General features: G+C 34.8%; 17 protein-coding genes across 28 annotated transcripts in view; 7 read left to right on the top strand and 10 right to left on the bottom strand.

Annotated features, from left to right (window-relative positions):
- Positions 1-568, bottom strand: part of LOC120253037 (pentatricopeptide repeat-containing protein At1g08070, chloroplastic-like) — a 2,225-nt gene extending 1,657 nt beyond the window's left edge. Inside the window, exon 1 of the mRNA XM_039261280.1 lies at positions 1-568. This exon is cut by the window's left edge and continues 1,390 nt beyond it. Within this exon, the coding sequence (XP_039117214.1) occupies positions 1-484 (484 nt within the window). The 5' untranslated portion in view covers positions 485-568.
- Positions 569-4,004: 3,436 nt separating this feature from the next.
- Positions 4,005-10,816, top strand: LOC120253066 (ABC transporter A family member 2-like). Of its 2 annotated transcripts, none has more exons than XM_039261329.1 (16): positions 4,005-4,448; positions 5,276-5,507; positions 6,034-6,203; positions 6,327-6,512; positions 6,620-6,715; positions 6,801-7,001; positions 7,082-7,241; positions 7,346-7,569; positions 7,655-7,772; positions 7,866-7,942; positions 8,030-8,119; positions 8,563-8,706; positions 8,974-9,279; positions 9,380-9,460; positions 9,579-9,755; positions 10,318-10,816. In XM_039261329.1, the coding sequence occupies exons 1-16, from the start codon at positions 4,086-4,088 to the stop codon at positions 10,573-10,575; spliced, it is 2,883 nt and encodes a 960-aa protein (XP_039117263.1). In that variant the 5' UTR covers positions 4,005-4,085; the 3' UTR covers positions 10,576-10,816. The 2 variants fall into 2 exon arrangements, with proteins under 2 accessions (XP_039117263.1, XP_039117262.1); XM_039261328.1 differs by having other exon boundaries at positions 4,006-4,448; positions 7,343-7,569.
- LOC120253067 (protein IQ-DOMAIN 31-like) lies at positions 10,324-16,800 on the bottom strand. Of its 2 annotated transcripts, XM_039261331.1 has the most exons (8): positions 16,674-16,800; positions 15,943-16,079; positions 14,531-14,812; positions 14,089-14,292; positions 12,735-12,794; positions 11,500-12,565; positions 11,299-11,374; positions 10,324-10,459 (listed from the first exon to the last, which is right to left on the bottom strand). In XM_039261331.1, the coding sequence occupies exons 2-7, from the start codon at positions 16,030-16,032 to the stop codon at positions 11,343-11,345; spliced, it is 1,734 nt and encodes a 577-aa protein (XP_039117265.1). In that variant the 5' UTR covers positions 16,033-16,079; positions 16,674-16,800; the 3' UTR covers positions 10,324-10,459; positions 11,299-11,342. The 2 variants fall into 2 exon arrangements, with proteins under 2 accessions (XP_039117265.1, XP_039117264.1); XM_039261330.1 differs by lacking the exon at positions 10,324-10,459 and having other exon boundaries at positions 11,035-11,374.
- A 1,844-nt stretch (positions 16,801-18,644) lies between these two features.
- On the top strand, positions 18,645-20,336 carry LOC120253070 (3-ketoacyl-CoA synthase 2-like). Its single transcript, XM_039261336.1, has one exon. The coding sequence runs from the start codon at positions 18,699-18,701 to the stop codon at positions 20,121-20,123; it is 1,425 nt and encodes a 474-aa protein (XP_039117270.1). The 5' UTR covers positions 18,645-18,698; the 3' UTR covers positions 20,124-20,336.
- A 3,031-nt stretch (positions 20,337-23,367) lies between these two features.
- LOC120253183 (MRN complex-interacting protein) lies at positions 23,368-27,776 on the bottom strand. The gene is made up of 5 exons (XM_039261503.1): positions 27,678-27,776; positions 27,300-27,594; positions 27,079-27,222; positions 25,874-26,420; positions 23,368-23,495 (listed from the first exon to the last, which is right to left on the bottom strand). Exons 1-4 carry the CDS (start codon positions 27,729-27,731, stop codon positions 26,224-26,226), a joined length of 690 nt encoding a protein of 229 aa, XP_039117437.1. The 5' UTR covers positions 27,732-27,776; the 3' UTR covers positions 23,368-23,495; positions 25,874-26,223.
- Positions 27,777-28,836: 1,060 nt separating this feature from the next.
- Positions 28,837-34,162, bottom strand: LOC120253039 (cytokinin riboside 5'-monophosphate phosphoribohydrolase LOG7-like). The gene is made up of 7 exons (XM_039261285.1): positions 33,784-34,162; positions 32,671-32,768; positions 32,116-32,146; positions 30,997-31,096; positions 30,854-30,924; positions 29,318-29,461; positions 28,837-29,115 (listed from the first exon to the last, which is right to left on the bottom strand). The coding sequence occupies exons 1-7, from the start codon at positions 33,940-33,942 to the stop codon at positions 29,014-29,016; spliced, it is 705 nt and encodes a 234-aa protein (XP_039117219.1). The 5' UTR covers positions 33,943-34,162; the 3' UTR covers positions 28,837-29,013.
- A 4,118-nt stretch (positions 34,163-38,280) lies between these two features.
- Positions 38,281-41,182, top strand: LOC120253128 (pentatricopeptide repeat-containing protein At4g02750-like). 3 transcript variants are annotated; one of them, XM_039261424.1, is made up of 3 exons: positions 38,594-38,684; positions 38,791-40,613; positions 40,692-41,182. In XM_039261424.1, the coding sequence occupies exon 2, from the start codon at positions 38,802-38,804 to the stop codon at positions 40,611-40,613; it is 1,812 nt and encodes a 603-aa protein (XP_039117358.1). In that variant the 5' UTR covers positions 38,594-38,684; positions 38,791-38,801; the 3' UTR covers positions 40,692-41,182. The 3 variants fall into 3 exon arrangements, with proteins under 3 accessions (XP_039117357.1, XP_039117356.1, XP_039117358.1); XM_039261423.1 differs by having other exon boundaries at positions 38,281-40,613; positions 40,771-41,182; XM_039261422.1 differs by having other exon boundaries at positions 38,281-40,613.
- Positions 41,183-41,689: 507 nt separating this feature from the next.
- LOC120253127 (protein PHOTOPERIOD-INDEPENDENT EARLY FLOWERING 1) lies at positions 41,690-57,839 on the bottom strand. 4 transcript variants are annotated; one of them, XM_039261419.1, is made up of 21 exons: positions 57,459-57,839; positions 55,410-55,469; positions 55,185-55,296; positions 54,514-54,594; positions 54,289-54,396; positions 54,091-54,171; positions 53,895-53,983; positions 53,617-53,759; positions 53,453-53,514; positions 52,137-52,272; positions 51,946-52,020; positions 51,732-51,874; positions 51,527-51,658; positions 50,710-50,778; positions 49,678-49,740; positions 46,455-49,578; positions 46,083-46,147; positions 45,930-46,000; positions 44,862-45,630; positions 43,493-44,001; positions 41,690-42,641 (listed from the first exon to the last, which is right to left on the bottom strand). In XM_039261419.1, the coding sequence occupies exons 3-21, from the start codon at positions 55,242-55,244 to the stop codon at positions 42,239-42,241; spliced, it is 6,183 nt and encodes a 2,060-aa protein (XP_039117353.1). In that variant the 5' UTR covers positions 55,245-55,296; positions 55,410-55,469; positions 57,459-57,839; the 3' UTR covers positions 41,690-42,238. The 4 variants fall into 4 exon arrangements, with proteins under 4 accessions (XP_039117353.1, XP_039117352.1, XP_039117354.1 ...); XM_039261418.1 differs by having other exon boundaries at positions 55,416-55,469; XM_039261420.1 differs by lacking the exon at positions 55,410-55,469.
- A 1,659-nt stretch (positions 57,840-59,498) lies between these two features.
- LOC120253195 (protein PIGMENT DEFECTIVE 338, chloroplastic) lies at positions 59,499-63,305 on the bottom strand. The gene is made up of 8 exons (XM_039261520.1): positions 62,531-63,305; positions 62,112-62,186; positions 61,958-62,029; positions 61,683-61,763; positions 61,461-61,558; positions 60,296-60,421; positions 60,158-60,206; positions 59,499-60,075 (listed from the first exon to the last, which is right to left on the bottom strand). The coding sequence occupies exons 1-8, from the start codon at positions 63,230-63,232 to the stop codon at positions 59,872-59,874; spliced, it is 1,407 nt and encodes a 468-aa protein (XP_039117454.1). The 5' UTR covers positions 63,233-63,305; the 3' UTR covers positions 59,499-59,871.
- A 543-nt stretch (positions 63,306-63,848) lies between these two features.
- On the top strand, positions 63,849-66,556 carry LOC120253052 (violaxanthin de-epoxidase, chloroplastic). Of its 2 annotated transcripts, XM_039261306.1 has the most exons (3): positions 63,849-64,182; positions 64,951-65,330; positions 65,478-66,556. In XM_039261306.1, the coding sequence occupies exons 1-3, from the start codon at positions 63,895-63,897 to the stop codon at positions 66,268-66,270; spliced, it is 1,461 nt and encodes a 486-aa protein (XP_039117240.1). In that variant the 5' UTR covers positions 63,849-63,894; the 3' UTR covers positions 66,271-66,556. The 2 variants fall into 2 exon arrangements, with proteins under 2 accessions (XP_039117240.1, XP_039117239.1); XM_039261305.1 differs by having other exon boundaries at positions 64,951-66,556.
- Positions 66,557-67,755: 1,199 nt separating this feature from the next.
- On the bottom strand, positions 67,756-69,664 carry LOC120253032 (3-ketoacyl-CoA synthase 11-like). The gene has a single exon (XM_039261276.1). The coding sequence runs from the start codon at positions 69,521-69,523 to the stop codon at positions 68,078-68,080; it is 1,446 nt and encodes a 481-aa protein (XP_039117210.1). The 5' UTR covers positions 69,524-69,664; the 3' UTR covers positions 67,756-68,077.
- An 8,446-nt stretch (positions 69,665-78,110) lies between these two features.
- Positions 78,111-84,041, top strand: LOC120253114 (type IV inositol polyphosphate 5-phosphatase 3-like). 2 transcript variants are annotated; one of them, XM_039261399.1, is made up of 11 exons: positions 78,111-78,235; positions 78,365-78,470; positions 78,548-78,598; positions 79,050-79,137; positions 79,273-79,377; positions 80,216-81,056; positions 81,575-81,759; positions 82,665-82,773; positions 83,005-83,147; positions 83,254-83,493; positions 83,831-84,041. In XM_039261399.1, the coding sequence occupies exons 1-10, from the start codon at positions 78,206-78,208 to the stop codon at positions 83,480-83,482; spliced, it is 1,887 nt and encodes a 628-aa protein (XP_039117333.1). In that variant the 5' UTR covers positions 78,111-78,205; the 3' UTR covers positions 83,483-83,493; positions 83,831-84,041. The 2 variants fall into 2 exon arrangements, with proteins under 2 accessions (XP_039117333.1, XP_039117332.1); XM_039261398.1 differs by having other exon boundaries at positions 78,320-78,470.
- A 739-nt stretch (positions 84,042-84,780) lies between these two features.
- LOC120253138 (probable choline kinase 2) lies at positions 84,781-88,904 on the bottom strand. The gene is made up of 7 exons (XM_039261438.1): positions 88,224-88,904; positions 86,577-86,698; positions 86,283-86,478; positions 85,570-85,687; positions 85,417-85,464; positions 85,225-85,325; positions 84,781-85,114 (listed from the first exon to the last, which is right to left on the bottom strand). The coding sequence occupies exons 1-7, from the start codon at positions 88,632-88,634 to the stop codon at positions 85,013-85,015; spliced, it is 1,098 nt and encodes a 365-aa protein (XP_039117372.1). The 5' UTR covers positions 88,635-88,904; the 3' UTR covers positions 84,781-85,012.
- A 2,527-nt stretch (positions 88,905-91,431) lies between these two features.
- On the bottom strand, positions 91,432-94,155 carry LOC120253069 (glucan endo-1,3-beta-glucosidase 8-like). The gene is made up of 3 exons (XM_039261335.1): positions 94,143-94,155; positions 93,319-93,360; positions 91,432-93,175 (listed from the first exon to the last, which is right to left on the bottom strand). The coding sequence occupies exon 3, from the start codon at positions 92,905-92,907 to the stop codon at positions 91,438-91,440; it is 1,470 nt and encodes a 489-aa protein (XP_039117269.1). The 5' UTR covers positions 92,908-93,175; positions 93,319-93,360; positions 94,143-94,155; the 3' UTR covers positions 91,432-91,437.
- A 6-nt stretch (positions 94,156-94,161) lies between these two features.
- LOC120253068 (exportin-2) lies at positions 94,162-99,344 on the bottom strand. Of its 3 annotated transcripts, XR_005534201.1 has the most exons (3): positions 96,311-99,343; positions 94,453-94,734; positions 94,162-94,366 (listed from the first exon to the last, which is right to left on the bottom strand). XR_005534201.1 is itself a non-coding variant. In XM_039261333.1 (2 exons), exon 1 carries the CDS (start codon positions 99,231-99,233, stop codon positions 96,312-96,314), a length of 2,922 nt encoding a protein of 973 aa, XP_039117267.1. In that variant the 5' UTR covers positions 99,234-99,344; the 3' UTR covers positions 94,346-94,737; position 96,311. The 3 variants fall into 3 exon arrangements, 2 of the variants coding, with proteins under 2 accessions (XP_039117267.1, XP_039117268.1); XM_039261333.1 differs by having other exon boundaries at positions 94,346-94,737; positions 96,311-99,344; XM_039261334.1 differs by having other exon boundaries at positions 94,346-94,727; positions 96,311-99,344.
- A 12,518-nt stretch (positions 99,345-111,862) lies between these two features.
- LOC120253027 (tryptophan aminotransferase-related protein 3-like) lies at positions 111,863-115,500 on the top strand. The gene is made up of 5 exons (XM_039261264.1): positions 111,863-112,268; positions 113,933-114,227; positions 114,335-114,651; positions 114,748-115,034; positions 115,150-115,500. Exons 1-5 carry the CDS (start codon positions 111,931-111,933, stop codon positions 115,359-115,361), a joined length of 1,449 nt encoding a protein of 482 aa, XP_039117198.1. The 5' UTR covers positions 111,863-111,930; the 3' UTR covers positions 115,362-115,500.
- Positions 115,501-121,570: 6,070 nt separating this feature from the next.
- LOC120253202 (alliin lyase-like) overlaps positions 121,571-124,960 on the top strand; it is a 3,715-nt gene continuing 325 nt past the window's right edge. The window contains exons 1-5 of the mRNA XM_039261526.1: positions 121,571-121,935; positions 123,706-124,003; positions 124,147-124,436; positions 124,540-124,832; positions 124,931-124,960. The exon at positions 124,931-124,960 is cut by the window's right edge and continues 325 nt beyond it. Coding sequence (XP_039117460.1) covers positions 121,571-121,935; positions 123,706-124,003; positions 124,147-124,436; positions 124,540-124,832; positions 124,931-124,960 — 1,276 coding nt within the window. The remainder of the gene's footprint in view (positions 121,936-123,705; positions 124,004-124,146; positions 124,437-124,539; positions 124,833-124,930) is intronic.

The following is a 124,960-nucleotide window of genomic DNA, read 5'->3' as shown; positions in this document are numbered from 1 at the left end:
CCTTGACCGAAATCTCACCAAAAACTTTCTCAGCAGCATCCATATCCCCATTTTTCGAGTAGAAATCAATCAGCGCCGTTTGAATGTAAACATTGGAACAAAACCCACGAACCAGCGAGAGCGCATGCACTTGCTTCCCCTCCACAGCGGCAACCAAAGAAACACAAGACTTGAGGATCGAGGGGACGGTGAAAAACAACAGCTCGGTTCCCTTGCGATGAGCGGAGAAGAAGACATTAATGGCGTCTTGGTGGAGCGAAAGCTTGGAGAAGATGGATACGATGGAGTTGGAGAAGAGCGGGTTTGGTTGGGGAATTACATCGAACACTTGGTGAGCGTAGTGAATGGTTGCAGGGGCTGATACGAGTTTTAGAAAGAGAGGAAAAATGGACGGCTGAGATGTGACAATCAAAGCGTGGATTTGCTTTAGTTGATTGGGGTTTAACGGTTGTGATTGGAGTAGAGATAGCAAGCGTTGCTCCATTGATCAAGTTTTCATAGCATGGTCGAGTCCATTCGAGCTTTCGGTCAAGAATTGAGTCTTTTTTTATAGTTACTTTATTTATTTTTATTTCTTTGATTCACCCGTCTAGCCTAGCGAGAGTTTTAGACCTTGTTTGGATTGGCTTATAAAAAAAATATTTTTTTTTTTTAGTTTAGTATAAGTAATTCTGGAAAAAAAAAAAAAGTGTTTTTCCAGAGTAAGTTACACACTTTTTTTTTATTTTATTAGCTTTTACTAGAAGCAGAAGCTGTAAAAATAAGCTGAAAAACAATTTTTTTTTTACGAGTTTCTGCTTCTGCAGAAAAGCCAATACAAACAATATTTTTGGAACCCATAAGTACTTAACTTATAAAAAAACACTTCTGGGTTTTCCAAAAACCAATCCAAATAAAGCCATAATCTCTAAATAAATTTGGAATAAGGTCCTAAAAATCTTGTAAAATAAAATAAAAAATTCTCTCAAAAAATATTTAAAAATTAATATTTTTTTTTATAAGACGGACAATCACACTATTTACAATATTCATCATGCGTGAGATGGGATTTGAATATCTGACTTTTTAGTGTAAGACTCCTGTGTGTTGGGTTACTAATATTGGTAAATTCAAAAATATTTACTTAAATGACCATAAACTCTTATCACTTGGATCAATTTTTAAATATTTTTTTATCAAACTATTTATTATGTGTATTTTATTTTATAAACTCTTATGGGAAAAATATTGTAACTTATATAAAAATTTTAAAACATGTAAAAAGATATTTAGAAAAACTTTAAAAAAAATGTTTTGTTTGGTGGACAAAATTGGAGTTAGGAGATTTTTTTAAAAAATATTAAATTTTGAGTTAATCAATTTTTTATTTCAGTAATATTAATTAAAACTAAATTGTAAATTATTTAAATTTATTTTTCTTATAAATAATAATAAAATTTTAGATTAATATTATTTATTTATTTAAGTAATTAAAATTGTGGAAAATAATATCATAGTGTTTATTCTACATTATTTGGCTCAATCCCCAAAACAAGATGTAACAATGATTATAATTTGTATGCAAAAACTTGATCAAATTGTTATTTGAATTAGACTTAACAAATCAAATCTTTAATTAGAATGTTTTTAATTAATGCGAGCATTATGAGGTATATCTCTAGTACTTAACTGTTATAGGTGAAGGTCAAAACTTACAGTACTATACCTACTTTGTTGCAACAAACAAGCAAGAAATTGCTACGCATGATGCAATACGAGATAACATAGAAAATTCAACGATCATCTATTAAAAATATTACATTAATATATATATATATATATATATAAAATTATAATATGGTGCTCAATTGGTGTAAAACATGATGTTGGCTCCAATAAACTATTAATTGGACTTTGATGCCTTTGCCATGAAGTTCATATACCTACCTATGCATCAGTCTTGAATAAATCCAAGTCGCAACACAAACAATTTATTATTATTATTATTATTTTTCCTTGTAAATATAAAATATTAATAAAAGGTTTGACATAATTCATTGAAATTTCTCACTAAGTTCCCAATCTAACTTTTTCAGTGAGTATTACGTCTGTGACGTGACTTAGATTATAGTATATTATCAATAAGACCATAGAAATTAATGAGAAGAAGTTAAACTTAAATGTTACAGATATTAAGCTTTGACTGGAATGTTTGGATTTATGGAAAATAAATAATAATTTAATAACATTCCTCCATAACCACGCACAAATGAACCGGGGAGGGCTTGTTCGTTATTTCAAGGAGTTCAAGGATTAGTTTGTAATTGTCCCTCTTACCACCTTCCTCTCTGCACAACCACATGTTTGCCTTGAGATCAAATCTTTTCCAATCTCGCCAACGACCTTCGGGTCTATTGGTACACGAGTCATCGATAGAGCTCTCATCGAGTGGTGAGAGTTCGATTTTTGACTGAGGACACATTTTCTGGGAGTTGTGAATAATGGTTGTGTATGGGTGGTTATAGCGCCCACGTGAGTACGACTTCATCCCCACTTGTTTCACCGAAACTTGTGCACGTTCCTGAAATCTCTAGCGGATTCGCCCCGGTCCTTTTCACAAAAAAACTTTCCCAATCTCAACGCACTGTTCTCGCCCGTGAGTTTTTGCGTGAGTGACACTGATTGGTACCTTACATATAAGCCCCCCAAATAGTTTAAACTTAGTTGTTAGTTTTCACTTTCTAAAATTACTGACAAGTCCCTCTTGCTGAGCTTTCATGGGAGTAAAACTTGAAAGTTGAAACTCTATTTATATATTCAAGATTGCTGACGTTCCCATCTGGTTCATTTTCATTCCCTGTCAATGGCCTTAGATGAAAATTACGAGGTGCTTTCCATGTGTTTGGACTTTGGAGATATATTTATCTCAAATTCTAGCAAAAGTTTAATTACAATGTTTTCTTGTTCTTATATTTAGTGAAAAGATACTAGAAACTACGGCAATGTTTATCCTTTTTTAATTTTTTAATTTTGTTTTTTTTTTCTAATCTTAAACACCCATAGTTTTTATAAATTAGAACAAATCTAAATAAAATATACATAGTTGCTAATATATTTTTGATAAAAATTAGGCTTTACCCCATCTTATATATATATTGTTACAAAGAGCTGAAACACTCGGTTAAGAAAAATAAACAAATAAAGAGATTCATAAAGCCAGAGTTTTGGATATGAAAACAAAACATAAAACCAAAATCCTAAGCTAAAGAGCAATATTCTTCTACCATAGTAGCCTATAAAATAATTCTAGTCTATGATGATATGTTAAACTCTAAAATCAAGAAAACTTGAAAGCACCTTCTTGACTTTTCTAATTACTTGACCTTGCTCTAATAAAAATTAAAGAGTACACTTAACATATAATTTAACCAAAATTAAAAAAAATTAAAATTGTCAATATAAAAGTAAAAGGGAGTAGTGCAATGTCTTTTTCAAAAAGGGCAGAGTGGTAAATAAATTAATTATCTTTCAAGGGCTATCTATATATAAAATTTTTTAAAAAAAAATAATAATATATATAAAAATTGCATAGACATGTTTTTGGTCCATCGAATTTCAATCCAACGATTTTCAGCTATTAATAAACAGTGATTATTATGTTTATAAATAATTATACAGTAAAAAATAAAATACATAATATTTTGATCTAAATTATTCAATTATTTCATGCACAAAAACTCAATAAATCACGTTTAATTTTATTTCTACTAAAATTTACAGTCCAAAATCTTAAAAACAAACCACATCTAATGTGAGATTTTTACCAATTGCGGGCGCATAATCAATTTTTATATATATATATATCTATATAAAAACGAATCCTGATGCACAGTTGTTAAGGAAAAAACAAATAAGAATGAGAAGTAATTTTGAACTTTTTAAGGGGTTAAAACGCAACGTATCCCCGTAAATTCGCGAGAAACGGAGGATCCCGCCCCCGCATCTCCACCGCTATATATATATAAATATATACCGAAGCAAAACCCCCCGTCTCTTGCTCGGAGATCTCGGGCCAGTGATCTGGATCTTGAGCTTCTCCTTCGCCAATGGAGTTGCAGACTGGGGCTCAGCTTCTATGGCAGCAATACAGGGCGCTGACGATGAAGAACGCGATCCTCACATGGAGGCACAAGCGATCGGCGTTTCTGAAGCTCTTCTCCTCATTATTCTTCATTTTCCTCATCTTTTGCATCGATAAAGCAGCTCGATCGCGGGCTGGATCAGCGTATGATAACGTTGATAATCCGGAAGCCCTAATTGCTCCCCCGATTCCTCCTTGCGAGGAGAAGTTCTTTGTCAAGGTGCCCTGCTTCGATTTCGTCTGGAGCGGGAACGGGAGCAATCGGGTTGGGCAGATTGTGAAGGGCATCATGGAGAACAATCCGGGAAGGGTGATTCCTCCTGAAAAGGTTTGGTGGCGAATCCTCTTTCTTTGATGATTTAATTCATTTTTCCATTTTTTTGCTTTGATGGGATTTGGATGTCTCGATAAGATGTGGGTTGGCTTTTGAATTTTATTTTTATCGAATTGGCTTATATATTGAATTCAATTAGGTTCGCGAAGCTTAAGATCTCAGTGAAATGGTTTCATTGAATGAATTATGGTGATTTTTGTTTATCATCTGTTGCTTTATATCTTAGTCTATCAGAATGAATGGGACTATATTGATAGCTTACTGGTTCTATATCGGAGGAATTTTGAAATAGAAAATTGTAGTGGTGGGGGCGGTGTTTGAGATTATGTTAGGCATCTTTGTTTTTCGGAAATCAGCCATCAGCTGCTGTTTCAGGAACTGGCCATGTATATTTAATGAATATTTTATTCGTAAATCGGCTATTGTTTTATGAATCGGGTGCTTGTACATGAGGAATAAATTTTATAAGTCCCAACTCCCAAGGTAACCTAAACTGTAGACAATACCATGTGAAATGTGAAAATTGTCATGCAAGGTGTGAATAAAGTCCAAACTTGCAAGTTAGATAGAATTGTCCAGGCTGAAACCTTTAAATGGTTTGAGATTTTCATGCGAACTTGCCTATCAAACTTTGTTTGCAGAATATTGTCGGTTATTGTTTTTTATAATTACAATATATGGAGAGAATTCATTTTGTCCAAGTACTTTTGGGTATGCTTGTCCGGATATTTTTAATATGCAGAAAATGTTCTTTACGAGAGTGTCGTAGCCTTTCTTGTTCTTCTTCACAAAGAGTTAGGGATTGTTTGAAAAATTTGCAGGTTATATCCTTTACAACTCCTGATGAAGTGGATGCATGGCTTGGAAGCAATCAACTGCGATGCCCTGGTGCTCTTCACTTTGTAGAAAGAAAACCAACGATCATAAGCTATGGTATCCAAACTAATTCAACTCCTGTGGCTAAAAGAGGGAAGTATGAGGACCCCACTTTTAAGTTTCAGGTCCCACTTCAAATTGCTGCTGAGCGTGAAATTGCTAGGTCTTTGATCGGAGGTGCAACTCTCTTTAATCTATATTTATTTATTCATTTATTTATTTATTTAATTTTTTGGGACAAAGGCAACACTCTAATCTTTACAAACGCTATTACTGCAGTTATACATGAGCGTAAGTTACATAAAGAATTTCGTTTTTATCTTGTGGATAAATCCATTATCCGGTACTTAGCTTAAGTCTTCCCTTTGGCCCTTTTGGTCTCACCATCTTGCACCTTTTCAACCATTTGTTCTAATATGTTTGTTGTTTATGATGTATATGGCTGAACCATCTAGTGACTTGAGGTTATTGAACATTTGTTTCCATTGGCGATTAATTTCTAAAGCTCTTATATGAGTGTATGATTCGTAAGTTTAGCATGGTAATCAACCCAGTGACTAACTTTGTTACTCTTGATGCCAATAGTCCATCGTTGGACTATCCTTTTTCTGAACTACAACTTCATTTCTTGCTTATTGTTGTTGCCTTCATTCTAATGTTTATTCTGTATATTTTACTCATCGGGGATTCGGTTCATGCTCAGATCCAAAGTTTAGCTGGGTTGTCGGACTAAAGGAATTTGCTCACCCTGCTACGGAAATTTTCTCTGTTATTGGGACGGCTGGGCCAACTTTCTTCCTTGCAATAGCCATGTTTGGTTTTGTGTTCCAAATAAGCTCTTTGGTTACAGAAAAAGAGCTCAAGCTTCGACAGGTCATTGCATTTACTGTGCTTCACTGTCAAAATACAGTTTCACTGATATGAATATTTGATTCACCAAGTTGCTATTTTCCATGGCCTATAGTACTGAGGACTCGCATTTGTGAACTTCTGCAGGCAATGTCCATAATGGGGCTTTATGAATCTGCCTTTTGGCTTTCCTGGCTTATGTGGGAGGCTTTGCTCACACTCCTCTCAGCACTTTTCACAGTGCTATTTGGGATGATGTTTCAGTTTGATTTTTTCTTGCACAACAGTTTTCCCATTCTCTTCCTTGTTTTCTTTCTCTTCCAGCTTAACATGGTTAGTTTTTGTTTTAAGTTTGCTATGCCATTGTTTTCTTGGTGGGGCGTTTTAATGTGAGCAAATACCCTTTTGAAGGAAGAATCTTATGCATATGTCTTTTGCAGCTTGGTTTTGCCTTCATGATTTCAACTTTTATCAGCAAGTCGTCATCAGCAACTACATTTGGGTTTTCAATATTTATAATTGGCTTCTTGACTCAAGTAAGACTTTTCTCTGTAGACCACATTGAACTTTTAAATGTGATGGCACAAGTAAAAGTGATAATCGGATTCTTTTGTGATGCAGCTTGTTACCACATTTGGGTTCCCATATGAAAAGAACTTCTCACGAACATACCGAATAATCTGGTCCTTTTTTCCCCCAAACCTTTTAGCCAAAGCTCTTGATTTGCTCGGCAAGGCAACTGCCACTTCTCAAGACAAAGGGATTAGTTGGCAAAGACGTGGAGAATGTACTGCTGATGACACTGATTGTGTGATAACTATTGTATGCTCACAACCTAAATCTCTCTTAAATCTCCATTACTTTTAATGATCATGTCTGATTATGTTTGTATGTTTCCCCAGGATAATATTTATAAGTGGTTGATCTCAACTTTCTTCTTGTGGATCCTTTTGGCTATTTACCTGGACAATATAATTCCAAATTCAAATGGCGTGAGGAAATCCATATTTTACTTTCTGAAGCCTTCATATTGGACAGGAAATGGTGGAGACAAAGAGGAAGGTATTTGGACTCCCTTATAAGTTGTACTCTAATTTTAAGTTTCACTAAACTTAAATTGGTTTTTGCAATAACCTTACCTTCTCCATCTGACTTTGTTTCAGAAGGCAGCCTATGTAGTTGCATAGACCCAATTCCAACACCAGATGATGTCACACCAGATGATGAGGACGTCGTCGCTGAGGAAACAGTTGTAAAACAGCAAACAGCTCAAGATGCAACTGATCTGAATGTTGCAGTCCAAATGCGTGGTCTTACAAAAACATACCCTGGAGCCATGAACATTGGCTGCTGTAAATGTCGAAAGACTCCACCTTATCATGCTGTTAAGGTCTGATAGGGCTCCATTCAATAAATTGCCGTATGTGTTAGGAATTCACTATTGATTCCGCTTGCTACTTCTGTAATATGTCTAGGGCATATGGCTAAACCTCGAAAAAAATCAGTTATTTTGTCTTCTTGGCCCAAATGGAGCAGGAAAAACTACTGCCATCAACTGTTTGACGGGCATTACACCTGTCACGAGTGGAGATGGTAACATACTTTATCTTTAGCTTTAGTTTTTATTTTTTTTAAAATCCATAACCGCAGGAAATTATTAACAAAAGCCATTATATCTTTTCTTAGCATTGATTTATGGACACTCCATTCGAAATTGTGTTGGCATGTCAAACATTCGTAAGATGATAGGTGTCTGTCCTCAGGTACTTTCTCTTCTTGATATAACACTGAAAATGCAATTACAGAAGATTGATCAATTTTATCATACTAACCTTTTGTTTGGGCTGCAGTTCGATGTCTTGTGGGATGCATTATCAGCACGAGAGCACCTGCATTTGTTTGCTAGTATTAAAGGTTTGCCTCCTTCTACAATCAAATCGGTATGTGCTTTTTCTGGCTTCATAAATTTTTAACCAATCCATTGGTTGTTAAATTGGGCATGAAGTTTGCTGCATTGGTGGTAACTTGTAAATAAAGGAAAACTGTTTTCATGTGGTTTGCTGGATGAAGAAAATAAGATTGCCAAGAAAATGTACCAGTAAAGTTCTTTTCCTTTATCATTAATTTCTCTTCTTTTCTCCCTCAGTTTGAATTTTTTCAAACTAGTCTTTCATTAAAGGATTAACAAATAATATTTTAGTTTTAATTATTTAGCAATTGTTCATGAATCCTCCCTTAATTGATTTTGTATCTTCTGACAAGGGCTTAACATTTCTTTCTAGCTTCTCAAGTAAAAGAAAAAAAAATCATTCAACTATATTCTCTTCTACTTGCATTCATCCATGCCATCTTTATTAGTTTGCTGTATTTGTTGCCTATGCAGGTGACCGAAAAGTCTTTGGCTGAAGTAAAACTTGAAACCGCTGCTCAAGTTAGAGCTGGTAGCTACAGTGGAGGGATGAAACGCCGTCTTAGTGTCGCAATTGCCCTTATTGGCGATCCAAAATTGGTTTTCTTGGATGAACCAGTACGGTGATACTGAAACTTACTGCTATAAAGTGCATATCCCTTTTTCCTTATAGCATTAATTATAATGCATATAGAACTGCATCTCTTACTAACAAGATGACATTTCCAGCTTGCTTGCCAGATCCATCACCTCTGTTTAGCATCATAGATATCACATACGCTTAAAACACACCATTAAATTCATATCCTCGGCCTCGGGGTATTGTATCACTTTGATCTTATGGCTTGCTCAATATCTTTTGCGTATTTGAATTTTATGGTGCAGACTACAGGCATGGATCCTATCAATAGAAGGCATGTATGGGACATCATCGAGGATGCGAAGAGAGGACGAGCTATTGTTTTGACTACCCATTCTATGGAGGAAGCAGACATTTTGAGTGATCGCATAGCTATCATGGCCAAGGGAAGACTACGCTGTATAGGGACTTCGATAAGGTTGAAATCAAAGTTTGGGAGTGGTTATATCACTAACGTTAGTTTTGCTGGAAATACTCCTGGCCAATCACCAAACACAAATGAAGCTTCAAGTGAGACTCAGATTAGACTTGTGAAGCAGTTCTTCAGAGACGTAAGTTAAAAAGAAACTCTGATTAGATACAACATATAGGCTTTTATAAATTAAAATTATGATGTGAAGTTTTAGACTGATATTGTTATGAAATTGGCAGCGGCTTCAAGTGGAGCCAAAAGAGGAGAATCAGGCATTCCTGACCTATGTGATCCCCCATGAGAAAGAGGGCCTTCTAGCTGTAACATAACTACCTTCTTTTTTTTTCTCTGTTCTTTTGCTTTGTTGTGGATTATTTATTTATTGTTTTTTAAGAGCCGGAGGAATGACAAGATATTGTTTGGTTTGCTCAATGACAGGATTTTTTTGCTGAACTTCAAGATAGGGAGGAAGAATTTAGGATTTCAGATATACAACTTGGTCTAACAACTCTTGAGGAAGTTTTTCTGAACATAGCGAGGCAAGCAGAGCTGGAGAGTTCAACAGCGGAAGGGAACTTGGTCACTTTGAGATTAACATCTGGTGCCGCAATTCAGGTACACCTATTTGAAGCTGATCTGATTTTTCACCCAATCTTGGTAAAATTTTGTTGCTACTTTTCAAGTAATACTATAACTAAACTACGAGTTAAAAATGCTCAGGCCCATTTGCTGATAAAACACAATCCTCAAGCCTTTGTTTAGCAGAGTTAATTATTTAAATAAATTTGTTTAATTATCAAAATTTTAAAACACTTTTTCATTAATTAAAATTATTTGATTGTTTTGAAAAATATTTAATTATAATAAGTATCAACCAAGTAAAAATTTTGGTTAACTTACTTTTTCGGACAAGAAAATTTAAAACAGGAATGTTAAAATGATATTTGAACCTATCTATTTGAGATACAAATACCATATTCAACAATTCAAACATTATATATAACAATTCACTTAGCACTTAGTAAGGAAAAACAGAATGGTTCTTTCTGGATTTGAGACTTGAGTATCATAGACGGCAAACCAGCATTTGAAATGTAACTAATCAATCCCTTTAAAACATACTAGTAGCTGTTATCTATTTTGCTAGTTACTTAAGGAGGAGATAATAATTCTACAGGTACCAAAAGGAGCAAGGTTTATTGGGATCCCAGGAACACAGACATCAGAAAACCCAAGAGGGCTTATGGTTGAGGTGTACTGGGAACAGGATGATATTGGAGACCTCTGCATCTCTGGACACTCCATGGAAACTCCAATACCTACAAATGTTCAACCAATGGTTAATGCTTCTGCCACTCGGAGAGGTATACTTGGTGGAACTGCTACTCCTGTTGGCCTTGTCCTTGATCCTAACCAAATTCTAAATGCTCATTAAAATGGTTCGCATGTCCATGATTCTTATTTAAAAAGGCTAAACCCAACCCAAGGCACCCCACTGAATAGGCCAATGAATCAGTTTGTTAGGCAGCACATGGAGTTTAACATCAATGCTTCCCATTATAATATATTGAATTTGATTCTGTAGCTTTGATTCAGTTAATATGATAATTCTGTAATATACCCATAGATCATAGCATTATTACTGAACTTATCTTAATTGATGCGGTAGTTAAGTGTGCATGCTTGTATAACACTAGATGATACATGTTTATTTATCCCGATATTACTGAAATGCCAATTTTCGAAGCGCTCTCTCTCTCTCTCTCACACACACACACACGTGCGCGTACACACACGACAACGATAGCAGTTATCCATTCTTTTGAGGGTATGAAAGCTGGAAAAAAAAAACTTGGAAACAATAATCTTAAGTAAAAATGTTAAGACAAAGGAATACCAAACATCAATCTGTCACATTGACATCACAATGACATCTAACAAGTCAGATTACTTATCCTAACAAATTATAATAAGGTAAGCATTCTTCAAAGAGAAACGGACAAGCTATGCACAATCCAAATATCAAAGGAATACTTAGACGGACAACAAGGTTATTAGGCACACCACACCTCAGATATTCATCAAACCATTACATGCAGCACAACTTTACACCACAAAAAAAAAGCAAATAAATGAAGTCAGAATAATAGAAGCATACCTTTTCCATAAATCAACTCTTAAATTCTCATGTTCTCATCAACATCAACGCCTCCATTCTACTTGGATAGGCCTCTCTGAAAATCAAAATATTTCTAAAATCAATGCAAATTGCAGAACAGATACTAAACAATGCTAAACTAATGTAAAACCAAGCAAAATATGATAGTTAGAGACGGTTATTTGTCAATGAACTTCATACCATTGGCATCCCTGGAAGATAATAGTGATCGGTCACTTCTAATGCTTCCTTTACCACTTGCTTGTAACAATCTTTGCGCTCGTGGTGAGTGTGAGCTCAACTTCCCATTAGTAGATGATGGGAGGGAATGCCGGCGAGTGGAGCCATTTCTGTCGATTGGATCAGATCCAAACCTCGGTGAATTCTGGGCGCGCAGCTTCGCCTTTGCAGATTCAGTTGCTGCCATATAACTTGGCAGCGTTGGGGTGTTTGGAGAGCCATTATCAGCATATTCTGACTTAGCTGAGAATGAAGATCTCCTCTTGCTATGTTTCTGGTTCTCATTACTAGCTTGCTCTTCCTTGGAGTTGGTTGCAGTAATAACCACATTCATTGTAGTAGAGTCCTCTCCCTTTTCAGTATCATTAATTTGAGGCACTTGAATTGCAAGACAATCATCAGTTGGCTCCGCTGGTGTCATACCTTTCTGTGCGGCTTCTGCATCGGGTTTTTTCTCTCTGCTGGGAGAAGAATCTTTTTCCGGTTTCTCTTCTACAGAAGGTGGAATATCTTTCTTTGGCTTCTCTGTAGAATCCTTCATTCCATGCTCTAGAACTTCAGTAGAGGCACTTGCCACCCTTCTCGAGCTTCGACTTGGTTTCTCTGTTATAGTGTTTGTTTGATTGGAAACATCAGCAGCGCGATTAGATACCTTCCTCAAGTTTCGCTTAACCTTTTCAAGCTCACTTTGTGGATGTTCCTGTTTTGAGTCAACAGCAGGGCTGGAAACTTTTCTGAGGTTTCGCTTGGGTTTCTCAGGATCAGATGTGCCGGTGGTTGGCCCGGATTCAGTGCCATTAGAAGTGGAATTTTTCCGAGGAATGCGCTTTGGCTTGCCTGATTCAGTTTCCATTGCATAAGTGTGCCTTTTTGTCTGAGGTTTTGAATCAAGAGTCTTCTTTGGTGGGGATACTGGTTTCCATACATGATAGGAAGTCCATCGCTCCAACCATATGAAGCTTGAATTAGGTTCCCCATTGGTATAATGGATTTGCAGTGGCATTGTAGTAGGTGATGAAGAAAGAAGCTGGAGAAAAGTTCATGAGGGTGTGAAAATTGATGCTGTGAATGTATAAGAATAACAATGCGTCTACCTAAAATAGAATTACTCATTATGAACAACTTCCTACGCCTAGATAAATCCCAAAGGCTTAAGCATGCTTGTGAGTTGTGAATAAAAAAGAAACTGGCATTACCTTGTTAACAAATACATTTGCTGAGAGATTCTCCCTCCAATTGCCCACAACTTTAATCCCCTGAAATCAAATATACGGAAACATTATGCTAGCAACCTAACTCGAGTGCCAAATGGAACAAAATATCTTAAGTACCACAAAGCACAGACTCAAATTTGATGTACAAACAAAAGGAGAGACTTCAAAACTTAAGCTGTGCATACAGAATGCCTCAAAGAATCTAATTTTACAATGAAAAGTAAAAATAAATGTAATGAATGCATTAGTTTGTGGCATAATAAAAGATTCCCATTACTTAGACATCATACAACCTGTTTCCACTAGCTAAATAGTCTCGCCAATTCATATTCATGCTTCAGTGGCTGATAGTGATGAGGGATGGTAATGTTACATATATCTGTTAAAAAATACATATCCCAAATCTAAACACCTTTAAATTTTTCAAGCCTAACCCTGTGTCAATTCTATTCTTGATCTCTGCCCAAATTCATAAGTCCATTAAACCTATCACAAACTAAACTAGTTGAATGCATAAGTTTGGGGCATAATAAAAGATTCCCGTTACTTAGACATCATACAACCACTTTCCCCCGAGTTAAATAATCTCGCTAAATTCATGTTCCTACTTTAGCGGCAAATATCTACTGTAGTAATGTTACAGGGTGAAAAACATGCAATTCCCAAATACAAACATGTTTAGATTTTTCAAATCTAACCCTGCTTTAAACCTATTTATAATTTCTACCTAAATTCATAAGCCCGTTAAACCCATCCCAAACTAGTTAGATATTTTAAATAAATAAAAAACATATGCTAACACACAATATTTGGCTAGGGAATAATTCTTATTCCCCTAAACAAACAAGTTAGATAAGTACTATTCTAACTTTTATAAAATTCATTTTTTAAAAAATATTTAATAATTAATTTAAAAAATATTAATAAATATTTATTATTATTTTAAGAGTAAAATTTTTATTATAGTTTCTATTGTTATTAATTAAGTTAGATTTTAATCCGCTTAAATAAAATTTTTTCATTCAACTAAAAAAAAAAAAAAAAAAAAAAAAAAAAATCCTCTAACACAGCATCCTTATCCCCTTGACCAAACACTGTTACACTAAGGATTTTTCAAAGATCCTGCTAAAGTGGAGTTTACCTAGATATCTGTCAATGGAGTTTACCTAGATACCTATCAGACATGTGAAAATTGCCATCCTTAGTCACAATGAAGCCAAAGTACGTTCCCATCTAATTTTTTAAAGTTTAGTAAGAAGATGACAAGATATCAACTAAAATGACATTCTAGTCCTTGCTAGAAGAATATTGCCCAAAGCAAATTTAAGAAAATTACCCCAGCTTTTGCTTGGAAAACCTTTGAAGCGATTTCACCACTAATACAGGAATGCCTCGTTTGCCGGCCACGAACCAGTGCTTGCACTTTTACAATTGCATGGATAGCATATAGGGTGGCCACAGCTTGTCTCCTCACCAAATGCCCACGAACTAGTGCCTGCAACCTTATGATGCCTTTCAAGGTCCGAAATGCCCTGCGTGCCTGACAATAAATATAGATATCATCAGAAAAAATATAAACAAAAATAATTTGAGGGTAAAACAGAAAAAGTGTAAATAATTTCTCAAATTAGTGCATTCTCATGGTTCACAAGTTTCTTAATTGATGATGTTATTTCACAAAAATAATAGTGCATTGCTTATTCACATGGTTTGACATGAGTGGGTGGTAGACACCATCATGGGCCTATAAGCCCTCTATCACACCAAGGAGAAATTACCAGAAACCCCCGAACAGCTGCTTGTGCCTTCACAGCGGCTTGTTCTTCCCGGAGTTTTCCTTGGTCATTTGAAGCAGTAGGTCCCAGAATTCCTGATTTATCCTCATGTTGATGTGTTACACCTGCACCATCATTTGGTAAATTTGAAGGTGCACCCTTCTCTATCCCTGGGATGATACCACTTCTGCCAGCGCTGACGAGTACCGGCTCAGAAATTACAGGAGAGTTTACAGCCAAAGCAGGTGGATCCTTCCCTCCAAAATAACCTTTATCATTTCTAGCCTACAGAGAATCACAAGTACAATTACAACTGTGTATTTCAGTATTTGTGAACTGCAATATCTAAGTTTTACATTCAAAGGTTTAATTTTGATAATTAGAATAACCACAAAATAATTTTAACCATTAAGTTCAAATTGCAGCAAAGCAACAGAAAAATTAAGCAATATCAACCATTAACAACCATGCAGTTTCTGGTAATAACTACAAAGCCAAAATCAACTGCTTACAGCTGAGTCCTTAAACCAAGTAGGCAATCATGGGGTTTCCACTAAATTAGGCATGGGATTTTTTTTTGCAATGAGCCACTTAAACCTTGAATACTAAGTCCAAGAATAAGATAGAGGGTAGACTTTGTACCATAAATCATAAATGATAAAGTACACAAACAGCAAACCATTACTGAAGAATGAGAGATCATAAAAGGATCTTGAGCTACAGGAAATACCAATTTCAAATTCCTGATGGAAAAAATTTCATTGAAAAGACAAAACCAGTGAAATGAATATGACGTTTCAACAACAAGATAATTTAAATATGCAAAAAAAAAAAAACAAGATGTCTCATTCTCCAATTAAACATTTTTAATGAGAACGCTAATATCACAAACGAAAACCTCATTTCAACTAAAACATCAGCTGTCTCTCTGAGAAAAATAGAATCGCATTGTTTAAAGAGGATTTATCAGTGAAATGCAAATTAGGTCAGTTTGAAATATGGTCTTTTCATTTAAGCATTTGAAAAATGTGAAAACAAAAATTATGGTATTACTAAATCAGGGTTTAAGCCCGGAGGCTTAGCTGGAGACACGATACTGTTTAGGTTGATCCTAGACAGATGCTATCAAGATTCTAAAGATAAAAGTAACATGATATATTTATGAACAAAACTTTTGACGCTGGAAAATACTAAAAATGTGAGTTAGTGACACACAACTGGCTACAATAAAGCAAGAATTGCTATAGCAAATAAAAATGTGAATGGATAAACATCAAATACTTTAGACTGTATTCAAATAACACGGGCAATAACACACACACTGTTAGTAAGGCAGTCAGCAAAACTATAATAAAGCACTTTGAAGTTCATCACAATCCAGGTCATCTAAGGAACAAATCAGCTTAATTGCGTACCAAATTATCTTTTGTTCTGGAAGAATGAGATCTGGTTGTTTTCTTTCCAAAGAGCAGCGTCTTGATCCATTTGCCTGGTGATTTCCCCATCACCCAGAGCCCTTGATTTCAAACCTTGAAATCACTGATCTCAGGGCCTGCAATAACACTAATCAATGTCAAGTTTTTGTCTGAGCAATGGTCACATTCAAATCAACTCCATAGCTTCACAACATGTAAGCATCCACCAGAGAAGAAATAGCTAAAAAAAATTTTAAAAAAATACAAAAGAAGAAAGGCGGATTCAATCACGAATAAAAATTAACAACAAAAAATTAAAATAAAAAACTTTTAAAACAGAAAAAAGAAAGCAGCAATAGAAATCCAAAAAAAAAAAAAAACTTTAATATTAAAAAAGAAAACAACATCAAAACCCTGAACCTGATAAGCAGTATGGAAACTCACAAATACGCAGCGATGCCATTCTTCCCCAAAAACCTAATCGAAGCTGACTAGAACTGACATTTGAACCAAAAACTCAAATAAACTCGCATTAAAAACACAAAAGCTCAATGCAAGTTGAATCAACAACGATCCACATCTCAAACTACATAGAGAAACCCTTAAACAGAATCAAGCCATAAACACATCGCATCCACAGCCTCCACAGCCAATGCAACAACGAAAAATAGGCAAAATAAATAAAAAAAAAATAAAAAAATAGAGAGATCCCTTGGGATCCAGATGTTTACCAAGAGCATCCGAGCCAAACCCTAGCTCACTCTCCCTCCTCCCTCCCTCCAAAGAGGAAGGCTATCGCACCACACGGCGAAGCGAGAGAGAGAAAGAGAGATGAAAAGAAGGAGACGGAGAATGAAAGCAAAAGAAATTTTAAAGTAAAAATTAAATTAAAAACAAAAAAAAAATTTGGGAATTTGAAAAGAAACCATTGGAGGGTAAATGTGGGTCCCACCTTCCCTCCAACCGAAGCGAATCCGGATCAATAGCGGCCCACACCCGATACCCGAGCCCAAATATCCGGTTTGGATATTTCGGAGATCCGAAAACGGTTACAATTTTATATGAAAAAAAAAAAAACTTAAAATTTTTTTAATTAAATAAATAAATTTAACTAGTTTTAATCCAAAGTAGATAAATATTTGATTGAATCATGAGTAGTTCCTTGATTCATTCTTAGCTCAGAATGGTCTCTACTATTAGTCGTCAGTATTTGTTATTTCAGTTAGTTTTATTTTCTATGTTGTTTTTGTTTATAAAATAATGGTTTATTTATTTTTATAAAAAAAATTAATTGGATTTTTAAATGGATATCAAACTACTATTGAAGGAAATAAAAAAGAAAAAAAAAAGACTGAGATAATTTACATAGAAATAATATTAGAATTTTCAAGGCCTTATTTGCAAAAAAGGATCATGACCGTGCAACCGATGTGGTTGGATGTGTGACCGTGCAACTGTTGGGCTTCAAAACAACCTTCAATTCAAATAAAGCCAAGTTGCATGTTGATTAAGTTTTAACATTATATTTGCTTTAAAAATAGACTTTATGTGTTCTCAAATAATTTTCTATTATAAAAAGCAGAGTTCACTTGCTTATTATTGATATTTTAAACTACAAAGAAGAAAGAGAAAAAGGAAAAGCACAATATAAAGAAACCCACTTTCTACCATTACTCACACAAACATAATTATAAAAAAAAAAAGAAAATTACATATATATCCCTATAAAAAGGAGATAATTGCTTATCCACACTTATGTCATAATCATGTTTATTTGCATGCCTATACTCCAATAATTACCATAACTTATAAACTTTATATGATGAGCGCTTTGGTTTTTCATAAATTTTTTAATTTAGATTTATAGAGATAAATCAGTAATTATCAACTAATACAAAGCCTTATATTAAACTTGAACTATTATTTAGAATAACAAGGGGAAAAAGTCTTAATTATGCTGCCTAAATCATAGCTACTACATATAATAAGTTTTATTTAAATTTAATCTTCTATTGAATCAGACAGCTCATCCCTCCAATTGTTGAAAGTTTCTCCACTTCTCTCTAACAATCAAAGTTCCTTAATTAATTGCCACAAATAAATGTCAATAATAATAGCTTATGTTATGCCATAATTTATCATTAAAGAGGCATACATATATATATATATATAGCTTTATATATATGAGAAAATATCATTTAGGGACGTCCCTAGATTTCAATTCTAGGAATATTTTTAAATCTAAGCCGTTGGATCATCATCCGATGGTTGATTGATTATATAAACACTGTACATTTTTTTTTATTGTTCATGATCACTGCACAACACTGTAGAACGCGGTTTTTTTACTGTTCATAATGATAAGAGCCGTCAGATTTTCATTCGATGGCGACTATGGACATTCTTAGATTTGAAATCTAGGGATGATGGCTATATATATATATATATATTTGTTTTTTGTTTTTTTACCAATCTACTGATATTGATGATCATGCATCCATTAAATAATAAATACTTCTCAGAAGACACTACTCTTGTCATGCCACTGCCTACACTGACTTCTTCTGGATCCCTTTGACTACTCTAAGATTCATTCATTGATACCCATCCTTGTTAGGTGGCTCAATAAATACAGCCAGAACAACACCCTCTTCAATAACCAGCAATCCCCCACTCCATCTATATAACACCAAACCAAACACCTCAAAACACCTCTGTTATCTTATAAGTAGTTATAAGTTATAACAAAACCCCCCATGGAATCCCAAACCACAATCCAACTTCTCAAACTCATCTTCTTCACCTTACTATCACTAACACTAGCTCTACATGCAATCCTCTCCTTCACATCATCATCATCAAACCTCATAGACCAAAAACTAGTGATCATACTCTCAAACAACAAACTCATTGTCTTCTCCTTCTTATGGTGCACCTTGGTTTCCATCTTAGCTTACATTTCCACACGCCCACTCCCAGTTCTCCTCCTCAACTACACATGCTTCAAGCCTGACCATGACCGCCGGTGCACTCTCGAGTTATGCGAGTACGTCGGCCTTCGCAGCCGCCGATACTCCGAAGAAAGCGCCGACTTCATGCGCGCCATTTACCGGAAATCCGGCCTCGGAGACGAGACATACGCCCCACTATTCCTCTTCCAAACTGATTACGAAGCCAAGTTCCATTACGCCATCTTAGAAGCCGAAGAAGGCATGTTCTCCTCCGCCTCCTCTGTTCTCTCTAAGTCCGGCGTTTCTCCCTCCGAGATCACCGTCCTCATCGTAGCTTGCAGCATGTTCGCTCCTTCTCCATCACTCTCCTCCTTCGTCGTCAACCACCTTAAACTCCCATCAAACGTCAAAACCTTCAACTTATCAGGCATGGGTTGCAGTGCCGGCACAATGGCCATGGACCTCGCTGGCAGTATTCTCCGCCACCGTATCGGCTACGCTCTTCTTGTCATCACTGAAAGCACTAGTCTCAACTGGTACTTCGGTGACAACCGTCACATGCTCGTAACCAACTGCATCTTCCGAGCTGGCACCGCCGCTGCACTCATGACCAGCGACCCATCCCGGCGTTGGTCAGCCAAAATGGAACTCATCCGCACTCTGCGCACGCATCACGGCGCTGACGACGCTGCTTACAACGCTGCCATACAGCGCGAGGATGAGAACGGAAACATCGGCGTTGCGCTCACAAAAGATCTCGTTCGTGTGGCTGGCGCTGGGCTCAAAGGCCATATAACCACTCTCGCACCTCGTGTGCTCCCTGTGTCCGAGCTTCTCAAGTTTGCTTACTTAGTCGTGAAGTCGATGTTTCGAGGTGATAAGAAGACACAGCATGTGCCGGACTTCACGACGGCGTTCGAGCACATGTGCATTCACGCCGGTGGGAAAGCAGTGATTGATTCGGTTGCGAGACTGATGAAATTCAGTGATAAAGTTGTGGAACCTGCGCGCATGTGCTTGCATCGCTTTGGCAATACGTCGAGCAGCTTGGTGTTGTATGAGTTTGCTTATTTTGAGGCTAAAGGGAGGATCAAAGCTGGTGATAGAGTTTGGATGCTGGCTTTTGGGACTGGATTCAAGGCTTGTAGTGTTGTTTGGAGAGCTCTTCAGGATTCATGGATGGATGCTGATAATCCATGGAGGGACTGCATTCATAGGTATCCGGTTTAATTAGGTTTTCTTTAGTTTCATCATAATTGTGATTTCACGTGAAGTTGTCCTTTCTGCATGGATTATGGGATACTTGTGTTTTTTTTATAATAAGCATATCAAGAAGTAGGTTTGGAAAGTTAAGTGTTTATTCACTACCTTTGTTATTATTATTATTGTTATTGTTGTTGTTTTTATTGATAAAGAATGAATTGTTTATTTACTGTGTGATCATGTTAAATAGGTTCCCTTTAATTAAAGTAGGATTTTTTTTTTAACTGTTAAATTTTTAATTGAATGATTTTTTATGGGTTGTGGGAACTTGATTGAATTCACTGGGTAGAGAAGCACATGTGTACATGTTTGCTTCTTGAATGTGTATTTAAGGCAGCGTGGAGTTTTAAACAAAGCGTTTACTTTTGAATGAGAGGATCTGGACCAGCACTGGCACCTCTATATATATATATGCGATATTTCTTGCGGATTTCTGGGAAGATTTAATAATTAATAATTCATGAGATGAAGTAAATTCACCTTCATTTTTGCAGTAAGATTCAGAAAGGGATGTTTAAATTCAAATACTAATGTTTTATTCATGACTTTAGTTTTTAGTGGAACATGTACAAGGTTTTCGTGTAATAGAAATGAATAAACTATAACTTTATTGATAAACATTAAAGCAATTACACTAGGAAGAAAGATTTTTTATTTCTCAAAAACACATTAAAAAAAGGATTATTTTTGTAAATAAAATTGTTTTTCTAAAAATGAAAACAATTACAATATTTGATCCTAATAAAAAGAATGAACAATAATCTACAATACGCGGGCGTAAAATTTTAAATGTGCACCTGTGACCTGCCACGCTACATAGTAGTTCTAATCATTCTTTACTCTAAACAACATGAGCCTCTCCCACAAGCCCATCTTAATTTTTTGTTTTAATTTTCTAATTCAAATGATTTGTACATCATATAATATATTAAAAATATATACTACTATTTCTTGATAAGAATTTAGCCAAAAAAGTTTAAATCAATTTTTTTAAAGTAAATTTAAACAAGCCCTGATATATATACTTCACAGATGAGACAAACCATAAGAGTTAATTCAACAGCACTACCTCCACCGCAATATTAATTACAGACAGTATAATTTGTAAAAACTCAAATTCAAAAACACTGCCCCCTTTTGGCAAACGCAAAGTCGGTGATGGAACACCTCTCAATTAATGAATGTCATTTTTTATTTTATGAAAAAAACAGATAAAGCGTACATTTATTAATTAGAAATAAAGAGAAGAAAGTCCGGGTGCATTGAGTAGATAGTCTTTTATTAGTGCTTTGATGCTCAAAACGTTGAATCCCATACCATATAGCCTTATTTATTCCTTCCCAGAACCATACAGCCTTTCAATTTATTTATGAACAGAGAGAGAAATGTTAGAGTAGTTGGCACAACAATGGTTGTTAGATCATAACAATAAAGAAGATAATAAATTTTAATTTTTCACCATGCAATGCTCTTTTTGCTAGTTTTTGCAATAAGAATGAGACATGGAGGTACACCTCTATTTATGATCATTTGTTGCCTTCTATTTATCCAATCACCTAATCCTAACATGTCTCACTTCATCAATACAATACTTTATGAATTGAAGAGAAAAATATAAGGGATAAAAGTAAAGTAAAAGAAAGAAAATTATCTCTATATTCAGTTAATCAGGTGAGTGGATTATTTACCCATTCTTCTGTCACTAGGACCTTCAATAGTTCTTCAATACATCATTTTTTGCCAAGGTGAGCGATCTAGCCGTTAAGAAAAGCAGAGACGTGTACAAGTCTCGTCGGAGCAAGTAAGAGCGGGGCCCGCGCACACATGGGCGCTGGAACCACCCGCACACAACCACTACTCACACTCCCAGAAATGCACCCTCACCCAAAATTCGAACTCTTACTATTTGTAAAAAATTCTATTGGAGACCCGGCTACCAATACACCACTTGGTATATCATTGCAACAAAGTAAATTGCTCACCAACCATACTGACAGTGTTCTATCTTGCTACTAAAGGCTATATATCATTTTAGTTGCTTTTATGGTTTCATCTATAGATTTCAGGCTGGCTCCGGGCAGAGTGGACCACTTGGCAGAGACACTGAGGCAGGGCAGGGGATAAGGTAAATTGCCTGAAAATTAAGCAGTATAGTAGGCTGGCAAAGTAGGACAAAGTGACTTCCACATTCATGGGAGCTTTTGAATGTACCAAAAAAAAAAAAAATGTTAAGGTAAAGGTGATTCATGTTACAATTGATGTCAGTGAAAGGAAAAAATAATGAGGTCAATAGATGACTTAATATCACTGATCCTTAACTAATCAAAAAGTAGGTTCATCTAAAAACTGATGCTGGTGAAAGGAAAAAAAATACTGAAGTGGAGAGAGGAATTATAATATCACTGATTCTTAACTAATTACAGAGTTGAGCATTCTTGCCTCACAATTCTGCTGAAGCAAATTGGGCAGACACCATCTGGACTTGAAGGTTCCTGGACATGGACATAAATTATCAGCCTGCGGTGATAAGATGTGAAGAATTGAATCTCAGTAAAAGCATGAAATCACAAAAAAGTACCACATTTTACTGAAGAATAAATTTCTGACACACAATGTATACCACTTCATCAATCACTGTCTAAGCCTCAATCCGTATGGTAGCAATGAACGCGAATGCTAGTGACAGTAATGGTAGCAATAGACTAATTACTTGGTGTAACAGTTAGAAGCTAGGTGAGCTCGCTTCAACAATTAATGATGTTTCACATACCAATTCCTGACTATCAAGATCAGTACTCTGGTAGTTCCTGATGCATCTGCACATGCAACACAGACATCAGGTTAATTCATTGGCCAACATCAACAATCAAACACTGCTTATGACCCTTTGTTGAACATGGAAGGTGAATGTAAAATAATTTAGGTAAATAGTCTCACCTTTATGGTTCCATGGAAGGTGAATGTAATATAATTTTGGTAAACCAGTCTCACCTTTAAGACACCATGGTCATCACCGAGTTAGGGCGTAAATTTGACAGCACCATTGTTCAAGGGATTCAAAAGCAGCAAACATCTCTGGAAAAATTCTCAGCAAATAAACAAATTGACAAGAGATAGTATAGTTATGTTGAATGTTTTTTAGCAACAATTGCTCATCACAACATATAAGTTTTATTTGGTACAAAAATAATATTTATTGCAGAGTATTTTCATCAGTCAGCTGTCCAGCTCTGCTCCATGATCTCCCAAAACCTCATGTTGTACTCCTACTTGTTCTCGCTACACATGTGTGCTGCTTCTGAATTTGCAGGCGAGTTCGGATTTGGATCAGAGTAGTGACTGAATTGATGAAAAAAGAAAACAAAACCATCCAAATCAACATTGAAGTGATCTAAACAACTGACTTTATCTAATCAAGTCCATCTGAAAAAGAAAATTTTTTTCTTAAAGAATAATGATCTTAAACCGATTATGCATATTAGGATGCTAATAATTTGTTGATACACAATTGAACTCTTGATCAGAATATTCCTCACCAAATTAAACAATTTGCATGTGTGCTTATTTCTCTCAAAGGAAATGTAGATGCACAGGTGCTACTCATGAAAACATCTGTTGTGATGCTAATGACACGCCAGGAAGATTTGGAAAATATTACAAGATATAGACGATCCAAAATATGGGCAGATTAGTAAGATTTCACATGATTTGAGGCTAAAACTCTTTTGATATAAGAGAAAAGGTTAGTGATATGGGTATTTCGGAAATTTCAGGGCCTTAACATGTAGGAGTCTGCCTGCAATGTTGTTTTAAATTCTATCATTGGATGAATTTATAAATAAGTCTTACTTATTTGTAATCAAACTTTCTTTGGATAAGGTTTGTAATTTCTACAAAAGAGAGAAGGATCTTCTTCGAAAATCAGTCAAGGAATGAATTCAATCTTCTTATCCTTATGCTATATTTTGTGAGTATGCTTGCTTAGAAACTTTGTGAAATTACTGAGGCTATTTTGCATAATCCTATCCCTGATTACCTACAACCATCAGCCAGAAACTCAATATAGCAGGACTTTAAACTCTGAGTTTCATGTTACTTGTATTTTTATTCTTTGACTTTTAACTCAATGTACTGATATAGCATTGCACTCTTCCAATCATGAATCCTTTGGCATGACAACCATCAAGTGAACTCTGGATAATTAAAAAACACCATCATGATAGTCTCAAATAGTGACAAGCCAAACCTAATTTACTTAGATTGGTCCCAACCTTTCATTTCATGCCCTCGACAATGAATCCAAACATCCAATACTCTACTTCATACTTTAAGCCAGATTTAGAGAAACATAGCAAACATCTACAATATGATGACAAACCAAAAGATATCTCAAGCATTAAGTTGTGGAAGCCACAATCAAATGTTATTTGTGGTAAGCTATAACGAGAAATGAATGGGAACTTACAAAAGTATGACAAAGACAATCCAGTACATATTTGAGTACAGAACTGGTTTTAGGCCAAAGCCCAATTTCCACCAGACTAGTCAATGAATCATCCAATATGCTATACAGCAACCAGACTTCCCAACATTGTGTTCATGCTTAGTGATGACATATGTCATTTTCAAATGGTCTGCTCCACAACTACTTTTAAATTGTACACAAAAATCATGGAAAGAACAGTAGAGGTGGCTGTAAATAGAAAGTAAAGTTTGACACCATCCGGAAAAAATAGATAGCGTAATTTTGCATTACTTGTGTAGAAATACCATTCTTCTATTTTAAAAGTAATTTTATTTTATGTGTGAAGAGCAATTTTTATTTTTAGAATTAGGTTAATTTTTTTTTTTACTTTATAATAAAATCTAATGTATCATATCAATATAACATAAAAAACATGAGAATATTTTTATTTTTAACAAAGAAATCATACCTTTTTCATTTAAGGCAACTATACATCATTTTAATTTTTAATAAAACCTCCATGATTTATTCATTAAAACCTATTACATATTTAATATCTAATTATATGAATTTTAAAAATAAATAAATCATTTCCTCACAAATTAAAACATCAAAACACTTCTTTTAAAATGTGTAATGAAAAACATAAAATAAAAAAAATCATGGGGTCAATAATTTCGTTATTATTATTTTTTATTTGGTGACAGATAAAAACCGCAATATATATATATATATTGGTATATACACATAATATTACATTTATTCAAAAAAAATACTAGAGTAAATACTCGCAACGTCTGATCCCACACCTAGACAAAGTGGTTCCTAAGTCATAATAAAATATACTGCCTACAGGTACAAGTGAGTGTGCCTTCCCCCGGAAATTCATCAATTACAATAACCATGCTCTAAATTTCAATGTTGATGTGGGTAGGGCTTAAATCAGGTTCTTGGCATGGAATGGGAGATGACAGAGAATAAATCTAATCAATGCTACAGATTGCGTTAACTGTTAGATAGGATAGAATAGTAAGCATAGGGAATTCATTCAACATTCAGTAAAGGGAACACTATAATCTGAAGAAACAAACAAGGGCGTTTTTTCACAATAACAGAGCAAGGGAAGTACTTAAATGAAACACTTGAAACCCTTCCATTGGGCTAACACTAAACTGGAATGCACACATATAATCATTAGATAGTTAATTGACCATTTAAACAGTCAAAAAGTAAAGATCACTGATCCACTGACCTTCTGAGCATCACTTCACACTTGTTCAGGGACCACATTGATCAAAGTGCTTTAAGTTTGAAGGAAAGTGTTCGCTCTTCTTCAACTGTAACATCAATGAACTAGATTTGCACGCATCTAATTATTAGGTAACCTCGTATGGTTGCAATAGAGGACTTATTGAGCATTTAACAGAGTAAGGGTAATACTACAATGAGGTGTGGAAAAGCAATGATTAGGAGTCAAGGTAGATCCTTTTCCACCGAGCCTAGAACATCACTGAAATTAAATGCAGTAATTTGAACAAGCAAAAGTAGGCTGACATAAAAAATAATAGAGTGAGGGAACTACTGGAATGAAGTTCGAGAAGGCTATCTATTAAAGTCAGGATGAACTTCTTCTTCCACTTGAACATCACTAAACTGGAACTTCAGCCCAGACGCCGATTGTCCATCAGCATTGATATTTTTGTTCTCCTCTTCCTCATCACACTCTTCCAAATACTCACTCCATTTGGACTCTGTTTTAGCCATATCTATCTTCTGGCATTTCGTAGACAAAGTAGCACCTACAACAAGATACAAAAAGCACCATAATTCCAATCCATAGTAGAATCACATCAGTGTTTGGAGTATATTTGAATCAAGAGAACAAATAAATACATTTACGCATATTGTAATGTAAAGGTACAATAAAGCGAAATATATATAAAGGTATGCATTTTGGGAAGTTTTGTATACAGAATTAACTGAAACTTGTGAAATGAGTGACACGCAATTGTTAGCATACCACTCCCTCCGCAACAAAAGAGTTGGTATTTTATTTCTCCCAAATCAAAGATTAAGGGTTCAAATTCCTCCAAACTCAAAGGTTGAGGGTTCAATTCAGTAACTTGCCCACACATTTATCAAAAATTGTTAGCATACCATGTAAATGTCAAATTTATGCTTTAATAACTAAAATAAACAACAAGAAACAAATGCAATTGATAAATTTTTTTTAACTTTCTTTCAGCCATGTCAGCTGAATTTTAGTAATAAATAAATATGAGAATTATTTTCTTGTCCAGTATCTAAAGAAAATAAGATGGATATTCAGATGATAAATTTAAAAAAAAAAAAAAATGCATTTTTTAAAATTTCATAGTAACCATTCTCATCAATTTCCCAAACTAAACACACATCCATAAAAGAAAATCAAGTGGAAAAATTCTAATAAACCATTACCCTGGCAATGATCTGCTCGTCTCTTGGACGAAATAGGCTGGAGATCATCCCCGCCGGCACGGCCTACGCCAGGGTATTTCGTGAAGTTCCTACCACGTTTCTTCTGGGGCAACTCAGTAGTTATCCTTGGTTCAGATTCAGATCCTATCAAACAAATTGCTAGTTTAAAAGAGGGTTATATCAGGAACGATGGAGGGCGATTCAAAGAAGGAAAATCTCACCGCCATCGCCGTCTTCATCCTTCTCTGCTTCCTCACGATCTGGATCCAAATACTCCGTCCAATCCATCCTCTTCCTTCTATTTCCAGTGCCACAGGCTTCCTCGTCCAATCGGAGCAGAGGGGGGGTCAGATCAGGGACGTTGGATGGATGGGCGAGGCGGGACATGTTGAAGGACTGGACGAAGAGGCGAACGTCTTTGGCGAGGTAACTGCGGGCGTGGATTTGCCGCACCGACTGCCGCTCGTTGCACACCGCGCACACCCATTTGTTGCTGCTCCTCTTCTGCTGCTTTACCTGCTCCGATGCCGAGCCATTTGCACAGCGAGGAGAAGAAGCAATAGAGAAGGAAGGAGACAAGGTTTCTGGTGAAGTAGTACCTGCATGGTTGAGCACTGGAAGCACTGCACAGCGATGAAGGAGATCTCCGCCATGATCGAAAGAGAGAGAGATGAAGAAGATGATCCCAAATTGCTATTCAAAATAGATCTCGGGCGGGAATTTTGGCGCGCTGTGGAGAATATAAAGACGGATATTTTGCTAAAAACCCCTCGTAAGAGTTTGAAATATGGCTCAACAAGCTCGAAACTACAAAAATTTCTGACTTAGTCACTTCTAGCAAAAGCTATTGTTCGGCAAATATGACCCGGCAGAAATAATTGTATTTTTAATTATAAATCACTTTCATTATTTTTATTTATTTTTTATTCTGATAATTGATTAATTATATGTTTATCATTTGAATGTCTGCAACTCCTAAAAAGACATCTACAGTGATAAAGAGGAATATTCAATTTTTAATTTTCTAAAGCCTTATATTCATGGTCTTGACGATGATCCCTATACAACCCCCAACTAATATGTAATCCGTTTTGATATTTCTCCCTACAAGGAGACTTTATACTTTCCACTTCTGATGTATTTTTGTTCTCTTTTCCATATGATTTGAAACTATACTCCATTTCACTCTCTTTGAAAATTATGATTAAGCCCCATCACAACAATAACTATATATTTCCCCCTAGGTGTTTTTGCCCTGATGCCTCCTAGGGAGCTCTCCATTTCCCCTTAGGTGTGTTTGTTTTCTTTTGTATCTGGCTGCTCCACTTCGAGTGGACTTTGTTGTTCGTTTGTTTCTATTTTGGTTATGTGGTTGTTTCGGACTTTGGTGACATGTGTCGCTGTTGGCGCTGTTTGTTGTCACTGTTTGTTGTCACCTTGCCATGTAACTGCTTCAACTTTCTAATAAACGTGGTTTATCTACTTTTTCAAAAAGAAAAACCTATATATGTATTTCAGGTGCCTTCTTTCCATTGCATTGCACACATAAAAAGGAAAAACCCCTTGCTTAGGGTGTGGGTTAGGTAACTAAACCCATTGATATAATTAAATTAATTCAAAACTAGTGTCCCTCATGACGGTCAAAGAAACACTGGTCTAATAAACTGGCATAATTTCTTGATATAAATCAAACCCAGCCTTCAGAAAGCTGGACAAAAAATTACATCTCCTGATGCATGTATAACATGTATATAAATATATAAATAAGTTTCGAAGCATTCAGCCAAAAAACCAAGACATATTCCATAGACTTTGCCCAAAAAAAAAAAAACCAAAAGGGTCACTGGCATTGAGTTTGTATCAAGATCTTTAAGTTCCTTTTTTCTTTCAGATCATGTTTGTTTCAGTTAGTGCAGTTGCAGCAAGACGAAGATTTTAGGATGCCATTCCAGGTTCCGGCTCAGGGACAACGCTGAGCGGTGGCTCCACCTCCCAGCTCAATTTCGACACAAATTCATCGTGCTGCGGTGTATATTCCTACAAAATTAAGTAATGACAGTGAGATAATGCTCTCATAAGCATAGCAAATGTTCAACAACTAACAGAAATAGAGAATGTTTCAATATGTGGTTATCAAGATTTGAGTGGTTGATAATTAAAAACAATATGACAGTAACGCGGAGTTTGTCAATGAGAGAAGGTTCTTAGTTTGCGATTATTTAATAATATGATAAACTACCTCCAACTTTCTGACTAGTTCCTTAGCAGATGGAGAGGAGACAATAATACGTCGAGCTGTCTGGGATATGAACCCTTCACCAACAGCCACATCAATGAACGAAAGCAGTGAGTTGTAATAGCCATTGACATTGAGAAGTCCAACCTGACAAGTGGTAGAACAAATTGCTTTAATAAGTAATAGAAGATTAATATATCCAATAAGTGATAACATCTATCATGGTTGTCAAAAGATTGTTTAGGGTGATATCTCCCCTCGAACCAAATCTAAATTATCAATTTCTTATTTATAAGTCAGCTTCCTTGTTGAATGTCATACAATCAGATGTCTCTACAAATACACAATTGAATATTGCATAGGAAAGCTATGAATGAAAATTTAAATCGACGCATTATCCACAAACTTAAAACACAATCAATATCTTTCCACTTTCAAAAAACAGAGTACTTTTAAGCATTGTTGTGAAATCAGTTCTACCTCAAAGTGCAGCTTAGTAAAAAAAAAATTAACTCCTACAAATGAAATTGTAAATTTGAAAAAAAGGAGATAAACTTGGGAGGTGTAAAATTTTCTAATATACAATTCGGAACCCACCATTGGAAGTATATAGAATTCTACTTCTTCGGGAAAATTATTAAATATAAAAGATTCATTTAATAATCTCAAGCAACTGTCTCTTCAGACTCTAAATTATTGCTTATAAGAAATGTCTAACCAACATAATCCAGACACCTGCACATCAATTCTTGTTTAATGCTCAGTGTGATCCAAAATAGTTGATTGTTCCTCATCAAATAAGAGAGCTTTCAACCAGCAATGAGTTGGCTGTCTCTTGTGTAACAAGAGATACAAAGTGTTTAACCAGCACTAGGTGCACCATAATTATTAAAACCTCACCAGCTATGTCATTTTGAAAACCATGAAAACATTGACAGAAATTAACTAATCTGCCACAGCTATGACTCATTTGCAATTGACTCTAATAGTTTTTTGTTTTCCTTTAAAGCAACAAAGACATGCCACACATTATTTTAGATAAGAGGCATGATCATACGCAATCACGGCCTTGACTATTATCATCCCACATTAAAAATGCTCAAGAGTCCAACAGTGTGAAACTAGGACGAACTATCAGTTCAATAATCAGATTTCTTTGAACTAATCAAAGATACTCCACTTAATATATTATCTGCTACACTTAAAATATAAAAAAGTATTAAATTAAAAGAAGAAACAAGTAATGCAAGGAAAAGTTAAAATAGAGGTAAAATAATGCAAAGTCAAATTGTTTATTGCTACCACCATACAGAGACAAAAGGGTCAATTTCAAGTGTGGTGGAATATTCCAACAGGTATTTGAAGGGGTGATAGGAATGAAGTGTAAAAGTCACACCAAGGGAACAAGTCAATTATCAAACACCAATCAAGATACACATGGCTATCATATTGGCTTTCTAGCAAGACAAGAAGTCTTGTGAAAACTGAAAAGAAAAATTCATATTGACTTAAAGCTAAAATGATGTGTAAGCAACTTACTGGCTTGTTATGGATACCAAGCTGAGCCCATGTGATGACTTCAAGCAGCTCTTCAAGGGTCCCATAGCCACCTGATACATAATACACATGTCAGGTGTGGGAAGGAAACGTTAACTGCAATTACATCTAGAAATAGAAGCCACCTGGTAAAGCAATGAAAGCATCCGCAAGACGAGCCATCATCGCTTTCCTCTCATGCATGTCTGACACGGTTCTGACTTCACCAATAGTCTCTCCAGTTAGCTGCCATTAAATTGCGTCAAGGTTCATCCTTGATATGTACATATAACATTTGGCATAATACTGGTTTCACGCAACAAGTAATGAGAAATGGTCATTCAAGCAACAATATATAGCAGTTCTTTTTTAAATGACTTGCAAGTTTGTAATTTGATTATTGATGGAAAAAAAGTTAACCAGGAGGAAGATGAAAATCATGATTGTTAATTGGATCATGCAACAGGAATTTTTTCTTATTATCATGTAGCACAGGTTGTATTGGGAACTTTTTATCATAAACAATGATAGTCTGATGTCAAATCAGAAGAGAACTTGATTTTCTACCTCATCAATTTCTTAATGTAAATTGTAAAATAACATGAAGCCATACAAAGTATGAAAATAATACATAAATATTGTGAAGAAACTATGCTCCTCTCCAAAGTCTTAGCATCTGATGATCCCTGAATCTGATTGGGAGTCAGAGTATTAAATAAAACGAGGTACTTATTATATATCTCTGGATTAACCATTTATTTAATTATATATCGACATGGCAAACCCTTGGTTAAAGGGTTCAAACAAATTAATTGGATGATTTAAGGAAAAATTATATGGATCTCACAGGTTGCAGTTTGAAGATATTAATTGAAAATTTGGATTCATATCAGAGACATGTTGTTTTGACACCTGCTTTAACTTGTTGATACCTTGAAGATAAGAAAGATTCCAGAATTCTCATAGATGGTCGCATCTTTTATAAAGTCTGATGCAATTTTATATTGGAAGATATAGACATGAGCATTCTCAAGGCATAAACATGAGGGCCACAATATTAATTGGCTGATTGCATATGGTGACATCTAAAGCAATAAGCCAGAGAGATATGAACAAACCAAAAGGATAAAAATAAAAATAAAAAATAAAAAACCTAGTCTAAAAAGTGGGGCAAGAAAGAAGATTTGGATTCCCTCAATCAAGACAAGTAAAGCTATAACTCAAGAAACCAAGGAAATTTTAAGACTGTTCTCTCTAAAACTCACCTCTCTAGGCATCAAAGACTTTGGAATAACCCTGCCAAACAACAAGGAAATACAAATTAGCTCCAACTTTAAGGAATCCAAGCAAATAAATAATTAAGCAAATGTAGAAAGGTAAATGCATTAGGCACATACACTTGCATGGTCCAAAGTAAGCTTATTAGTTTTAAAATCATATTAAATTGCCCACGAGAAACCTTAGAGAATTTCAAGATCTACCCTAGTCTAATATAGGATTATAAAACATATCACAGAATTTCAGTGGAAGAAGAAAGAATCGGAAACTCAAAACATACAAAGGAAAATAATGTTTGAATTTATATATGCTATCATTGAAAAATTCCACCCAATTGTCATTAACACAAAGACCTATCACTTGGTTGAATTAGCTAAATACAACAACAGGTCTACAGGCAATAAAATGTTAAAAAAAATGAGTGGGAAAAGGAATCTTCAGTCCTGCAGTCCTTACAAGATGAAGAGAAGAACAGGAATATTAAAGAAACAAGAGGAAATAATACAAAGACAACTGAGAAGGGTTTAATAGAAATAACCAACCCCAAGACATGGCGTCCACCATCATGAACTGCTTGAGAAACAAGGCCCATCAACCCTATGCTACCACCACCGTACACCAAATCAATATTTCTCTCCACCTGGATATCAATAAAGTGAAATTTTCTAAAGCTCTCAAAACAAGTACGTAATTATGCTAATTCATGTTATAATAAGAATCAATGATAAATTGAAATTTTGAGACCAAAAAGAAAGGAAATGAGAACTTTTTGTTTAATTATAAATTTTAAATCATCTAAAGCATTACAGGTGACAATTTGGCAGAGATCATGCAAGAAGGCTGCTCAACAGCCAGGCCAACGACAGCTTGCAATCCCTCATGCCAACAAGCTCAGCATCAGCACACACCTAAACTCAGTTAAAAATCAAATAATTCTAACAAAACGAAGACAAAAGTGGGGGAAAACTTGGTCTCTCATCAATATGCATGCATTAAGTGCACCAACATCTAAAACCTTATCATAAAAAAACGATGAGAGAATAGGGCTTTGGAGGAAAAAGTTAAAAAGAAAAGTCCAACAAAAATGTTTGAACTGGAGAAATTCCTTAGTTCTCAAAATGGTGTAATATACGTACCAAAAGATTTTGAATAAACACCTTTTTTCTATATAAACAAATACTCCATAGAAACACTGAATCTGATACAAATAATTAAGAAAGAATGCTCAGAAAAACTTAACCTTTTTCAAGCACCAAATGCACTAACAACCAAACCATGAATATCAACCAAGAAACAAGCTTCATCCAATGACGAATGGATGAATTTCTGGCCTCGAATCAAGATAAACAGATTAAAAACTTCAACAAAATATCACCTTTTCACGAACCAAACGCAATCCAAAACAATTAAAAAAAAAAAAAATACTAATCAAAGAATCGGATTCATACCATCCTTAATTAGACAACCAAAACAAAAAGATTTTTTTCCCCCTCAAACCCCCAAAAAAAGAAAAAAAAACCAATAAAGTATCATCCATAAAAACAAATTAAAAACACAAACAAACAAACAAACAAACAAAAACCCACACCCATCTCTGGCTTCTTCATCAAAACCAAAACAAACAAAAGATAAGAGAATAAATAAAAGTTAAATACCAGCTCCTTGCCAAGCTCAACAGCAGCTTCCTGGTAGCTAGGCTTCCTCCCAGGACTACTACCACAGAAAACGCAAATCCTTCGGAAACGAGACCTCTTCTCTTCCATCACCTTGTGCACGACTCCCACTTCCTTCTCTTCCTCCATTTTAATATCCATCTCTCCCCCACTCCCTCGCTCTCTATCTCCCAATGTTCCCCACCAACCTCTCCTCCTTCTCCTTCTCCTTCTCTAATATATATATATATATATATATATATGAAGCCAAAGATGGGAAGGAGAAGGCGAGAGAGAGAGAGAGAGTGCTTGAGCTTTGTAGGCGCTAAGGCATCAACTGCTCCACAATAAAACTTTTATTTTTTATTTTTGGAAGTGTTTTTATGGACTTTTATAGCCCTTTCCTATTTTATTATTATTAGGGTTTTCAGGACGAATGCTATTTTTAACATGGGAAGGAATTTTTGCTTTCATAACCTTATGAAAGTAGGTAATTATTATTAATACACTCATTAGAAAAAAAAAAAAAATGTTATGTTATTATTTGTTTATATATTTTACTAATTAAAATTTGATTTATATAATTTTTTTTCTTTGTTTTTATATGTTTTTTTTAAGTTGAAAAAGTATATTATAGTTTAGTTTTTATTTTAATTTTTTCCCCCAATCCGTATTTATTATTTAAATTTTAAAATTTAATTTGTGAAATATAATTTTATAGGCGCGAATGGGAAAATATGATGATAAAAAAACTGTTTAATAATTTAAAAATTAGATCGACCAACCAATCATATATATATATATATATATATATATATATATATATATATATATATATATATATATATATATATATATATATATATATTCAAAAACTAATATATATAACACTAGCATCCATATTCTGATTCTTTGAGTAATTCCTTTTCAAGATAATTAAAATTTCAAAATAATTCTTTTGCTTTTAATCTCTTTGTGGGTATGGCCCCAAATGGTTAGACATGTCAAGGCATCACTCTAACATAATATTGAATTATACTCCTTATCCCATTATTATAAGTGTTTAATTCTAAAGAAATTTTATATCTATGTCTGCATACTTAATTTTATTACTAAGTTTTAAATTTAATTCTACTAATTTAATTAAATACAGTATTTTCCATCATGATAACCTTATATGCACAAGCTAAATGTTAAGCTAAATGTTCATAAAATTTTTAATTATAACTACCTTTCTTATTTTTCACAAAATGATTAAAATAGGCACTTATTAAATAAAAAATAAAAATTCAATTAATGCACTTTGATTTATTTTTTCATAAAAATAATCAAATAGAAAATGATGATGATGCTACTCTCTCCATTTCGTATTAATTCTTACATTTGAGATTTACATGAATATTAAGATTATTATTAAAACTTATAAAACCTAAAAAAAAATTATGAGATTTTTACCATTATTGGAGTCAATAAATGAACATTCGGACTTTAGTTATATGAGCACATTTAAAAAAAAATATAATAATACTCTTAAAATTCACCTAATTGCACATATACCCTTCAATAAAAATTAATACCATAAATACTACTTAAAATTTATTATTATTTTTTTTGTACATATACACCCTCTGCCCCTATAACATCATTGAAATATATAATAAATTATAAAAAAATTTAGAAAATTATTTAAATTCATAAACTACACTATGTAAAGAAATCCATCACATTCGGTTTTACTGAGAAATGTCCACCTAATTACTTGTTTTCTGGGGATTTATGTGTAAAAAAACCCAAATACATATATATATATATATATAGCATCAATTTGAAAACGTGAATCTCAAAGCGGTGCTGTCACGATAAACAGTGGGAACGTGTGAGATATTGAAAGTCATAATTAGCCAGCTAATCCAACCATTATTCACTTAATCATTAATTAAAAACTATTACTTTACTGCAAATCAACTTTCTTAGTCTTCACTAATTAACAATTAAATTCAAATCTCTTTATTAGAATCGCCCTAAAAAACACAACACGCAACCCACGAAGGTACAGTGACGTCACGAAGGCGTCAGCGAAGCACCGGGATGAGTCGCCGCAACGACTCGTCCTTTCACAACTCGCCGATCGAGCGGTGATCCGCCGGCTGATCGAGTGGTGGGAAATATCAGCCGTCAGATCAGTGTCGGGAGAATTTAATGCACGTGTGGCAAAACGAGGCTCATGCGTCATCGTTTACGTGGCACAGTGAGGCGTATGAGAACCGTCCAATATGAAAATCGGACGGTTGGAGAATAATGGAGGGAATTAAAAAGGAATATAATAAAAAAAAAAAAGGGAAACGAGGGAAACGGGTCATATCAGCATTGATTGGTATATTATAGTATTAAAAAGAAGGGAACGTTTCCCAAGGCGTGATGATTGGGAAGAGGATTTTGTACAGTGGGAAACGAGCTGAGCAAATCTTTCTTCTTAAATGCTGGAACATCCACCATTGATGGTACGCTTTCAACTGTCTTAACGAACGTTTCCTTTTCTTTTTCTTTTCTTTTAAATATATATATATATATGTGAAAAAATCCTCCTATGTTAGAAAAAATCCTATATATATATATTAGAAAAAATCCTATATATATATATTAGAAAAAATCCTATATATATATATATATATATATATATATATATGAGAAAAAATCCTCCAATGCGAGAAAAAATCATATATATATATATATATGAGTCAACCATTGGATAGCCCAATGATATGACATCAAAGTGTAAAGGGAAGGTCATGGGATCAAATCTCTCCCCACAGCAGATCTGTCTTACGTCTTGTTCATACACTGCTCACTCGAATTCTATACTATTCTCATACATCATGCATCAGGGTTACAGTCTTTGTTTAGTCTTATTTATATTCATAAAAAAATGGTGACTATATCTATTATTAAATATATATATATATATATATATGAGAAAAAATCCTCCAGAACGCTCCTGTGAGCCAAAAAGACAGGCACATATTATTGTAGCAAATAGATGAGAAGTATAAAAAACAATTACACCATTAACTAAACGGATGTTATTTTTTTTTGGTGATTTAATTTTAATGTTCACTATAGGGTTAGTGGAAATAAGATTGAACGGATTGCGATTGATTTAGTTGTTGTAATTGAACGGTTGGATTCCCATCCGATGATTAAACATAAAACTTTTTAGATTTAAAATCTACATGCTTGCATAGATGATTCATCATATATATATATATAATCCTTATTTAATTACAAATTAATGTTTAAGTATCAGCTCTGATGTATAAAAAGCATGCACTAAGCCACATTTATTTTCAATGGCCAAGGGATAAAAAAAATTTGATTTTCATAGCTGAGGTTGAAGGTTCAACTTGTAATACATAATTAAGATATAATTAGATATATATGTATTATCATTGGTATTTTCAATGGCTATCGTAATTGTCGAACAGATAAGCACATTTAACTATTTAAAAAAATCAGAAATTTTAAGCCTCTAATAATTATAAGTTAAAATATGATTATATAAAATAAATGCAGTTGTTTATTTATATTATATACATAATATATATATAATAAATAAATAAATAAATAAAAGCTTAGACTAAGACCATCCGGACAGTCTAGGCTCACCATTTCATAAGTAAGCTAAAATATTTAAGTTTGTTGAATGTTCAAAATAACTTATTTTTAAGTTAGATTAGTAGAAATGAACAATAATTTTAATTTAATTAATATGATTGATTTGAAGCATTTTTTTTTTAAAAAAATATTTGTTTATATAGTGTGGTTGATGAAAATTTTTTATATAAATGAACGAATGGGTCGCCCGTTAAATATGTAAATTTATTTGGTTTTGGTATGATATAGCAAATAAAAAATTGTTTATAATTGACTAGTTTAATTTATCAATTTACTCTACTAATTTCAAGATCATAAAATAAAAATGACTTATAGTGTGGAATAATCACATGGTAATATTTTATTTAAAAAAAATTACAAAAGAAACATCATCTTAAAAAAAGTTTAGATAATTTTTTTAAAATAAACGTCTTGTGAATGTAAACAGTAAAAAGCATTAAATATTTAAATAAAAATAATATATTTTTTTAAATATAGATAAATCACTACACACTCCACCTTGACGGTAGCTTATATAATCAAACACATAAATTTTTTTATTATTATTAAAAATATGATCAAGGCACTAACCTTGAACATTGTGTGAGAAGCAATTTAAACTCTAAAATTAAGAAGGAAATAAAAATACCCATGCAATGGTGATACACAAGCATGCATTTTAAGCAAATAATAATAATAATAATAATTTTTAATTTATTTGTATTTTTAAATATATATATATATGCATGCATGCACGTTACGTCTTACAACTCATGTATGTGACATTGAGAAGAGTATAAATATAAGATCACAAGAACCATGCAAACATTAGAAGTCCATCATTGACATTGTATGGCTTCACTGTTTTGTTCACCATGAGATGCAGAACAACAAGAACAAAGGCCTTGTTCTCATGGAATCACTCAAGATTTCAATCATTTAGTGTATATAATTCACAAAGCACAAGCCGGAGTCTCACTTTGGTTAATAGATTGATCAGTGAATGCTCTAAAAATGGTGACTTAGTATGTGCACTGAAGCTGTTCGACGAAATGCCTGAACGAGATGTGGTCTCCTGGAATAGTATAATGGCTGCCCTTGTGCGAGTTGGTTGCCATGCGGAAGCAATCAGAGTCTTCTCGGAGATGCGCCGGAGTTGTTTGAAACCAAGTTCCACTTCTCTGTCCACTGTTCTGTTCTCATGTGCTAAGCTGAGAGGGTTGTGGGAAGGCAAGCAGATTCATTGCCTCTCGGTAAAAATGTGTTCTTTCACCAATGTGTTTGTGGGTACTTCATTGATTACAATGTATTCAAAATCTGGTGTGTTTGATTGTCTGGTTCATGTTTTTGATGGTATAGATTATCCGAATATGGTGTCTTGGAATGCATTGCTCTCAGGCTTTGTTTTAAACAGGAGGCTGAGCAGTGCTCGTGAGGTTTTTGAGAGAATGCCGAACAGAAATGTAGTCTCTTGGACTGCAATGGTTAGTGGTTATATTGAGGTTAAGAAAGTTGGGAATGCGTTTGAGATGTTCAAATTGATGCCATTTAAGAATTCTGTGTCCTGGTCTGTGATGATAGGAGGTTTTGTTTCCGATGATCGATTCAAAGAAGCAATTCAGCTTCACACTGAAATGATGAATTCTGGAGTAAGACCCACCGTGGAAAGTGTTGTAAAGGTAATTGGAGCTTGTTCTGGATTTGGAAATCCCAAACAAGGAAGAAAAATTCATTGCCAAGTGATAAAATTGGGATTTGTTGCTAATCAAATTGTCGAGGCTTCACTCGTATCGATGTACTGTGATTGCTTAGAAATTGAAAAGGCGAAGCTAGAATTTAGCAAGATGGAGTTCAAGTTTAGAGGATCGTGGAACTCACTGATATGCGGTTATATTGATAATAACAAGATTGATGAAGCTCGGAAACTGTTTGATTGCATGAATGAGAGAGACCATGTCTCGTGGAATTCAATGGTTTGTGGTTATGCAAGAGTTGATAGAATTGATGATGCTCTTGATTTGTTCTCTAAAATGCCTGAACCTACAATTGAGGCAATTACTGCTTTGATGTCGGGTTACATAAAGAATGGCCAGATAGAGAATGCGCAGAAACTGTTCGATTTGATCCCTCAACTAGATGTAGATGTCATTGCAAACACAACTCTGATACATGGTTATATGGAGAAAGGAATGCTAGATAAAGCATGGGAACATTTCAACAAGATGCGCGAACAGAATGTTGTTACCGTTAACGTTATGATATCTGGTTTGTTGCAACATGGAAAGGTTGCTGAAGCTTATTCACTATTCAACAAATCTCCTCAGAAGGATGATGTATCCTGGAATGTTTTAGTGATTGGTTTTGTGGAGCATGGACTCTATGTTGAGGCCTTTCAACTATATCGGGAGATGATATTGTCGGCAATGTTTCCAACCGAACCGATAATAACAAGTCTGCTCAGAGCATCTGCAAAGTTATCGTTGCTTACGGCAAGCCAAGAAATCCATGTTGTGGCTATCAAACTTGGGCATGATACGAGCATTGTGGTTGGTAATTTGTTAATTGATGCATATGGTAAATGCGGTGAAATATCAATGGCGAAATCTATCTTTAGCGAGATGGATGAGTGTGACACAGTGACATGGAATGTTATGATTTATAGCTTCGCATGCAACGGCTATGGCAAGAATGCTATTGAGTTGTTTGAGAAGATGAGATGCTCTAACAGTAAGCCTGATGATGTTACATTTCTATGTTTGTTGTCTGCTTGTACTCATGATGGTCTTTCGAGAGAGGCTGAACATTACTTCAATTCTATGAAATGTGATTTTGGGATTGCACCAAGATTAAACCATTATGCATGTCTGATTGATCTTTTATGCCGAATGGGTATGGTTGAAAAGGCAGAAAAAATAATTGAAACAATGCCCTTTGCAGCTGATTCAGTGATATGGACTTCTCTGCTTAGTGGGAGCAGAGTAAATTGTAATGTCGATGTAGCTGAAGTTGCGGCTACTAAGCTATTTGCAGAGGATCCAACTGATCGAATGCCGTGTTTTCATCTAATGAGCATTTATGGATCAGCTGGTAGATGGGATAATGTAGAGAATGTGAGAAATCGTATAAGTAGATTTCGCTCGACCAAGCAATCTGGATGTAGTTGGATTGAAACTTTGAGCTAGGTAAGACTGATTCATCTTGAATAGATTCTGGTTTTCTGGACTTGAACCAAAAAAATATTCATTTCTGTTTATATGCAGGCGTTCACCAACAAATGTGTGAGATCATTGTCTTTACAAATTATTGAAATTTGTATGATAATTTATTCATATACATCAGGAACGAGAACAGGCGTTCAACTCATTCTAAGGAAATCGTAGATTGAGAAGATTGGGGAGGTCCCTTTACCAGGTGAAAGGATTGAATTTTCTTTATGATTGTGTGTCATGCACTATATATATATATATATATATATGTGCTTTATATCCTACATGCTTAGTTTATACATTTTCTTGGTTAATACACTTCGGGGTGGGGTGGCCCAAATGGTGCATGATATCATTGATATGTCAAACTTGCACAGCACCCTACTAATGCATACTATATCAAATTTATCCTTTAATCTGCATGAGAAGGTTTAGACACTCAAATTCCATGCATTCATTCAAGTTCATAAATTATACAGTGATTTGACATGATGGAAACGGTTTAAATTTTCCTCACTCAATAATATTGGTATAATAGTTTTCTTTCTCATGCACATGCACTACGGCAAGCTAAAGTAAAGCCATTCTTGGCCGTCCAGGAGTGACTAGATTTCCGGCAGAATCATAAGTAATAATGCCAGAGAAATCCGGAAGCTGACATTTCTCGCCCATCAGTATGCTCTTCTGCCAGACACAAACATCGCCATCTTCACCAGGCTGAACCTGGTGAATGCTCATAACTGATTTGGAACACCGGCGGCGACGCCACCATACGTGAGATCCGCAAGCCATCACTATAAAAGAGCAGACAATAAGGGATGCCCCAAAAGAGAGGCCAACATCTCCGGAGCCACCAGCAGCGACACCCGTGATTAGCAGTCGTGCCATTCCTCCCAATTTTTTTCTGCTTTGATTCTCCTGGCCTTCTTCGGAGAGCATTTAAAGCGCAGGGCTGCAGTGGAACTGTTTTGACCTAGCAAACTTAAGGAATAAGAATAGTTTGATAACATTCCAACAAAACCACTCCTGAAAAACAGAGAAAGATTAACAATAAAAATAACTACTTTAATCTGTAGACCATATATTTGTCATTCATCAATCTGGATAGTCAGGACACAATCTACCCTTCAACAAGAAGTCAAAGTTAGAGCAGGTCATCTACTCTTCACAAAGAAAGCATGACATCTTCCCTTGAATTAGAAAATAAACGGCCATCATTTACTCCTCTCTTTTTTTTTTTCTGGGCATCAACCCAGTATAAAATTCCTCATGAAAAGAAGCAGATCAGCTGTTGTAATGAATTACAAGATTTTCCTAAAGAGATTAAAAAAAAGGGGGAAAACTATATTACATCACTAAAACCTACGCTACTATACATTTCTATGTAAGCAGCCAGAACCCCATCCCATACCATCCAACCAGCATGAAAAATGCAAGTCTTTATGTTTTCCTGTGCTTTGCCATCTGTCTTTTGACCTGTAAAAGTCCAATTAGCAGATCAGTTGCAAAATTGTTGTCAAAATGCTCAAAACCGACCAGATTCTGGGTGCAGATGGTTTTTCCGAATGAGATACATAAGCTCAAACACAGCTTACTAAACCTCATCCGACATCTGTAATATCCAGTAACGATCCAAGGTCTTCAAGGCCTGTGATGAAATTTGGATCAAACTCATGTGGGGAAATAGTGTCTTGCAGAGGCACATCCATAGTGAAGGAGGTGCCAAGATCATCATCCCATGAGTTGTTCTGGCAAGGCGAGCTGGGCCAATCCATAATACTTGAAGGAGCAAGAGGTCCACTTGTCAACGCAGTACAATCTTCGTTTGATTCTGCTACCCTTAAAACCTTGGATTTTGGAGGCTTGGCTGAATCTGAAACAGATTTGTGCTTGCCTAGAGATTGAGACTTCATGCCAGGTTTATACCTGACAACATCACTGGTGGGAAAAGCTGCTGATGCCCACCCTCGAGCCTCACCTTCAAAGCAAGCCTCTGATGACAGCCTACATCATAATAGATTTTTTTAAAAAAATTATTCACCATCACGATTAATTCATAATTTTAAAACAGTTAATGTGAATTCCTATGTTTTATCAAAGGCAAACAATATAAGGAATATATCAAAATGGATATAACATTGGCTCAGAGGAACAGTGAATTGTCAGATTAAGCTACCTTCGAAATGGATAAAAAATAAACACAAGGAAGGCTCTAGAAGGGGTTAGTATACATGAGAAGACAATAAAAGAATTCCATAACGAGTAAAGCCATAAATGTAAATGATAATTTGACAAAATCACAAAATTTGTAGAAAGATCAGACAACTTGGTGCTCGTGGGTTTCATATAATTTACAGGGGAAGAAAATTTCATTAACCAGCTGCTACATAAAAGCATATAAATAGAATGAAGAGCTAACAAATCCAAAGACTTTTTTTTTTGGAAGAACCCAACAGGGCTATTTTATTAAAACTAAAACAGATCCAAATACAAGAAAGGAAAAACAAAGACTAGGAGAGACAAAACAAAGCAAAGAGTTAAAATACAAAACCAGAATCTGAGAATGTTTTCATTAACCAATGAGGGAGATCTCTGCCAAAAAGGAAGAGATTAATCTGGGGCTATAAGACACTTGAGTCCAATTTAGCAATGGTACACCATATAAGGTATGATCCATGGGATTCCATATGTCAAGTTCTCTTTGTAAAGGATGAAGATACAAGAGACAAACTACAAAAAGGCATTCTTACAGTTCACACTGTAAAAACATAGAAGAGGACCTAAGTAGGAGATTATAAATTAAAAGCAAAGGACATCATAAAGGAGCAATTTAGACATCTAGAAAATTTGCATACCTCAATCGATTCTCAGCAACTCTGACAGAATGTTCAGATAGCAGCGTTGACTCATGAGTTCCTTCTGCTGACTGTGATGGATGATCATCCTCGGAAATAGACACGGTAATGGTTGGTGGGAAATCATTTTCTTGGTTTTCTTTGTCAACAGGGAAGTCTAATGTCAAATCCAACTGATCTCTAGCAGGAGCCTCTGCTTGTCTAGAAACTGGAAATTCTCCTTGATTCTCCCTCTTATCTGCATCATTAAGGGCCATCAGTATGAGCTTCATGCTCTTCCTTAAACCCACCAAGTTTGAGTTCTCAGTCAGTCTTCTAGGCATTCTTCCAGATAAATACCCTAAAAACCTATTTGAATGAAAGCCATTTTGAGAAGCCACGGTTTGACATCGATCAGTGCGGTACTTAGCCCTCCATACAGAAGCAAGCACAGCAACATAATGTTTCTGAAGAAGCAACTCATTGTCAGCCAGCTCGCTGGTCACTGCTAGCATTGTCCGTACATGATCCTGCAAAATTCTTCCTTTTAGATTTCAAAGTAACATTTACTTTAAAAGACTATAACAAGTGTGAGACAAATAATTCATGGACAATAGAGTGTCTAAAAATACAAGAACAAAGGCTAATTCAACAAAAATCCCATTGAGTAAATAAAGATTCTGCAGAAGGTATCCAATGGTTTAATTTGTAGTGACAAATAAAACATCAATTTCTGATCAGGTTTAAAAAGTAAATCCTTTAGTTTCACATAAAATACTTCAAAGTCTCGCAGTTCATGTTACCAATCAGTAATAAACAAATTCCAATCTCAATTAAACAGAACAAAAACTAAACCACAAATCAAGTAAACATCTATAAGCCCATATCGAATTCCTTTTCTCCCTCTACTATTTTGAAGTTTTCCCAATCATCCCATTCATTAGCTTAGACTATTTTCAGTTTCTTTCTTGAAGCAAAAGGAGAAGGCTTCCATGATAAATTGCAACTAACTGTGTTAATTTTAATCTCCAACTCTATATGATAAATGTGTGTGTGTATATTTATATATAGGAATAGATGAAGACAGTGAGAAGTGAGAACTACATAGCTAGTATATTTTGTCCACAAAATCAGCATTACAAGTAGATGATATAATTACATTAAAAAGATTAGCTATGCAAAATCTGTCACCTATGTTTTAGCCTGACATGGAAGGCCTGTGATAGGAAAAAGCAGTAAAAAGTAACTTATAAACACTACTTAAATATTGGCACAGAGATTGATTATCATATCCATTACAATACCAATTAGCTATTAGTAGTTTATAGGATCAGAGTTGATTCTTGAACTCAAGCAGACGTTATAAACAACAAAAAGGCAATATATTTACCTCAGTTACTTTAAGGAGAGCCTTCCCAGATCCTGAAGAATTGATCTTCTCAGTGTTCGAATTGTCTGTGGTAGACGTAACATATTTATAAAAAAGCTCACGAAATCTCTCACAACAATGTACAGGATGGCGAAACCTCCCTCTATGATATCCACCACCAGGAATGTCATAAAGAACATCGCTAACAAGACTCCAGTTTGTGCCATACTCATGTACGGCCGCACACAACATGGCATCCTCACTTGATGACCAAGCATCTGGTGGCGGAAAGCAATCTTTTGACCAAACATGTCCTCTCTTTTTTAACCTTTCTGGCCTGACCACCAAGACACGTTTCACAGGCATAGTTATGATGGAGACTTTGCCACCAACCTTCACTCGGCTAGATGGCCTGAGGTCAAAATCATTAATTCCCTCCCCAATATCCAAGTCCTTTGTTTGTACATGTTGCTTCACAAACGAGTTGGCTATAACATGGTTGCAGTCAGCAGTTCTCTTTCGTTTCTTTGAATTTTTCTTTGAACTCCTTTCTTCGTAGGGTGCAGGTGTAGCCTTCTTCCTCTTTTTCTTAACAGGTGAGCATGGTGGTGACTCAGGACTGGTGAAACCCAGAGAATGTGCCTTGTCATCATCAGAAATAAAATCTAACAAAGGTTCCTCATGTACTGTGTCCAGTTCAGATGCTAGAGGTCCTTTCTTCAGAGATTTGAACTTTGTCTTCTTCTGTTTCTTTTTTGACTTCTGCTTGCGTTCATCAGAAGCCTCCCTCCTATAAAATGAAAGCAACTTAATAGATGAATATACAGCATTAGGCACAGCAAAGTTTCAGGCTTTGTGCATAACAAGAGATAAATAAGCACCACACACCAATCACCAACAGCACAAATATGTGCAAAGATCTTTGACAAAAGCAAATTTAGAAAGAAGACGATGTTTATTTTTATTCGAGTTTACAAACAATCCAGTGCAAAAGTTGATTTCAAAAACATAGCCAAGGGTGTTAAATGAAAAAGAATGAAAACAGCATGAAATAGAAATTTGGAATATTTAAAATAAAAATCTTGGTACCTAGCCACATCACAATTTTCATCTCCACCATCATTTTCCATTTGATCTTCGCATTCTTGTTCTTCCATCAACTACCAACAACAATAAAAAAAAAATTAAGAACATAATTGCAGATACATAAAAAATAATGAAAGTAAAATTGTCCGGCCAAACCTGACGCTGAGCTAAAGTTTCCACATGCTGCCGATATGCTGTAGTTGCAAAATCTGCATCCCATCCTGCAAGTGAAAGATACTCATGAACTTGAAAGAAAGTAATAACAAAACAGTTATGTTGAGACAAAATGAAATGCACATGTCATAAACTTTAAACATCCCAGAAGGCTTGGAGAATTAACTAAAAAAAAATTAAGAACATAGAATGGAACAAATCAACCAGCTAAAAATACTAAACAGAAAAAGAGCAACCTAATGAAACATAATCTTAATTCAAATTAAACAGACACAAGGGAACAATAAGATTGGCATTTCGTCAGACTAAATTATATATGACAGCACAACAATAAGCAACATGAAATATACTTACTTTCATATAGAAAAGGTTCGTGGTCCTCATCAATTTCTGCTTCCAACTCATCCTTGAGTTTCTCAATTCGATCAAGCTCCCACTCTTCCTCCTGAAGATTAACCTGAAGATCTATTACAGATTTGTCTATTATTGGATCCCAGAGATCCAAAAACCTCATTGCATATCTATCAATTGGTCGAAGCTGATTTTCAAATGATGAGCTTGCATGACCAGCTGCCACAGCCACAGCTGCCATTTGCTTCACATCAGCTAACATGTCAATGTCTTCATCACCCTCAGCCAATGCCAAAGCATTTTCTTCATTTTCACCACCCTCAAATGGGGTGGTGACATCAGTGTTCTTGCTTGTAACAGAAGCCCAGAAGCCCTGTTCCTCATGACCCCTGTCGTCAGCCTTTATATCATCCTCATTAAGTAAATCATCATCTTCTAACCTCCCAATTGCCTCCTCAGTGAACTCTTGATTATCCACAGCCTCTTCCTGCTCAACTCTTTTAAGAGCCATATAATCTGCTTCATCTTCAGCATGTTTGATAGCAGCTTCAACATCTGCATTGGATAAATCTGCTCCCATTGTACTATGAGAAAGTTCAGGAATTTCAGAGGTCCCTTTACGTAAATTTTCAGGAGGGAGGGCTCTATGGCCAGAGATTAGTTCCATTGGATCCAGCTTTTTAAAGAACTCTGTGTTGTAGCTACCACCTTGTATGACCAAATCATCTAGGACTCGCTTCTGATTTGCTTTCTTCAAAATGTTCTCCTCGATAGTACTCTCACTAATAAGTCGATAAATGTGCACTTCTCGTGTCTGTCCAATTCTGTGGCATCTATCTTGTGCTTGTTGGTCCATAGCAGGATTCCAGTCACTGTCATAGAAGATAACTGTGTCTGCCCCAACTAGATTAATTCCCACACCTCCACTACGAGTGGATAAAATGAAAAGGAAAAATTTCGGATTTGTATTGAACCGCTGCATGAGTGTTTGCCTCTCTTCCGGTTGTGTGGAACCATCTAAACGCATGTATGTATAACCATATAAATTAATGAAAGCCTCCAAGATATCAAGCATTTTTGTCATCTGCGTAAAAATTAATGCCCGGTGGCCTTCAGATTTCAATCGCCTTAGTAAGGTAGCAAGCTCCTGCAACTTTCCACAGTCGAATTGTATCAGACGCCTATCAGGGAAATAAACTTGCCTTCGAACAATGGCAGGCCTGATAGGTGTCAGAAGGGGAGCAAAGACTTCTGTGCATTTGCCAATGTAAGATGGTTCAAAAAGAACAGGGGATCTTCCTCTACTGCACCAACAAGTGGGAAAAGGGGCTCGAGCAGCAGGGATTGCAAACATAAAAGACTCAAGCAGCCCAACAAACACCAACAAGCGTTCAACCGGAGATAAGATAATGTCAGCTAGTTTGGATGAGAAATCTAAGTAACATGAGGGATTATTCTTCTGATCATGAACATTAAAAACAGGATGCTTGACAGTAACAAGTTCCCTTAAATCAGTTCCATATATTGGCCTCTTTTTGCATCGGAAAGAATTCCACCAAGCAATTGTAGCTGCCCTTGCCTTTGACTCTTTCAACCTTTCCTCCAAAAGAGCCTTATGAAACTCTTCAAATATGTTTGATTCATGATTACACTTTTCAATGCCATTTTTTTTAATGTAAAACAGAGCTTGATTTAAAGCCTTTGAATGAGAATCAATCAGAAATTTTGAAGAAGAAGCAATCGCTGCAACTTCATCAGTCTCCCAAGAAGTCATGTTAAAGTCATGCTGGGTGAAGACGAAATTGCATCCTTTGAGATCAACTTCAGAAAATGGACCAGGTGAGAACATAGTAGAAATCAATGAGCTCAGTTGCATGTTGATACCAGCCATGTCATATGAACTTATAATAGGTCTACCTTCAAAGAGATCTGGATGGTTACAAACCTTACGGAGTTGCATTATAACACTTATCATGCCAAAATAATTTGCACTTGCTAGTGTTGCTTGTGTCTCTGAGCTGGCAATGAAATCTTCATACAGATTTCTTTGCCTTTTCGAAAGCCTGCAATAAATAACATGCTCAAACTTCTTCGGAAGTTGTTTCTCCACATCTCGTTTCAGCCTCCTCAGTATGAAAGGTCGAAGGACATTGTGCAACCTATCTACAACTTCTTTGTTAACTTTCTCTTGACCCTCAACCATCCCAGATATTGGATTACTAAACCAATCTTTAAATTCCTGGTGCGACTGAAAAATATGAGGCATCAAAAAATGCATCAAAGACCAGAGTTCCATGAGGTCATTTTGCAGCGGTGTCCCTGTCAATAAAATCCGACGCTTTGAATTAAAATTTAATAGTGTTTGCCATCTCTGAGACTTCCAGTTCTTTATTAAATGAGCTTCATCTAGGATAAGGTATTTCCACTTCTTTCGCTTGAATACTTTTGAATCTTGTATAACCAGTCGGTACGTAGTGATGCATACATGAAAGGAATTCAGCTTCAACCAGCCTTGACGTTTATGCTTTCTTTCCTTTGCACTCCCAAAGTATGTCAGTATTTTAAAAGCAGGACACCATTTCAGAAATTCTGTTTCCCAATTAAGCATGACACTGGTTGGTACTACAATGAGATGAGGACCCCAAATTCCTTTCTCGCATGCTAAGTGTGCCAAAAGTGCAATGGTCATGATTGTCTTCCCCAAACCCATTTCATCCGCTAGAATTCCATTGAGCCTCTTTTCATACATTGTAACCAGCCAATCCAAACCAATATGCTGGTATTCACGTAGAGAATGCTTTAAAAGGAAAGGCAATTTTGTACGGACTTTCGTTGTTGAGTAAGTGTTACCCGTTGGTTGTGCTGATCTTGCGGCAGCAGCAGCATCAGCAATTATATCCTCTCCCTCCCTCCTTTCTAGCAAGCTATTGTTCTCCACTTCTACTTCATCAATGTGAACATCTCCCTCATTGAGTTTAGCAGAATTTTCTAAGTCAAGTGGATCTTCATTAGATGGGCCATATGAAGTTTTGCATTGAAAATCCTGATTTGAAACTTTATCTACTAGATCATCCGAACTTGAGCAAGCACATTCAGATTCAGCAGAGTTATAAACAGTTTCAGCATCCTACAAGACAAAACGTGATCACAATTGGAATGTATTCCAGAATATAAATAAAAACTGATAGAAATAAATAAATAAATAAATAAAAAGAAACAATCCTACCTTCCTATACCTTGCAAGCAATTCAGCAAGAGGAACGTCACTTTCTGCTTCGAGTAACTTGATCTATGCAAAGTAAATGTTGAACATGAACATTATTTTAAAAGAATACTGCATAACTTGCAGTGCAGACACACACACACACACTCACACAGAAGAGAAGATGGTAACACAGCGAAATCTAGAAACAGAAATTATCTTGCTGCAGTGATTTGACATGTAAAATAAAACAACCGACCAATTTGGCGTCAAAATGTGATTCAATATATGTATGATAAAACATTTTTTGTCCAGCAATATGATTTTGGAAGCACCAACATCAAGATATACACCACTATTCAGCAAGACTGAACAAAAGTAACAACAACTAAAACATTGTGGATATATCATCATTTGTTTGGATAGGAACATACTGCGATTAAAATCAGATAATTAAGTATAATAGAATTTACAAATTTATTACAAGAGAAAATGATACCAAGAGCTGGGATCATTTGGCTATGACCTAATTCATGAGATGTTAAATGAAGTTCACATTGATACAGAGAAATCCTGTAACAATGTTGCATGTGTGGTGGCATCTGATTTGGGGTATGAATAGAATTATGTAAAAACTCAAAGCAATATAAGCAACTAATAGCATAAATATATATAAAAAAAAAAACTAGAAAAATAGGCTCCATTTATATGTAGGATAAACAAGGGCGATCAACAGTAGGATAAAAAGTATCTTGGCATATATATATATATATATATGAAAATCATTAAGAGTAGAAACACTCTCTAAACTATATACGAATGTTGTATCCACACCATGAGGACATGAGAGAGGCTGAGAAAAGAAATAAAACAAACTGATCTTCCATTAAGATCAATTGTCAGGTACTCAATCTGGAACACCCAGACTATGCATGTGTATTGATGATTAAGACATATTTGCTTATCTAGAAAATATAGAACATAAAATACCATGAAGAAACAAAACTGATGATATATCAGTCAAATGAGCAAAATGGGTAAGGATAACCTCTTTACCTCATCTAGAGGATTTTGTGCTTCTTCATCTGCCAATTTTTCCTCTTCTGACAATGTTGTCTCATCATCCTGAAAATACGTTTTAGATTAATTATTGGTGAAAATAGAATGGAGCTCACTAGGCAAACCCTAAATATTAGGCAATGGCACTCCTTGCAATTTGAAAGTTTTGAATTAGCAGACAAATTATCAAACCTACTTACTGGCCCAGGACAGATTCATTCATACACTTCAAAAGCATATTTCAATGTGCATCTGCATGAGATGAACAATGGATATATGGTTGTATCCTCTGCATATTAGAGCGATCTTGATCCCTCAATGACAACTAATTGTTTCTTTCCAACACAACCTCTAGGAAAAGAAGCCCAAACCCTTCTTATGACCATTTGCATAGAGATTAAATGCATTAACTATACTAAGTTTCTCAAATGAATTTAAATGAGAGATGGTCCATTAACACACGCACTATAAACGAACAACATCATTCAGACATTGGAAAATGAACCCACGCATACTTCAACCATTTCCTAATCATCCAATTTATTTCACATTTTCATAACCACTGTTCAGTTTCCTCGTGACAAGATTTTTTTCCCCTCTGTTTACTTTCTAAAATGTATAGAAATTCTCAAATCTTGATAGTGCAGAAACATACTTAAACCAAGAATACTTCACCTAAGCCAAGAACTAATCAGTCTTTGTCTTGATCAATGAAAATCACAACTCTAAAGATTAAAAAGAGATTGCTTTTATAGGAGAAAATGGAAAAACAAACTCAAAATTGCAGCACCAATTGATATAAAAGACCCCTTACCCTTTCATCATCAGAACTATGAGGCAAATATTCCTTGTCTGTTGTATTCAAATTTGTTGGCTGAGATTTAGATTGCAATTTCTTTATACCGAAGTTTCCCTCCAAGCAGGAATTCTTACCATTGCTGTCCATCTGACAAGTACAGTTCAATACCTTGAAAAACATTTTTACCATCTGTAAGCAAAGAAGATGGTGCCCAACTTACATGATGCAGATGATTGGAATTGAGCAATTTTCTGTTTTGAATTGTCCTGTCAAGAGAGTGATGCTCCTCAACGCCTGTAATTTGATGAGCAGCATCAACTGATTCCTCAGCATGCTTCGATCCATTTACTTGGTTCCATGAATCTATGAAATCAGAAAAACATCATAATAAATCCCTCTGATGAGGAAATTCAACTAATGGATATCTTTCTCACCATTAATGTGATCTTTTGGCTTCATAACTGGTTCAGTGACATCTTGAACCCCTTCTGGACTGACTTCCCTGCTCACTGAGAATGCTTAAACTGATCATGATCCCGGAAGATGGTGCCCATAGTATAAACAAAAAATACACATAAAAATCTTTGCAAAAATTTTAAAACATGACAAAAATGGATGTATTCACCTGTGTTGTTCATGTAGCTTTTGAGAATCTCCTCAAGTGGTTGATCAGCCTCATTCTGCAAAGCAGCTAATTCTTCTTCCCGTTCTGCTTCAGTTATGAGGGCCTCATCTTCATCAATTGTTTGCTCATCATCCCCCTGCAAAAGCATGCAACAAGACATGATCAATTTGATGGCCACAATCATCTATAGCAAGAATGGGACTCCCTAACAAATTAGAGTATGGTATGGTATTATTTCATTCGCTATTACAAAGAAAACCAAAAATGAATGAATAACGAGATACTGATTAGGATGGACAGCAATGGAGACAAAAGATAATATGAAAGCCTGTTCAGAAATCGGTCATGCTTTTATTGAACTGCATATTTCATCCAATACACTAGTAAAAAATTCTGCCCAATTGCAGTGTTAGCATATCTAGAAAAAAGAACACTTGTAGATGAGAGCTTTCAAGAATATAAATGGCAGCCACGCACAAGGAGTGCACCTCTGCATAGAAAGCATAGAATCAAAGACACAACAAATGATCAACAATCAAAGGTACTTAATTTAATTTGGCACTGCAAATCCTTTTTCTCATTGGACTGAAGTCCAATCAAAATGCTAAATATTCCCCAAACCATTCAGGTTATTCAAAGAAGACACAAGCCATCTGCTCACCAAGCACACATTGATAAACATGAACTCATTAAACTCCTCTAGAACTTGATCCCTTGACATTTTTGTCTCATAATAAATAACAATAGAGAACACAATGCCCAAACGATCATCTCAGTTCACAGTCAAGAATGTGGCAATTTACCCATCTCCAACCATTTTTATATCAATCATGTTTTGGTCCTAATTATCATGCAATATTTTTCTCTTTCTTTTGGCTCTTCTTTCTTTATTGAAGAAATTATCTCCTTCAACATCATCAACCATTCAGCCAAAACTAGCTAATCCAGGTGACCATGAAGACTACAAGAAATATTGAGCTCAGATGTAGTCAAGTTATGGCATTTGGTGAGAAGATGCAGACATCAAATTCAAAAGTATAGGCTCGCAAAAATGTTCCTAACCTTCAAATTTTTTGTGTTACCAGCAACATGCAGAACAGTTTCTTCCGGTAAAACTGAGTCGGCATTCTTCATTAATGATCAATCATATATAAAGCAAAAAAGAGAAATATGCATCTCTAACTACAGAATATACACTACAATGGTGAAGTTTATGTTGATAAAGCTAAGAATAAAGAACGCACTATATACAGCTGAGGTCAGAATAAATAAGTTACCGAGAATGTATCATCAGTAAGGAATAAAAGATAACTTACCGGTTCATCTTCAGATTGCAAACCATAATCATCATCACTTTCCATTTTTACTAAATGATTTACTGCACAGAGGGAATGAGCACAATCACTCATGAGTTGCAAAACATATTAAGACAACAATGCCAAAAACAACCAAACAAACAAACAACCAAACTACCACATACCAGGCTCTGGAGTGCTTTCTGTCGGGCCATTTTTATCCCTTTCCCCATCCAATATGCATGTTTGTTCTATTCCACTATCTACAGGAGCTTGTTTAAAAGAATTGGGTTTATCTACAAGGTTTTCAGCTAACATGGTAGAATACCTGGCAGTTAAACAAGCAAGGGAGCAATGCATCAATGATCAATCACTGGTTGAAATTATGAAACCAAAAACTCAATCACCACAAGGAAAATTACAGATCAAGAAATTGATCCTTGGTCAAAGATGTGATACTTGCCTTTCAGTTTGACCTAGAAGAAAATTTAGCTGCTTATCTAATGCCTTCTTCTTTCTTTCTTCCAGCTCGAGTTGATGCTTGTACAGAACCTATAAAATTTGCAGAAAACAACAAATCACAAATGAAAAACATAATTCAAATTCAAGCATAAATTACAATGGAGTGCAATCTCCAGCATTCACAAAAATGGACTTGCCAGCTTCTCTATTTTCATCCAAAATTTCTTCACATCCTTTGAAATGTTAGCTGCAACTTTTCTCATTCGTTGTTCCTCTTCCTAAATATTATCATCATAACATACCCGATCAATAAAAAGATAGAATAAATGAAGAATTTGGTATGCAATCTCCCAATCATTATCATCAACAAATCCTTAGTGGCAATGCAGCCAAACCTTCACTTTCTTTTCTCCTCTTGTTGCATGCTCAAGAATGCTCTTACTGGCTCTTACAGCGACCTTCTTGGCCTGCGTCAATTTCCATTTTCTTTCGGACTCAAAATCCTGCAAACAGTAAGTTATGCAATAATAAGAATTAACAATTATTCAAACTTAATAGCATGTAAGTACAACTTTCTCCAATAATCATTTTAGGTATTTTAAGATGATACGGTACATTACCTTTGATAGCCAAACCATTTCTTCCAAAACATGGTCCCAATGAGCCTTAGGTCGAGGTGGTTCTTTGGGGGCTTCAAGAGCCTAAACCGGAAATAAATAAATAAATATACAAATAATAAACCAATGATAAATCCAGTGAACTAACCAATACCTTTAATTTTAGGAGAAGACCAGAATAGGATCAAGAAAATATATATATTCTCATGGTGAAGAAGAGATCAGAGTTAGAAAGCACTAGTAAAATCAGAGAAAAACAACAGCAGAAGAATTGCAATATCTTTCAAAGTTGGTGGGAGTTGCTCGAAAATCCAAATGGACAAGCGCAATATATTGCTCGTCTGCTCATGCTTTACTTTTCAAGTCAATTTCAAAGACCACCACAATAAATTCCAAACCTTACCTACTATTAAAAGATCTGATAATATTTCACACTGCTCTAAAATACAACCTTCAGGTTCATATCCTCACATATCTCAAAACAAAATAAACAATGAACATTAAGATCATAAAGGGAACCATCCACAAGCAGGAATGTTATGGGAGTTATTGCAAACCACATATGTTACACCAATAAAAAATGAACAATAAGCTATCAAAGTTACCCTAAAAAGGCAACGCAACATAAGAAGAATGAATGAATGAGTGGAAATTGAAGAGTTCCATCAACCAACCTTTTGGCGTCTGGCTCTTGTGTCATGATCTAGCTTTGATCTAGGACCCTTTGAGGCCATTACTTCGTTATCTGGCCCTACATCCTGATGTATGTTGCATGTAGCAGGATAACTATTCATCAGGACAAACAAAAACATAGTCAGGTGTAATTAATTTCAGAAAAAGTGTTGTTTAATAGCTAAAAGAAGAAGGAAAAAAAAAGTAATGAGGTATAGATGAGAAACCTTGACCTATTTTAAGATGCAGCAGCATCATAACTTGTAAAATAATAACAGGGAATTAGCCTGGTCAATCATACAAAAGAAGAAATTCTGTAAGCAATTTGTTCAATTTAAGGTGAGATCTTAACCAGCTAAACCAGTTGCAGATATTACTAGATGATGCTCACATAAGAATGTTTCCTTAACAGAGCAATCTGCCTTATTCAATCATTCCCATTACCATACCATACATACAAATTGCATTGGTTATTGCCAGATATCCATTGTTGTACAATCACAAATTTCAGAATGTTACAGTGATGAGAGTTTAGAATGCTGCTTAGATTAGGTTAATATTCTTACTAGAAACACCATTGCTCTTAAGTTATTTGACAAAATAACAGTTCACAGATCCACATTTGTTGCACTGTATCTGTGGTTACAAGAGCTGGGTTATTTCATATATCTGGTTTAGATTTCATCTGATTTATTCTTTAAAAAAAATCTACAAAATGAACATGCAGACCCATAATCTACCAGAGGATGTGTTCAGTTTCTAGAGAAACAGTCAAGTCATATACCAAAAGGGGGTGATTGCTAACAAGCGGGCGCTAGGTTCTGCAGAACCAACTCCTTGCGGGAAACAGAAGTTGAAAGAGATAAAAAAAAAAAGGAAACACCCATATACAGGGTTGTTTCCTTATATATGAAGTAACCGAGCATAGTTCACATTCTTATCCTTGTGATCCTTCTATTGAATGTTGCCCAATTTCATTTTATTCCCTTCAAATCTCTCCCATTTTCCAAAAATACAAAGCTTTTACCGCTATAATTATATTATGAAGCTTAAAAACAACTAATTTAGATTTGCACATGAGAACGTTGGCAATAACCAAAATCAATCTCAGTGAGAATCTTGATTCCAAAAACCACAGATTTTCCTAATTCCCTACTTCAGTTTCTCCTCATCATGAGTTAAAGGTTAAAAGGCAGTGACCAAGTGCCATTAATGTGGGTTCTAAAGGATGAAGCCAAGATAGAAGTAAAGAGACAGAGACTTAACCTACGACCTCGATGAAACAATCAAGTTGAAAAATGACATATACTTAAAGGATTACTCAGCATCTCCTTAGATCCTTGCTCACATCCTTGCTCACAAGTTTATTGCAGTTCACTAGAAAATATCCTATTACAGCACATGGATGGAATGCAAAGTGGAGAAACCTTGAAGTTGGTAAAGGTCGCACAAATATTGACAATTTCAAGTGTACTGCTGAAGTATGGGGCCTTAATTTTCTAACTCCTATACCAATTATAAAAGTTTCTCTGCCATTTTTATGCATAAGGCTTGCAGTGAGCAAAGAAAAAAATATATATTTCACTGTAGCATATTTGGAGCAATTCTAAACACAAATGCCAAGCCAACAAGCAATGTACAATCGACAGTAACGACAAAATAATAATTACCCAATAAGGGAAAAAAAATCTATAAGAGCTTATTATAGAAAGTTTACGTGGGCCATTGCCACGTAATTTCAGATATGTCATATGCCTCACAAAGCATGACCTAGCTCAACATGGACTGTCAGTGAGGTCCAGGTGCCAGTAATTACAGCTATATAATCCCTTTTCGCATAAATCTTGAGAGGCTATGTATAACTTTTCATAATAATTCTTTTATATAACCTGTAAGATTGTATGTTGTTCCCCCAATAACTATCTAATTCAACAGTTCCTTTGAAGCTCCGCTCACATAATCTGTGGTGATAAAAATGTCATCTTCAAAAACCATGTTACTTGACGCTCATCTGCCAAACCCTATACATATACTAAACCCATTCAAATTCCCTCAAACTCCAGCATTGCATGAATGCTACCTTAAACCCTAAATACTCATTAAAATATCAAGAAAATCCAGATATACGCATGATAAAGAAATAGAGAGAAAGTAAACAAGAATCCTTAAAAACAGTACAGCCAGTGGGCTAATCAGCAGTGATCTCTTCAAAACCCAGATAAGTAAATGCTAAGATTACAAAAGAATCACCAAATGCAATTTGATTGGATACTCACCGGCAATCCAAATCCTTCCTCTGCACCAAGGAAACAGCCACGAAGCAAAGAAGAACCCTCTCACAGTCGCGACACTAAATGATGAATATATTCAAAATGGGGTCCTCCTCAGAGTCTCGCAAGCCTTCAAGACTATAATCTTGTCTTTCTTCGAACTTCGGAAGCCCTGCGTGCTGGCGATGCCGGCAGCGGGCGGAGAGTGCGGCGCGCGACGCGGAGAACGAGAGGACGCGATCGACGGCAACGATAAGGGCTGGAAGCGGATCCGGAGGGAGCGTAGAGGGCCGCGCCGAGGTGAGGAGGGAGAGGTGGAGCACGACGAAGCTAGGGTTTCTCGAGGGGGAGCGCGAGCAAAGAGAGGGGTGCTGGCGAAGATCGAAGAGATGGGATGGTGTGAGAGGGTGGGGCTATTGGCTTTTTGTCCTCTTTTGCCCCAGGGGTGTCAACTCTTAGAATCTCAGCCGTCGAAGAATGATCTGACGGCTACCAGCCTTTGAGTGTGTTAAGTTAACGGGCGAGACCCGATAAAGGGTGAGGAAGTAAAATCTGGATCCGATATGTTATCGGATCTCCTTTTCGGATCCAGATCCGATTGTTTCTAACTTAGAACTTGAGTGTACAAAAGAGATTGTTCCAATAAGGAAATAGGATCAATTTTGGATTGCTCATTTGAATGTATAGAGGTTTTGGCTCGTTTGAGTTCATTCTATTAATAGTTGAGTTGATATTTTGGATTTTACAAGTTAATTGATTCATCTAATTCAAATATTGTTGTCTTCGGTAATATTAGATTACATGGTATATTTGTAAACTATATACTATATACATACGTTTGTAAAAATGGTTTAACTTTAGTTGATAACATCACTAAAAAAATGAATGATGCATTAGAAAAGTTTTTATAATTTTGTTTCAATGAAAAGTTATAAAAAATATTAACTTATTTGGTAGAAAATATCATATATTTTTTTTTTATGGAATTCTATTTGTTAAAGAATGACTAGAGTTCAATTCATTTTTTAATACAATTAGCGATTAAAGCCGAGATCTTTTGATCATGATCCATCTCCCATAAAACTTGCTCTTTGACATCGTTAAACGTTACACTATTGTGAAATCAAACAACAGTAAAATCATATATAATAGCTTCTTAGTGGTTATGCGTGCTTCAATGTCATCCAGGCCTGGTCTCGCGCTCGGTTTTAGGCAGAGACGATCAAGGCCTATGCCTAGAGTCCCACAATTTTATAGGCCCTCATTTTTTTTAATTATATTTTATATTTTTTGTTATTATTTTATCAGAATAATTATAATTTTAAAATTTATAATTACTTTTTAAACTATAATCTATGATATATCAATATCCAATAAATTTTGTATTATAATAGTGGCCCAAAATTTTCTAAGGTATCATAATTCATTTTATTTAATTATATTTAAAAATTTTTTTTACTATTATCCAATCCCATAATTATAATCATGAAAATTTGAAGTGTTTACTAAACTATAAAATTTAATTTAAAATAATATCGCTATACAATAAATTTTATCTTACAATTGGTCCCATAATTTTTCAGGCCCCCACAATTTATGTTTTTGTTCAAAAGAATTATAATTATAATTTTCATTTACTATTACATTATACACAACTATAATCTTGAAAATTTTAAATGTTTTTTAAACTATAATACTTAATTTATGATAATCTTATAAATTTGGTTATATAATAGGCTCCACAAATTTTTAAAAATAATATTTAAAATTTTTATTTAATATTATATATCGTTATCCTATCGACATAACATTATCTTATTACTGAGTTTTTAAATGCATTATATATAATTAAATAAAAGATTAAAAAAAATCTCAAATCTCTAGATGTTTAAAATAAATATTTTATTTTACTATAATTATTAATAATAATTTATAGTTTTTTATTTTTATTATATAATTTATTATTAATGCAAATAATTTTAATAAAAAAACAATCATGTCTAAGACCCCATTTTCACTAAAAAAACTAGTCCTGATGTCATCATAAAAAGAATAAAAAGAACAAAATAAATGATTTTAAGAGAATTCTCAGGTTAAACCATCTACATTGATCAATGACAATAAGCTAATGTAATGATTCCTTCATCCCAAAATAGAAGCACATCTCAATTCTCAAGGTTCAAGTACAGAAGCATGAATTGCTACCAGAAGTTAAGGGCATAGTCCTTGAAGATGTTTTCTTGGTTCCAAAGTAGCTGAACTTCCATCCTGACATCGGAGTAAGCCCGCAACAGCAACTCCGGCGTGGCTTTACCAACTGAAAAGGTGGCAAGTGTTTGTCCGGCCTTCTCCGGCTGCATGCATATATATAGACAGCAAGCTGGGAATAAGAAGGTTATCAGACTTCTTGACACAACAGTCAGGGGGTACTAATGTCAGTGCAGTTTGGTTCTAGATCTTGATCTTGTTCTTGTTCGAACTTAAACCATTCCCAGTTTGCATACAATTTAGACTCGTCATCAAAAGGGAGTACATCAGCTGGGAAGGATTCTGATGTCCGGGAGACGGCTGGCAGCCTTTGTCTATACTGTTTAGACATCTCTTCAGCCTCAGAGAACACCTTCTGGCAAATGAAAAGACTGATTTAGTGCCTGTCTGAATTTTGAAAGAGTGTAGAGACTGGATTGGCGGGAATGAGAAATTACCTCCTTATTTGAAAGAAACAGACCAGGTTCACTTTCTAGATCTGCAATACTGTTTGTGACACAATAAACTCCCCTCAGAGGTTCTATCAATCCAACTATAGGAAAGAAACAGATAGAAAATTATCTATATTTGCTTACCTGAGAGATATTTTGTCAGGGAACATTGACTTGACCACAAGAACTTTAACCTTCTCACCCACTTTTAGAACATCATCCACAGCGCTAATACGAGCTCGAGTAATGTTTGATATATGTAGCAATCCACTACAGAGAAAGGGTTTAATAAGCACATTAGGGATTCAGCACATAATCTGTACAATACCATACCACATCACAAACATTCGATGAACAATTTTGGATACTAGAGATCTGGACAAGAGCGGCATGCTTAAAAATAAAAATAACACATCAATTCCTTTGGATCTGAAAGAACAACCATTTTACAAATGTACTTCACTAATATACCTCAGATCAATGTAAACTGTTCTTTCCACATACTAACCATAAATATGCAAAGATAACTTACAAGGAAATTCTGCTTGAATATTATGGAGTCCTTAGTATATAATACTGACAGAATTGCAGGAAGGATCAATGACACATAAGTTCACAGGGAATTTATTTGAAACTGCAGAACAACATTAAACAGAGAAGAGATGGCATCTATTCTAATTTGCAGCATGATTCAAATGTCAATTATGTGTTTCTCACATATTCTTATTTAATGCAGTTATGTTTAAGATTTAATTCAATTGACCTGATTTTAAAGTTTTAAACATATTAGGTTAAGTGTCTAGTTCTTCTACACATGGACAAAAAGGAATCTCAAGCCTAAATTAATGACACTTCTTGTAAGATTGGGTGCCCACAGATAAAAAATGTTGACATCAATGATTTGTGCGATAAAACTGCAAAGTCCAGTCCCAAAAAAAAAATGAACATTCATTCCTTTGGGTGTTGGTAAATATCTCTAATGTTTCACATATGAATTACATTCACTACTTCAAAAATCATATCCTTAAATTGATGAATAGCATTATTTTATTCATGAAAATAAAGAATCCCAGGAAATGCATACTACTCTGCATATGCTGTCTTATGAAGTAGTTCAAAGCAAAAAGAAAAAAAAAATCTATGTTAGCATTATTCAGATTATGATCAATGAAAAGCGAATGGGTAATCTTAAATTGCATTCAAAAGTGAAGACTATTTATTTTATACTGAGCTACATGAGAAATAATCAATACACAATTTTGTAGTCTAAAATTTTGTAGGACACCTAAAGTCATCACATTATACATACCTTCTATTTGTCTCACCGATCCTCACTTGTGCTCCATATGGAAAAATTTTCCTAATGGTTCCATCTAAAAGAGTCCCTTCTTTGAGGTGTAACATGTCCTGCATAAGTTTATATTCAGAATGAGAAGAAGGTAGAACCACATCCAGCATTTTCACTCTGATCACAGAATTTCTCAAGTAATGACATAAAAAATGAGAGGAATGTTTGAAGTGGAGAACAGACCCAAGCTTCTTTCTCACTAATAATCAGATCATTCTTCTCTTCATCTATCCTGCTAATGCAAACAAACATCTGACGACCAACCTGCACTAAAATCAAATGGAGGTTTACTGTGAACAAAAACAAACCAAAGTTGCCAACCTAAATTAAGACTATGTATAAATTATCAGTTTGAAAAAAATCTAAATCCCACAATCCCTGCAGAGCGACGTGCAGATGACAGAACCCACTTTACTTATAGATGAAATAATAATAACTCAAAAAGGTTCTTAACTTACATTTTGTTTTAAATCCATGAAACTACTGGCTCTAGTCATCATCTCAGCTTTTGGAAGGAAAGCTCTCAGACCCTGCAGACAAACAAGTTACTGCATCAGCCTGAGCCTTGTGGCTCCTTTACAAAAGATATCACAACCTAAGCAAAAGACATACCTCAATTCGGGTAAGCAGCCCTCCTGTATTCCACTCAAAAATTTTAACCTCAATCGGGTTATGCAGTTGCTTTAACTGAAAGCATGAATAAAACAAGCTTAGTGACAAAGTAGCAAGATCAGAAAACAAAACATACAACTCCTAATCCAATATAGCCAATGTAAAAGAAGAAGAAAGCAAAAAGAAAACAGTTTTAGCTCTCAAGTGTGCCCTCACAAAAGAATCTTCACACATTCATTGATGCAAAAGAGTATTACTTTTCAGCAAATTTGATAATAAGTATCTTGGAGAGAGCTCACATCCTCAACCAAAATTTCAGAATTCAGAGCTGCATCCTACTGTGCTGTGCTAAGAATCTAAGCACCTAATTAAGAAATGAGCTTGACTTCCAAGAAAAAGAGAAAGCGAGAGAAGAGAACCTGCCTCACTCGATGCCATGCGACCCGCCGGAACAGCCTCCGAGAAGACAACAACGGCCGCCCGCTCAGCGTCCGCCCAAGAACCTCCGCAAAAATCACCGTCTCCGGCTCGACCACTGGCCTCCCAGGCACCTTCCCGCCACTCAACGCCTCGTCGTCCTTCACAACACCAATCTTCCCACCAACCTTAAACTCCTCCGCATCCTTCTCCAAATCACAAAGCAAATACGGCATCTCTCCTTCGTAAAACGGCAACATCTCCTTCGTCAGCATACTCCCAAGCATGTCCGCCCCGACGTTGACATCCAACTTGTTCTCGTTCCCCGAGACTACGACGCCGACCACAAAATCACCAGGCTTCGGGTCGTAATACTCCACACCAACCAACCCGCGATGCGGCTTTTGTTCGAGCTCGCGCTGCTTGATTTCGCCCTGTTCATCGGATCGGAAGAGCTTCAAGAAGGGGGCAAGAGTTTCTTCTGAGGTTTTGGGAGGTTCATCACCATCTTCTTCAGGGACGGGGATAGGGAAGGGCTTGCCGAGGAGCTCGAGCTCGCCATCGGCGGGAGAGGAGAAGGCGATGAGAGGTTTGAGGGTACGGGAAGTGGGGTTTCTCCGCGTGTTGGGGAGGAATCGAGGGCGACGAGATGGGAATGAGGAGAGGGTTTGGGGGAGAAGAAGAGCAAAACGGAGAGATTGCATCGCTGAGGTCTGCGCGGGTGGCCGCAACGCTGTCGACCTTTCTTTTTTATCCTTTCACTGATTAGCGGACGAATGCTAGCTAACATGCGCCAGAGCTTGATACATGAAGTATTTCACTTCAGTCCCTCTAATTTTTTATTAATACCTTATGAATTCGATTAAGTATTATTATTATTATTATTATTATTATTTTTTAGTGTTTGCCAAATATTTTAATTATATAATAATATATATATATATATATATATGCTAACATCATACTCCTCACTCCATTGATACTGAGTCACCTGTGTAAAATAGTTATGTTTTATAAAAAGGATGAATTGTGAATTAAGATAATAACTTTACATCTATGCATATTAATAATAAATGATTTAAAAAAATTTAAATTTTTAATTTTTAAATTAAAATATTTTTTATAATATGATAAACCATTACAACATTTTTTTAATAATTAAAATCAACATGTGAGTGGAGTTCAAGGACGAATAGTGGATTTCATAAAAAAATTTAATTAAATATAAAATATTCAGTATTCAAGGGGGGATTTTTGGTTATTTTTAATCTTAAAAGATCGAAACTTTACAATTAGGTCCCGATGTTTTCTAAAGTATCCCAGTGTTAAACCGGAGCCTCCCGCGAAGCTCCACGAGTCTCTGGAAATGGCGGTAGCTATGACCATGGGGGCGTTCATCCCGCGATTCGCAAGCCCTAGAAGTCCCACTTCCAGTCTCACCACCACTGTCGCCGCCCCTTCTGCTCAATTTCTCGGAGGCAACGGAACCTCTCGTCGGAGAATCGTTGCCGGCTGCCGTGGACCGTCGCTTTTGCGAGCTCTCTCAGGAGCCCAAGGGATCCCGCATGCGTTGGTGAGGATTGTGGCTATTGTCGGAGAGGGATGCATCAGCCCGCTGAAGGACGCATCCTGGGAAGAGGTCATGCTCCACACTGTAAGAACGCAACTTCCATGCAGCCCTAGTTTTATCTCTGTTTCCATTTTAGCAATTAATGAAATTGTGATTCTCTTGTACTCATTGTAGTTCCTGTGTGTATGCATGTGAGCATTATAGTGATTTATCGATCAAAGGAACCAAGTTGACTGTTCTGATTGTTAGAAGAGATGATCATCTCTTATTCACTCGCGATTCATTGGAATGATGGAATATTAGAGAACTGTGAAATTTTTTTTTTTTGGGTTCATATGCTTCACTTGATCTGTCTTGTTATGTTTTTATGTAATGATTGGATATTTGAACATGGATGTTCAAGGTTTAGGCAAAAAAAAAAAAAAAAAATTTGATGAAAATTTTGGCATTACAAAAATTATATATCATGCACAAGTTCATGACGCATGTTGCATCTGTTTAAATAATGATCTTTTTGTGTTTGATTGTTAGAAAGTTGCTATAAATTAGTCGTGGACTTGTTAGTGGTCATCATTTGATAAATTCATTGAGTTGCCAAAATTGAGTTCCCTATGTTATCTGGGATTGTATCATAAGTAAGGTTCAGAAGTCAGGATTATCAATGGAACCTTTATCACATTGACTTCATTATAATGGCAATTTCAGTTGGGTGTTTTTTTTATCAATTGGATGAAATGTATGTGCTACAAAGTTTTGCAGTGAGCATGATGTCTCTTAGTGCAAAGAAAACTTGCTTTTAGTTTGTAGAATTCAGTTCACTAATACTTCCTCACCTGTTGGGTCTTACTGCAGGCAAATAGGCTGAAGTGGGTAGATGAAGAATTTCAAATGCTTGTATTTACTGATCAATCTATCTTGTCCAAAGACACCAATTTGCAGAATATACAAAAGGAACTAGTTTCTGCCAATTTCTTGGTCAATGTGGCCCTAAGAAATCAGGAAGCGATTGATTGGATCAAGGTAAATAGTGAACATATCCCAAATGTCATCTGTTTTGAATCTTCTTCAGCTCTAGAATACAAACTTGGAGGGTTTATAATTCCTAGAAAGAGTGAGGAGAACGTGTTTGGCAAGTTGGTTGACATTGCTAATTCAAAGAGCAAGAAAGAATCATTACAAGTTGTTAAAACTGTGGCTGACGCATGGGGGAGGCATAATTCTGATGACATCAGGTTCTGTTTGCTTGTTATAATAAATGCATATATAAAACCTGTTCCAATGCTCAAGAATTTAAGGGCCAAGGGATTCTCCACCCTTAATTGTATGTTGAAGAATTGTGCATCAGAGGTAATGGATTGTTTGTTGGATCCAAACTGCAGAAAGGCGCTTCAATGCTTAAATGCCTGCTCTCCAACTGATCAAGTCTGTAACTATCGCTGCATTGCCTCTTATGAGAGTGAATACTTGGAGGCCTTCTCTCTTTGTGTGTTGGAAAAAAACAACTGCCTTGAGTTAGATGCTGAGATCCCAAGCAAACCGTTTGTAGCTCCTCTGTCTGCATTCAGAGGAGAGGCTTTGAGTCATGAAGTTGCAGAAGATCTTTTTGTCGGTTGGTTGGGAGAGCTGGACTGGAGCTGGCGAGTTGTAGCAGGCCAAAATCCTGCATATGATCAGTTTCCTTGTCAATTTCAATTATTCTACAGGGGAAAGTCTAGAAACGCCTTCTGGTATGAGCCCGTCTTTCAAGTCAGGACTCTTGAAGGGAAACTGGTTTGGAGGCGGAGAAGGTACCGGGTAGTGAGAGCAACGGTTCCAGGCACATTTTTCTTCAGTGTGCTTGATAATGGTGTAGTTTCGAAAGAGTTTTGGACAATTGTTGATGTATGCAATGATTTCAGCTGGGGTTTGTTTCACTATAGTGGGGCGGCTCGAGCAGCAGGGCAGGCTTACACTGGTGCTGTTCTTGTTAGTCCTGATGGAATGTATCCACCTGATATGGGAGGTCAGAGATTGATTTCTGCCTTGGAAAAGTGTAGTATAAAGGAATGGGAGCTATTTGATGTTGACAATTCTTCTTGTTCTAGCCCTCCCTTGGGAATTCCGCAGGGCTCAAGGCTACATGCAAAGATTGATGTAAAGCATCAGAAATCTACTTACGATCAGAGAATGTAAATGCATATGATGCACACCTATACAAAATGATACGTGGTTCAGTGATTGTAGGCTTGAATTTTAGCAGGCTTGTCACTTGTGCACTTCATTCAGAGCAACTGCTTCTTTAGCTATTGACGGCATTGTCGGATAGAACATGACCTGTATGGTAGTTTCAGTTGATGGCATCATGGTGCTGAAAACATGCAGGTAATCCATGCCTTTCTGGTCATTCTAAATCAGTTTTCATTCCTCATTATTGTTACCACTATTATTTTGCAAACTGGTTATATAAATTCATAGCTCATTTAAAGGAAAATTTGTCTATGTATTTCTATTTGCTTGTAATGCTCTTCAAAGTTTTGGTAGGATGATGAGATGCAGCTTGTTATTTCCTTCATGTTTTGGTCTCACCCTCCTCTGACCTCATTTTATCTGAATCAATCTCTATTTTCCTCCTTTGTTTTTCCAAATTTCATCAATCTGAGTAGTGCTGGATTGGAATCAGAAATTGTTCATCTTATTTGAATCACTGACATTCCATTGTACCTTAAATTCAATTTTAGAACATGCCCTGAAGAAATAATTAACTTTTGGTGTGATTTCTACTGTATAGATATCAGTTTTAAGTTTTCCTTGGATGCATCAAGTGGCTCTTATTTTATTTGTGTAGGAAAAGAACTTTGACATCTAGTTTGATCAGCTCCATAAACACCAGAACCAGGCTACTCAACTTTGCTTACATTTTCATCCTAGCATTCCGGTGTTTTATGTTTCAATAAGAATGAGCTATCTATATAGACGGTCATATCCACCATAATTGCCATCCTAGTGACATGAATTCCGGTGTAGGGTAGGACTGCACAAGCTTCAAACTTAGGAAGTTAGAAATACAAGGCAGTGGTCCAAGCTCAGCAAGCTTGTGCTAAAACATCCATCCAAAATGATAAATGTCTGAATATCACAACTGGAAGTCTGGAAGTGCATTCAATTCATCAAACCAACTCTCCTGCCACCCCTTGTTTGTCACCTTATATGCAACTATGCATGTTTCCAAACAAATGTATCAATGCATGAGAACAATAGATAGACACAAGACAATGCTGCAGCTCTTGCCACGTGTTTTATGTTCTTCTAGTTTTGGCTTTCAAGGTGCCCCATCTGCTTGAGCTTCTTTTGCCAGAATGCCCCTCTGTATTCATTCCCTGAATGAATGGATATTACCTTTAAGACAAAAGCTCTGCAAACCCAGCCTCAAGTCCTGTCACCTGATACTTTCTACCTATTGACATAATCTGATCTGCTGTTAATTTTCCTATCTTTTGCCCTCTATCATTTTTTTCCTGTTCTTAATTCCATTATATGATGATTCTTTTCCAAAATTTTTTAATGAAACTGCTGCTGCTAAAGGACCACCACGTTGGTCCCCAGTGTGTAGTGTACCAAGCGACAATTAATTCACATGAAACTACTTCCTGAAAGGATCTATTACCCAAAGTGAATCTCTTTACCAATAAAAGTGGTGACTTTACTCTTGAGCTTCATTCACTCCCACTTTCCTTGATAATTATAGCTTTTCAGATTTACAAAACATTATGAAAACAAATAGGAATATATATGATTAACAACTTTTAACATGAATAACAAAGTTGGCTTAGCCCATCCCTAACCTTCACCTTCACAAAGATGTAAATTACCCCCAGTATGTATCACTTACCACCATCTCTTTATCTTTTTTTTTTTTATTATTATTATCACCAATGCCTTACTCTTGTGTTTTCTCTTCATCGTTATAAGCACAGTATTAATGTCATATGGCTTAGCCTTTTTACCAAGCTTTAACAGGGTATCTATGGATGCAATCCATCCAAGGATTATCAGCATCCATGCACGAATCTTGAAGCGATTTCCAGACCAAACTACAGACCTTAAACCCTGTCCCAAAAGCCAGCATCCAAACCCGGTCCCCTTTCTTGACCCGGTTCTTAGCCTCAAAGTAAGCAAGCTCATAGAAAACCAAACTACTTGACGTGTTCCCAAACCGATGCAAACACATCCGAGCTGGTTCAGTCAAGTCATCACTCAACCTCATCAACCGGCCCACCGTCTCAATCACCGCTTTCCCACCCGTGTGCACACACATGTGCTCAAACGCCGTCGTGAAGTCCGGCACGTGCGGCTTCCCATCCTTCTTCAACGCTCCCATCACCGCCCGGTAACCATAGTTCACCATTTGCACCACCGGCAGCACTCGCGGCGCCAGCTTCTTGATGTGCGATCGCAGCCCCTCGCCGGCGACTCGGATCAAGTCCTTCTTCAACGCCACGCCGACGTTCCCATGCGTGTCCTCGGCTTGGTACGCCGCCGCGTACGCGGAGTCGTCGGCGCCGTGGTGCGTGCGCAGCGAGTGAAGGAGCTCCAACTTCGCGTCTCTCCGCCGCGCGCCGTCGTTTGTCATCAGCGCCGCCGCGCAACCAACCCTGAAGATGCAGTTGGTCACGAGCATTGACCGGTCATCACCGAAGTACCAGTTCAAGCTAATGCTCTCAGTGACGACAACGAGCGCGTAACCCGCTGTTTTCCCTCCGCTCCGAAGCAACCGTGCGGCGAGATCAACGGCAGCGGCGCCGGAACTACACCCCATCCCACTGAGGTTATAGCTCTTCACACTGTCGCCAAGCTTGTAATGGTTAACGAGCAAGCTGGCGAGAGATGGGCTGGGGGTGAACATACCGCAGGTGACGATAACAGTGTCGATCATGGAGATAGGTACGTTGGTTTTGGAGAGGAGAGAGTCAACGGCGGTGATCATACCCTCCTCAGCTTCTTGAACAGCGGAACGAAGCCTAGCTTCGTAGTCAGTTTGGAAGATGAATGGTGGTGCGTAAGCCTCGTTGCCAAGGCCGGACTTGAGGTAAATGCCACGCATGAAGTTCTCGCTAACTTCGGAGAAACGTTTGCTCCGGCGAACGAAGTATTCGCAGACTTCGTAGCTGCACTTGCGGTCATGGTCAGGTTTGAAACAGGAGTAGTTGAGGAGGTAGACTGGGCGTGGGCGAGTGCATAGATAGGCAAGGAGGGTGAGAATGATGCAGTATAGAAAGGAAAAGAGGAGAGCTTTGTGTTGGGAGAGAAGGAGGAGGTGTGGGTTAAGGAGAGTAGGTGTGAAGGAGAGGACTGCATGGAGTGTTAGGCTGAGTGTTAAGAGAGTGAAGAAGGAGGCTTGGAGGAGTTGTATGGGTGTGAAGATGGATAGAAGAGACTTGAGCTTCATGACTATAGTCTATAGTAAGTAGTACTTAGAGAAGGAAAAGAGGAGGAATATATATGTATGTTTATGGAGAGAAATTATAGTTTAATGGAGTTTTATATATATGCATGAGTGGAGAGAGTCACATGGCATTAATGCTTTACAGCTTTGAGCTAGGTGTCTTCATTGAGCAACCTACTTGGAGGACTAATAAAGGAGAAGAGGAGGAGAAGGTTGGGTTGTGACTTGTAAGATATAATTTAATGGTGAGTTGGGAACCGTTGTGAATGGTAAAAAAAAAGGACAGAATATAAATGATCTCAGCTTTGGATCAAGTGATTTCTTTAATGTCATTTGGTGTTTTCAGTGCATGCCTGGTTTAATTGTTAATATTGGAGAAGTTTGGCTGCCATTTATGATGGCCAGCTGATTGATATATATATATATATATAGCACTCTTTGGAAGTTTGGTTTTTTAATTATGCTTCTGTGATAATTAAGTTGATGAAGAAAATATTTAATTGAGAAATTTATCTTTTTTTAGTTTGGTACTGATCTGCATGGATTTTGCTTTTAGACAAATCCAAGGCTGGTGTTTACGTGAAATTAAGGAGTTAGCTATTTGCATGCAAACTCTGTTTCATTGTCTCTTTTAATTAGAGGAGGTTGGCTTGTCGATGTGACGTGGATTGAAAGTTTGTTGCCTATGTTTATTATGAGAAATTAAGGGATAAAATGGCCACATGTCAAGATATTAATTATAAAAATTGCTAGTTGAAAATTAAGGTGGTGTTTTGAATAACTTAAAATGTAGTTACGTGCATGCATGGATGATTTAAGTGAGACACAGAACTTCTAACCATATATATCTAGCTAGTTAATTTGTTTATATTAATTAATTATAAAAAACTTAAAATATAAATTTTTTAAAAAAAAGTTGGAAATCTATATAGATGTGCTTGCTGATTTGTTCCATCAGTCTGTTGGCTGGTGACCATTTAATTTCTCTGTGAACCATAAATTTTTCTTGGTGCGAAAATATCTTAATACAAGTGCACTTTGGTTATAATGAGGATGACTCCATTTATTCTTTGAACTTAGCATCCTTCTAGAAATTGAGATGACAACTCTCGGAAACTCATTCACATGTTAAAATCTAAACATTTTATATGTCTTGTGTTACTAATAAAATCTTCACTCATTGTGGATAAATCACTTGCTGTTAAAATATTAACATTTGCACTCTGTAATTTGTCTTATGTATTATTGGTGATGAGATCTTTTAATAAACACCAATTCAAAAACTCTAACAAAGTTTATTCACAAAATATATAAATAAATATATATATATATATAATTGGATGGCTACTTGTTTTAGTCTCTGTTTTATAACTTCACTGATGCTTTGACTTGTCAGCATGAAGTAATAAAATTAAGTAGGAACTAAGTACAAAGTGCATATATATATATATATATATATATTTAAGAATCTTGATTTTTTTTTCAAAGATATGAATAGATATATATATATATATATATATACTAGCTTGACAATGTACTATCTTTTCCTCTGTTCAAATTAATAGTATGGTTGTTTGTTAACACATATATTATCAAAATAACAAAAGGATGAACAGGATATGAATATATATCCAAAAGTTAATTCCGTGAACTCGTTGAACTCATCCTTTCTATATTTATAGCCGTTTGATCGGCTTATCTTCCAATTACAAGGACAAACTTTTAAATTTAATATTTATTTTTTTTTATAAAATATTGATAAATTATATTAAATATATATATATATATGGAATTAATTATTTGACACGTTTGTGTCATTATCATGCATAAATTAAGATTTGAATTTATTTATTTTTTTTAAAAAAAAAGATAAACTATGAATTTATTGAGGAAAATGTTCAAGAAGAGGTACAGACTCAAACAGACTCACAACCATTGAATTTATTTTTTTAGCGTGATATAAATATCTTATAAAAAACCTTATGTTAATAGACCAAATATATTATAAAAAAGACCTCATGGTAATAAAAAAATAAAAATAAAATCATTAGCCAAAGCAGATAATTAACTATGGTAGCAGCCCAGTAATTGCAGGCGAGTATTGTGGGTTGAGAGGTACAGTGTGCCCCAGTAGCAACATAATTAACTTCCACCATCCATGGTTATGCTTCAGTGTTTGATCCCATTTAACACCAGGGAATTGATTTAGGTTTTTTTTTTTTGGTCTATATTTTGTAAAGAAATAATAATGTTTTTACTTTTAAAAGCTAAAGACAAAGACAACTTGAAAAGGTGTTTGACTCGCAGTTAGGAAAAGACCTTTAAATTTTTCAAATTTTTAAAAGGTATTTTCAAAACTGAAAATTATAGGTTTTGGATAAAAATTAATTTTCAACAATTATAATTCAAACTTATAAACAAAGCATGAATTAATTGCTCCTTTGGGGTACAATAGTGACTGATTTATTTTTACATTCTTAAAATTATTTTAAAATTTTAAATATAATTTATCAAATATAACTAAATAATAAAAAATATGGATATTTAATAGAAATACTTTATTTTTTTTTTTTTGTAAAAATTGAAGAACACTAGTAAAATTTGAAAGTGTGACATTTGAATAGAGAGAAAAATGAAATGTCAACTAGATAATCGTGTAATTGATTTTGTCTATTAATTATTGGAGTTTAATACTGAAATAAATATTACTTCATTCGGTCATTTTTACTTGTTCCATTTTAAATATTTTTTTATTTTTTTATTTATTAATTTGAAAAAATCGTCAAGCATTAAATACTATTTTTTTTTTCAAATTATATCAAATCAGCCCTTAGAATGATGAATAGCATTCTAACCTTTTGTTTTAATCAAAGCTGTTTGTTTATTTTTATTATTAAACACACACACACACACACACACACACACATAACCTATTTGAAGTGTAACCAAAATTTTATTTTCCTCACAAATAGTTAGGAGCATCACTAGCACATACATTGCCATTTTTTATGGTCTAATGAGTAATGAATGACCTAATTAGCGTTAATATTTGGCACCGGACAACATCAAGTGATTGAATGACATTCTCCAAATTCCAAAATACTTAATGTAATCACATGCTTCACCTATATATATATATATATATATCCATATGACCTAACTCTTTCCTTTTTCTTAACAAATGACTCTTATTTGATGTTTATATAAACTTGTTTTTTTAACAAGTTGGGATAACATCTTAATTGAGTCAAAATTGGCACTAAAAACTATTAATATTTTAACTTTTAATTAATCTAAGTATGATTTATGTGTCGTTCTATACACATGGCTAATATCAGACAATATTTTTTAAATGATTTCAGTCAAAATTTTTGGAGATTTCATTTGATATTACAAAATAAGTTTTGATAGTTTTTTTTTTAGATTTGATTATACCTTTAAGGGCATAACTGCTTTATAAATGTTATTCTTAATTGTAACTTTTTAATATAATTAAAATAATCGTATATAAATAAACAATTTTTTTTAAATATGATATTTACATATATTCTCTGATAGATAATTAGTCATTCCCAAATTTTGTTGTTTTATTTCTTTATCTCTCTAAAAATAATATATAATATTAATTATTTTTGTATAATTTATTGAATGTTTTCTAATTCGATATATTTAAGGCACATCATTATCGTTTTTATATTTCAAGCTTTTATTGTTTTAAAATTTTCTCATCTCAATTATGAAAATAAAAAAGACATTTAACTATTTCCGAATCAATGAAGTTGACAAGATGTTTAATTATCATTTCTTATGTTTCCATATTCTTAAACATAACTATTGATCGTGCATTTCACTATATCTTCATTTATAAATAAAAATAATTAATTACATAACTGCATAAATTGAATTTGTCTTCACACGAGTTGTTGACCCCATCAAAATTAAATTAGCATCTTATTTATTTAGAATTAATATAAATCATGCAAATCATCATCATCATTTTCATTTTCATTAGTAACATAGGTGGAAGTTATAATTAATCTCAAATTTTTTATATGTTATAATTATTTGTAACCCAAATTAAACATATTTATAAAAATAATAATAAAAAAATTATAATCCAGTGATATCGGCCCCATTAAATACAATCGTCTTTAAAAAAAACAATAAATAAATTTTTATTAGTCAATGACAATGTGAATGTGGTTGGCCTTTATTAATTTGTATGAAATTTTCAAACTTCTAAAAAAAACAAAAACATCCACCGGAAATTAGAGATTCAACTTTAATGAACAATGCCAAATTCCAAATTTGAGTCAAGGCTAACTTCATGGTTCTTTGAACTTATCTATCATTCTTATCTTGTGAGAAATTAATAGTTGACTTGAAGGAGCATGCACCCAATATTTATTTCTTTTAATTTCTTAGAATAAAAAAATCTATATGATTTTAATTTAAAGAAAAATGTGTCTTGGCAGTTGGCACACTATAAAGGTATTTTAGAAAAACAGTATTATTATTAATTTTTAAAAGTCTTTGTGATGTGACATTTTAGCACTCAATTGATGTTTAATGCATTGACTGGACAACTTAACTAAACTAGTGTTATTTTCAAATATATTAATGTCTTTGATGTACTAATTATTATTCATAGTGACAAAGATGTTTTTAATTGGGGCTAATCTTATTTGGAATTACTTCTTCAGTGTTTCACTTGGCTTAAAATTAACTATTTACTCAAATAAATTATTGAGTATGTTTAGATTATCTACATATAAAACTATCTATAAATTCAAGGAGTTTAATCCAATGAAATGAAGTTAAATTTATCATATTTTTGAGCTCATGCACTAGAACTATGTTTTTCTTTTTAAATTTATCATACATTAATATTGCAATTTTCAATATGATCATTAACTTCAAGTCCTTAACTAATTAAATTTAATTACTTTATTATCAGTTACTAATTCAAGTTTTAAGAGATTCAATGGGATTAAACATTTTGGCTTCTTGGGCCACAGCAATAAGCCCATTATATGATGCCCAAAGTTATAGCCTAGCCCAAGATTGAAACAGGCTTCGTTTTTCCAAGTCTTTTCAAGAACGTCTTTAAATTTTATAAATTAATAAAAGTTTATAAATTTGGTAAAATGCATCGAGAAAAATATATAAATATTTAAATGTAAATAATTAAATCTACATTCAATTTGATTCATTTATAATAAAATTCACTACTCTTCCATTGGGGCGGTGGCTTGTTTATAATTCTCAATATATATATATATATATATAATAAAATTCAGATGCAAAGTTACACCCCACAGAGTCATAAATTTAATATGATAACGATAATTTTACTTTTTCTTTGATCTTAAAAATAGTGAGATAATCAAAATTAATTATTTAAACCAATTCATTTGGTCTATTAGCACTAGGTCCTCTAATAATTGTGTCCCACTGAGAAGGTGAATTCCAAGCTCAACCCATGCATGGTAAGGGTATATATATTTGTAGCGATTGCATTCATATTCTTCGTATATGTTTGCCCTCACACGTGGATTAGATTATTTATATTTGTCAATATATATATATATATATTGAATTTATATCACATCCATAGATAAAAAATTTATGGGTGTCCAATTATCATACATTGATAAACAGTATAATTGTTTATTGTTCTATTCTAAACAGTAATTACTGTATATATTATTATAGTAACTGTTGTTCATTAATATTATCTTTTGAATCAAGATCCAACGGTTAATAATGACTATTTATAGATTTTTTATCTATAAATGTCCATGTTAAAATAATCCTATATATATATATATTATATAATTAAAGAATATCATTCTTGGTCCCACTTTAAAAAAAAAAAAAAACAAAGAGTATTGGGTGACTCGCTTTCATCCACAATACCCAACATCAATAGCAATTGTTTGGTGGCATCATGTTCTTGTCTGGAATAATACATATATAAGAATATGTATACAATTGAGGTGTGTATTTAATAAATTAAAACATTCACTACAGTACAAAAGCTGTAAAACTTTAAAAAGGAAAGAAAATATATCTAAATTTTAAATAAACAATTAATAAACACTGATTCAATTATACATTTCAAGGTTTATTTTTGACATTTCAAGGTCCAAATCATGCTGATTTTTCTTATATCATTGCATCAATTGCCAGAACAAAACTAATGTACCAACTCAACACTAGATGCTATAAATTTATTATTATTATTATTCTAATTCATTGACACAATAAATAGAAGACAATATGACCATGGTCTTGGCCCTTTTCAATTATTATGTTTTATTATCATTATTGTTATTATTATTACTGCATTATGGTATTGCCTGCCCAAAAAGCATGGCAAGTGTGAGTATATTTGGAACATTCTTAAAAACATATTGGGTCACTCTTAAAATCTTCTTATTTCGTTTGCCGCGTAGTACTGCATCAATGTCACCGAAAGTTCTGATAAAAACTATTTAAGCATGTTCAGAAGTATTTAGACATGTTAGACTTTGATAGATCATAAGATTTAAATCAGCCCATCATTAATTATTAATGACAAATTTATATATATATATATATATATATATATGTGTATAAATTTACCACTTTCTCATTGAATAAGTATAAAAGACAATAAGCACATTCTTTGCGGCTAGCTACCATGAAAGAGTTATTAAGAGCATTATGAGTCCAGGTGATCGATCGATTCACGAGTGTTAATTTTTAACTGAGATTTATTAATTTTGTCATATGTTATATAGTGTGATTAGAGTTTACTATATATCTGCGACTTTGAAAATTTTTAATAAGCTAAATTGAAATTGTAATAAATTCTTTTCATTACATACACTTTAGAGGGGAAGGAATCCGCATTCTCTTATAAGAAACTCATATAAAAATTTGTTTATTTATAATTCAAGTAACAATGCACTAAGCTATTGTAATTCATTGAAAAAGATTTAAATTTTTTTTTTGTTCTTTAAAAAATAATCCAACATTAAAAACAATTTTTTTATTTGAAAAATCTAAATATTAAAATTAGTATTGAAAGTGCCATTTGCATGCATGCTGCATGTTTTAGTCTCTTTTTTTCTTGTCCACAAAATCACATGCATATCCCTTTTACCACAAAACCATCAAATAAAAGAAAAAAAAAGGCAGTGAACACCAACCACAAGAACTCGTGGTCCCAAACTTTAACTTCACGATCTCAGTCCACCAACTAATTGTTTATCTTCATGATAAGTACAACCTATTGGACATCCAAATAATTGTTTTATTTTATCAATTTTTTTATTTTTTATTTATTTAGCAACCCATTTCTTTCTTTTTTTTTTAAATATCGTTTTCTTTCCCAACCTTTACGTGATCTTTGGCTTGTACTATTCAAGTAGGTTAATCTCCCTATTATTATTATTATTATTATTATTATTTAAGCCTCCTCAACTGGTATATTAGAGGTTTTTTATGAAATAAATAAACTGCAATTATGTTAAAATAAAAAATAAGTTTAAATATAAAAATTTTCGGCATTATTATTATTTTAATAAATATGAATAAATCATGTATTAAAAGCATGCATATATATATATATATATATATATATATATATATATATTTAAAATATGTTATGTGTTCCATTATATGAAAGTGGGCTCATGAAGTTAAAGCTTTAACATTTATGTTTTTTTAATTACATTTTTAATTTTAATATATCCAATCAAATAAGAGAGACGAGCACAGTTGTTAGGATGATTTTTTTTTTAGTAAAGTGGATAAATCAGAAATTTATTAAAATAAAAAGAGTACGGAGAAATACAATAGTCTGAAACAAGAAGAACTTGTTAGAATGAATTGACTCAAGCCACATCTATATCAATATTTAATATCCACGAAAACAAAATTTTTACTATAAAAATATATACATTAAAAAACTCATTGAATTTTAATCTAAAATTTTATTTAAAATTTTAAACTGTTACCATATATGTAACAACACCAAGGGATAGTAATTTCCTACTGTGATTGTCTCATTATTTTCTTACTGCTTGTCAATCAACTCTCCATTTTTGATGGAGTGGTTTTGTTTTCAATTCATGTTCCATAGAGGTCAATTTCAGTTGTTGTTTTATTGGTTTTATTGTTATTAATGTTTTTATTGTTTTATTTTGTTATCTTCTTTTCGTGTATGTGCTCGTACTCGTACAAATTTTTTTTTAAAAAAAATACATTGTGATTTTTTGACTTTTTCAACAAAAAAAAGAATGATTTATTTTTTTTTAATTATGTGAGACTTTAAGATATTAACTCCTCAAAATATTTGGCTGAGGTAAGTGGCACATTTAAAAAAAATTAATGATGGTTAATATTAAAAGTATATATATAAATTATAAATTAAAATGGTAATTTTTTTGGTTAATATTTAAGCAAGCTGCATGACTGAGGGACCACACGCACTTCCTTCCCTTCACTTTATTATTATTATTATTATTATTATTATTATTATTATTATTATTATAAAGACAGCGACATTGAGAATTTGTCACTTCTGGTTCTTATAGAACAAAGGTGGGACTTTGGAGAAGGACGAAGGAGAAGAGGAAGGAGAGCAAGCCGTGTGATTGGAATTGGAATTGGAATTGGGATTGAAATCTCAATCAGATGAGGCAGAAGGGAAGGAAGCAGAAGGAGGTAATGTTCTTGATTACCATTTCAAATTCCATTAAAAGTTGGAAGATATGGTTTATTGTTTTTTATGGTGGGGGGCAACTGCAGCGGAGTTGGGTTGAAGTTTGTTGTTTCGATTGCGCATGCCTGCAGCTTTGGCCGAAGATTGTGCTTCGGAAATGGCTCAATATCAGCACGAAAGACTCCGACTTTAGCGCTGATGAGGGGGATACCACGGAGAGCGAGTTTGAGTATGAAGGTCATTGTTTGTTTTTGTTTTTGACTGCGAGGTGTTCGATGATTGGTTCTCTTGCTGCTGATTTGGTTTTTGTGCAGAGTTGCGTGATGGGGAGGGGAGAATCGGTGGATTTGGAGCTCAATCTAATGGTAATGTGCTAAGCTTCGGTGTTTGTGGTTCTTGACAATGATGTTTGTCCTTCATCTGCCTGCTCAATTCTTTCTCAGTGATGGAATTTGTTACCATTTTGGCTTAAAAGCACATATTTTGCATCTATCCAAAGCTGAACCTTTTTTGGTATGATCTTATTAAATTGTAGAATCTGTGTTAGTGAAGATGGTTATTGTCTCAGACGAGTGAGAATGAGATGCTTCATTGTGATGTTGGCATAATTGGCTATGATTCTTGGCGGCTCTTTAGACTTTAGCTAAAATTTTACAAAACATGTATTTGTGTGTTTATTTGGTATAGTCATGTGAAAGTTGAATAAAACCTTGATGGCACTTAGAAGGAAAAAGCTTGGAATTGGAGGTTGTGTAGTATGGGTTGGTTGCTGGTTGTTTTCTGTCTCTTTTTTCACTGATTTGCTCTGCTTTGTAGATATCTCCACTGAGAACATGCCTTTCAAGGGACGGAGAAGAAAGTCAGAGACGTTTCGTTCACAATATATAAATACCAAAGAACTCAGGCCTGTTTGCTGTATTCCTGTATCCATTTGCTTGCTTAATATAAATTCATGTGAAGCCCCCAAATGTTGATGTCTCTATTGCAGATGTATATGTGTTATCTTCTGACCTGATCTGCAGCTTATATTCTCTTGCAGGGTTTGCGTAGGGACGTGGAATGTTGCAGGGAAACTGCCATCTGATGATCTTGATATCTCAGGGTGGCTGGATATTGAGGAGCCTGCTGATATCTATGTGCTTGGGTAAGGTTTCTCTTAATGTTAAGGTGCTGTGGTAGTTCAACGGAGTGATAAACTTTGTAAATTATTCTTAGCATTAATCCTGTGAGTGTTAGTTGCACTTACTCTTTTATAATCATTGCAGTGTGCACTATCTTATCACACTAATACTAGTGTACACCAATATTACTTTGCAACCTGTAAAGTGCAAGGAGTTGAAGGGCATTTGATGGGCCATTATATGACAATTGAGCACCTCACAGTTTTGAGTAAAAGCCATTTGTGGATGCATTCTCAATTATGCTGTGTATACTTTGCTGACAGTGACAATTATAGCCATTTTTCTAATGAAGATGTTGTGCAGTCTTGGACAAGCATATTAAGGATTTGACACTAATCTAGCATGGAAGACAATATCTTATGAAAATGAGAGATTCTGGTGGACTGTCAATTTGTTCCAAGTGTTTCTAAAAGAAAATGGTGAACTATTCCATGTTGTAACCATGTAGGTTATCTGCATGAAAAGCTATGAATAGGTGATAGTGAGCATCCAAAATTGATTTAACTAGATAAACTCTGTTTTAATTGCTCAAATCCTATAAAATCAATAAAAGAACCTGTTCCCCTCAATGTATTGATCTCTTCTTTTGAATATGGCATGTTTTTAGGATCTAAATAAAGCATTGTAAAGGTGAGAGATGTGATAATAAGACCTCATAGTGTCTCAATCACACTTTTTCTTGTATTTGTATGATATGTAAATATACCAAACCCTGGAACATTTCTGATCTTTTGGATAGTTTTTTGATGACTGATGGGTTTTAAGAAAATACAATTTGCAACTTAGACATTGAGTTTTCAGTTTTCAGGAGATTGTCCCGTTGAATGCTGGCAATATATTTGGTGCCGAGGACCACAGACCAGCCTCGAGATGGGAGTTTCTAATTCGTAAAACACTGAATAGTATAAAGCCGGCCAAGCCGAAGTATAAATGTTTCAGTGATCCTCCATCACCTTCGAGATTTAATCCATCAGCTGATGTTCTTGCTATTGAAGATGAGATATTGCCTGAAAGTGACAGTGATGGTGATGAGGAAGTTCATCCATTGGAAGAACACTCATCCGTCTTCCATATGGGTAACAAAGATGGATTCACTGAAACTGGAGATGGTTCACATTGCAATCCAGCGTCTTATGACACTCTTAGGACTCATGCTGATGTTCCACAAGAATTTGGCTTTGGCATGCATACCTCAAAGAGATTACAAGATCCATATTGTGCTTTAATGGATGCGGTAGGAAATTCTAAACCATCAATAGCCCAACAAACCAGGCTAATCAGGACCCTCAGCTATTCGGAGAGGCCGGGTTTAATTTGGCCAGAACAACCATTGAATTTGTTGAATCAAACAGATTTTGAAGGCTCAAAAGCACTAAAAAGTCTCAGGTCTTTTAAAACCTATAGCTCATTTAAGTCATCTCAAGGAGATAACAAGGTTTCTCCGATTACAAGTCTGATCACTGAACTTAACCTGGATGCCATGTTATGTAAAAAGAAAAGGTCGTCTTTTATAAGGATAATAAGCAAGCAAATGGTTGGGGTTTTTCTTTCAATATGGGTCCGTCGAAGCCTGCGCAAGCATATTCAGAACTTGAAAGTATCTACTGTTGGTGTAGGTGCCATGGGTTACATTGGCAACAAGGTCCGTTTCTTCCAGAATATATGAAGGATTCTCTTGATTTTCAAGCATCTCTCAATAATATATCAGTCAACCTTCTACAATCTGAGCTTCTTTAAAAATATAAACATAGAACACTTTTTTCTTGCTATAATGTGTTCATTTATCACAAAGTTCCCTTCCATGTTTTGCATTAGATAGGAGTGACACAAACTAAAGAAAATACATGCCAAGACTTATCTAGATATCTAAGTCTTGCTTAGTGATCAACATGACAACTGGCAATATAAATGCCAAATTTCACTGGTAGACTAGTGCATATTCTGTCAAAAGTCATAAAGTGTATCCAATAATTTTGTTATTCTTTGTCTATAATCTTTTGAAAACCTACATTTTGCATTGTTGTGGTTTCAGCGGCCATTTTCTCTTCTTGTATCTTATATGTCTTATCAGGCACATTATCCATTTTTGATACTTTCATTAGCAAATACATTTATGAAGCTTATAAAATATTTATTTTAGAACTTTCCATTGTTCTCCAGGGATCAATATCAGTCAGCATGTCTATAGATCAAACATTTTTTTGCTTTATATGTAGTCATCTAACGTCAGGCGAAAAGGATGGGGATGAACTTCGAAGAAATGTTGATGTCCAAGAAATTCATCGTAGAACACTGTTTACTTCAGCTTCTTCAAAGGAATTGCCTAAAGTTATCTATGATCATGAGTAAGTAAAGAACACTTCACCTCCATTGAGGTTTTATTCATGTTTATTGTTGTATTCTTTTCTTTTTTGAAGGACCATAGGATTTTTATTCTATGCTTTATCTTCTGCCTGCTATGTCAATTCTTCCCTATATGTATGATTATCCTCACTCCCTTCAATCTTTCAAGGACAGAATGTTAGTGTGGCCATCCTTATTGAAGACATTTGGGCCAATCAGCTTATGTATCAAGAACACCTTCCTACTGTTATACTTTCTGGACAAATTATTCATAATTTAAAATTAAAAGAGCAAAATTAAGTGTTAGAAAAGATATTTACCATATCCACACAAATGCATCATTTGAAAAAGAGAAACTAAAAAAGCTGTAGTAAAAGGGGTTCTCTCGGAGGGGTGAGCTTTATCTCTGAGCAATGACGTATTATGGCTTTTCTTTCCAAGAAACATCAATCAGCTTCTTATATCCAAATTAATAATATTGTTCTTTATCATGATCTATTTCCCTCAGATAATTGTTATATGGAACATATATTGATGCTTTGGAATGATCACGGAAGGTTTGTTGTTAAATATCTGCCAGGGGCTTCGGCCCAGTTATTTCTGTTTGCATGAATAATGCAATATCAGTGAGCTGATTTTTTGTTGATGTTGGTTATCTACTGTCTGGTTTTCAAGAAAACTACCAGTAGAAAAGACAGGTTGGTCCTTCAACATTGTGCTGTTTTGCAAGAAAATTGAAGAGTCTTGCTTTGCTTTTCCAGTTTAGTAACCAAAGGGCATGGCAGCCCTTTGTTCCACAAAATGGTCATTGTCATACATACAAGTGCATTTTATAGCAGTAATTTTTGTACTTTGAGAACTTGTGAATCTCTTATCATTTTTATTGCAACTGATGCCATCATTTCAGAAGGATAATTTGGCTCGGAGATTTGAATTACCGCATCAACTTACCTTATGAAAGAACACATGATCTTATCTCAAAAAAGGAGTGCTTCAAGTTGGCAGAGTGGGATCAAGTGAGTTGCCTAGTAACCACTATCTCCTTTCCACTTGACTGTTTCATTTTATAACTATTAGCAAGATAGCACCTATTCTGATACAAACTCTTATTGCGTGTGCTTTAGATCTCAAATCATTCATCTTGAGGAAATGATTGAATTGAGTGTCAGTGATCTATATTAAACAATATTGGACAATTCTGCCAGAATAAACAAAGAATTTCAATTTCTTAATTAATATGATTGCAGTTAAAGAAGGAGCTGAAGAAAGGGCGTGTTTTCGATGGTTGGACAGAAGGTGATCTGAGTTTCCCTCCTACATATAAGTATGAAGTTAATTCAGAGAAGTATATTCGGGATGATTTAAAGGGTGCCAGAAGAACACCTGCTTGGTAAGAACTCCCACCCTGAACGTAGGCAATGTAAATAAAAAAATAAACAAATAAATGTTCAGACCAGGATTAACACTAAGAGAGTAACCATATCGTCTTTTCTCAGGTGTGACCGCATCCTTTCATATGGTAAAGGATTGAGGCTTCTGAGTTACAGAACAAGCAAGTTAAAGCTTTCAGATCACCGTCCCGTCACTGCCATTTACATGGCCGAGGTTGAGGTATTATGTCCCAGAAAGCTACAGAGAGCTCTCACTTTCACCAATGCGGAGCTAGAAGATGAAGGTGAAATGGTGCAAGACTTTGATGTGGGTGCAGGAATGGACCACAACTAAAGCTTGGAGAGGTCAGTATCTTCCTTCACAGGGATGCTTGGCAAGCCATATCATTACTGTATATTAATTCTTTGTTGTTGCTATCCCACTGGCAGGGATTTTGAGTTTGTTGCCATCATCACATCTTAATTTATACAAGATATGAAAAATAACTAGTTTCCAGAAGGACTTGCGGTGTTTATTCTATAAGCACATCATTGATGTCTGTTGGTATAATGAAGGTTCTTGATAAATTATGCAGATGCATGCTTAGAACTAGCTGAAGAGAGTAATTTGAGAAGTATTAATTGCCTACATATGTAAATTATCTCGTTTAAATTATGGGTTGGTCATTTTTTTTTTATGCAGGAAATCACAGAATTGACTCAGCTGTAGGCAAGGTTTCACTCTCATCTTATGTGTACATGAGAATTATTTTGTTGAGAATGTCAATTTTCTCTTCCAAATAAGGTTATGCTTTGATGAAAGTCAATTGCTTGTGCAGTTTGATTAAGTAACGTCACTCTGTACAGTAGAAAAGCTTTGTCTATTTCTTCTAATGTAGAGTTCCTTTGTTTCAGTCCATTTGTAAACAGGAGTTCCAACTTTTTTTATTGTGAGTTATGGATGACATAACAATTATAAAACCATGTAGTAGTAGTGGCAGAGACATGCAAGGATTCTAAATTTATGTATAACTTGTATTTCCAAACTTCTACAGGCTGCCTGCATGAAAAATAGATGTCTTTTCTTACTTCAAATCTTTTTTTAGTAAGATTCATGACAACAACTTCACCTTAATATTTTCTATTATATCAAAAAAAAAGAGAAAAAAAAGAAAAAAAGAAAAAGAAAAAACAAGAAAGCATCTTTTGATTCAGTCAGCAGAAAAAACTAACCAAAAAGAGATGTTGAATGTGATTTGCATGGAAATAAGGTGATTTTTATCATTAAAAAGGTTTCTACTTTAGTGACATTGACTCTATTGTGAAAAATTTAAATGATTAATATTTGGTTTATATGCATGTTTAATGAACTGTGTTTGTAGCATTTGTAAAAAAACAAATAAAAATAAAAATAAAAATAAAATAAAATAAAAAATGATATTTATCGTTTCTCCTAATAAAACTATATAAAATACAATAAAGTTCTACCAAATAATTAAAAATAAAATATGACCTTCCAAACTATTTATTAGAGGCATGGATAATACTAACTCCGTGGCAAATTCTTCTCCAAAAGTAAGTAAGAATAAAAAGGACACCACATCTTAAATCGATCACAACAATAATTTCTTATTTATGATCATAATCAATCAATTCTTAAACAGCTTCCTACAACCAAGAGAACCGCTTTTATTATTATCACAACAACGTGACAAACTTAAGTCAAAAGAGCTCTATATTCAACGTTCATTAAAAATTTGCTAGCTTAAATTTGACACGTTGAATATACAACATAATTAACATGCGCTGCATATTTACAGAAACTTGTTAATAATAGGGCGTAGAAGATACAATGGCAAAAGACAACCAAGGCCTCATCTTATCTTCATTCAGTTTGTGGAAATGCTGTCTCCTTCATGAACCAGTATTGTTGAAACCTCTGTCTTGCATACTCCATGTAGTCAAAATCTATCTCATTTACATGATCCTGTTTTTTTTTTTAAAAAAAAAAGAAAAAGAAAAAAGAAAATATCAACTCAAAGTTCAATTGAGTCATGATTTTTATTAACAAGCGCTGAATATATGACTATGTTTTACCGAAATGATTCCCCAGAGACCCCAAACAAGATGGCTTGCTAGTGCGTACTTTTCAATACTCTCGACCAGTTTTTCAACTTTCACATTATCCAGTTTTTCACCTGCATCGAAAATTTCCAAGAGTTTTTTATTTGATGATCATATATTCTTTTCATGATAAATATAATTAAAAATTACTGAAGAAAAATTTACCTGAAGAGCTCAAATAGTTCACTACAAATTTTTTGCGCTCCTCAAAATCTAGACAAGAGAGATTGCCACGTTGCAAATCAGGTTTTTCATGAAAGTTCTAAATTTATGAAATTCAAAATAATATTGTAAGAATTAAAGTTGGCCACTACTTACCTGGATATTTATTGAAATCCAAGATGTGTGGTGTTTCAGTATGATAGTCAGCAGCCATTTCACAGAAGTGATTAGCGAGATCATAAGCCACTGGGTTAAAACTTGCATATTCATAATCCTAGCAAAAAAAAAAAAGAAGTGACAAATAATACAATTAATTAATAAACTTAAAAAGCTCTAATCCAGAAGATAATTTCAATTAGGTGAAAACACAGCGCAAAAAAGAGACCAAATATTTATCATGACAAGATATTGGAAATTAAAAAGTTGAAAAGAACAGAAGAGACCAAATACTTATCATGACAAGATATTGGAAATTAAAAAGTTGAAAAGAAAAGAATAGACCAAATATTTATCATGAAAGTAAGGCAATGATCAGACAAGATATTGGAAATAAAAAAAAGTTGAAAAGAAAAGGATATGTATCTAGTTCTTATCCACAGCTGACTTCTGAGTCAGCACACATGCTGCACCGTATAGATCAAACATGTAACAGAGGTGGCAACGTAGCAATTTGTCTTCTCCAGTTCTCATCCCTCATTATTGCCCACAGTTAACATACAACAAATCAAAATATTGAACAATAGGATGGGGGCAAGAAACAGGATGATTGAAAGTGGAACAAAGAATTAATTAACATTTTAACAGTTAATTAAGGAATGAAGACCTTGTTTATGTGGCAACAGTACTGAAAGCAATGAAAAAGAACTTACAATTATGGTCACTGATCTAGTATCCTCGTCCATCATAATGTTTCCATATTGAAGATCATTGTGGCAAAATCCTATAATTGGATCTTCTCCTGATAAATGACTTTCCAAGGAGGTTATCTCCTCCTCCATTGTATCCAAACAAAACTCTTTTACTTCTTCAGATGAACACATACTACGAGCAGCTTTGAGCCAATTTCTGCAAGGAACAAAAGGAACACTTTTTCTTCAGTTCCTTAAAAAGTCTGTGAGCAACTGCAGATTATGAATACCATCAAACAAATAACTAAACAGTACCTTAATCTGTCCCACAAAACTACAGTCTTTATGCCAGGCATGTTTAGATCATGGAACTCTCTGAGTTTTGAAGCAACTAGTGCAGATATTTCCGGGTCACGCAAGTCTGCAGCTGAAAGCGTCTGGATTTTAATAAAACAGCAACGAAAAGATCAGAGATGCAACCAAATGTCGAACAAATGCGACAATTGCTGGAACTAGTAACTAATTCAAATCAATGAATCAATAAATCAAAATAAATAGAATTCACAGCTGTTGTTTTCCTCTTTATTATCTAGCTGCAGAAAAGATTGACTTGCATGGACCATCAATATCCATTTTTTCCTCCGTTTTTTTAGGTGATATTTGTTAAAAGGTAGATCACACATGATCGTTTTGTGGGCCATGCGCTGCATTTCCATAGACAAATGTCCAATCAGGAGTGGCACACGGAATCCAAACCAAATACCGCGTATACACTTTCTTTACAAACCTTTATTTCTAAAGAACCGCAGAGTTTTTTTTTACAAAATCAACAAAGGAAAAAAATAAAAGATAAATAAGTATGAAAATGAAAAAATAAAAGATAAACGAGTATGAAAAATATACTGATTTAATTGGAGGTATGAAAAACATACTGATTTAATTGATAACTCCACTATGTAATTAACGAATCATTTTAAAAAAATAAAAGATAAATGAGTACGAAAACAAAAAATTAAAAAATAAATGAGTATGAGAATACTGACTTAATTGACAACCGACATATAATTAAAGAATTTTTTTCAATAAATTTATAATTTATTTAGATAAAACACCTTATTTAGTCCTTCTAATATAATCAATTTGTCTTTTTTAGTCCCTCTAATATGATTTGTCTCTAAGAAGTCCATGTAATTTAGTTTTTAAAAAATATAAATTTCTCTCTAATATAATTTATTTTTAGGAGGTCTTTATGAAGACTTATATTTCTCAAAAATTAAAATACAAAAATCTCTTAGGGACAAATCATATTAGAGAGAAAGGAACTAAATAAAATATTTTACCATTTATTTACTTTACTAAAAATAAAAATTCCATTTACGCATCAAATGAAAAGAAGGGTTCCAAAAAAGAAAGTTTCAATAAAAAAGACAAGGAACTGGAAACAAATAGCGATTGCAGCAAAACCTAAAATATATATATAAATTCAGAAAGAAACAAAACAAGCTTTTCAATTGGAAAAAACCCCGTAAATCATACAAAAGCTGCAAATAAGTCATCGCTGATAAAGTTTCAAAAAAGACGGGCCTACAAGACATCAGCATGCAAATCAGTCAAATCAGAGAAACAATATTTTCCTGTTTTTTTCTTGTTTCTTTTTAATAAGAAAAAAACAAGTTCTTTTTCAGAAAAAAAGAAAAAAACAAGAAGCAATATAAAAATTAGAGGCAGAGCTAGGGTAGGACAGCAAGGCTCTTCCAGTTCCATCCATCTGGCTCTTCTTCTCTTGAAGAGAAACCCTGCTCAAACTTCTCATCAGAAACAATTCTTATAAAATTAATCCAAAAGAAAACAATCATCAAAGCAGGCAATATTAATCCAAGAATTAAAAATAACAATAAAGTCGAAATCTTTTTTCATAAAAATAAAAAATAAAAATTTGATTTGAGGGTTATAATAGCATACCCTAGCGTGGATAAACTCCTCGACGCGGCCGTTAGGGAAGCGGCCGAGAAGGCGAGGACCCTGGCCGTGTTTGGACATACACTCGAAGGTCTGGATCTCATCATCCCGGTTGAAGAAAACCTCAACCCCCTCACCATACACCCTAACTAGGACCTTGCGCACGTTTCCTCCAACGGAGCTTGGCCACCGGATCTGGTAGACCTCGTTAGTCATGGCCCCCTTGAGTTGCATCACCTCCAGCGCGCGGCAATCCTCAACGTCAGCCCACTCGGCCGCCAGCCGGTGCAGTACCTTCCTCGCCTCCTTGGGAATCCGCGGCTCCTCATCTTGATCGGAAACCACCGGGATTTGATCAAAAGAGACCTTCTTGGTATCAAATCCGAGGCAGGTCGGCAAGCAAGATAGCCTCATGGCGCTTGGTTGTCTGAAATTCGACTGAAAGATAAAGGATTGCGAGGTTTCAGAGGGGAAGGAAGCGATCTATGTGGGGATTGATTTGAGAATTTGGAACCCTAGAAAGGCGGAGCGAAGAGTACGGAGATGGCGCTATTTGAGAAAGTCGGAGGAGGGAAGGGAAACAGCGAAGAAAGAGAGAAAAATTTAGAGAATGGACGGGGTGGATGAAGCCACGTGTACGCGTCCACAACGCGAAGATGATTTTCCAAACGTTGGATCTTCTCAAATGGCTACGCGGGAGTGGTGTCCATATATACAGGACGATGTCGGTTTGTGGGCCCCGCTAATACATGTTGGCTCGTTGATTCGGCCACGTGGCGTGGGTGGTCATGATGTGTGTGTATATATATTATAGGTTTATCAAGCGCGAGATAAATGTGTTTTTAACTCTTGGGTCCGGTGATTTTTTTTTTAGTATAATACACAGATTAATTTTTTTAATATATTTAAATGATCTTTTACTCATATTATTTTTCATCGATCAATTTGAAAAAAAAAATTATCTCTTTAATGGATGTCTGATTTTATGTCTGTAAAGATGACGTGATTATTTTATATTTTTTGTGTTATACATGATGACTGTGGTATGTATAAAAAAAATTTCTCCAAAAACAAAATAATAAAAATACTCTTTCATAGATGAAAGAAGCGACGGGTCATAGCCCATATTTATGTATTTTTTATTTTTTATTTTTATTTGTTTTTGAAAAAAAATTGAGGGTTAAACTCTCACTCACAATGACTATTAAGAATTATGGTTTATTTTTATTTATTAAAATAAAATAAATAAAATAAAGAGGAATTAATAAGTTCTTTAAGAGGTTATTAAAATGACTAGAAAACTTAGAGTTAATTTAAACATAACAAGTCCTGACTTTGTCATGCACCTAACAAGTCCCTTTGAACAAGTGACACACTCAACCATGTGCACAGCCCTTTGTATTTGGGTTAGCTCACCAGACCATGTGCATAAGCTTAAGTTTAGTTTGCTGGGCACAATGAATTTATCTTAAAAAATAAGTAAAAGTATAAAAATAAAATAAAAGAATTTTGCAAAAGGATAAGATGGTACTACCGGCCTAATGGCCTAGTGGTACCGGGTCCCCAAGAGTTTCATAGAGGTCGCGTGTTCGAGCTTTGCTCCACGCGATACTTTGTGCTTGGGTGATGGTGCTGTGGAGAGATGCTCTGGCGCCTGTCCTTGACTTCTCTTAGTGGGAAGACTGTGATGTTTATCGTTTTGGGTTAAAAAAAAATAAAAAAAATAAGATGGTAAATTTATGAATTATGGATGATGAGAGAAAGATCTGCTAGTTCCCTGAAAAAGATGATAAAAAGGGAAGGAAAAAAATTAAAAGAGAATAAAATGGTATATTTATAAATCTAACAATGACTGAGATATATTTACATTAAAAAAACCCTTTTTGAGGATTTAGAAGTCCTTTCATACTTAGCAAGTGTGCCGGAGACCTTGTTTTTTTTCATTAAAGATTAATTTCAGTAAGTAATTACGACTTTGACTTTGAAGGTTATAGTAATAATATTGATTGATGAAATAAAACAATAAATATCCAATTAAGCACAATACTAGCACTTTGTTTGAAAAGTATGGCATCACATTTATTATAAGTTTTTAGTTTATTATTACTGATTTGATGATTGTTTCCTCTATAGTTACATTAATATAATTATAATGGAAGAGAACAACATATTAAAAGTTCTGGCACATATAATGGACCAGAACAAGACTTATCATTGCTTTTAAGCCATTACCATTTTTATAATAAAAAGTCAATACTGCTTGTTGTCTCTTTTAATTTGGTTCAAAGAAATCTGATATATATTCCCAAGTTCAATCACAAAGAATAGTTTGCTTTGGCTTTCAAGTTTCAACCAAAGAAAAAGAAAAATCAGTACAAATTATGAAACTATATATAATAATAATATTGGTGCACCACAAATCTTTTTCTTTGGTTTCTTTTTTCAATGGATTCTTCAGTAGTACATCTTCAAGCAAAAGCTCACCATAGCTTTTGGAATTGAATTATTGAAGCAGTCAGTCCAGTTTCAATGGCTATCATTTTTTCTAATTTTATTTTATTAAAAAGTTTCAAACACTCCCAATAATTAATCCATGCATGATATTATCACCCAAATCTTATCATAATTTTGTGGGCCAAAATAGAAAACATAAAATATTTTATTTACAGATATAAATCTTTTATCTGAAATATCAATGATAAGATGATACAGTGGTTTAATTCATATAATAGCACACTTTTTTTCAATAAAAACGGATACATTAAATTTTTATTAAAAATTAACAACTATGATTACAGTGAACCGATAAGGCAACAAAATAAAATATAGCATCAAATTCCATCCGTGTAGTAGATGGGGTGTAGCCGTGTAGGTGGGGACCTATTCATGATAAATATTTATTTAATAATAATAATAATACTAATTTTTATAAATATCATTAATAATATATTTTTTAATATAAATTTCACGTAACGTAACCATATGTCTATTCTTCATTTATCTAATTCTTTGACTATCAAGTATCAACAACATGAAAATGGAATAAAAAATTCATATAGTGGACCCCAGAATCAACAACTTTTGTTGTTGTAGTTGTAGTTGTAGTTGTTAACTTGTTATTGAATAAGAAACATCAAAGAGAATATAAAAAAATATCAAAAATCCTTTCAAATTAATTTTTTTTTTTTTGTTAATAAACTAATGTCCAACTATAAAATTAGAAATAAAATAAAATAAAATAAAATAAAATCTCCACAAGCACCACCCACCAAGCTAACCACAACCACACAGCACTATTACTAACAATCTGAACAGGAAAAACACAAGTACCTCTGGATGCATTCTTCTTAACAATCTTAGCCAAGCCTTGAAAATCACAAGCTCTTTCATCTTGATCTTGGCTTTGAAAATAAGCATTAAAAGCATAAGAAACATTCCCCTCTTGATCCAACCCTTCACAAGAGCAACCAAACCCAAGCTCAGTGCAATCAGCATTGGAACAAGCAAAGTCCACACTTGCAGGCACCTTCTCCACCAAACTCCCAGCCATGTCCTCATCCATCACGCACCATTGCTCGCCCAAATACTCAACACCTTTCGCTCCAACCAACTTATTATTATTATCTCTCCCAAGCCCACTCAAATCCAGTTCAAACTTTGGTTTACCATCATAAGTGAATATCCCCCAGTGTCTCTCAAAATTGCCTGGCAAAACACTCTTCAAGTCCTCATCCATTAGTGAGAAGATATACACTTGCATGTCTTTGTGTTTGTTCCTAATATGACTTAAGAATCCAATGTAAAATCTTTTGGCTAGTTTCACATTGGCATGCACGTAGCCGTCAGTAGGCCAACCAATCTCTCCGATGATGACTTGCATGTTGAGCACGCCGGCTTTTTTTATAGACCACTTGAGTGTCGCAAGGTTCGCGTCGAATACATTAGTGTAGATCACACCGGAGTCGTTTAAAGGTTTTGTTTTTGTGTCGAAGAAGGCAAAGTTGATGGGGAAGTTGGGGTTTTGATAAAGGCTGAGGAAGGGGTAGATGTTTACTATAAAAGGGGAGTGGATGAAGTTGAGGAAGTGCACTAGTTGGAGCATGAGCTTGTGGATGTCCGACCGGAAGTTACCGGCCGATGGCAAAGGGTTGGTGGTCGGAGAGTTGTAGACATCGGCATTGAGTGGGACGACCGGTTTGATATGGTGTGCGATGTTGGCGTCGATAAGAGCTCGGTGGATGTTTTTGAGAGCTGGGAGTGTTACGTCCATGAATGCTCCATTGTAGCTTTGAAGGAATGGTTCATTGCCGACGGCGATGTACTTGATGTTGTAATGACCGGTGTTGAGATATTGGGTGATGTTGTTTGTGATCCAGTTCTTGGCATTGTTGTAGTCTTTGGCTAAATGGCTAAGTTGGTTGTTGGGAATGCCGAGGATGAGCTCGATGTTGGTTTTAGCAAAGGCGGTAACTATGGAAGGGTCGGAATCGAAAAGTTTTACTTTGTTGATGTAGTTGTCTTTGAGCATGCGAACAATTGTCGATGGGGGTAGCTGGTGAGATGCCATGGTTCCCCAGTTTACGCCTGTGGCTCCGGTGAGTATGGCTGTGGTTAGGGTGAAGTATGAGATCCATGTAGTAGTGATGTGCTCCTGCCGGACCATGATCGGTGGTGCCGGAATGTACATGACCACTTGAATGTGTATGTATACAGAGCTGATGGAACTAATAGAGTTTGGTGGCCGGGTTTGGCTTTGAAGCTAAGGTTCATTAATTACTGTATGTGAAGAACAGGCGTAGTGCTCACTTCAGCGCCAGCATTTCAGAGGCTTCATTGTTTTTATAGATTATAACACCACAAAGTGAAAGTACATATAACACCTTGCTTTCAGTATTCAAGGTTAAGAAATCAGTACTAATTCTTGGAGAAGAGTTTTGAAAGATCTTTTAATCTGCCTGGTGAGAAGAAAAATGCAAATTCAGGCAAGACAATATATATCTCATACATAAAAAGACACAGCTTTCGGAACTGAGAACATAATACAACCAAATGATTTCCAAGCATACAAGTCAGAAGCTATAAATAAACAAGTAGTAACCTCTATTTGTCTTCTGAAGATAAGCCAAATTGTATCATGTACCTAAGAAAAAGAACACAGTGAACAGTGTAATCATTTCCACAAGTTCAAGTGAAAACAAAACTACTAATAATCCTAATTGTGTGAATTCATCATAATACAATTCAGAAGCTATAAACAAGTAAATAATAAAAATCTCCATTTGTTTTGTTAGATATGTTAAAACTGCTAATCATGTGAATCAAAACTGTAAGTTATCTACTCACAGTTGACAAATTCAGACAACAATTAAGACATATTAAGTCATGTTGAGATCATATCCTTCAGATGGAACCAAAATTCTGTCTGCAACCATCTAATATGCATGTAGGACAATAGTCTTGACTCAAAACAGAAAGTACCTTTCAAATAAAAATTAAAAGTATAATTTTCTAAAATTAATTAATCTTTAAAAATTAAAATTTTCAGGGTATAAGTAACTTAGACGTTTTAACGAGACTGTCATATGCAACTTTGTCAGAGGCTTAAGAGTCCTATCCTCTAATTTAATTATCCAAAGATAATGTTTTTCCTCTTTATTGTCACTCATTTTTGGTTGTTCCAATCTCGTTTTACTACTTTGTAAATAAACTAAAAGTATTCAAAAGATCAGATGAGTGTAACTAAATTGGGTTTGTGCTTCTGACAAGGTTCTAATTTTTGTTCCCTAGTTAGTAAAATTCTAACAGCAGGTGATGAGACACAAACATGCATGAAGCTTCAAATATAATCAAAACAAATCCTGTTGCATAAGCTGTTCACATTATAGAAGAAATAATGAAAAAAAAAAAAATGTTTTTACTTACTCCATGATGCATGTATGACTGATAGAAAATTTGAATACTTCTGTGAACTTCAAAATGTCATTAACAGACTTGACAACTGGCTTGACAACAACTTTCAACTTTCACATTTCCAGGATACTAATAAAGACTTCATTGCTGAAACAAGAACTCACAAACAACTGTTGCCCAACATTCATCAAGCATGGCCATGTAGAGAAAACTTCTAATGAAGAACAGTATTAACCCTGGAAAGACTTTGATTGTTTCAAGTTATATTTGAAGAAACAAAATGAAAACATAAAAGATAGGGCCGAAACATGTATAACTTTACCAATGAAAATGCCGACAAAATCCAGGGAAATGAACAACCTCATCCCCACACAAAATGCAGCTCATGTTTGCTTAAGAAGCACATGCATCAGGTAAACGGTAAACCACTGAGGTAGAACCTAAATGGAGATGAAAGCTTCATAGCTTTTAACTGCGAGAAACAAACAGCAACTGGGAACCTCAGAAATTCAGATGCCGCCAAAACCACACTCGTTTGTACAATATACTTGACGGATGCAATGACTAGAGAAAAAGGATACGCCACCGCCTCCAGATCTGTAATCTACTGGTCAGAAAAACATGTTGCAAATTCAGGTAATTGCATAGTTCATAAATGAAATAGGGACTTCATAAAATGCGAAAATAATGTAATCTAATGCTTTCCAAGGTTACAACTTATAATCTATGAACACAAGTTAATCCTCATATTTTGTTAAGGTAAAGTTATCATCTAGGAAAAGAATGTTACCATCATCGTACAAATGAGCTAAACACCTAGAGTGATTGCAAAAGAAATAAGAGTATACGTATAAGCCAAACAATGATGTAGTAGACATTGGTCAAGTTAAGAAATTGTATAATCTAGATCTAAGTCGTAACTTAAATATAATGGATAGAAAAAAGTCAACAAATAGTTAGAATTTACACCAAGTCTTACACAAGGGTTAAATTAAGCTGATAAATAACAACTTCCACTGATCATGATTTAATCATGTAAATAGACCAAAACAAACAAATAGCAATAAAAACTACCAGGGCCAAGTGAGCTAGGTAAATAAAACACTGAAATGGAATCAGCTCAATAAGTTGAATTATGGAATAAATTTGATTAATAATAAGCAGGAACACTGACTTCTAAGACTAGCAGTTTGTGAAGTGCAAATGTAATGTCTATTAGGCAGTGTTTGGTTATTTGAATTTGTTTTCGAGTGAACTTTCATCAAAAGTTGACTAATAAACACTAACTTTTTTTCAAAAAATAAAAAATAAAAAATAAGATTACAATTTCACTTTTCAAATTAATGATAGAGTGTTTGTGACTATTAATGCTTATTAAAGATGTTATTATAAAAAGTAATTACATCTAGTGAAAAAAAAGTTGGGTAGGATAACTGCAAGCCCCTTGGGGCGTTTGGTTAGAGGTTGGGATGTCAACATAGATAGCATTCCCCTTCTAAGAGGACAACCATTTTCCCAGAGTGTATTAGTTTGAGGTTGCATGTGACAAGGGAAACAACCTTATAAATCATTAGTAATGCTTAGTAACATATTTGAAACTTGAATGTTTCAGATTTCAACTGTTATCATTCATGTTACAAAATTTCAGAGCATATAAATTTTATCGACATACGCACCACCTATACCAAAAATCAAATTCTGCAAAATAAAAAATGCTCCAATCAAACAGTGCATATCAAGTTCTGGCTCCATCAGGCTCTCAAATGAGCAGGGGTCTCAAATATCTCTCATTGTTTTTTTACATAACACATTCATGTCAAAACTGTAAGTTCTACTCACAGTTAACCACTTCAGACAACATTTGCAAAATTTAAACTGAATTGAAATACTACATTTCAGATGAGACCAAAACTCTGCATGCAATCATTAACTATATATTTGTAGGACAATAGTCTTAACTCAAACAAAGATTAGCTTGTCACAGACAATATCAACCAGTCATGCAACTATAAATTTGAACGTCCGGCAACAAAAATGTAAAATGTAGAGTAACATCCTTAACGGATCAGTAACAGGGACAATAGAATAAAACATTAATGAAAGTGCAGATCCAAGAAAAAGTTCTCATACCAAGTAAAAGAAATCAGGAACATAGAGAAATGACTTGGAAATGAACTTACCCTATACTATGGTGCAATTATAAGCACCACAAAGCTGGATAAGAGCACTTTGATTTTGTGGATCAACGAACTTCTCAATGCTTGCCCTATACCTCCCAGGAGAGGCAGCCGAAAGCCTAGCCAATGATGAAACCAAGAATTCTTTTGGATCCCTTATCTCCTTCAAAGGATCTTCCTCCTTTTTACCTGCATTGTGAAGGCGTGCAAAAGATGCAGAATATCCCTCGGTTTCTGGAACCACTGGTGGCTCGTTTTCAACATTCTCTCTGAACTCCTCTGGTTGGGCAAGCAAAGTAATAATACTGTCAAGCAGCTTCCCCCAGAGTTCTGCTGCTGAAGGGTCCAAAAGACTAGGTGATTCACACAAAAGCCTAGTCGAAGCAATTGATGCCAACTTCACTTCAATCACTCCTGAGATAAGCTTAACATTAGGAATCCAAAACTGTTGAAGGATAGTTACGAATATATTTGGCTGAACAGCATTAACAGAGTCGACAAGAACACCAGGCCCATGCTTAACCAAAACTAATGACATGAAAATGATTAATGAATTCACAAACTTCTTCACATTCCGCCTGATCTGCAACCGTGTAAACAGGGCACTCCATATGTGACCTATGTAGGGTGCTAAGACATCAGAGCCGAGGTTTTCAACAACAGTGTTGAGCACAAAGAAGCCCAATTCTTCAGTACTGGGAGACATAACGAGCTTGTTAAAAATTGCAAGGACCTGACTCAATCTCCCCTCACGGTTTAGCTCAGTGGGCATTTTCTGCAAGTACGCTTGAAGCAACCGAACCAATGCTGGAACATTGGCTGACCTTTTCCAGGACTCTAGGGAGAGAAGAACCTGGAAAAGCTGCATATAACTACCTGATAGCGGTGGTTTGCTAGTCTCAACAAGCTGAGCAAATATCTGAAATGCATACGGCCAGAATTCAGTAATGTCATTCACCAAAATATTTTGAAGCACAGGAAAAAGGTTGCCTTCGAACAAGGAGATCAGAGACTGGTCCTTCTCACAAGACCTTGCAATCAGTGCAGCTATGGCCTCAAAGAGGTAATGGTTGAAGATAGGGTTCTTTGGGTTCTTGCATACTTCACCTAGCACAAATGCTAGGCGAGCCATGCACACCGCAGCAGCTTCACCAACGACGGTGGCAACCCCAACCACTCTCATAATGCACCTCATGACATACTGGTTCTCTTGAGAATCGGGAAATTGCAGAGCATTGAAGAGATTGGTAAGAAGAGATGGTAAAAGAGGGTCAATGTCGGAGGGACCATACCGTGCATGAGAATGCACCGCAGTCAATCCAGAAGCAGGTGCGGGCACCTTGTCTTTCACCAACAAAAGCTTCTCAATACAATTGGCAGCATAAGAATGCACCACATTTGACTCTGCTGCCAAGAATCTAATCACATCAGGAAGCAACGCCATTGAAGCTTGCTTAGGTATCTGTTCCCGGAATGTCGTGAAGAACTTGAGTGCCCCTGCTTTGAGCATGGACGATGCATTGACGTCCTGCCCCTGGAGCTCAGGCACAATCACGGTGGCAAAGAAGCTATCCACATCAACAAGGTGACCTGTGCTCCCTTTAGTAGCGAGGGACACGACAAGATAGATAGCTGAGTCCTTCTCCTTCCAATTCTCCCCGGGATTCGCGGCATATAGTGCCAGCATGTTCTGTATCTGCATTGACACCAGAGCCGTCACCTGCTCCTTGTAATTCAGAGCAAGGCCCTTCAATAGCTCGCATGCTATCCTTCGCCTTGTGTCAATGTCACTGCCCTCAATGTCTCGCCTAATGTACTCAACGTAGTTCATCTCAAAGAGCTCCTCATCCTCGTCACGTAGTCTAACGTTGGGAAAGACTATACTTTGGCAGATCTCCTGCAACGCCTGGGAGCTACTAAACAAAGAATGGTGCACACTAGTGCTCACCTTGGTCAAGAACCGAATGGCAGTGATCGTCAGCTGATCCCGGAATGGGGAGGTGGCGGGGGTTATGAGAAGGTTCCACACGGCGGAGGCGAAGTCCTTGAGGTAGTCTTTGAACTCCTCTTCGTTCTTCTCCATGTAAAACTGCAGGTTTTCGCACACCGCCGCTCGCAGCGCGTCCGCCGACCCATCAGCCTCCAATGCTGGAGGATAGGTCTTGGTGAGATAGACCAGGAACTCGGACATCCACTCGCGCATATGGTCCTCGAAAAACTCGGGAAGATCAATGAAGTTCAGCGAAAGAAAGATTTCACAGCAAAGCCGCTGCGACTCAAACGGCGCTCGAAGGGATTCTGGCTGGCCATTGCCGGAGATAGTGGTGGAGATGAGAGAAGAGGTCTTGAGGAAGATCTCAAGAAGCGGGGCTGCGAAGAGATCGAGACAGTACTTGAGGTCCAGGCGGAGAGCTGGGGTGTCGAAGGAGTGTCGGAACTTCAAGAAAATCGAGTTCGCGGCAGCGAGTAGGCCATTGATCGCCGAGTAATCGGTTGATGAGCGAAGGGTAGAGACTATGTCAGGAAGGAGAGAGGGCCAGGATTGGGGGAAATCATGGGAGGCGATGAGGGACAAGGATTCAGAGAGCTGGGATCGGACAAGAGGAGACGGAGAGGAGAGCATCAGAGGAAGCAAGAGGGACTTGATCTGGTCCTTCTCCGGCTGAGGGATCACGGGACGGTCGGTATCGGACGGGGACCAGCGGGAGCGAACGAGGTTCTTGAAGTGAACCGCGGCGGCCAGGCAGATCTGTTGGTCGATGGAGGAACCGGCAACGAGGCGGAGGAGAGCGATGGGGAAGCCAGGATGATCGGCGGCGGCGGAAAGGGAAGACTCCGCGGCACGTCGGGGCTCGGGGGATGGAGACAGGCTCTGGAGGAACCACTGGGAGAGGGTTTCCAAGGCCGCCGGGTTGTTGAAATCCATGGACGGAGCTCGAGGATCGTCGATGGAGGTCGCCGGGATTAGGGTTTAGGCGACGAAGCGAAGGTACTGGAAAAGAAAGCTCGAATGGATTCCAGGAAAAAGGTGCAAGAGTTGGTCACGTGAATAGCACGTGATAGGGAGGTTTTGTTTGAAATGAACGGTTGGGATCATTTTCCCAGGGTGCTTTCGCGGTTGTGATTTCACGGGTCTTAATTGAGACAGCTAGTAGGATTAAGGGCTAAATATATATAGAACATTAGTTGTCTAATAAACATGATAATGAATGGGCCTAAATTGCACTGTGAGTTGGATGGGCCTTGTTGTCCCAAAATTAAGACCATTAGAGGTAGCTGCCCATCAGCGGCCCATTAGGTTCAGATTTTGCAAAGTATGTTTATGATAACACCAAAATTAGTATACACTTAAACTTTAAATATTAAATAATAATTAAATATGAGAAATTATTATGAACAAAATTAAAGGGAAAGATTTTTATGTGTAAAATATTAAAAAGTCACATAAAATGACAATATTGTTCATAATTTTTTTACTATAAAATTATTCATTATTATGATTTGGTTTAAATAAACCTAAATTGTAAACACAATTATGAAAAACTCTCAAAGATTTCTCCTAAAAATGATATATATATATATTGGGAAAGGTGAATAAACCAATTGCATTACTAGAAAAGAGATTAAATACAAAAAATCTACTAGACGTGGACAGAAACAGAGAACATCACAGTAATAACATAAAGATAAACCGACGACACACAACTCCCACTGGAAGGAGAGAAGACATGAACAACTAGCCTAGTACCAAAACGGGTCCTCCCCACCAATCTCTGTCGGGCCCGGGCCCATTAAACAGATTAGGGCCAGCCTTAGCCCAAACTTCCCCTTGCTAATTTTGCTTAACCCACCCCCACTAGAAGTGGCCTAATGCCAAATAGAAGTGGAATCAAACTCACAAGACCAAGAAGGGCCCTTAAACCAAACTGAAAATAAGGCCAGCATCAGCATGGCCCAATAATACTCCAAGCCCAAAAACAAATACATGAAAGAATGTGGACCACCAAAAACCTCATTGGGCACATGCGCTACCTTTGACTCCCAAATCCCAAGATAATTAACCTCAACCAAATGCTGAGCGCCACCTTTCATCAAAGGATGCCTACACACTACACGTCACTGCATCGAGCTCCACGCATGCTCCTCATCCCAACAATCTGATCGTCATCTCTTAGAGAACCGAGCCCTCATCCGACTCTTAGTCCGACCAGCTTCACCACCAGCTCCGGGCAACGTCGCCTTGAGCAAAGCTCACTAGGAGCAGCACCTCTCTAAACCTAACCTCCCGACCACCAACACTATATCGAACTTCGAATAAACCCCTGATCCGACATCTTGGCAGATGGGAGTGTCGCTGATGTAAACCAGCGTGTACGCTTCGCCGCAGACCCAAATTGTCATGGGACCTCCGCTCCACCACAGTCACAACTAGCCCCCCTCTCGGTGACCAAGCATTACTCCGGCACGAAAGCTCCCCTGCACCACCGCTTCACCTGTATCCCCATCTCGATGACCAAGTTCAACTCCCGCTAGGGACCCCCACTCCACCACAGCCTCGACAGGACCCCCGTCTTGGTGACCAAGCAACATCTCGGGGTGAGAGCCTCGGTCCACCACCGTATCAACTAGAACCTCAACTCGATGACCAAGCTCCAGACCGGCGTGGGAGCTCCGCTCCACCACCACCACTGGAATGGTCTCCACCCCCCCCAACTGAAACACCATTTCGGTGACCTAGCTTCATTCCGGCTTGGAGCTCCGCTCCACCACAGCCATAACCTTTCCTCCAATACAGTAACCTAGCTCCACTTTGGCATGAGAGCTCCGCTCCACCACAACCACAACAGGAATGACCTCCACATCCCCCTCGTGAGAGCCACTCTCCACCGCCTCAACACCTGCTGGGTCCACCCTAAACAACGACTCCAAGGGTGCAACGGAAGCACCAACTTCTCCCTCCTCCTCATCATCCTCAAAGTGAGGGGGGAAACCACTAGGACGGGAACCAAGCTCCATCACTCCCAGCCCAACGTGAGGACCAAGCGCCGCCAAAGCTGGCAACTCCCCCGTGTCCCCGAATGTCGGGTCAAAAAACACCGACAACGCTCCCTCAACTTCCTCCTCGACGTCAAAGGACCAAGGAAGCTCCTCCTCCTCCTCTACCTCAGGATCAAATGTGAGGCGGACGTCTCCGCTCATCTTTTCGCAAACATTTTTAAAGATATATAAGTTAAAATTCTATTCAATACATTAAAAAATAAAATAAAAAACTAAAAATTTCATTTAATGTAGAGGACGATTAGGAATTTAACATCATTTTTTTTAGGGAAAATTAATTTTTACCCCCTAACAGTTTCAAAACTTCCCAGATGAGATCGGCGATGATCGATATACCGATGGGGGATGTGCTGTGCTTTGGAGAACCGAAGAAATCTGATGGGGCGGAAGGAGGATGAGGAGGGTGAGAGGTATGAGGTGTTTTGTAAGAGAGGAAGGAAGAGGCTTGAGATGGAGGACCGATTTAGGGCCTATGTCGATCCCCTTGGAGATTTTGAATTGGTACATGTGTGTGTCTTTTTTTAATTCCTATTCATTCGATTTATGTCCATTTTTTTGTATAGATAAATTTGAAATTATTGGAATGTTTACCATGGGGCTGATTGTTGGGAATACGTTAGCTTAAACACAAATCCAGATAATTAAACGGAAACAAGGTAATTTAAACAAAAATAATTATTATTAAACAGAAACCAAGATTATTAAACGGAAACGTGTTAACTTAAACAGAAACAAGATAACTTAAACCAAAAAACTATTGTTAAATGTAAAAAATGTATTCATAAATAGAAACCAAAACTATTAAGCTCAAACTAGTAAACTTAATCAGATACGCATTAACATATATTGTAAAACTATTGAAACCCAACAAATTAAAAGTAAAACATTTAACAATGTGCTTTAACGTAATTAGATAAATATAAACGAGTAAACTTAAACAGTGACCGAGATTGTTACACGGAAACGTGTTAAATTAAACGGAAACTGTGATTGATAGAGGGAAACAAGATAACTTAAACAAAAACAACTATTGTTAAACGTAAAACATAAAATTTATCTTTATATTTAATTTACTTCTTCAACTTCTAACAACTCATATTCAAATTCACATTTCATTAAATCATATTTTAAATAAAGATAATTTTGAAACCCGAACAAGGATTAATTAAGAATTAGAGAGGATTTGAGGGGATAATAATTTTTAAATTTAAAGGGAAATATTGATAGAAATTTGTATGATTTGAAGGATTACGGTAAAATAGTCTAAAGTTTATAGAACAAAAATTAATTGAGAATTAGAGAGGATTTGAGGGGGTAATATGCAAATAATCTGATAAATTAGATGATCATTTAATACTAAAGAAACGAAAAAAGAGAGAGATAGAGAGAGAGAGAGAGGTTGTGAACAAGAATTAATTGAGAATTAGAGATTATTTGAGGGGGTAATATGCAAATGAGCATTTAATCCTTCGCTTTGCAAAGCTGGGAGGCGAAAAGCTGCATCATTTCTCTAAGCCGCCTCATTCAACTCGGAGCCGGAGAGATTGATCCATATATCTATGAAAAGGTAACTCTTTTACGTTCCGATTCCCTAAAGTTCTTGTTCTTGTGTTTTCTATTTTGTTTAATTGATTTGGTGATGGCTTTGGTATTTGACTTTGAAGATCGAATCTTTGTTGGATCATTTTATTGATTTGTTAGTAATTTTGGTTGTTTGATTTTGGCTAGAATCGATTTGAATGGTTATTGTTGCTTCCCATGTGATCGTTTTTATGTGATCTATGTTGCAATGGATGAGCGCGTTAGCTTAAACACAAACCTGGATTGATAAATGGAAACAAGGTAATTTAAACAAAAAAAAACAACTGTTGTTAAACAAAAACCAAGACTATTAAACGGAAACGTGTTAACTTAAACATAAACCAGGATTGATAAACGGAAACAAGATAGTTAAACGTAAAAAGCGTATTCGTAAACAACAACCCAAAACTATTAAACAGAAACTACTAAACTTAATCATATACGAATTAACATATAAGGTAAAACTATAACACAAATTCTTAATGATTTATTGTAAGCCCAGTGACCCATCAACATTGAACAAGGACTTGAAATCAGAATCCATCGAAGGTGGTCCTTCTTCCATTCCCATTGTTGGAGCATAGACTTGAATAGGAATCCATAGTTTCTAAAGCAAGAAGGAAGATCAGAAACTAGAAAAAGAAAGAAGCTTACCAACATGAGAAGGAAGTTAAGTTGACAGTGGAGGTCCAAGGTCAGTATTGAAAGCCAAAGAATGCATCCAAGACTCGGTAAGAAGGAGAAAAGAAATGAGAGGAGAGCAAAGTTCACCTCATTGCGTTCGAGGAATGACAACATAGGTACTAAGGAAGCTTGCTTCTAGTAACTATTTTCTCCATAACACAGTATCTTTGGGGATCAAACGCTTGGAGAACAAGGGAAAGAAGTGCAGGTCCTCTCTTGCAAGTAGATGAAAGGCCGAAGAGAGGAAAAAAGTTTCGCTAATAAAGATGAATACTAAAAAAAACCTGTTTACTTTCTAGTTTTATCTTCTCAAGTGTCAAAGTGGTTACATGATGGGCATGATGGTCATTTCGCACTATATAGTGGTTGTCCACAACTTCCCAAGCAAGGGTAATATTGTCCATGAAAATTTTAATTAATTCTGTTTCTATCCGTTAGATGCATAATGGGTTGAAAAGTCAGTTGAGGAAAAAAGAGGGATTTTTTGAGGATACTAAAAGTTAGGAGGGGTAATTGTCCATAAAGAAAATTGTTAAGGGGTTTTTGGCAATTACCACTTTTTTTTACTACTTATTTAAGTAAAAGATATTTTCTTTTAAAAAGTAGATATAGTACTTGTTTATTTTTATTATATATCAATTGTAAATATTTTAACTTTGATTTGCTAATTTTTGTTTACCCCTTTGTCATTTTCTAGCTCCCCGGTTGCATAAAAATAATCCATTTGAGTGGTCATTTTCTACAAGATTTGTTAAGATTTGTTATACTTCATGACTTCTTTTCAATGTGCTCAAACTTTTTATATGCATATACTACATGTCATGTCTTTATACCTGCAATCATTTTATTTTTGTTTAATATATTTTGGATGGTTACAATAACAATTAATTTGGGCTAAAACATTTTTATTGTATAAAATTTTTAAAAAATTAAACCTTGCTCAAAACAATTTGTGGAAACGAATGTAAATAATAAAAAAAAATGCCATATCCAACAAAAACATTCTACACACAAGTCTCAATATTTTCTTTAACATAAAATAAAATAAAAATCACAATTTTATTAACTGACTTTTTTTTGCGATAATAACAGTTATCTCTTTTTCTTGTAAAAACTAATAAATATTTTGAGGACCAGTAAAACCTAGTAGATATTTTGAGAAGATGTACTTCATTTTTAGTCATAATTATAATAAAAGATATATTTTTTTGACTAAATTTATGCTTTATTGTTATTTTCAAAAAATAAAAGTGTTTTTTTGTTACCCTAGTAATATTTGAATGTTCTAAAATATATATCTATATATATATATATATATATATATATATTCAACTCTTTTTCAATGTTACCCTAGTAATATTTGAGTGTTCTGAAAAAAAAAAGTATTCAACTCTTTTTTAATGTTACCCTAGTAATGTTTGAGTGTTCTAAAAAAAAAAAAGTATTCAACTCTTTTTCAATGTTACCCTAGTAAAATATATAATTACATGTGAGTTTAGAGTGAAAAAAAATATATTAAAATATTAAAAAGAAATAATCTTCATTGGGATGCACTGGATTATATCCAACTCTCTCTTTTTTTTTAGTAGATAAACCACAAATTTATTTTTAAGATAATTAGGATCCATGTATAGTTGGTAAAAAACTAAATTATATCACATTCATGTAAAGTTGGTAAAAAACCAAATCATATCACATAATTATAGGATATGTATCAACATTGATTGTAAGCCATAAACATGTAACTCTATTTTATATATAAATATGAGAAGGACGCAACTTGTAAGGTGTGCAAGTTACAAAACCCTAATCTATTTTATATATAAATATGAGAAGGATGCAACTTGTAAGGTGTGCAAGTTACAAAACCCTACTAGGCAAAGGATGATCGTGTGGCTAACTACATCAACACCATGCCCTACAACTACATCAATCACTCCTACGCCGACACGGGTGCCACCTACCACATCACTAGTGAGCTCTATAAGCTGACGGTCCGTGACAGATATCATGGTCGTGATCAGGTACACACTGCAAATGGTGCAAGTGTGTTTATTAGTCATATTGGTCATTCATCGATTAATACCCCCGATCAAACTTTATCCTTGAAACATATTCTTCATGTTCCTAATGCCAAGAAAAATCTTGTTTTCGTACATCGTTTAACCTCTGATAACAATGTCTTTCTTGAATATCATCCTGACCATTTTCTTATTAAGGATAGGGAAATGAAGAGAACACTTTTTCGCGGGGAATGTCGGGGTGGCCTCTATCCCCTCCTATAGAGTTCATCATCAGCGTCCTCCAAGCATTCCTATTTTGTTGCCACACCCACTCAAGAAAGATGGCATAATCGTCTCGGTCATCCGTCGCTTTTTATAGTTTGTCGTGTTCTTAGTCTAAATAATCTTCCTTGTTCCAATAGTTCCAATAATATGTCGGTCTGTGATTCATATCAACAGGCTAAAAGTCATCAGTTACCTTACACTAATTCTTATGAACTTTTGTTGTCTCCATTAGCACTTGTCTATTCCGATGTATGGGGTCCTGCTCTTACTTCTGCTGGGGGTTTAAAATATTGTGTGAGTTTTCTTGATGATTTCAACAAGTTTATTTGGGTATTTTCTCTTAAAAGTAAGGCTGATGTTTTTCGCACATTTGTTCATTTTCAAACTCTTGTTGAAAAACAACTTGATAGGAAGATTCTTTGCATGCAAACTGATTGGGGGGGGGGGTGAGTATCACAAGTTGCATTCATTTTTTAATCAACTTGGCATTGCTCATTGTGTTTCTTGTCCTCACACACCTCAACAAAACGGTGCAGCTGAACGAAAGCATCGGCACATCGTCGAAACTGATTTAGCTTTTCTTGCCCTTTCGGGTGTTCCCCTCAAGTTTTGGGATGAAGCCTTTAGCACTGCCAGTTACCTCATCAATCGGCTACCAAGTAAAGTTATCCACAATTCCACTCCACTAGAAAAATTGTTCAACATCAAACCTGATTATTCCTCCTTAAAGGTTTTTGGGTGTGCGTGTTGGCCTCATCTTCAAGCCTACAATGCTCGCAAACTTCAGTTTCGCTCTCGTCGATGTGTATTTCTCGGCTATAGTACTCAATATAAGGGCTAGCTATAAGTGTCTTGATCTAACATCTGGTCGTATATACAACTCCTGTAATGTTGTTATCCACAATTCCACTCCACTAGAAAAATTGTTCAACCTCAAACCTAATTATTCCTCCTTAAAGGTTTTTGGGTGTACGTGTTGGCCTCATCTTCGAGCCTACAATGTTCTCAAACTTCAGTTTCGCTCTCGCCGATGTGTATTTCTCGGCTATAGTACTCAATCGGCTACCAAGTAAAGTTATCCACAATTCCACTCCATTAGAAAAAATTATTCAACATCAAACCTGATTATTCCTCCTTAAAGGTTTTTGGGTGTGCGTGTTGGCCTCATCTTCGAGCCTACAATGCTCGCAAACTTCAGTTTCGCTCTCGCCGATGTGTATTTCTCGGCTATAGTACTCAATATTAGGGCTATAAGTGTCTTGATCTAACATCTAGTCGTATATACATCTCCCGTGATGTTTTCGATGAAGGAGTATTTCCCTTTGCCACTTCTTTGTGCATGAATGGTTCTCGTATCCTATCAGAAACTATTCTTTTCCAACTGTTCCGGGTATTGATCATGGCCATGTGACTAATGAACCTACTAATGTTCATGTTGTTGTGCAGCCTAGTTTTTTTTTGTGCAGCCACAGGTTGTCCCTGCACTTGGTGAGGCGAACGTGCCTAACACTGTAGCTGTTGTGCCTCCGGGTGTGCAAGATGAAATGACTGGGCTGGGCTTGGCCCCGTCTGCACCTACTGGCACGGAACTATCTTATGGGCAGGAAGCGGTAGTGCCTGCCGAGTCTAGGGCTAGTGCAGCGTTGAGTGCTCCTGAAGCATCTGCATCTCCTGTTGTATCGCCTACCCCACATGGACGCACTCACCACATGATGACACGTCTCCATGACAACATCCGAGTGCCTCGTACATTCACAGATGGCACTATTTGTTATGGGTATAGTGCTACCCGTGAACCGGAGTCGCTTGATATGGCGTTGGAAGATCCGAATTGGAAGCATGCTATGGACAAGGAATTTGAAGCACTTCAGAAGAATGGTACATGGAGTCTTGTTCATCCCACTCGCGGTCAAAACATCATAGACTGCAAGTGGGTTTACAAGGTTAAGCACAAGCCGGATGGCAGCATCGACAGATACAAAGCTCGTCTAGTGGCAAAAGGATATCGACAGCGTTATGGTATTGATTATGAGGATACCTTCAGCCCAGTGGTTAAACCTGCTACAATTCGCTTGGTTCTCTCCATTGTTGTATGACGTGGTTAGGACTTGCAGTAATTGGATGTTCATAACGTGTTTTTGTATGGTGTTCTGGAAGAGGAAGTTTTTATGTTTCAACCTCCTGGGTACACAGACTCAAAGCAATCGCATCCTATGTGCAAGCTGCATAAGGCTCTGTATGGTTTAAAACAGGCACCACGAGCTTGGTATGCTAGACTGAGCTCAAAGCTACAGGAACTTAGGTTCAAGTCGTCTCGCGCTGACACTTCCTTATTTATTTATAACAATGGTGTGACTACTATCTATGTTCTCATTTATGTTGATGACATTATTGGCACAGGCTCTTCCTCATTGGTGAGTGCCTTTTCCGACGCTGTTTGGGTGGGATGTCCTGATGATAGGAGGTCTACAGGTGGCTTTACTGTTTTCTTTGGATCCAACTTGATCTCGTGGAGTGCACACAAGCAAGTAACAGTCCCTCGATCTAGCACAAAAGCAGAATATAAAGCACTTGCGAATGCTACGGCGGAGATTGTTTGGGTACAGTCGTTACTTCGTGAACACGGTGTATTTCAATCTCGGACGGCATGCTTATGGTGTGACAATCTTGCTGCCACCTACTTGTCAACGAACCCTGTCTTCCATACCAGGACCAAGCACATTAAGGTGGATTTCCATTTTGTCCGAGAACAAGTTACACGCAGGGTTCTTGACATTTGATTCATCCCTTCACAAGATCAAGTGGCAGATGGCTTTACAAAGCCATTGCCTGTACATCTACAGAAGAATTTCAAGCGCAATCTCAATCTTCATTAGTTGTGATTGACGGGGGATGCTAAGATAATTAGGATCCATGTATAGTTGGTGAGAAATCAAATCATATCACATAATTATAGGATATGTATCAACGTTGATTGTAAGCTATAAACATGTAACCCTATTTTATATATAAATATGAGAAAGATGTAACCTATAAGATGTGCAAGTTACAAAACCCTAATTTATTAATTCTTTTTATTTATTAAGAAAGAGAAGGGAACATATCCAACTTTCTTTATCCTTATAACGGAATCAGGATTTAAAGTTACACAATGTATATATAATTGTATAATTTTCTTTTCATAGTATAATTTGACCATTATCATGGCACCCTTGAAGTTTGTCTCTTGTTGTTGTTGTTTTTCCTTGTTTTGTATATTTTAATTTGGTTTGGTTTATGCCGTTGTTGTTTTTTTTATTGTTTGTTATATTCATTTCTAGTGAATGTTGTTAGGATTCTTTTCAAATTTCTGGCTTAGTTGTTTGTGTTATTATTGTTGCTTTCCCTTCCAAAAATCACAAATTTTATAAGATGTAAAATAAATTTAAATGAATAAAAATATTGAAATCATTCATTAGTAGACCTGTCAAAACGGGCCGGCTGAGCGGGCCGGCCCGTGGGCTATCAAAACCCGTCATTTGGCTGGTTAGCAAAATGCCAACCCGACCCAACCCACCTTGGGTTGCCGAGTTGGGCAGGGCGGCCCACAAAAAATATAAAATATTTAAAAATTATATATTTTATATATTAATTATTTTTTTTAACAAACCAAAAGATATTTATTAAGGCACAAAACATAATACAAAACACATATTTCAAAAAATATTTTACATATGAGGTTATAATAAATCACACAACTAAAAATAATAAAACAAGTAAATAACAACATATCCAAGCAAATTAACCAATTAACCCAACATTCAAAAATTTCCATCATAATTATTGTGTTATATAAAGCACCTAAAACATTTTTCCTCATTTAATCTTTTTTTTTTTAAATTTTTTTTTAGTAAATTAAAGGGGCGGGCTAGCCCGTCCCGCCTCGCCCCGCCCATAACCCTAACCCAAACGGGTTGATCTGTTTTGGCCCACTTCCAAACGGACCTACAAAAGACTAACTCAACCCGTCAATTTTTGTTGGCGGGGAGGGCCGGCCCCACGGGTTAGGCCCATTTTGACAATTCTATTCATTAGGCTATATATTCATGCTATTTTGGTCAATTTTGGCAGGCGATTCAATGCCTGGACCAGCTTTATTAATTGATAAAAATATTGTAATGACAACGACATTTTTTAATAAAGATATATACATTTATTTATATTATAACTAGTCAAATTTTCATGCCTCACTCTGGAAAGTTTTTTTTTAACAATGATGATTGTAACGTGATATTACATACAGATATAATTTAAAAAATAAATAAAATATTTTAATTAATTAAATAATACCATAATTTACAAGTTATTATGAGAAATGAATAAAACAAATACAAATAAAATAACTTTTTTTAAAAAAAAATTACAATAATATATATCACAATTTTTTTTACAACTCATTAAAAAAATTAAAATCAATTATCACATTTGAGAAATACATTTAGAATTTAAAGTTTCTATACCTATCATCTTTTAATTTTCTATATTTCGATGCTTTAAAATTTTTTAAATTTGCATAGATATAAATGAAGATAAATACCCGTTTTTAATTATAACTTGCATATTGGTTAAAAACAGTCTTGATTAAATAACTATGTCCAGGCATATATTTTTCACAAAATAAATATTTTTTAATCACTATAATTAATTTTAAAAAAATTAATAAAATATTTAATACAAAATTATTGAATTCAATTAACTTTTATGTTGCTAATGTCATAAATAATGCAAACAAATATTTAAGCATAATAATATCTAAAAAATCTATAATTATTTTTTAAAATATTTTTTCGGGTAAAGTATACGTCTACTATAAATATATGCATAGATGCATAAATAGTCTTACCTTATAACGAGAGATTTCAATTCAGTGATTTTTTTTTTTCAAAAAAATAAAAAGGGAAATAAAGATTTCATTCCAGTAGTCAAGCTTTGAGTAGAATATAAATCCCCAAATTTTATTATATCTTGGTCAACTTCTTCATGATTTTAATTTTCAAATTGGAATCTTGTTCTATCATCGAAGTTTAGCTTAACCTGATCAAGCACTGAGCCAACCTTTTTTTAAATAATAATGTTTTTGTTAATATTAATATTGTTTTAAAAAATAATTCAATAATTTTATTTAAATAAAATGTTAGAACACTTTCAAGTGAGAAAATAATATTTATCTCCCAATAAAACATAAATTATTTATTTTTTTAATAAAAAATATAATCCAACACAAATATAATTAAATCTGCCATCGAATCATACAAATAAAACAAAATAAAATATAATATAACCTCATAAATAATAACAATAATCATGTAAATATATGCCAAAGATTGGCCCTTTCAAAGGCTATTAATTCAAGCAACTAATCATGGTTATCTTATCTGTTAAAAGCTTTTTTAATTAAAAAAAATGTGAATAAATAAAAAAATTAGAATTCTCAACTTATTTTTTAAGTTTTGGCAATGTAGATAAGTCATCAAAACACATGACCCCATGTAATAAAGTCAATTGCCCACATTATTGCCACTTGTTTATATATATATATAACAATAATAAAAGATTACCACCCATATTATAAGGGCAATTTATGCATTTTAAATATAATTTTATTTATATTTCAAATATCTTTTTACTAATCTTTATATATTATTTTTACAAATATATAATTATAATTTTTTTTTATAAAGTGAATAAACAATAACTCACCTTAACCAAATCAAAATGTTACAAGAGGGAGATGAGATTTGTCCAAGGAAAAGAGTCAGCATCAAGGTGGTTTTCAAATAAAATAAAATAAAAAATAAAAAAAATCTAACAAATCAAGGGCATTTATGTAATTATGTTGAAGAAGCAGGTTAAGAAAAAAAGCACAGAGGAACACCAGAAACAAGGCACTAAAACAAATGGGCATAAAAACCAGTGGAGAAGAGGTCACTGGAGCCATTAACAACAACATTCTTTTAGTCTCATATTGAATCAATGGGAGCAAGAGCAGGAGGTAGAGGTTTGGAGCTAAGGCTTGGCTCCATTAACCTACTACTGCTCATCTTCTTCATCACTTCTCTATTCTTCAACGTCTACTTCTTCTTCTTCTTCTTCTCATACTCCTCCATCTTCTCACTTTGGCCGGAGCCCAGGTGGAGTCAGTCGGCGGCGGAAGAAGCCGAAGCCGTCGCGGCCATATCATGCTCCGGCCATGGCCGTGCTTTTGTGGACGGAATTATGATTAATGGCAGGCCTTCATGTGAGTGCAACACTTGCTATCATGGCTCTGATTGCTCCATTCCCTCTCTTGATTGCTCTGCGGACGCTGACAGGTCAGCATCATCATTTAATTATCTATATATATATATATATATTTATTGATATTAATTTTTTTAATTAATAATGATCAGTACAAATTAAATTTATTATTATTATTATTATTATTATTATTATTATTATTATTATTATTATGAGTAATGCTATGTGGAGTGAAGCAATCACACGAACCAGTCACATGACTGATGCGGCTGGTGACATGACAAATTGATGTGGCTGGTGACATGACAAACGATTTAATTTTTTTTAATAAAAAAAATAAAAATAAATAAAAAAAGAAAGTAAAAGAGCCGATTGTCTTTTATACTTTGCCACTCTCTCTCGTGTGGCTCTGCGTCAGGACCATTGAGCCACACGAGAGAGAGAGAGTGATAAAGTAAAAGAGACAATAGGCTCTTTTACTCTCTTTTTAATTTTTTTAATTTTTTTTTAATTTTTTATTGAAAAAAACTTAAATCGTTTGCCATGTTACCAGCCACATCAGTTGTGTGGCTGGTTCCTGTAATTGCTTCGCTCTATATAACATTACTCTATTATTATTACTTTCATTGCTTTGATGAACACAGCAATGTTGATGATAGTGCTGGGATATATTTATAAGCAAAGAAATGGGTAAAAATTTTAAGAGGCCACTGTACTATGATAGTTTGTCACTTTACTCATTGAATTTCAAAAAAAAAATTTTTGTCAATCATCCTACATTAATTCTGTTTCATCAGGAAATCACCTATAAAATTCTGATCAATTTTTGCTGAGTTGACCACCAAAATTATATGTCATGTATTAAACTAAAGTTATTTAATCCACGCTGGTTTGAACACATTAGCAAAGTGTGTTAGAAATACATATCACCATACACATCAGCATTTCATGAGAAGCCCTTTATGAGGTATATGCTGATGTGTATTTCCCGCACACCTTACTGATGTATTCAAGCTAGTTTGAATTAAATAACTTTAGTTTAATGTATGACATTTAATTCTAATGACTAATTCAGCAAAAATTAATTAGAATTTTATGGGTAACTTCTCAGTGAATAGAATCAATATAGGGTAATTGAAAAAAAAATAAATTGAAACTCAATCATCAAAAACAGTAAAATCCTAAAATTTTTACTTGCAAGAAAAAAAAGAGTAGATGAAAAAAAAAGGGACCAAAAAAAAAACAAAGACAAGGGAAAATACGTTGGCTAAATAGAAATGTGAACAACAAGGGAAAAAACAAAGACAACATAGGTTCTTTGATTAGAAAAGAAAAAAAAAATATCTGAGGCTCAAGGTGTCAGTACTAGTAAACTAACTACCACACAATGCTACTCTTAATTATTAGAGGCTATTCGACTCACCCTTCAGAAAGTCTGCAAACTCCAGATTTTTTTTGACCGCATGTATTGAGTCTTTTAATTTTGATCTCTTCTATTCAGGAACTGGAAACACCCAAATAATAAATATAAAAAATATGTTAAAAATCACAAAAAAAAAAAAAAAATTATAAAAACATGCATCAAAGATTCTTTTAATTTTGAAAAACATCATAATAAAAATTAAGACCCTTGTATGAAGTATAATTAGCATTATTCTCTGTTTCCACATACCACTTGAGGAGTTGAACTTTTAATAATAATCTTATTATTATTATAATAATTATTATTAAATGGCAGTGGAAATCCATTGTTTCTGGAGCCATACTGGTACAGACATGCAAAGGGCAGTGCAGTGGTGGTGGCCGGATGGCACCGGATGGGCTACGATGCCACCGGAGAAAACTTCATCTCCGTTGAGCTTGAGCAACATATCCGAAAGCTCCATCGCATCGTCGGCAATGCCGTCGTCGACGATCGCTTCATCATCTTCGGCGCCGGCTCCACCCAACTTCTTTATGCTCTTGTCCACGCTCTCTCTCCCCATAACTCTTCCTCCCCTGCCAGCGTCGTCGCTTCCATTCCTTACTACCCTGTTAGTTTTCTTATATATATATATATATATATATATCTCGATGACTCACTTTAGAGAGCTCGTTACTTAATTAGTGCTTTAATGATATTATTTATGCATGTACGTAGGTATACAAAATGCAAGTGGATCTCTTTAATTCAAAACTGGCAGAATGGAGAGGAGTGACATCAAGCTGGGTTAATGAATCAATATCATCATCATCATCATCATCATCAGATGGATCAATGAACAACTTCATTGAGTTTGTGACTTCACCTAACAATCCTGATGGACTTCTTAAACAGTCTATTCTTGGTGGTTCATCAGTCATTTATGACTATGCTTATTACTGGCCACACTTCACTGCCATCCCTGCCCCTTCTGATCACAATGTCATGATCTTCTCTAGCTCCAAACTTTCCGGCCATGCCAGCAGTAGGTTTGGGTAATACCCTCTCTTGCTACTAATACTTTTCTTTGAACTTCTATTAATTATGTAACTGCATATATACAAGGTTGAGATGAATTGTATATATTGTAGATGGGCATTGATAAAAGATGAGCAAGTTTACAAGAAGGCGATATATTACATGAAATTGAACACAATGGGTGTGTCTCGGGATACACAACTGAGGATGTTGAAGATCATCAAAGTTATACTTGCAGAACATGGAAGAAAAGGTGACATCTTTTCATTTGGATACCAAACAATGAGAGAGAGATGGACCAAACTTAACAAAGTTGTTTCAAAGTCTAAACGTTTCTCTCTTCAAACTATTCCTTCTCAGTATTGCAATTACTTCAAAACCATCAGAGATCCTTCTCCCGGTAATAATCATATATATATATGTAATATCATGCATATAATATATATATATATAATAGAGATGCATATATAATAAGATAACAATATCTTAATATAAGATTGAAAATATTCTTGCAGCGTATGCTTGGTTGAAATGCGAGAGGGATGAAGACCAAGAATGTGATGTTGTGCTAAAAAATGCGGGTATAATTTGCCGTGAAGGTAGCTTATTTGAAGCCGATGATCGGTACGTTAGATTGAGTTTGGTCAAAACACAAGATGATTTTGATCAGTTGGTGCAAAAAATGGATGCTCTGGTTTCTGATCATTCGAGCATAAGTTCTATTTGAGATATTATAGATTATATTTGACAATGAACAAGTGTCTTGTTGATTGTAACTAATTATATATATAAGTTAATTAGTCATCAATAAGATGCAGTGCTTGATTTGGTGATCAGAATTTAAAGACAATGCATTCTTTGGTTTTCGTTTTTATGGCACTTTTATATGATCATGATTATCAAAACTAGTTGGTGAAGAAGGCTACAAGGGGAACTAGCTAGGTTTATATTGATCTATGCATATATATATATGGACCCATGCCATCAGCTGACATATCAGTGATATCACAAGTTAAGAACGATTGAATTTGGCAGTGATATTTTTGAAAAATTATATAAATCACTTGAAATATTTTAAAAGAGATATCCCTATGACAAAGGAGATCAAAAGTGCCACTACGTACACCAGAGGGGGCTTTTGGCGGCGTTTTTTAATGGGTTTTGCGGCGTTTATAAAAGCCGCCACAATACCCCGGCGAATCTAGAAAACGCCGAGAAACATGCCACTGAAGTGAACGTCGGTAAATTCACGGCGTTTAAACATAAAAACGGCGCCAAATTAGTGGCGTTTTATAAACAAAACGCCGCTCTAAGCTTGTTTTCAAATTCTTGAATACGGCATCAATTTAGCGGCGTTTTAGTAAATAAACGCCATGAATATGGTGGAGTTTATTTTGAAAACGCCAGGAAGTTGGTGGCGTTTTTGTGAATGAACGCCACTATTTCGGTGGCGTTTATTTACAAAAACGCCACCAAATTTGGTGGCGTTTCTGTAAATAAATGCCGGTATTAGTGTGCCGTTTATTTTCAAAAACGCCACCCAACTTAGTGGCCTTTTGATGAAACACGCCGGAATTTGGTGGCGTTTTTATGAATAAACGCCACTAAATTAGTGGCGTTTTCCCTAATAAACAACACTGATTGAATTTTTCCCTCCTTGCCCTGATTTCTCCAATAATACGGCTCAAGGCATTTTTTGATTCAACGCCACTAAAAAAAAATCCCGGCGTCTTATAAAATAAACATGGCTAATAAAAAATATTTTCTCGTGTTTTAATCACTCAAAGTGCACAAAATCACATGCTGGCATTTATGACCAAAAAACGCCGCAAAATATAAAATATTAGCGGGGTTTACATAAAACGCCGCTAATAAAACGCCACGAAAAGCCTAATTTGGTGTAGTGGTGGTATCCATCTTGTAGTAGCGGGTGACAGTTCATTTTTTTCATGTGGGAATGTTGATAGTTGAACTCTTTTTCAATGCAATGCGATGATTAAAGGTTATGACTTATTCTTATTTATTAAAAATAAATTAGTATTTTTTAAAATCAAGGTAGAGCTTTAATTAAGTAGATGATGTCCGTCAGGGTCGTGAAACCATTGCTACTAATTTAGTAAAATAAACAAAATAAATGTTGAAAAATAAAGAATACAAAGATATTACTTGGAAAAACCCATAAATAATTAGAATAAAAATCATGAAAAAAGATTAAAGAATTTATTAAGTGAATTTTTTTTGGAGTTATAAACTCTCTCTAATAATAAGGAAAAAACCGGTACTCTCTTTCTTATATATATTAGGAGAATAGACTAATTCTGTTAAAATATTTTCTCACTCTTCTCATTGTCTTTTTTCTCTCTAATTTTCTCACTCTCACTTTGCTTCTTCCCTTAGTTGTGTGTTTAATGAGAGCTTCATTGCCTATTTATAGAGAGGAATGGTTATGCTAAATCAGCCCATAAATTCTCAAAACAATGGCTTTCAAGCTAATAGTTTAAACACATTGGTTAGTGTAGTAATGGTTATGATGAGTCATTGGTTTGTTCTGGTGAGTCATTGGTTTGGGCCACCCCAATGTAAAAGAAATTAAAGCAGTGTTCTGTTCTTCTTTTCAAACATGGTGTTCTCTCCATCTTCTCATACCTTCCAACGGCTCCCACGCCAATGAGTAGGAGATTTTTTTTTCTGCTTTGAACACACTCGTCTCATTTTACAGTGTCTTTATTATATTTACTCTTAAATTTAAACTTTTTATTCGATTTAGTTATTTTTTAGGGTTTTATGTTAAAATTTTAGTGATCTTAGCGACTCTTAATTTTGTTGGTTTAATTCCTATAGGATCTCCTCAATTCTTAGTTTTTTATCATTTAGTTTACTCATAGTGACGGAACTAGGATTCGATGCTAGGGTACTAAAACCTCAAAACAAAACATAAAAAAATAAAAAAATAATACAACAAAATAATTAATTTAAATGAAGACTAATGTATTAATATAACAAAATTTTGAATACGCATTAAAAAAACACTTATTATCTATAACAAATATATAAGATTTTCAATAATTCAGCTAATAAAAGAACGCATCTCAACTTTTTAAAAAATATATATGTATATATGTTATAATATATTTACGATACCTCACGATCAATTTCAACTTTTTTTTTTTAAATTACTAACATTTTTATATAAGATATTTAATATTTTTATAAATTTTTATTAAAATTTTAAAATCCTACTAATTTTTAAATTAAAAAATAAAATGTGAAAAAAAACACATGCTCACTAACCACTCAAGCACAACTCCATTTTACACTTTTATGTATCAAAATAGTCTATTTAACATTAGTTTAAGTATAGAAAAATCGATATCATCAAATCTTATAACGCCTGAAAAACAGTATTTCTGACGCCGAGGGGGGTTTTAGCCTCTATTAGTCCCCCTTGGGTCCGCCTCTGTTTACTCAGTTCTTATATATATATATGTAAAATGAGTTGGCCACGTATCCAATTTATAGAAATTTTGATAAGAATTTTATTAATGATACTAGAGATTCGATAATTTTTTTTGTTACTAGAAAACTCTATTATAGAAGTGAGGAATAAAATTTTTCCAATTTTTTTCATTGAATTGAGGTGTGTATTCATTGTTTGGTTGTGCTCGTCACAATTATGATCTTTGTGTTTGAATTGCTTTTGATTTGTGCTGACATCTTATCTTTGATGTAGGATTTTTAGTATGTTTTGCTTTTGATCTCATGTTCTATCAGCAAGCTTTGGAGCCACAATGGAATTATTATATATATTCACAAAACATGGGAAAAAAACACTTATCTTGAGGTGGCTAAATGCAAGTTATAGAGCAGATATTAGATGACTTTTTTATTTTTAATAAAGTGGTTAAAACACAACTTATGAATTTTTTGACTTTGACTTTTATTTTTCTTTAATTTTTTGTGGCATATTTTGTGTTAATGTGAAAAAGTTTTGTTGGGTTTGCTGAATAGGAGTTATTACCTTGTTTAGGTGGAAAGTAATTAGAGTTTGATTTTATTTATTTATTCATTTGATGAATATATAGGTGACAAGCACCATCATCTAAGAGTATTAAACAGATAAGTTAGTATAAAGATACATCAATTAAGATAACTTAATGATTCTTTAAAGATTTATTATTCGGGCCAAATTAATATATGGCACAATGAAAGCCTGCTACATCAGTCTAAAATGATATATCCAAGATCATAGTCCCATGATCTTAATTTCTCTTGTCATGTAATTTTTGAAGAGATGGGAAAAAACTTGACTTTATATAAATGTTGAATTAATGAAAATCTTTGTTAATTATGAACAAATTTATTACAATTATTATTAAAAAAAAAGAAAAAAAAATGGGAAAAAATGGGTAAAATGATATTAAAAGGGTATAAAAGTAGTTGGACCCAAGGTTGTCAGACCCGGCCCGGACAATGACCCGGCTAAACCCAGGGGTCAGGGGTCAATGGGTTCGACCGGGTCGAACCGGGGTTGAACCGGGGTCAATAATTAAATATAAAAAATATTATAATAATTAATAATAAGCAAATATAATATTAAACCCATAATTATATTATAAAAACCTACTCAAATTTGATATTTAAATTGATACATGACTTATATACAATAGAGTTTTCTAATTATGTCATTTATTTTTACATTTTTTTAAATATTTACAAATTTAATATATTAATATATAATTATCGAACTTCTCTCGATGTTATTTATTTATTTATTTGTTTATTGGTTGATTTTGTTAAAATAAATAAGAAATTTAATTCACTAATTCTTATATCTCAATTGAGTTTTTATTTTGTTTTAAATTTTCTTATATTTTTTATTTAATTAGAATACTTTAATTTTATATTTTTATAATAAAAACTACACTCATTTATTGTTTTTATTTTTCTTAATAAATTAATTTTTTTAGAAAGTATTTACATAACACATTAATATATTTTATTTTTTTAAATGTTACTTTTTTTGTTGGTATGTTCATGATATATATATATATATTGTAATTCTATTTATTGATTATAAATTATAAATTAATATTAATAAATATACACGATTTTTGTGATTTTTTTAATGAGAAAAATAATAATAAATTATTAAATAATGAAAAAAAAATAAACATTGTGACCCGATTGACCCGGCCGGGTCAACCGGTTCCCGGTTGAACCGCCCGGGTCACCGGGTTAACACCGGGTTTTTTAATACCCGGGTCAATGGGGTATACCCGGGCGGGCCACATGGCCGGTTCCCGGTTTTTCCGGTTGAACCGGCCGGGCCGGTCCGGGTCTGACAAGCTTGGTTGGACCACATGCGTGACATAAAAAAATTGTATATTAAAAGCGTGTTTAGTGGTAGTAGGAATAGTCGCGGTAATAATTGTGACAATGAAAATATAAATGCATCAACAAGGCTGTGTAATTTTTTCTATAAAAAAAAAGCTGTGTAATATAATATTTTTACTCTTCAATGTTCTATTATTTTTTTATCATTAGTAGAAATATTTTTTTATATTATATTTTTATTTTAATTGACAAAGTAGAAAAAAATACGAACTGATTATTAATGATAAATATATAGACAAATATTAGTTTTTTGAGGGTGTATAAAAACTCAATTATATAGAATAAAAACATACACATGCCAACCTAATATATATATATATATATATATGAGCGATTATTATATATTAATTATATTCATGAATTATCAATTAATGTTTATTTGTAACTCAATTTTATTAACAAATGCGATAAATGCTACTATAAGGGTATTTTTAGGGGCAAAAATTAAAACTCTAACAAGTACATTTTTACCCAAAGACATAGGGTTCAGATTATAATTAAGTCAATACCCACAACCGAATATTTATTACAAACTCAAGACCTTTAAATATTTAATATTAATATTTTTAACAATGGGACTAATACAACTAAGCTACGAAGTCTCGGGAATTTAGGCTTCGTTCTCAAGTCTCCCAAAACTTTAATTTTTTTTTCCCATGAGCGGCAGTTAAAGGATATTTAATTAATATTTTTTAAGAATGAAGTTCAAGATTGTTAAACAAAAGCTCACAAAGAAAAACTGAACATTTGAAAAACAAATAGAAAGCTCATAAGTTATGGTCCACAAATGCATGCATACATGCATCTGGTTCATAAAGTCAAAGTCATATTGTTTTTACAAACAATTGTACAAACCGATGGATTATGAAAGACACTACGGCAATTATTGTTCTTGAAAAGATATGATTATTCACGCAACATATGTACATTGAATTTTCATGCCTTCTCATTATTAGACATAAAAAATCTTTAAAATTTTCATGTAACTTCACATACAGTAAATAAGAATAATAAATCTATTATATCTACCTAAAACCTCTAATAAAATAATAAGGTCATCAGATGCATTTATACACGTTTGTTTTATGTATGGAAATTTCCCAATGGAAATTATTAATTTTTAATTTGAAAATTCAAGCTTCAAATATAACATCATTAATTGAAAAAATTGAACTATATATCTATTCAACGCTTACAAATAAATGTACTTGCACATAGCCCTTACATCCTTTTCTCTTAAGGAAAAAGGGCGAGACACCCTTAGTCAATGGAACAAACAAATACAATCACTACAACCAATAAGATTACTTACCATTATCCTTATTGAATAATGAATATTTCTTGTTTTTTAAATAGAAAAATCACACCCACCCATAGATATATAGATATATAGTCATATATATGGATAAGTTAGACACATAATATACTTATTAATTATTATGCAAGAGAAGAAAACAAATTCCAAGTTAGAAAGAGAATTAACAGTCATATATACAATTCAAAGCTTAGAATTGTCTATATTCCACCTCATGCCTCTCATGAATGTACAATATTAGGGACTACGTAACAAAGAAGACAAAGTTCACTAGTATAAATAGACAAGAACAACATGACTCTGTTATTGACATCAAGAATATGGCAGGGTCTCAAATCCACAAGAATGAAGTTTTCTTCTTTTTCTTCATCCTTATCTGCCACACCATTGTTTCTGCTTGTCCAAAGCTTGGATGGTCCCGGAAAGCGGCAACCGAGGCTGAAGGTGTGGCCATTATCTACTGCTCCGGCCACGGCCAAGCTTATATTGACGGCGACATCGTTGACGGTAAACCATCATGCGAGTGCAACACTTGCTATGGTGGTGATGATTGCTCTATATTCTTCTCTAATTGTACAGCCAATGCAGAGAGGTCAGTGTTTAGTTCTTCCTTCCCTTCATACTTCAACACTAGAGGATAAATTTACTATTTTGTGTTAATTATGCATGGACCACCGAATCACCGATACATGGAGAAGCTGTGCATCTTTTTAATTTCTTAAATATTCTAGTTTTTATATTTTCAAAATATCTTTATTTTAAAAAAAATTATTTCTAAATTTAAAATCATATAAATTATAAATAAACCGGACCATAAACACTTGCTTGTCTATGAGTACTTTATTTGACCCTCAAATTTGGGCACACTTGCTTATATATCATGAGTGCGCCTTGCACTAGTGTAAGCGCTTCCAAGACAAGAGCCCTTTTTTAGTGAAGTCATCTTGCTTTGTTCCATAACTAGATTATTTTTTAGTCTGTTTTTTTTATCACAGTTTGACACGTATTCCTAATCACGACATAAAAACATAACAGCATACATGTCAGAATGTGATAAGAGAGGATCAGAGAATACTCTGCTTCTGGATGAACACCATCATTGTTGAGGGAGATCTCACTAATGTTGGGTTATCATCATGTCATATCCAACGCCATGTGTGCAAGGGCATGTTTGGTATTTTAAAAAACTAATAACATCACAATGGTGAAGTTATTCCTTTCCATGGGAGGAGTTGAAAGTTCAATTCTCATCAAATGCATGATGGGCCGGGCTCCTTGTGCATGGCCCATGTGGAGTCTCCCGTGGTATAGGTTTGTCCACGTTGAAAAAAAAAACCTGAAAAATAATTTTCCTAAAAAATTTATAAAATTTAAAGAATTGTAAAGCCAAGATTTTATTGGTCAACAGCTGTTAGTGCCCTTTAACACTACTATTATATTTTTTTAAAAAAAATTAATATGGTCTCATATATCCTTCACATAATTTGGGAAGGATAAATGTTAAAAGAAAAAAGATTTTTATATAAGAATTATTATCACCTCAAGCAAAGGATGGTTAAGTTGACCAAAATTTAATTTAATTATTCTTAATAAAATTGAAAAAATAAAAATAAAATCTATTTTAATAATAAATGTAATAAATATGTCACCAAATTCAAAACAATAAAAAAAGTTTTGTAATGATCTATATATATTAAAGTATGATAGTCTCGTGCCAGGTGTCAATCTTTCATTACAAATTTTTCTGTCAAAATCATATAACATTATAATAATATTGAAATATTTATATCAAAATTTTAAAAGTAAATTATAATTTCACAAATATTTATAATTAAAAAATATTTATAATTTAAAAAATTGATGAATTTTTTATATAAAAATATTGTTCAAATATAAATTTCAATTAATTGTATATATTTAGAAGGGTTGTATTGCAACAATATGAAAATATTTGTAATTTAGTTCAAAATTAATTATAAATTATTTGAGGGAATGCTTTACTAAACCACAAAAGTACTTACAATTTAGTTATAAATTAATTATGATTTATTGAAGAGAGTAATTTATAAATAATATATAGCATGAATTTATCTTTTATATATAGTTTTATTATAATATTTTTATTAAACTCTATTTGACAAAAAAAAATTTAAAAGAATCATTCAAATAATAAGAGAATTTATAAATAATTTTTAAAATTTAGACCAAGTGTATTATTTTTAAAAAATTTAAATAATAATATATTTAATTAAATTTCAAATATTATTATCAAAATCATGACAATTTCATGTCAGATGTGAGTATTATTTTTACCATATATGTATCTACCTCTCCCGCTAATAATAATAATAATAATATACAGTGGAGATCCACTATTTCTGAAACCCTACTGGGAGAAGCACGCGGCGGACAGCGCGGTGGTGGTGGCCGGATGGCACCGGATGAGCTACTCAACCACCGGCAAGAACTACATCACGACGGAACTGGAACGCCACATTCGCATGCTTCACCGCGCCGTTGGCAACGCAGTCACCGATGATAAGTTCATCGTCTTCGGTGCCGGCTCTACTCAGCTTCTTTACGCCCTTGTCCACGCCCTCGCCGGCTCCCTCAACACCTCATCTCCGGACAGTGTGGTCGCCTCCGTCCCTTACTACGCTGTAAGCATTATGAGTATCAATTGTAGTTTATCTTTTAATTATTTCCTTAATTTCTTTACGTAGACTAATTAATAGCATGCATGCAATGATATGCATGTTTATATATATATATATATATATATATACATATATATAATAAATAGCCATACAGGGAGCAAACTGAGTACTTTGATTCTAAACTGGCGGAGTGGAGAGGAGTGACATCTGAATGGGTGAATGCATCAAAGGGATCAACAAACAACTTCATAGAGTTTGTAACCTCACCCAACAACCCTGATGGAGTGCTTAAAAAGGCTCTTCTCAATGGTTCATTAACCATCAATGATCATGCTTATTATTGGCCTCATTTCACTGCCATCTCAGAACCTGTTGATGAGGATGTCATGCTTTTCACTACCTCCAAGCTCACAGGCCATGCCGGTAGTAGGTTCGGGTATGTACCTCTGATAATTAGATCAAACATATATATATATATATATATATATATATATATCTTTCTGTAATTTTCTCAATTTTAATGTTAATATATATTGTAGATGGGCATTAATAAAGGATGAGAATGTGTACAATAGAACACTGAGATATATGGAGCTAAACACTGAAGGTACATCTAGAGAAACTCAACTAAGAATGCTGAAGCTTTACAAGGTGATACTGGCTAAACTAGGAGGAGGAAAAGGTGACATCTTTACCTTTGGTTATAAGACAATGAGAAAGAGGTGGATCAAACTCAACCAAGTTGTTTCTTTATCTAAACTTTTTTCTCTTCAAAAGCTACCAACTTCTCAGTACTGCAACTACTTCAATACCACCAGACATCCATCTCCAGGCATGTATATAAGATTGGATTAGTACTTTTTATTAATATTTTTAGAGAAGTTGTAATTAAGATTGGATGATTAATTTTATTGCATTAAATGCATGCAGCTTATGGTTGGTTGAAGTGTGAGATGGAAG

The sequence above is a fragment of the Dioscorea cayenensis genome, chromosome 26, assembly GCF_009730915.1.
Source record: "Dioscorea cayenensis subsp. rotundata cultivar TDr96_F1 chromosome 26, TDr96_F1_v2_PseudoChromosome.rev07_lg8_w22 25.fasta, whole genome shotgun sequence".
Classification (NCBI taxonomy): Eukaryota; Viridiplantae; Streptophyta; class Magnoliopsida; order Dioscoreales; family Dioscoreaceae; genus Dioscorea; species Dioscorea cayenensis.
The sequence above is the reverse complement of the archived record's forward strand: the minus strand, read 5'-3'. Positions and strand labels throughout refer to the sequence as shown.

Coding starts and splice junctions, on each gene's coding strand:
- LOC120253052 (XM_039261305.1), top strand. CDS start 63,895: ATGGCGGTAGCTATGACCATGGGGGCGTTCATCCCGCGATTCGCAAGC. Junction 64,183..64,950: donor AAGAGGTCATGCTCCACACT/GTAAGAACGCAA, acceptor GTCTTACTGCAG/GCAAATAGGCTGAAGTGGGT.
- LOC120253127 (XM_039261419.1), bottom strand. CDS start 55,244: ATGGCCTCAAAGGGTCCTAGATCAAAGCTAGATCATGACACAAGAGCC. Junction 54,595..55,184: donor CAAGAGCCAGACGCCAAAAG/GTTGGTTGATGG, acceptor TTTCCGGTTTAG/GCTCTTGAAGCCCCCAAAGA. Junction 52,021..52,136: donor AAGCTACATGAACAACACAG/GTGAATACATCC, acceptor AAGCATTCTCAG/TGAGCAGGGAAGTCAGTCCA.
- LOC120253068 (XM_039261333.1), bottom strand. CDS start 99,233: ATGGATTTCAACAACCCGGCGGCCTTGGAAACCCTCTCCCAGTGGTTC.
- LOC120253183 (XM_039261503.1), bottom strand. CDS start 27,731: ATGGCGGAGATCTCCTTCATCGCTGTGCAGTGCTTCCAGTGCTCAACC. Junction 27,595..27,677: donor TCCAGTGCTCAACCATGCAG/GTACTACTTCAC, acceptor GCATCGGAGCAG/GTAAAGCAGCAGAAGAGGAG. Junction 26,421..27,078: donor ACGAGCAGATCATTGCCAGG/GTAATGGTTTAT, acceptor ATCTTGTTGTAG/GTGCTACTTTGTCTACGAAA.
- LOC120253114 (XM_039261398.1), top strand. CDS start 78,206: ATGAGGCAGAAGGGAAGGAAGCAGAAGGAG. Junction 78,236..78,319: donor AGGGAAGGAAGCAGAAGGAG/GTAATGTTCTTG, acceptor GGGCAACTGCAG/CGGAGTTGGGTTGAAGTTTG. Junction 79,138..79,272: donor ATAAATACCAAAGAACTCAG/GCCTGTTTGCTG, acceptor ATTCTCTTGCAG/GGTTTGCGTAGGGACGTGGA.
- LOC120253070 (XM_039261336.1), top strand. CDS start 18,699: ATGGAATCCCAAACCACAATCCAACTTCTCAAACTCATCTTCTTCACC.
- LOC120253138 (XM_039261438.1), bottom strand. CDS start 88,634: ATGAGGCTATCTTGCTTGCCGACCTGCCTCGGATTTGATACCAAGAAG. Junction 85,465..85,569: donor GGATTTCAATAAATATCCAG/GTAAGTAGTGGC, acceptor TCTCTTGTCTAG/ATTTTGAGGAGCGCAAAAAA. Junction 85,115..85,224: donor GTCTCTGGGGAATCATTTCG/GTAAAACATAGT, acceptor AAAAAAAAACAG/GATCATGTAAATGAGATAGA.
- LOC120253069 (XM_039261335.1), bottom strand. CDS start 92,907: ATGTACATTCCGGCACCACCGATCATGGTCCGGCAGGAGCACATCACT.
- LOC120253039 (XM_039261285.1), bottom strand. CDS start 33,942: ATGGATATTAAAATGGAGGAAGAGAAGGAAGTGGGAGTCGTGCACAAG. Junction 32,769..33,783: donor TTGAGCTTGGCAAGGAGCTG/GTATTTAACTTT, acceptor ATTGATATCCAG/GTGGAGAGAAATATTGATTT. Junction 32,147..32,670: donor GGTGGACGCCATGTCTTGGG/GTTGGTTATTTC, acceptor GTTGTTTGGCAG/GGTTATTCCAAAGTCTTTGA.
- LOC120253195 (XM_039261520.1), bottom strand. CDS start 63,232: ATGCAATCTCTCCGTTTTGCTCTTCTTCTCCCCCAAACCCTCTCCTCA. Junction 61,764..61,957: donor TCATGGATTTAAAACAAAAT/GTAAGTTAAGAA, acceptor ATTTTAGTGCAG/GTTGGTCGTCAGATGTTTGT. Junction 60,076..60,157: donor TGTTTCTTTCAAATAAGGAG/GTAATTTCTCAT, acceptor TTCATTTGCCAG/AAGGTGTTCTCTGAGGCTGA.
- LOC120253067 (XM_039261331.1), bottom strand. CDS start 16,032: ATGGGGAAATCACCAGGCAAATGGATCAAGACGCTGCTCTTTGGAAAG. Junction 12,795..14,088: donor TTTTCCAAGCAAAAGCTGGG/GTAATTTTCTTA, acceptor ATTTGATTTCAG/GGGATTAAAGTTGTGGGCAA. Junction 11,375..11,499: donor ATCTTCCAGGGATGCCAATG/GTATGAAGTTCA, acceptor TTTGATTTTCAG/AGAGGCCTATCCAAGTAGAA.
- LOC120253066 (XM_039261328.1), top strand. CDS start 4,086: ATGGAGTTGCAGACTGGGGCTCAGCTTCTATGGCAGCAATACAGGGCG. Junction 6,204..6,326: donor AAGAGCTCAAGCTTCGACAG/GTCATTGCATTT, acceptor GAACTTCTGCAG/GCAATGTCCATAATGGGGCT. Junction 7,002..7,081: donor CTGATTGTGTGATAACTATT/GTATGCTCACAA, acceptor ATGTTTCCCCAG/GATAATATTTATAAGTGGTT.
- LOC120253128 (XM_039261423.1), top strand. CDS start 38,307: ATGAGATGCAGAACAACAAGAACAAAGGCCTTGTTCTCATGGAATCAC.
- LOC120253032 (XM_039261276.1), bottom strand. CDS start 69,523: ATGAAGCTCAAGTCTCTTCTATCCATCTTCACACCCATACAACTCCTC.
- LOC120253027 (XM_039261264.1), top strand. CDS start 111,931: ATGGGAGCAAGAGCAGGAGGTAGAGGTTTGGAGCTAAGGCTTGGCTCC. Junction 114,228..114,334: donor CTTCCATTCCTTACTACCCT/GTTAGTTTTCTT, acceptor GCATGTACGTAG/GTATACAAAATGCAAGTGGA. Junction 114,652..114,747: donor CATGCCAGCAGTAGGTTTGG/GTAATACCCTCT, acceptor TATATATTGTAG/ATGGGCATTGATAAAAGATG.